The sequence below is a fragment of the Prionailurus bengalensis genome, chromosome C2, assembly GCF_016509475.1.
Source record: "Prionailurus bengalensis isolate Pbe53 chromosome C2, Fcat_Pben_1.1_paternal_pri, whole genome shotgun sequence".
NCBI classification, from domain to species: Eukaryota; Metazoa; Chordata; class Mammalia; order Carnivora; family Felidae; genus Prionailurus; species Prionailurus bengalensis.
This window is the reverse complement of record NC_057350.1, coordinates 118,013,384-118,157,562: the sequence shown is the minus strand read 5'-3', so window position 1 is coordinate 118,157,562 and position 144,179 is coordinate 118,013,384. Positions and strand designations below refer to the sequence as shown.

Sequence of the window (144,179 nt, the reverse complement as noted above, 5' to 3'; positions counted from 1 at the left end):
TCTATTGCCCTCCTGGCCTCTCCAGGAGCTGAGCCTGCTGATTTTTAAAGTTCCATGTGTTAAGACCTTCTCATTATAAGAACTTACTTAGTTAGGCCCATCTCCTTCAAAGCCAAATATTGTGGGAATTTATCTTCCCAGTGCTAGTCCCCTATGCCTGGAGTGCCTGGAGTGGGGGGTCTAGTCCTTTCTCCTGTCTGCACCCACCATGTCTCTCCCACGGACAGTATCATGGGTCCCTTTGGCTCCCAACCAAGTCTCTTTCCTTCCTGCCCTCTGCAATGTGGACTCTTCTCTATATTAAACTGTGGAGAGAGAGTCTGTTCTGGGTTATTTGCATTGATGTGAGTGTTATTCATGGGAGGAGGTGAGCATAGCATCCCCTTACTCCACCATCTTCCCAGGAAGTTCCCACAGACTGCTTCTTATCATTCCTACTCCTCCCATGTAGAAGGCAGCATCATTCAGTGAGTGGGTTACTGCAATAGCTTTCTTTCTCATCTTCTTATCTTGGACTCCCTACTCCATTCTTAAAAGAGCAGTTATAGTTAAATGTTTATTTTAAGTAAACTTTCATTGTATTATAACATGTATCTGTCCATTTTCAAAAAAATAAACATTCATGTAACATGTCTAGAAAGAGATACTTATGTGAGATTCTTCCAGATTGTTCCCTGTGGCAGTAGTTTGTTCATCCTTACTGTAGAATAGGAATTCCATTCAATTTTATTATCAGTAGGTATGATTATTCTTTTCAGATTTTGTTCCGAGTAGTGCTGCTATGAACATTGTTGTACATATTCTTGTTGCACACATATATTTATTTTTCACTGGTATATAATTAAAAGTGAAATTGCTAAAATTGCTGGACCATAGTTCAATTTTAGTACATATTGCTGACCGTTTTTAAAGTGGTTCTATGAATTTACATTTCCACCCAAATGTGTGAAAGTTCAAAGACTGTTCTACCCTTTCTTGAAAACATTGAGTATTGTCAAAGTTTTTCATTTCAGCCATCAGTAGTTTTCATTTTTATTATTCTGTTTACATGTTGTTAACCATGTCATATCCACTCTTATGATGTGCCTATTTAAATTGTTCTACTTTATTCCAATGGTTACTTTTATTGATTGATTGCACGTCAAAGATTTTCTTTCAGTTAATAAACGAAGCAATAAGATGTTACAGCTGTTCAAAGGAGAGGCAAGGAAATGCTGAAATAAATTTACAAAAACTGGTCTATCCATAGGGCAAGAGTCAATTGTATTTCACTAAACTCAGCTAATTTTTGTTGCTGTGGACAAGAATTATTTGCATTGCTGTCTGTTTCCTACAGAGATATTATAGAGTGCAGGCAAAAACAAAGGCATGCAGCCCGTGAAATCAGATGATTATTAGCAGCCCCTGAGTCCCATTGAAAGAATATCCAATAATCTCTCTTGTCATTCTAAAGCCTGAAATCTCTCCTTACAAAAGGATGACCCTAGCACCCAAGTAGATGTGCAGACAAGGAAAATGGAGGGTGGTGTGGAGGGGGAAGAGAGGGGTACCAAGACTGAGGGGTCTGAGTGAGAATATGGTTTTGGACTTGGTAACATTTGAGGCATGATCAAGTTGAGGTCCAAGAGGTGATGCTGGTGTGATGGCTTTTCAGCTGGGGGTTTCAAAGCAAGCAGGATACGGATGTAACATACAGGAAATGGGGCAAGGAGCAGGGAGAAATTCCAGCAGAGGCACAGAGGTGGGAAAGAACTGGGTTTGCATGGGGAGCAGTGGGGTCAAAGAGAAAGAACTCAAAAGTGTTTTCCTGTCCATTGTTAATACAGAGTATGCAGTGCCCTGTGCAGTCAAGCCTCAGGCTAGTTGCTTGGTGCACTAAGAGAGGACTCCCTGACAGTCACTGTGCCTTTCCCCAGTGGTAACTTTTAAAAATCTTTTTTGCCAATATCAAGCTCTCTCAATTTATGTAGCTTTATAACAAGTGTTAATGTCTAGAAGCGTAAGTCTTCAGTTTGCTCTTCATTCTCAAGACTGTCCTGGACAGAATTTCCATATGCATTTTAGAACTTATTTGTCAATGTATACACACAGACACACACAGACACACACAGACACACAGACACACACATACAGACACACAGGCACACACAGACACACACATACAGACACACAGGCACACACACACACACATACACACACACACACACACACAGACACCCTTGATGGTATTTTGAATGGGATTTTGGTAAATATAATTGACCCTTGAACAATGCAGAGGTTAGGAGCACCCACCCCTTGCTTAGTTGAAAATCTGCATATAATGTTTGACTTCCCCTAAAAATCTGCATGCAACTTCTGACTACTAGTAGTCTACTGTTGACTGGAAGCCTTACCAATAACTTAGTCCATTGACATATATTTTTTATTCTTACAATAAAGTAAGGTAGACAGTACTGTATCAAAAAAAATCCATGTCTAAGTGTACCCCCATGTTGTTCAACTATATTCCATGTACATTTGAAAAGAATATGTATTTCTAGAAGTATGTACAGCTAGGTCAATTTGGTCAATCCTATTCAAATCTTCTGTAGCTGCTTGTTTTATTAGGTATTGTCAGGTACTATCAAATATGATGGTAGTTTTTTGTATTTTTCCTTATAATTTTGTTAGTCTTGCTTCAGTTGTTTTAAGACCATGCTGTTAGGTGTATACAAACTTGGGATTTTATACCGCTCTATTGAATTGACTCTTAAGATTATAAAATGTCCCTTTTGATCTCCAGTAATACTCTTTGCCTTAAAGTCTTTTTCTGATATTTTATAGGCTTTTTGGGGAGTCAGTATATACATGGTATATATTTTCAAATCTTTACACTTATCATTTCTGGGATTTTATATTTAAAGTATATCTCTTATAAGCAAAATATGTATTTTTCTTTTTAAAAAAATTTTCATGTTTATTTTAGAGAAAGAGAGAGAGAGAGAGAGAGAGAGAGAGAGAATATGAATGAATGAACAGGGGGAGGGCAGAGAGAGAGAGGGAGACATAGAATCTGAAGCAGGCTCCAGGCTCTGAACTGTCAGCATAGAACTGGACTCAGGGCTTGAACCCACAAAATACTAGATTACGACCTGACTATAAGTTGGCTGTTTAACCAACTGAGCCACCCAGGTGCCACTTTTTCTTACACTTGTCTGACAATTACACACTTTTCTTGTGGGTATCTCCTCCATTTGAATTTTATGTAATTTCTGTTCTTTGGGTGTAAGCCTACTACTTACTATTTGTTTTTGTTATTTTCTCCTTTGTTTCTCATTTTATTTTATTTATTTAAAAAAATTTTTAACATTTATTCATTTTTGAGAGACACAGAGACAGAGCGTGAGCAGGGGTGGGGCAGAGAGAGAGAGAGAAGGAGACTCAGAATCTGAAGCAGGCTCCAGGCTCCAAGCCGTCAGCACAGAGCCGAAGCGGGGCTCGAACTCACAAGGCGTGAGATCATGACCTGAGCCAAAGTCAGACGCTTAACCAACTGAGGCACCCAGGCACCCCCTTTTGTCTCATTTTAAATAGAGTATGTTTTAAAAAAATTATGTCAATCCCCTCTCCTCTCTTGAGCTTGTTAATCATATATTCTTTTGCTTTAAGAAAATATATAATTTATTGTTCAATTGACTACATACAACACCCAGTGCTCATCCCAACAAGTGCCCTCCTCAGTGCCCATCACCCGTTTTCCCTTCTATACAACCCCATATTTTACATTTTAAATAATTTTCTTAGAGCGGCATTGTTCAGTACAGTAAGTACAGCCACATGTGGCAATTTAAATTTAAAAATGTTAAAAATTCATATCCTCCATCGCTCTTGCCCCATTGCTCAATGTCACATGTGGCTAATGGCTGTCGTACAGGACAGCACAGATTATGAAACATGTCTATTATTGCAGCAAGTTTATTCAGTAGTGCTACAGTAGGGATTTCAGCATGCATTCTAGACTCATTACAGTTCACCTTAAATTAGCACTATTTCTACTTCCTGGATAACGCAAGAACCTACCAAACTTTAACTCTCTTTAGCCCTTTCCTGCCTTTTGGGATGCTATTTCATAAAATTGAATCATTTCAATATTTTATCCCTATGAGGCATTGTTAATATAGTTTTAAACAATGTTTATTTCGAGTTTCTCGAATATCTCTGTGGTGTTCTTTATTCCTTCCTACACGATTGTGCTTCTTTCTAGGATAGCATCTTTTCTATCTGAAGAATGCCCATTAGTATATCTTTTATTTCAGGACTGCTGATAGTGACTATTTTTAGTTTATTTTTTTAGAAATATTTTAATTTATTTTGAGAGAGAGAGAGAGACAGAGACAGAGACAGAGAGGAGAGATAGAGGGTGAGAGAGAATCACAAACAGGCTCCATGCTATCAGTACAGAGCCTGATGTGGGGCTCAATCCCACGAACCAGGAGATCATGACCTGAGCTGAAACCAAGAGTCGGATGCTTAACTGACTGAGCCACCCAGGTGCCCCCGTTTTTAGTTTATTTTTGACTGAAAATATCTTTATGTTGTTTTTTTCTGAGTGTTGGTGAAGTATTAATTCTAATTTGGCAATTTCTTTATTATAACACTTAATGATATTGCTATACTGTCTTCTGGTGTCCACTTTTTTCTATTGAAAATTGGTTGTCACTATTGTTGTTTTTAAAAACTCTGTTCCCTTCTCTTCAATTTTCAGCACTTTTACTATAATACCCCTTGGTGACATTTTTTGTAGATATTTTTCTTGGAGCTTGCAGATTACCTCAAATCTCTGGCATGGTGTCTATTTTCACAATCGGGAAAATTCTCAGCCATATTTTTTTCAAATATAGCTTTGTTGCATTCTCTTCTTTTTCTTCAGTTGTGACTTCCATTAAATATAGTCGTATTTCCTATTCCCCATATATGTTTTCTTCTCTTCTCTAAATTTCTGTCCTCTTTTCTTTCTGTGCTTCATTCTATGTATTTTCTACTGATGTATCTCTAACATGGCTAATATGTTATTAAGTACATTCATGGAAATTTTACTATTAATCTTTTTCTTTCAGTCTTATAATTTCAACTTAATACTCGGTCTGAGGCCTCAAAGTGGGAAGCAATTCATAAAGGGGGGAAGGAGTTAGTGTGCCTAACAGAATTGCATTTTCTGCCATTTTTTTTCCCGTTGAAGATAATAATCTCTATGTCTGTTGAAATGTGTTAACTAATATATTGAAATGTTGCTTGATGCTACGTGAGGGAGACATTAAAATAGCAGTGAGTATTTTTAATCTACTCTCAGTCTTCTAACGTTCAACACTGGGAGCTGTATCACTACAGGCAATTACAAAAACTGCTTCTAACTGCCCAATTCTAAAGACATGACTGTCATTTCTGCTACTTTGCCCGGACAAAATGACCCCAATTCAGAATATTCTGATGTTCTCGTGACATTGCCAAGATTAGAGTTGTTTTTTTTTTAAGCATGAGATTTATTAAGGTATAATTTACATATAGTATAATTCACTCATTTTAGTGTCCAGTCCTATGAGTTTTGATAAACGCATATCATTGTGTAACTGTCACTAAAATCAAGATACAGAACTGGCTCCACCACACCAAAAAATTCCTTGTGCTTATTTGTAGTCAACTTTTGCTCCCACTTCCAGCTGCCAGGAAACATTGATGTATGTTTTTGTTTTGTTTTGTTTTGTTTTTGGTCCCTATGGTTTTGTCTTTTAGAATAGTACCATACATTATATAGCCTTTTGAGTCTGGCTTCTTTCATTTAGCATAATGCATATGATATTCATCTGTATTGCTGAGGTATTAGTAGTTTGTTCCTTTTAGCCTAGAGTTTAATGACATAATCAGCAACTATCTCTTATTCAAACTCTTTTAAAATTTTTAAAAATATTTTTATTTATTTTTGAGACAGAGAGAGATGGAGCATGAGCAGAGGAGGGGCAGAGAGAGAGAGGGAGACACAGAATCCGAAGCAGGCTCCAGGCTCTGAGCTGTCAGCGCAGAGCCCGACGTGGGGCTCGAACCCACGGACTGTGAGATCATGACCTGAGCTGAAGTCGGATGCTCAAACAACTGAGCCATCCAGGTGCCCCTTATTCAAACTCTTTTATTTTTTTTTTAAAATTTTTTTAACGTTTCTATTTATTTTTGAGACAGAGAGAGACAGAGCATGAACGGGGGAGGGGCAGAGAGAGAGGGAGACACAGAATCCGAAGCAGGCTCCAGGCTCTGAGCCATCAGCCCAGAGCCTGACGCGGGGCTCGAACTCACGGACTGTGAGATCGTGACCTGAGTTGAAGTCGGATGCTCAACCGACTGAGCCACCCAGGTGCCCCTCAAACTCTTTTAACGCTGATTTATAAGTTGGGAGTATATAAATACCTACTTTCAATCCCTGAGCATAACATATGTCTGTTCCAGTGGAAATTTACAAGGGGAATAAAAATTTAGGAAAAACAATAAACTAAACTAATCAAGCAAACCATATTTGAAGTATCTAAATATGTACATTCTATGCTTTTTTAAGTTAAAAATAATGCCTTTATAGGTTTAGACTGGTGAATATACAGTCTATAAAAAGCATCTAAGTCTACCAGCAATGGTTGTATTCTTTACATGCGTTCAGGAAAAGTTTAGGTTAGATGATTGAAAATTAAACATTTATCAGAGTAATTGTTGCTCTAATAAATATCAAAGGAATTGATTATTTACCATTCTTTACAAAGTATTGCCCTCATTTTATTCCTCAATCCCATGTTATCTGGTAATAAGTATATATAATCTCAGTCATGTGATAATATTTTATTAAGCTTAAATATCACCTTACCTTTTAATGTAACAAATAGACAGTAGAATTTCAGCTGTAATACTACATGCATGTATCTTTTTTCCAATTGTTTTGTTTTTATTGATCTCATCACATCAAGTATGTGACACTAAACTATATTTCATTTTTACTAAGTGTAGTGGGGTTATCCAAATGCACTAGCCAGACTGTTTTTGAACTAAAAAGATGCATTGTCTTATGCTAATGGAATTTTAGAAATTGTTTATGCTTTCTGTGTTGTGGAATTAGTTATAGGATTACAAAGCTTTTTTTCCTCCTCAGAAGCAAGATCTTATCATTCAAGAGAAGAACTCAAAGAGCTCAAGTAGAGAAAGATAGGATATTTTAAAAGGAAATCTATAGATAAGAATTTTTCTACCATGATGAGATAGACCAAAAAACAAACCCCTTTGAATGGTCCCATCCCACCGTAGTATCAAACCATTTTGCAAAAGCATCTTTCCCTTTTTGTGCCCATGCTGACAAGCCTTGTGTATTTTATTTGTATGCAAGTGAATGGCAGTTTATTGTGTCCCAGAGGACTGGGTATTAATGATCATTTGCTTCCTGCTGTGGGGCCTGTCATAATTTTGTAGGCAGAAGAGTGACAGAAGTAACGGCCAATCAGTATGCTAATACTGCCCGAGAATGGGTAGTTAGTCCATTTTAACCAAGGTTTTTTGTGTTTTGTTTTGTTTTGTTTTGTTTTGTTTTGTTTTGTTTTGTTTTGTGTGTGTGTGGTTTTTTTTCTGCCAGATCCTTAGGTAATTTTCATTAAAAAATACCATTTTTTGATAGCATTGCAAATTGCTACATGGAGCCAGTTGAAGAAACTATATATTTCTTTTGTGTGGCAGTCAGACTTCTATCTCAGCAGGTGTCTTCTAGGAAAAAAAGAAAGACTTCTAATGTGAAAGCCCATTTTGGTCAGCAAGAATCAATCACTAAAACATTCAGCAATTTTTTTTATATCAATATCTTAACATGAAGAATTCTACACAGCATACAAAAATTAAATCTAGTCCCTGACAAGTAAATAGAAGGCAGAATCTTTTAAAAAAATTAGTAGAAAGCCAAATGTGAAAAATCCTGCGGATTTATACAGTGTGATGTCATTCATTTTTGTCTTTATTGTTCTATTTGCTTCTTCAATTTTCATGACATATCTTTTTTAAGGGAGAAGATGTGCCTAAAAATGATAGCTTTCAATGATGGTATATAAATATTCAAATATTTTATTAGCCATTTTATAACATACAACCTATAGTGAATGTGCTTTTGACTCGGAAAAACAAGAGTTTCTTAGAGTGATGTCTGAGTGTTGACGCAGCACGTGAACACATGATTACAGAGGGGATTAGTGGATTAAGGTATAGACAGTTGGTGGCCTTAAGGCTACAGATAAAAGGAGCTCCACTTTCTCTCCATGAAATCACATTTTATTCTTACCCACACACAAACAACGCCAGCTATGTAAACTAATAAACAGGATGATTTTGAGAACACTGTTTTCACTTAAATATGTTCATCATAGAAAACAAAACAATAATAAAAACAATAACAATTTCACATATACATATATCTGCATGAGATACAAGGTAATATCACTTAACATCACAAATATGGTTGAGAAGCTCTGATTTACCCCTCGGGCTGGAGAAAGAGTTCTTTTCTATATATTAAGGTTTGAGCTTAGTTATTTCAAAATACAAACTGGTTAAACTATAGTGATGATCAATGCTATTGCCAGAAAAAAAATTTAATATATTTTAATAAAAATTAAGTAGATATTATATCAAATGCAATTTTACTTTTTGGAAAACAGAGAAACCTTGTTTGCTGCCTGCTGGCTTTTTTATATATGCAAATCTTTATACATTACGGAACAACCTAGCTGCCTTCTACAGTCCCATAAACGTTTTGTTGTTTTATGAGATGTTTGTAATAAATGTGATTGATGATTTTTTTCACAATTGCCTATTAGAAGTACACTATTTTGTGATTAAATACTTAGAGATAACTCAATTCCAAGCCATGAGATTACAGGCTATGAATTGATATGGATGCCAAAATACATGCTTAATCTACTATTTAAATTTACTTATATATTTATTTTAGATAGTATTTTTCCTAGTTTACAGAGATTTTGCATTTCAATCAATTGCAAACCTATCTAAAAATACTGCTAGTGTGGCTTGGGGCAGAGAAATAGCTTTAAGCTGCACACACATATAGTCACAAGGGTGAATAGCTATAATTATATTGGAGTGCATCCAAGAAATCAGCTATTCTGTTTACACTTACAGCCTCTTCAAATTTATGTGCACCTCCAAGCAAACATACTGTAAATTGATTTTAATACCAAAAATTGTTGACCTTGGTATTACAGTTTGACTATTTTTCATGTTGCTGTTATCTTTCAAATATCTGAAATTTAAATAAACATTGATAATAATTTGCTATAATTTCAAACTATAGCTTTCCTCTTTAAGATTTAAAGAGCCCATTGGCTTAATGTAGTAAATGTCAACTCATGGAAATATAAAAATGAAGTCTTATACTAAAGTCTTTTAAAATTGGAATGGTCTCCTGCAGGCTACAATTAGAATAAACTCTTGAGGTATCTTTTGAGTTAGTCTGGAAACAGAGTTGGGCTCATGTCCAAGCTTCCACTCTAGGTTGAACTTAGAGTGAATAAAGACGAATTTTGGACTATTCTTGTTTTCAATGATGGAGAAAGAAATGTCATATTTATCCAAGTATTTGCTGAAGTCTAATTTTACCATTTAGGCTTATGAGGTATTTCAAAATTTTTTCTCCCTTTAATTTACTTTGAAACAGAGACATTATTCTGGACTATGGTTAAACCCAACAGCAACTTCTGGATTTTCCTTTGGGTTACACTCTTTTTAAAAAAATTTTTTTTAACATTTATTTATTTTTGAGGGACAGAGACAGAGCATGAGCCGGGGAGAGGCAGGGAGAGGGAGACACAGAATCCAAAGAGGGCTCCAGGCTCTGAGCTGTCAGCACAGAGCCAGACGCGGGGCTCAAACTCACGAATTGTGAGATCATGACCTGAGCCAAAGTCGGTAGCTTAACTGACTGAGTCACTCAGGCCCCCCTGGGTTACACTCTTTTGCATTTCATATACTTGGCATAATAAAGCAGGCCTAAAAATGCCTTCCGTCGTAGATTTGTGATCCAACATAGAAACCAAATTGGAAGGCTAAGGAAAGGAGGCATGGGGCAAGACACAAGCCAGATGATGGTCTTTGCAGCAAGACTTCTGTGGCTGATCATGATTCATCTTCTTTTAACAAGTATCGCCACTGGGTTTGGACTCCATAGCCATAGATAGGAATAATTTTTTTCCAGCCGTGTTGAGATATAATTGACATATAACATAGAGTAAGTTTAAGGTATACAATGTCATCTCTTGATACACATATATATTGTGAAATGTTTACCAGCATAAGGTTAGCTAACACATCCTTTGCCTCACATAGTTACCATTTTGTTATTGTCGTTGTTATGGTGAGAATATTAAATCTTTATTCTCATAGCAACTTTCACATATACAATTCAGTATGGCAGTAATAAATTTTATTTCCCCATATACTCAGCTGCCTTGCATAAATCTTCTTTTAAGTTACTAAGCAGGCATGTCAGCAACAATAGCAGATATTTGCAAAGGGTTTTATGTTAAATACCATTTCTTTTTAAGAAACAGAAGATCATGTCCTTTGTTTCTATATTTACTAAGAGGATGCCCTTATACATTATCATGGAAGAAGAGCTATTAGTCAGTTAATATGTCCTTTGCTCACCAGAATCATTTTTTCAAGATAATGTAATGCTAAGGGCATAAACTCTGCTTGGATTTGAAGCCTGTTCAGCCATTAACTAGCTGGGTGACTACAGCAAGTTACTTAACCTCTCAGGCATCCGTATCCCCATTTACCATCCAGTAGAATAGTAGAATCTACATTATAGGATTATTTTGAAGATTAAAGTAGCAATGCATATCTAGAATTTAATGCAATATCTTTCACATAGTATATGCTATGTAAACATTTGCTATTAATAGTACTATAATTCATTTATTCAGGCACTCATTTATTCGCTGAATCTATCCAACTTTCTACTGTATTATTAATTCATTCTGGCACTAAGCTAAGAGGATTTTGCAAAATATATACAGGATGATAAATGTCATCGAAGAGTCAATTGTCAGGTAGAATTAATACAGGTGCCAATCTGTTACACATGATTAAATGTGGTAGGTACTTATACAATATTGTGAATGTCTAGGGGAATAAAAACAAACTACAAAATGTTATGTCATAATATCAGGCTCTGTGCTAGGCACTTTACATACATTATCTCATTGATCCAGGTCCTAGATGGGATGAAAAAGATTTCATGCAGTAAGTGATAATTAGTAGTTCAAAAAGAACTGTTTGGATTTGAATTTAAAGAGAAGGGAGAAAATCATTCCATTTGGAGAAGCGTGGGTACTGTAGCACATAGGCGGGGACAGTAAAAGACCAAACAGCTCTGTTTGGTGAGAACAGAATTTGCAAGGAAAGGAATAGATGCTGAGCCATCACCCAGGGGGTTATAGAATAATGTAAAAGAGGCATACTAATGTATAAGCAGTGTAAATTGGATTAACTTAATAGAAAATGGGACAGTGAATATTTAAAATACAATGATATAGATATTTTTATGTAATATGTTTGATTACAAATATTTTCTGCTGAACTAGGTATCGGGAAGGCAGTTAATAACTTTATCTTTTTTTAAATTAATTTTTAAAATATTTATTTATTTTTTGAAAGATAGATTGACAGAGCACGAGTGGGGGGGGGGGGAGACAGACAGAGAGGGAGACACAGAACCCTAAGCAGCTCCAGGCTCCAAACTGTCAGATCAGAGCCCGATGTGGGGCTCGAACCCATGAACCATGAGATCATGTCCTGAGCCGAAGTTGGTTGCTCAACTGACAGAGCCACCCAGGTACCCCTCATTTTTATAAACGACTGAATTATAAATTTTAAAATTATTTTTATTATTAAAATTGAAAAAAATGTTTACTTTTATTTTTGAGAGCGAGAGCGTCAGCAGGGGAGAGGCGGGGAGAGATGGGAATATAGAAGCCAAAGCAGGTTCTGTGCTGACAGTAGCCAGCCTAATGTGGGACTTGAACTCTTGAACCACGAGATCATGACCTGAGCCAAAGCTGGCCACTCAACTGATTGAGCCACCCAGGTGCCCCTAAAAGTTTGATTTTTTTAAAAAGTTTTTGTTTGGTTCTTGTTGGAAACAATTCTCCATGAATATTTCATACATCTACCTTGTCTGAGCAAAGACATTTATAGCTAATTTAAGAATATTTGAACAAAGAAATATTTCAGGATAGTAAAGGTTAGAGACAGCTAGCTTCCTAGACATGGTCCAAGGTAGTAAAAGATAGAGACATCTCCCCATCTCTGGGAAATACATGCTTATAATCCAGAGTGAATTTAAGATTCTTCTTTCTCCAGGTGGGGGGTGGGGGAAGTTGGGAAAATCATTAGCAGCCCTATATACCATCAATTTCTTAATTTTAGGCATCCTCTCCTGTAATGTGCAAGTACCATCTGGCCCCTAATACATTGTGTTCTGGAGATTGGGGTTTGGGAAATAGACACAAAATATTGCTCTGGCTGCTGCTTTTGCTTTTAGTAATAAACTGTTTTTGTCTCTGACTCATAGCTTTTATGTTTTCTGTATACAAAATATGTTAGTTTGTCATACACACACATACACGCACATAATTAGATATATATAAACAGAAGGCTAATAGCCATGAAAACAAGAAATGAAAAACAACCCATTTTGCCTGTTGCATATAAATACATCTAAAAAAACTTATACACACACAAACATATATATGATACATTATATAAACATATATTAGTTTCAGGAATGCAAGGTGTTCCAATATTAAGAAATATATTAAAAAAAAGAAAAATTGTAAATTATCAAAACTTACCAGGGGAGAAAATAAAACTTACTTAGAGAAATTACCTACGAAAATCTTGGAAAAGCAATGAAAGATTCTCAATTAAAAAAATTAAAGTTACCAAGACCATCTGGTATCAGATATGATGGAACTATTCCCAATTCATTTAATAAAGCCCATTGTTACCTTTATACAGACTGATAACTTGAGTAGCTAGTAAGAAAACACAACAATCACAAAATCTGTAGACCAATCTCATTAATGTAGACACAAAAATTCTAAATAAACTTCTGGGAAATCAAGACTAAGTATGATAAAACATATTCATTGCACACAGTAGTATTTATACCAGGGAATTAAAAAAATCATTAAGTATTACTCAGCCATCAAAAGGAATGAAATCTTGCCATTTGCAACAATGTAGATGGGGGTAGAAAGTATTATGCTAAGTGAAATAAGTTAGAGAAAGGCAAATGCCATATTATTTCACTTAAATGTGGAATTTAAGAAACAAAACCAAAGAGCAAAGAGAAAGAGAGAGAGAGAGAGAGAGAGAGAGAGAGAGAGAGAGAGAGAAACCAATAAACAGACTCTTAACTGTAGAGAACAAAATGATGGTTACTGGAGGGGAGGTGGGCAAGGTGGGGGTTGCAGAATGGGTTAAATAGGTGATGGGGATTAGGGAGGGCACTTCTTGTGATGATCCAGGAGTTGTATATAAGTGATGAATCACTAAATTCTTCCCCTGAAACTAATGTTACACTATACGTTAACTAAGTAGAATTTAAATAAAAACTTGGAAAAAAAATAAATGCATGTGTAGAAGCATCAAAAGAAAAAAATTTAAATATCAGGAAATCTTTCAACCTTATTTGTAATATCATTCAGTCAGTGGAGGAAAACCATATAATCATTATTGATATGTGCTAAAAAGACATTTGATAAACTCAGAGGCCATTCCAAATTAAAATTGTTCCTAAAAAAGGCAAAAGAAGCCAACTCCTGAAATATCATAGAGACTGCTAAAGTCCCCAACGAGCATCGTTGTAAATAGTAGAACATTAAAGCTGTTTCTTTTTTTAAAAATTTTTTTTTTCAACGTTTATTTTTATTTTTGGGACAGAGAGACAGAGCATGAACGGGGGAGGGACAGAGAGAGAGGGAGACACAGAACTGGAAACAGGCTCCAGGCTCTGAGCCATCAGCCCAGAGCCTGACGCGGGGCTCGAACTCACGGACCGCGAGATCGTGACCTGGCTGAAGTCGGCCGCTTAACCGACTGCGCCACCCAGGCGCCCTAAAGCTGTTTCTATTAAAACCAGGAACAACATACAAATGGCTGCTTTCTCCCTTATTATTCAATATTGTTTAGACGTTTTAGTAAATACAGGGTAATAGGAAAATAACATAACCATTGTAAATGTTGGGTCTAGAAATAAATACCAGTATACATGGATCCTTTACATATGATAAAATAGATATTGGTGAGATACAGATGATTTATTCACTAAATTGAAGTCGTACAACTGATGATCCATCTGGGATGAAAAACAAAGCTAGGTAGATTCAAATGTAAATACATAAATAAAATAAATATTTTAGAAAAAATTTAGAAGACATCAAACAGGAACATGAAATGATTCTCTCTCTGGGTAGCAAAAAAAAAATCTAAATTACAGTAATAAAGTCATATCACTTTATGCACTTCATATTGGGAAAATTAAATCAAGATAACACCTGCTGCTCACAGGGATGTAGTATTCTCACACCTTGCTGATGGAAACGTGAATTGTTGCAGCTCTCTTGAAAAATAAACAGATCTTTGTACTAAGCAATAGGACTCCTGGGACTGTATACCAAATAAATTAAAGTACAACCGTAAAAGTATTTTTTTTCTTATAAGCGTGTCTATTGTAACAGTTTTCCTGGTAAAAAGTAGAAAAAAGTGACTGGCCATAAAGGCGATGGAGAATGGCTGACTGCATGTTACTATAGGAATGGCATGCTATTCATACTATGGGGTATCTACAATCCATATTATTACACAGCATTAAAAGAAGGAGGTAATTTCCATATTAAATGAGGAAAATATCAAACTGGGCAGTGGAAAAAGTGTGATCCTATTTTTATAACGTAAATGACAAAAATGTATGTTATAAGTATATATATGCATCTATCTCTTGTCTATCATCTATATCTATCATGTACCTCTGTAACTGATTTTCATTACACAAACACCACATAAGGTATGAAAAGCTACACAGTAGGTTTTTAAACCTGGCTACCTAGACTCTAATAGTCTTGAAAAATGATGTATAAGAGGAGAGGGTAAAGGTAAGAATGAGAATAAGAATAAGGAGACTTGATATATATGGTGCTTAAAAAGATACATGAATCACTCATTACAATGTTAATAACGATTATCTTACAGTAGTGGGTATTCAAATGATTTTTACTCTTTAAATCGTTTCAGATTTTTTATGCGGATATGTTTTTTCATAATCAGGGGGAACTCAGCAATGTTGTTTGTGGGGGAAGGGAAGCACAACAAGACTTGGCAAAAAATCCTCTTTGAGAAATCTTTGAACAAAAACTTCATTTTGGGATGGAGACCTAAAACTGAAAGCCTGCGGAACCGGGAGTAACCCTCCCTAAACAATGACTGGAGGAATAGTGGCAAGGTCCGAAGACTTACGGGACACGTAGCTCGGTATTTCCAGGAGAAAGACGTAAGATTATCAGACATTGTCATTAAGCACAGCTAAACTTCCCATGTACGTCATTCTGCAGTGAAAGAATATGCTGCTTATGTTCACATGTGCCTGCCATTCAGTGGGAGTTGTCTTTCTCCTCATTATTTCTGTCTGGCGTTTTAGTAGTAGTTAACTGTCTTGTGGTCTAGACCAAAGTGAAACAGAAAAAAAATCCTGTTTCTTAGATCATAGAGCAGAAGTTCATATCCTGATGTGATGAAATCACAAAGATAAATAGTATATTTGGGTCTGCTAGCTGTGCAGTTTCCAGTAACACTTTACCTCCAAATTCATCTTCCACGCTGTAACATATTCCTTCCTTCCTTTTTCTTGTTCTTCAGCTAAACGTTGGAGAAGACTGATCAGTTTCATTAATTAAATCTTCAGTCCAGATTTCTCCTTTGAGTTCCGTAAGTCTTTATCCAAAATTTCACATGGCATCTATTCTTGACTATTCCAATACACCAAAAGCCCAAACAGTGACCTGCCAGTCCATGACCCACTCCCAAATATTGGCTTTTTCTAGGATTCCCAGTTTCAGTAAGTAGTATCACCAGTTGATACTGGTGGAACTGGTGGATACTGGTGATACAAGCTGGAAAGCTAGGAGTTATCCTTGACACGATTTTTGTCACCCTCCCACACATTCAATTCCTCAGCAGTTTTCTTGGTTTCTTCACTTAAACATCTCTAAAATTAATCCATTTCTACTTCATCTGCACTTTCGGCACAGCATGCTTATCCACATTATGACAGCCTCTTGCCCGAACTATTGAAACAGCCACCTAGCTGGTTTCCCCTTCAGTTTGGTATACCTCCAAGGTGACTTCCACTCTACAACTTGAACAATTCTCTAAAAAGAATAACCTCTGCATAACATGTTTCAGTGATTTTCACTTATACATAGAATAAAAATCAAAATGCTTCAGTGGCCAGTGGGACTCTGCATATATTGGCCTTCAACTCTCTCCCTGCTCTCAGCTTTTGATACTCTCTGCCCCCACTCTCGGCATTTCAGACACAGGCTTCTGTTTCTTCTTCAGATGTACTTTCCTGCCTCTGCTTCAAGACCTCTTCCCATTCCATTTCCTTCTTTCCTGGGAACACCTCCTAACCCCTTCCTCAATCCAAATTCCGTTCACATTTCAGATCTCAGGTGAGATGAGACTTCTCTGTGCTTGCACTTTTCGTAGTTCATATCCCTGTCTAGAATGATGATTACTTGGCTAATATTTTCCTCCTCATTCTAGCAGCTATAAGTTCTATGAAGGTAGAGTCTTTGTCCCTTTTAAACCATTCTGTCCTTTGTACGTCACGCAGGACCCAACAAAAAGGCAGTGCTCAGTACATCTGCTGCACAAATAATTTGGCTGCGGTCTAAATGTGACATCCTGTAATTGTCTTCTGCTTACCATCTTGGGTACTCAATCCTAGGCCTATTCATCTTCATAATTTTATTGTCCCCCCCCGCCACCAGTATTTATACCATGATCTTTGATTATACATTCTCTGTTTTGTGGTTGTATGATTTTGTGACTTTTTGGGACTCTAAATAGAAGATTTTCTTTTAGATAAACATGCATTATATTTATGTTTTCCATAAATGCATTTTGTATATAACCTCTGTCCTAAAATAGATATGAAAGTTAAGCAAATGTGATATCATACATAGGAACCATGAAATAAATAGGAAATGATATTGGAAGAATATGTGCAATTGAATAGAAGCCATCTTCGTTGGCTTGAAGTTTCTGGGGGAAGTTTTGTATATTCTCTATGGCTGCATACTTTATAAAACCTAGGATGGGGGCACCTGGGTGGCTCAGTCGGTTGAGTGTCCAACTTCAGCTCAGGTCATGATCTCATGGTCCGTGAGTTTGAGCCCCACATCGGGCTCTGTGCTGACAGCTGGGAGCCTGGAGCCTGTTTCAGATTCTGTGTCTCCCTCTCTCTCTGCCCCTCCCCCGTTCATGCTCTGTTTCTCTCTGTCTCAAAAATAAATAAACATTAAAAAAATTATAAAACCTAGGATGGGGGCTTACACTTAGTGGGAAGTCGGTTACACATAATGAATTGAATGTGCCATCTTAAGAAACCTTTGCAAAAAATTAGCATTTGCTACACAAACATTATATGTTGAGCTAATTATTTTTGTCTCCTTTTAAATCAATAAATGAATGAAATCAGATAAGGAGGACCCTTATATATTAAGACTATAAATAACACATTTCTATAGCATTACATATTTTTTCAAGATTAATTTAAATGTGAAAAAAATGTGTTCCTAAAAAAAATAAGTCAATTTAGACTTAACATATTAACTGGGGAAGACATCGGATCAAATTTACTAGGTCCATTAAGCTTAGGGAATTAAATTTCAGAAATATGTATTTCTTATTAATAGATTCCAAGAGTAATATTTAGCAGCCTGTCAGATATGTGCTTATTTATTACGTAAATTGACATTAGAGATTAGAACAAGCAACTAGTTTAAATAGTTCCTTTTTTTGCAGACTCACAAAGTGTTTATTTTTTAAATTTTTTAAATGTTTATTTAAACATTTTTTAAATGTTAATTTTAATTTTAAATTTTTTAAATGTTTATTTATTTTTGAGAGAGAGAGACAGAGTGTGAGCAAGGGAAGTGCAGAGAGAGAAGGAGACACAGAATCTGAAACAGGCTCCAGGCTCTGAGCTGTCAGTACAGAGCCCGATGCGGGGCTCGAACTCATGGACCGTGAGATCATGACCTGAGCTGAGGTTGGACACTCAACTGACTGAGCCACCCAGGCGCCCCTATAATCTAAAATTTTAATAAAGTAGTGCACTACTGAGCATGAGTCCTCTCTAGCTTCAACTATACAAAAATCTCAGAGTGTCACTGAGTTAGTCTATTACCATTCTTGATTCATCAGCTGTGTCTTGATTGGGGGGATTGCTACTAGAAGGTATTACTTACAATGAAGGTACAGATATTTATATATTGGTTTCTCACATAAGAACACACAGTGAGTTTTTCTTTTCCCTAGATTTTGTCACACATGCAATGAATGCAGAGGAAATTACGTTTATTAGTATATTTTCTAGGAGTATCTTAAAAAAATTTTTTTATATTTATTTATTATTGGGAGAGAGAGAGCAAGCAGAGGAGGGGCAGAGAGAGAGGGAGACACGGAATCTGTAGTAGACTCCAAGCTGTGAGCTGTCAGCACAGAGCCTGACGCAGGGCTCAAACCCACGAACCGTGAGATCATGACCTGAGCTGAAGTTGGATGCTTAACCGACTGAGCCACCCAGGAGCCCCTTTTCCAGGAGTATCTTGATGCATATTAAAGTAACTCTGAGATTACGAGTAATTAAAATAGCATGCAGATGGAAATTTTATTTATCTTTAAAAATAAAGAGACATTAGGTAATAAAGTTACAAAGGCTCTCCTGTCTATCATAACCAGAGAGCACAGGTAGATAATAGGATTCAATCACAACACACAGATTATTAGCCCTCGCTCTTTCAGCTCTCACTTCCTTTTTAGGAAGCCAGGGTCTATATTGTGAAATGATGAGTGTGGAGTGCTTTTCTATCTTCATAAGAAGCAGTTTGACTTTATATTGACATTATCTCCCTTTCATTCATTCTCTCTGTCCATCTTTGGTTACTCATTGCCTCTATGTAAAATAAGAATTTACTACGTACTAAATACAGACATCTCTTCATTTACATGCTTGAGTTAATGCATTTCAAACAACAATCACTCTGAAGACAATATAATTTTAAAAACAGTAACAGATTTCATAAAAATCTGGCCAATCAGGCTATGTAATTTGGGGCCGTTAAATGCAAGTGCAGCTCAAAATAGCGAACAAAATGTTTAGTCATTAGTGTTTTCAAGCATATCCATTCTAATCCAAGATGTTGTGGTTTCAGAGAGAATCTAATTATTATTTTTTTGTTATTCACTATTTAGGTGAAAACGATGAACATGGTGGATGTGAATTCGTGTACAAAGTTTAGAAATGAAATACATATGGAATGAAATACGACAAACCCTCTTGGTGTTTAATTCAGCTAAATGGTAAGACTTTGCCTTTTCTTGAAATCATTGTTTAGAAATGACTCTTCCCTATGGCATGAGAATAAATATTGTCAGACTTTAAAAACAAAGACTGAGACTCAGTGGAGAATGTTCAATTCAGTAGATGTGTATGTTGTCAATGGCCAATCATATCTCTTCTTGCTGCTTTGATAGATGCCCAGGATTGCCATGAGGTTGACTATTCCTAACCTTTGCTGGTACCAGGTAGTGTGTGCGTGTGTGTGCGCGTGTGTAGGGAATGGTTTTAAAAGTTTGGGAATGTATACTTTGTGAATTCTATGTAATAAATCATCTTATTTTGCTCAGTGGAAATTTTACGTAGTAAGAAAAAAATCAGAATTTATTATTTAAAAAAAATTTTTTTTAACGTTTATTTATTTTTGAGACAGAGAGAGACAGAGCGTGAACAGGGGAGGGGCAGAGAGAGAGGGAGACACAGAATCTGAAACAGGCTCCAGGCTCTGAGCTGTCAGCACAGAGCCCGACACGGGGCTCGAAATCACAGACCGTGAGATCATGACCTGAGTCGAAGTCGGACGCCCAACCGACCGAGCCACCCAGGCGCCCCGAAAAAATCAGAATTTAAATATTACCTAAATTGTTATTCATGTTGACTTGTTCCTGGAAGTTATCAGAATATTCTAGGACATGTCTTGCCTCTGGTTTTGGTCAGATACATACATAGTTGTCCTCTTTTGAAAGTTTTGTATACACAGTCACCACTGGAACACTCAAATTATTATATATTGTTTTGGAGATAATGTAGCATGGTGGAAAGAGTACCGCACCATACTAAGAAGGCCCGAGTTTGAATCCAAGCTCTACCTTTAATACTTGTGTGAATTTAGATTTGTCATTTATCTCCCTGAATCAGAGTTGCCTCATCTATAAAATGGGGATTGATGAGAGTTTTTATTTCAGTTTTATAGTAAGATTTAGTAGTAATATATACAAAGAACCAAGCATATAGTAAAGAATCAATTATTTCACTGTTATATTACCACTTGGAAAAACAAAGGCTAATTTTTTGTGTGGCTTTTGAATGGTTGTCACATTGGTTACAGGAATATTCCTAAATATAACCTCTTCTTGGGGTATTAGGAATCATTTCTGATTTGTGCCCATTTACCATTTTGGACTTCATTTATTATCTCTATGTATGTGAGCATCAGTATGTATTTGTATTTAATAACCATCAATCTTTTATTTTTTACTTAATTAGAGAAAAACAAAGATACTGCTTCTTTAAATGGTATAAAAACCGGGTCACATATTGATAGAATAGTTAAGGAGCCCATCCCAGAGCTCAGTATTTAAACTTTCATAATGTTTGCAAACTCAAATACATTTTTATACCACTTCAAATACACCTTTTAAATCACTTATTCTCAAATATTTTCTTGTTTGGGGCCAACATACTGCTCTTACCTCCCTAGAATTACCTCAAAATATTATTTTTTGGGGGGAAAAATTAGTTACAAATGGCAGCCCATTCTAGTCACATGCACGTGAATTAACTCCCAGGAAAGACTAATCTTTTTGATTTTATTAGAATTTCATGGGCCTATAGCCAAGCCTTTGAAATATGTGAAATTTGATAGCAAAGTAAACTTCCCCTCTCTCTTCCATACCACAGAACATGCACCCTCTACTCCTACCCAGTGCTTTATGCCACACTTCATTAAGAAAATCTTACAGGATTAAGGCAATCTTATAGGAACAACTTGATGAAATGACTTCCATCAAAATACTTGTCCAACAACCTTCATGTAACCAACATTCTCAGTGTTCTCTCATATTACAATGGAACGTATGGGCTTCCATCCCCACAATTTCACTGAAATTGATTTTGCTAAGGCAACCCATGACTACCATATCTCTAAATGCAATGATTATTTCCTTTTGTCTTCATGTTACTTGACCTTTCATAATCTTTGGCATACCCTCTTCTCTAGATTCTTCCTTTTTTAAGTTGTCCTCCTTTATTCAGTCTCTAAATATTGAAATACCCTAATGCTCCATCCTGGTCAGTCCCCCCCCCCTTTTTTTAAAATCCATTTTCTTAAGGAAGTCTCGTGTAGTTCTGTGACTTGAAAATATTATCCATACTCTGACCATTCCAAATATGTATCACCAGTACTGATGTCACTCTTGACCTTCAGACTTATGTATACAACAGTCCATTTGACATCTTCACTGGGATGTCAGATGGGCAGGCTAAACCAAGCAGGTCCACAGGAGAACATTTGATTCTGATTTCTCACCTACTCTTCCTAGATAGCTGTTGATGGAACCACATCCACCAGTAATTCATGCCCAAATCCCTAGTCTGTGTTCATTTCTCTCTTTCTTTCCCTACACAAATAACAGTCTAGCAGCACACCTAGTACTGCTGTCTTCAAATATCTCATGATCTTCATCTTCACTTTGTATTTTCAATGATATAATCAATTACTGTCTCTTGTGTTTCTGCTTCTACTCTTTCTACCCCCAATTCATTATTTGTAGTGAAGTCAGAGTAATCTTTTTAAAACATGAAGCAAATCATAGAACTGTACTACATAATGCCTACCACTGGCCTCCAATTTCACTTAAAAAAATGAAAACCTTTTACGGTGCCCTACTTTTCTAAGCTCATTTATCCTTTCCTGTTAAGCTCATTTATCCTTTCCTGTCTTAGGGATAGGCCAAGCACCTTATTTTTGTTGTTGTTCCTAAAATAAGACAAATTAATTCTAATGTCAGATCACTTAGCCTGGAAAATACCTCCCTTTCCTTCCTTCCTTCCTTCCTTCCTTCCTTCCTTCCTTCCTTCCTTCCTTCCTTCCTTCCTTCTCCCTCCCTCTCTCTTTCTCCCTGTCTCTCTCTCTCTTCCTCTTTCTCTCTCCTTTTCTTTCTCCTTCTCTCTTTTTCTCCCTCTCTTCCTTTCTTCCTTTCTTCCTTCCTTCCTTCCTGCCTTCCAGAAAGAGTGAGGACAAGTGCAGTAGAGGAACAGAGGGAGAGAGAGGGATAGAGAAAAAGAATCTTAAGCAGACTACACATTCAGTGTGAAGCCTGAGATGGGGTTGGATCCCACAACCCTAGGATCATGACCTGAACTGAAGTCAAGAGTCAGACACTCAACCAACTGAGCAACCCAGGCACCCCTGAGGATTCTCTTTCTAATCTTTGCATGACTGATTTGTATCATCACTGAAGATTCAACTCAAAGATCACTTCCTCTCCATAGAGAGGATATCTATGAATATGCACTTAAAATACATTCCTCCTACATGTAAACATCACCATCTATCACATAGCCCTTGTTTGTTTGTTTGTTTATTTATTTATTTATTTATTTATTTATTTATTTTTGAGTAAAATTTAGTAGCAGCTAACATTAATTTGTTAATTTATTTGTGAAAAACACACTGAGGGATATGATGATGGCATGGCCTAATTAAGGTGTAGGCCTCAACAAAAGTCACCAGTAACTATCTCATAAATCTCAGAATTTCCCAGGTAGCCCATAAAGCCCACGAAGAACAAAAATGGCCTCCCCTGACAACTCTTTACACCTGTCTAAGGACAAACAGACAACTTGGTAGCTTTCAGTCAATCGGTTGTCCAAGGGGATGATAAGCAAACAAGACTAAACAAGATTATTTTATACACCGTCTGTGATTTTTCTTTCATAAATACTGTCTTTTCATTTGTTAAGAGAGACAGTCTTTAACAGGATTGATCTTCCTCAGATACAAGTATCAACTATAACTAAACGTCTCTGAGTTACTTTTTGCCACTTTTTCAGGGAGGTCCTACCAAAATTTGCATCCCTAAGTCTTTTTCTCTGGAGCTGGCCAAACCACATAGCTTGAGTGGCACTCCTCTAATGACGTATAGTAACTACACTCTTTGGAGCTTATGCATAGAATATAGGTCTTGAATATTTTTTTGAGACTGCCATTTTATATCTTCGTTAGAAGCAGTAACCTCGGGAAATTAACGTGTGTCATTAGTGGAATCTGATCTCTTTTGAGACCACTTTCTGTTGTCTGTATTTGCTGACACCCGTGAAGATAAAAGGAAAGAAGTGAGGTTTGATTGGAAGACTCTCAGACAGCAGTGCAATTCCAGGAAAGCTTTATCATGCTGGGGGCCAGAGTCATCAATTAGAAGAGTCATGCATCCGGTAGTAATGGACCAGCACCAATAACCCTGCTGTGCTCAGACAAGCTGGAAGCAGCCTGTGGGAAGCGTGACCTCTATAAATGCTGCAATAGATCCAAAGGAGCACCTAGATGGTTGTGAAAAACTGTCAGTCATCTGGGCTCCCCGCTATGGAAGTTTTTATTGTTTGCTTTCTATATAAGCAATAAAAATTAAGCGCTACATTCCTTTCTTTTCCTAATGAAAGTAAATTTTTGACCATGTAACAGCTGTTCAAAATTCAAGTATTTCCCATCCTGACCTGGCTGATATTTCCCTAGTCTACCCTGATATGGTGTAATTGTTAATATATCTAGGAGTGGACTTGCTAGGTCATAAAAGGTATATGTTTAGCTCTCAGATAATATTAAATGGTTTTCTGAAGTAGTTTAACCAATTTCTACACTCACCAGCAATGTAAGGAACTTTTAACACACATCTTTAACAACGCTTGGTGTATTCTGTCTTTGAGATATAAGGTATTCTAGAGGATATGCAGTGATACTTCATTGGCCTTTTGAGAATTGTCCATTTCCCTAGTATTTTGAGTATTTTTAATTCAGTTGTCTTTCTTATTGATTTGTATGAGTTCTCTTTCTATATTCCAGATATGAGTTTTTTGTTGGATATATGTATTGAGATATCTTTCAGTCTTTTTTTTTTCAATTGAGACTTTTTTAGAGCAGTTTTAGATTCACTAAATTGAGGGAAAGGTACAAAGATCTCCTCTATACCCCCCTGTTCCCACACATGCACAGCTTCTCCCATTATAAACGTTCCCCGTGAGAGTGGTACATTTGCTACAGTTGATGTGCCTACACTGACACATCATAAGTATCTAAAGTCTATAGTTTATGTTACTGGTCACTCTTCATGCTATAAATTCTGTGGTCTGAACAAATGTAAACTGACATGTTTCCATCATTAAAGTATCATACAGAGGATTTTCACTGCCCTAAAACATCCTCTTTGCACCACCTATTTATCCCTTCTTTCCCCCAATTGCTGGCAACCATTGATCTTTTTACTGTTTTCATAGTTTTCCTTTTCCAGATATATCATATAGTTGAAATCATACAATACATAACCTTTTCGGATTGGTTCCTTTCTTATTTATTTACTTCTGTTAAACAATTTTTTTACTGTTTATTTATTTTGAAGGAGAGAGAGACAGAGCATGAGCAGGGGATGCGCAGAGAGAGAGGGAGACACAGAATCTGAAGCAGGCTCCAGGCTCTGAACTATCAGCACAGAGCCCGACACGGGGCTCAAACTCATGAGTTGTGAGATCATGACCTGAGCCTAGGTCAGATACTCAACCAACTGAGCCACCTAGGTGCCCCTGGGTTGGTCCTTTCACTTAGTAATATATATTTAGTGTTCTTCTGTGTCTTATCATGAATTGATCGCTTATTTCTTTTTAGCCCTTAATAATAGTCCGTCGTCTGGATGTGCCACAGTTCATTTATCCATTGCCTATCGAAGGACATCTTGGTTGCTTCCAAGGTTTGGCAATTATGAATAAAGCTGCTATAAACACCCATGTACAGTTTTTTGTTAGGAACTTTTGGGTAAATATCAAGAAGTATGATTGCTGGATTGTATGCTAAGACTATATTTAGTTTTATAAGAGACCACCGAACTATCTTCCAAAATGGCTATGCTATTGTGCATTCCCATCGGCAATGAATAAAATTTCCTTTGCTCCCCAACCTCACAGGCATTTGGTGCTGTCAGTGTTCTGGATTTTGGCCGTTCTAATGGGTGTATAGTGGTATATTGTTGTTCAGATATTCTACATAGATTATGATGTCATCTGTAAACAAAAATTTCTTACTTCTCAATCCATACACTTTTAATTTCCTTTTGTTGTCTCATTGCATTAGGTAGAACTTCCAGTATAATATTGAAAAGGAGTGGGAAAGGGGACACCCTTGCCTTGTACCTGTTCATAGTAGAAAAGCTTTGATTTCTCATCATTAGGTATGTTAGGATATTAGCTGTAGGATTTTATAGAAATTCTTAATCAAATTGGGGAGGTTCGCCTCTATTCCTAGAATTTTTTATCATTAATGGGTGTTGGATTTTGTTAAATGCTTTTCCTGCATCTATTGTTATGATCATGTGATTTTTCTTTTTTAACCTGCTGATATAGTAGATTACAATAATTGATTTTTAAATATTGAAACATCTTTGAATACCGGGGCGAAATCTTTCTAGTCTTTTTGTAGTTATCTTAAGTTACAGCATGTGTCCTTGTCTCCTCAACATATAAAACAAATTAATACTTTTACTATTTCCTGATCCTGCTAAAGTCTAACAGTCTTTTAACACATTTCCTCCTCTTCCTATCTTTTGTGGTATTGTGTCATACATGTTTATCCTATAGTTTCACAGACCAGATCTCTATCTTCTAGTGCTATCTCGTGTCAAAATTTGGCAAGTATATTTAAGTGGAGACTGATTCCCTACACTTCGTTCCCTGGCATGTCTTTATGTTCTAGTACACAAGGCTGTAGACTTTCGGTGTGACTTCCCAGCCTCTCGCCCTTGATCAGAAGCCAATAAATGGCTCACAGAGAAAATCTTTCTTGTACCCAGTTTCCAATTTATCACACCAGTGCCTTGAAAATATAAGCATTTTGCTATTTTTCCCCTCTAGAGTATTTTACTACATCGTAAAACATTCCCACTAGAAATTTAATTCTGAGATTCATTAAAAGGCTGCAGAACCAGACAACCTCTAGGTGTAGACAGCTACCCAATAACCCATGGATGAACAGGATGACATCGGTTCCAAACAGCTACTCAGGTTCTCCCCAAAACCTTCAGATCAAGACCCCTGTTCAGAGAACCCTGCAACTTTTCTTGTGCATATATTTTTCTCCCACCTCTTGATATAATTATTCTTTTGTAATAGTTTAAACAACTAACCTGGCTGCTTTTGGCCTACTTGGGTGAATAGGAAATAGTCTAAAGTTTCTCAAGATATGTGTAATTGTCCTCACAGTTCTTGCCTTCCTATCCTGTTTGATGGCTAGATGCTTTGGTGTTCTTACTCAGCCGTTATCGCTGACAAACATCCACCTGATATTACTTCAAAATGAAATCAAAGTCTCGTATCACAATTAACCCTATTCTTCTTGGAGTTGAGGTTGAATAAGATAGTTTCAAAATAGTTCTAATGTGGGAAGTGGCACAAATCTGGGCTGAATAAAGGGGAAGCATGTAATGAAGGCAACAGCAACCATCATACTGAGGAGAGGCCATGACTTTGATCTCACAAGCAAAATTACAATGTTTATTGGGAAGCCTATAAATAACTGTAAGTGCCTTCTCTGATAACTTAGCTTCATTAATGGCAAAATGGTCTTCCCAATAGCTTTCAGTCAATCAGCATACCCAAGAGAGAAAAAGACCATAGAATATAATGTATACAGTATCTGTAGATTTAGCTTTTATAAACACTATTTTTTTGTTTGTTTGGAGAGACAATCTTTATATGTGTAATCTCCTTCAGACATGAGTGAATATTGGTCATGTTCTAACTAATGTCTTGAAATTATTCTTTGAAATGTGTTTAATTTTTACCCTTTCTTTATAGATTATAAACTGAGAGAACAGGAAACAAGACTATTTTGTTTACTGTTCTACCCCCAGTGCATAGAATAATTCCTAATACATGATACATGCTCAATAATTATTTGTCAAGTAAATGAATGCAGATATGAATTAACAAGCAATATGATCTCAGAAAAATCATTTAAAATTTTCTGATATGAACAATTGGACAGAGAATTAGACTTGGTACTTTGTGTATTTTATGGCTGACCATCATGAAATTTCAGTTTTTTAAAGATTTTCACATCCAAACTTTTCAACACTCATATGAGTGTTGTTCTGTACCTTCAGAATTTAACTTTCAAAAAATTTATTTAATGACAATTTATAGGGACACCTGGCTGGCTTAGTTGGTAAAGCACAGAACTCTTTTTTTTAAGTATTTTTTTAATGTTTATTTAATTTTGAGAGAGAGAGAGAGAGAAGAGAGAGAGAGAGAGAGAGCACGCATGAGCGGGGGCGGGGAAGAGAGAAAGGGAGACAGAATCCAGCAGAATCCGAAGTAGGCCCCAAGCTCTGAGCCGTTAGCACAGAGCCCTCCTCGGGGCTTGAACTCATGAACCATGAGATCATCACCTGAGCCAAAGTCAGACACTTAACTCACTGGGCCACTCAGGTGTCCCTAGAGTGTACAACTCTTGATCTTGGGGTTGTGAGTTTCAGCCCCACTTTGGGTGGAGAGATTACTTAAAAATAAAATCTTAAAAAATTTTAAAAAGACAATTTACATATAATACTCTGTGTTAGCAATATTTAATTACAAGCACATTCCTAATGACTACCTGTTGTCATTCCTGACATACAGGAAGTGCTAATGCAGATAAGTTAACATTTTTGTTGGTAAAAATAACTACCCACCTCCTCAATCCAACATGAACCTGTGGTTACTCAAGGGCCAAAACGTACCCTTTTTCTCCAGAATATTCATGAAGTGAAACACACAAATTTTAAATATAACAAATACAAGGGTTTGCTTTGATAAATATAATTATTATAATATGTCTTATAATAAGGAAATAGGTAGCACCATGAATATATTGGCTGTTCTCACACAAAATTACTAAAATCCATATTTATGCAACTATGTAATAGAATTGATAGAATTGCTTGAACATAACTAGTTCAGGAAAGAAAATCTATTAGTTGGGAACTTTTTAAATATAAATGCTTGCAGTTAAAGAGTTGAAACCACCGTATAGTGGGGTAAAGCATAAATGTCAGACCTGAAAGATTTCTAGTATTCCACGATGAATATTCACAACAATCAATAATATAAACACAGCTTCAGTGAAGAGAACAAAATAAACTCTCCAAGTTGGGCTAAGTAGAGATTATACCCATACTTCTAATTTAATGCTGATGATAATTAGAATACAAAGTCAGGGAAATAGGCTGGCGTATCTTCTGGTTTTTTTAAGTGTATTGTGAAAAAAATACTTCTGAAACCATATAAATTCACATTAACAATTTAATTAACTCCACAATGCATTCCACAATCTTGTGCAGCTAAGAGATTTAGAATTCATGCACCAGTGATCTATTAGTATAAGTCTAGGTTTATGTACCTGTGTGAAAAATATCAATAGCCAACTCATTTTTTTCCCACATATTTGTAGCTGATAACTAGGAAAATATACATATAAAACCAGAATCAAGTATATCCTGTATTACATGTTTTGAATAATTTTTGTTTAATGAAGAAAATATTGGTTGGCATATTTATTATAACAACCTCAGGTTTTAAAATTAATGTCCTCATAGTCAACATTTATCACAGATTCCATGTGAATGATAGTCTAACCTTTTTGCGACTTTCATAGTTTTCTTAATAACAGACCAGAATATCTTTCTCCTTATAAAAATCTTTATCTGGCCTATAGTGGGTCACAAAATATCTCCTCCTTTTCCTCTTTGGGTCATTCTTCATCACAAAAGTTTGAATTTACAGAATGAAAATCATTAATTAAATACGTAAGGGTGAAATTTTGGGAGAGAGTGGCTCTATCAAATAACTACCCAGGAAAAAGGAAGTGATATAGTTTGGCCTATAAAAAGCATTCACTCTTTTTTATCCCCACGAAATTTGTAAAACCTATGACAACAGTCCGACTAACAGAATCCTGCTTCTTTGTGCAGACGCTAGCTAAAGCCAGGGGTTTAGATGCGGTCGATGCCGCTGAAATATTCCATGGGCCGTTCTGACATCTCAAGGATTTCCACACTAATCATCCATGAACCAGCCATTTGATAATTTTTATTGCCTGTGAATCTGATGTCTTTTTCAGGTAAGGCACTTTTGGGGCATAGAGTGTGGTTAAGTGCCACTCTTATACATGAGGACACAACATGCATGAGCAAACACTAACTTTAGTAGATGATACAATTGTGAGTGGAATCTGCAGAGTTCAGGCAGTGTTCAGAGTTCTCTAAAAGTGGTCTGCACATAAGAAATTGACAAACAAATTGATCCCTTGCTTAGAATTAGGTTGCTGGCTTGAATAACTGGATGAATGATGGTGCCAATTACTGAAATAAGAAAATAAGATGACAAGACTTGAAGAATAATATCAGGAGTAAGTTTTTGGACATGTAGTGTTTGTAGTGCATTGCGACTTCCATGAAATATCAAGGAGGGAAGTGAATGCGTGTGTCTGGAACACAGGGGTGAGGTGTATTTTGAAGATAACACTTTGGCTGCAGTATAGATCATATGTGAGGTCGTGGACATGGTTAAAATTGCTCAGAGAACAGTGATAGAGAAAAAAAGCAAAGAGTGAATTGAAGAATTATATCATTTAAAGAATCATTAAAGGAGACAGAAAAAGCCACCATAGAAGCATAGAGAAAACTAGGAGTATATGGAGACACAGAAAGTAAGAACAGAGAGTGTTTCAGGCAGAAAAGAGAGGTTAATTATGCACAATGCTGCTGAGAGTTCAAAAAGATAAATAATGAACTATGTTCATTGGATATAAAATGGTAGTCTTAATTAAGAGATTTCTTAATTAAGAGTTTCAAGAGATTCATAGGAGTAGAAGCAGAACTTGAGGGGATTGAGAAGTGAATGCTGAGGAAACTGAGGCAATAAATAAGGGGAAACTCTTAAGGTTTTATGCTACAGAGTGTTTTGTGTTGGGTCTGGAAGAGTATGAAGAGTTTAAGGAGTAATTTTTTTAACTTGGGATCTCAAGCAGTAAATGCAAATGAGTAGTGTCCATACGAGAGGAAGAATTTTTAGTATACTCAAGAGATGCGTCATCAGGAGTGTATGTTTTCCTAAAAAAGACAAAAAAAAAAAAAGGATGGAATAAAGAAGAAGTGGAGGAATTGCCTTTAGACAATAAAACTTTGTTCTTTAGTAACTAGAGAAGAAAATTTAGATGCATATAGAACAGTAGTTCTCCACTTTTCCTGTGATATTTCCCCTCCCCCAAAATTGTAAAATCCAGGTAAAAAAATGAACAAGTCCTAAACTAGCAACGTTAGTCTGAGGGCATAGAAGAGTGAATGGACTAGTGAGAAAGTAGGAGATAGAATTTGATGATCAAGTAGGTGAATTTTGGGAATATTAAGTGAACAGAAAAAGTTCATTTTGGCAAACACTATATCCTAGCCTATAAATCTTCAAATAGATGCTAATGTTTAAACTCGTTGGTATGGAATACAAGCTCATTTGTAAAATGCCTCTTCTCCATTTTCTATGTTATTTTCTTTTATGCCTAGGTTCTATGCTCCAGTTATACAAACGTTTTTGCTATCCCTTGGATCTACTATGCTTTACCATGTTTTTTTTGTCTTCTTTTAAATCACGTATAATTCTTCACCCATATTCAACCAGAGTTAGGAACCCTCACTTTCTAGTAGCCAATCACCTTATTTTTTAATTGTTTATTATAATTTCTTATAAGATTTATTTATAATTTCTTTTTCTTCCATTCCTGCTTGTGGATATGTTCCACATATCTATCCCCAGTACTTACCAGAAGATAGCCACTCAGTAAAATTGTTTCTTAAGCAAATAAATAAACACAGGAAGGCCGGATAGATAGCTACTGTAAAAAGCACAGTTTCATAGCACTTAAGGAAGGGAAAAGTCCTTCTTGTCTAAGTCAAAATCCTCAATGGACAAGTGAAAAACTGAAGACAAAGTAGATGAAATGAATTCTTCAGGTTATACAGTAAATTTGTGGCAAAGCTAGAAAACTAACTTGGTTCTCCTGCTTTCCGGGTGAGTTCTCAAACTAGTATATCATACTACTGTTTATATCCCTTCCCTCACTGTAGTTGACAAACTACTGAAATGTTTTCCTTTATACTATCAGGTTTTCAGATATTCCCAGAATAGTATATCTCTGAGGACACTTTGGACCTCTGAGACCGGTTCAAGTTCAGCAAGAAACTTTTGATAGACATAAAAAAATTTTCTTGGATGTAAACATATATATACTTATATCCCGAGTTCCCAGGAAAAGCAATTCTATTCACGATATTACCACTCCTTATTGAGTGTTTACTATGTGCTAAGCACTAGAATTATCCCTTTAAAAGGATCTCACTTTAGTACTCTGCAATAGGCTATCCATGGAAAGTACTCTGTGAATAACATCATAGGCAAGTAGCAGGAAATACTTATTGCTGTGGATAAAACATCTTTAGAAAAGAGTAACCAATTAATCCAAATTTTCAGGAGAAAAAAATCAAATAATTATTATTTAGAAAAAATAGACTTGGTTTACCTGTGTGAGCCCTGGAGTGAGACGACCTGGGTCCGAAACCCACATCTACCCAGTTCCATCATTTTCACCTGTGGCAAGTTACTGAGCCTTTTCATGTCTTTATTTATAAAATAATACAATTTCCTTTATGAAGATTTTCGAGGATTTAAAAAGACAGCACCTGTAGAACATTTTTAGAAGAGAACCTACCACAGAAGTTCTCCATAAACGATAGTTTTTAGCTATCTGACTTAAGTTCACCAAAATCAGCACAGCTTCTGATCTTAGGGCACTGTTAGTGTAATATACATACAGTACTGCACAGACTGATCACTGACAGAACAGTTCGTGTTTTTAGCTCTCAAACCTCAGTGCCCAGTAGGCTTTCATGAATCTCAATCGTTTTCCATCTATCTCTCTATAAAGATGACATATAATGACTATATATCTATGACATATTATTAAAGGTCTAACATCTATGTTGGTTTAATGTTTCTGTAGGCGTTTCTTTTTCCATTTAAAAAAATATTTATTTATTTATTTTGAGAGAGAGAGAGAGAGACAGTGCCAACATGGGGAGAGGCAGAAAGAGAGCGAGAATCCCAAGCAGGTTTCGCACTGTCAGCGCAAAGCCCGACAGGGGACCCTATCTCATGACCATGAGATCGTGACCTGAGCTGAAATCAAAAGTCAGACGCTTAACTGACAGAGTCACCCAGGCGCCCCTCATTTCCCATTATAAAGGTAGACCTATGGCTTGGTAAGTAGGAACTTACATAAGAAAGGTCATAATGCTAGACTCCACTTACTTAGAAAGTTAACATTTATTGCACTCAGCAAACCAATATTCTGAAACTTTAAAAAACATTTTCCAGAAAAGCTCTTCTTACTTTATACCAAGAAATTGTCACTTCTGAACATATAAATTCATATATCTCTAAGGCTGTCTCGTGTTCCTGTCTTCTTCATTCATCCCAGCCCCAATACTCTCTGAATAGCCCGTTTCTACCTGGTCCCACAATGTTAGGCACTTTTTCCTTATCTTTTGACAGAGCCTATCACATTGGTTTTTTTTTTTAAGTTTATTTATTTATTTTGAGAGAGAGAGAGAGAGAGAGAGCGAGCACGAGCAGGGAAAGGGCAGAGAAAGAAGGAGAGAGAATCCTAAGCCAGCTCCTTACTCTCAGCACAGAGCCCTACTCAGAGCTTGAACTCACAAACCATGAGATCATGTTGTGAGATCACGACCCGAGCTAAAGTCAAGAGTCAGTCGCTTAACTGGCCACCCACGTGCACCGACCGCAGTGTTTCATAACAATTTTTACAGACTTTTTTCCTCTGCTGCACTGAACCCCTTGGAGATTGATATCATGACATACCCACTTTCTTATTTCAGCTCCTCACACCAAACCTGGCACATGGTAGAAACTCAACCGAGGTTTGTCAAGTTAACATGTAAATGAAAACCTTGGCCAACTAAGCAGCATTTCTAGACAAACGTCCCTACTCTATTTTCAACCAGGAACCGTGGAGGTGGTGTTTATCCTTCATTCCTCCATTCTTTCTTTGCTCCTTAAATTACCTTCCTACTTTTGGAAGAACACTGTACCTTTCAAAGCAATGTATCTCATTCTTCGTTAAAGGAATTGGCTCAGGTTCTGTGAAAATTTCATTGCCCTATATAAATGTTTTAGGGACTTAGAAACAAAAAGATCCAGGCCTATGAAAAGTGTAATGAGTCCCAGTATGGCCATTTGTGATGGGGATTTAACTGCTTTGTTTGTGAGCTTCAGCTGAGGAAACAGATTACCTTCATCATGTGCTAATACCCCAGAGTCGATCTAAACTCCGCTCCACTATGGAAAGGCATCCTGGGGATGCTAGCAAACACTCTAAAGCTTAATCCTGTAAACCTGTCAGCTGGGGAACAAAAAAAAATCATTACTGTGCCAAACTTCCACTCAACACTCTTCTTCCTTACATGGGACCTAAAACTAGTCAATAAATCATCACGGATGCATTTCAACATTGAAATCCCATTTCCATAATAAACGAAATACTTGCATAGAAAGTATTGTCTGCTAAATGGCTGAGAATCTAGGGAATAGCTGAGATATATAATTAAAGAAAATATCTTTAAGAGACATAACTCATTAAATTGTTCTCGTGTCACACATGTCAAAACAGTATTTAGTTAATATTACTTTATCACCAAAACTTTTGGTGTATCTTTGTGTTTCCCATAAATTTTCACTTGTTCTTGGAATCTGTCACTGTTAAGCTTTAAAAATTGTGAGAGCTCCATTTAAATGTTTGGTAAATATATTTCTCCCCTCTCTCCTACCACCAACACATAATGCTAATATATAATAAAGACAGTAGTCAGTGTATATTAAGAATTAAAGAAAATGCATATGATTTCCACATGTAAAACTAAAAGCCAAATATCAACTATGTGAGAAAACATTAAAATTTTTTCTTTCATATTTATTCAACAAATGTTTCCTGCAAGGTTTTCCTTGAAGCAAAGCAATTTAATTTTCTTTTTCATATTATTCTCAGTGGTTATAAACCTAATTAGCTTTATATGCTTCACATTTATTTGCATTCATAATAAATTTAATCTTTTCTTAGCATAACTTTTTGAAATCAAAATATAAACTAAAAAAGTGTGAGTTTGATTAGGGGAACAAGAACAATAAAAGGTAATCATAGTGATGAGATGTTAATTGGTATCTGGGTGGTTCTATTCATAGTAACAAAGGGAAATAATATCTCTGTGTCCTTTACTGTTCAACAACACTTTGCCATATCATTTATTATAATGTCAATTAAATTGCACATGTATTTTTAAATAGCATAGTGCTACAAGAATAGAATAAAAAGCCTGTCTTTTTTTCCAAACAAGGAGGCAGTGTTTATTTTGCCAAAACTTTCTTGTCTTAAACTTTGAAGAGATGAGAAAGATTAGAAGATTTTTATTTCTCAAAAATCCTGGTTAGGGTCCATTTTCATTTAGAGATTGATTTTCTGAAAAAGATACACATAGACCCAAGCGCACATAAACGTTCTTGTCATAGAAATTATCTAAATAATCCCAGCATGGAGCAGTATTTTAGATACAGGTGTTGAGAGGGAATCAGGGTTTGTCACTTTGGGTGTCCATAGAGCTAGTGGGTACTTTTAGCTCTTTCCACTTTATCCAAAAGTAAAACAGGGTTGGCTATTAGCTAGCAATATGTATTTCCATATAGCAAATTTAGGCAATTTCAGGGTGGATGGATAATTAAAACATTTCCAGTAAGAATTATTCAGTTTAACTGCCTATGTAATTTCATTTCCCCAGGTGATGCTCAAATATTAAATATTTTTTATGATCTTATACACTTTGCCTTAAATCTATTAAGAATGTGTGGAGAAATCCATTAGAAATAAATAAACTTATCTACGGAACTATTTAGTACAAGATGCTGTTTATTTTGTCTAAATGATAATTGCAATCATAATTTGAGTCTCTGCGTTCATGTATTTATTTATAACAATAACATGATGTTGCTACCTTTACATTTCATAGCAGTATTAGGGCATTCGTAATAATATCATAATAGCAGCTCCCATTTATTGAATGTTTTTATATTTCAGGCACTAGGATAAGCACTGAAGTGCGTTATCACCTTTTACCCTCCTCCAAACTCCAAAGAATCAGTCATTACCCCCAATTCACAGATGACAAATCTGAAGCTTCAAGCTCAATAACCGGAATATCTGGCAATTTGAACAAAGGTAAATTGTGTTGTCAAAACTTATACTCGTTATAAAAATAATTTAAAAATTTTTAAATTGAAGTTACCTTCAATTTTTATGAATACATATAAAAGTCAGAAAATATAGGCATGAATAAAGTAAAAAAACTCCTAGAGGTAACCGCTGTTAAAAATTTAGTGCTTTTCTTTATGTATATAAATACATATGAACATATTTCTACTAAAATGGATCATGTGATACCGACTTATGCTTTTGTCTTATTTCCACTTAAGAATTATTTTGATTCCCTTTTATCGAAAGTTCATATAAATCACATTGTTCTTTCTCTTGGCAACCTAATAAAATATTACATTGATGCGTCATGATTTAACTAGTACCTAGTTCATTGACATTTAGGTCTTTCATGTTTTCCCTTCTACAAATAATAGTGTGTTTGTGTGTGCATGTGTGTGTGCGTACCTATTTGAGTGTATCTGCCAAAATTTTTATTAATGGGAAAGCTGGATCAAAGAGTGAAACATGCATTTAAAATTTTGACAAACACTTCCAAATTGCCCTCCAAAATGATTAAACAAATTAACTTCCTCTCCAAAAGTTTTAAAAATTTCGAGTCATGCACATGCTTCCAATATTATCTCTCTTTAATTGTGTCATCAGTGAAGAATAATTTTCTAATGTAATTATTGTTTATTTTAGTTTCTCTATTTCTGTTCTGTATTGTTTCAGCTAGGTTATTTATATTTGTAATTTTAATTGATTTTGATTTGCAAACGTTATTTCTGTTTAGATATTAGTCCTTTGCTTTTCAAATGTGTTGCAAACATTTAACAAATTTTCTTCTCCCTTTCTATGTAGAAATTTTGTGTAGTCAATCCTGTATATATTTTCTTTTATAGCGTCTGCAGTCTGTGATAAAACTTAGAATGTCCTTATCTAGTCTAAGATTGTAAGTAAGATTTACCCATTTTTCTTCTGATACTTTTATGGTTTCGTTTTTTGGCCTTAAAAACATTTATTCATCTGGATTTTAGAAAGCAGCAAGCAGTGACATAGTTCCCCAGTTGTATTAAAAATAAAAAAAGGCTAGTCAGTTGCCCGAACACTATAGATTCAATAGTTTCTCTAGTCACATTTATTTATTTTATTATTATTTTTAAAAATTTGAGATAGAGTGTGTGTGAACAAGTGGGGGAAGTGCAGAGGGAGAGAAAGCGACAGAGACAGAGAGAGAGACAGTGGGAGAGAGAGAGAGAGAGAGAGGCATGGAGCCTGATCCCGTGACCCTGGAATCATGACCTGAGCCCAAGTCAAGAGTCAGACATGCAACCGACTGAGCCACCCAGGTGCCCCTAGTCGCATTGATTTAAAATGTCACTTTTACCATTTTAAAGTCCCTGTATGAACTCTGGATTATTTTTAATTTTTATTGAGCTATAATTGGCATATCACATTATATTAGTTTTAGGTGTACAACATAATGACTTAGTATTTCTTTATGTTGTAAAATGATCACCACAATGTCTAGTTACTATCCGTCACCATAATTAGAAATGTTTTTCTTGTGATGTGAACTTTTAAGATTTACTCTATTCATAACTCAAAAATGCAGAAGAATATCACTAACTATAATCATCATGCTGTATGTTACACATTTATGACTTATTTTATTATTGGCAGTTTGTACTTTTTGACCCCCTTCACCTATTTCACTCACTCTCTAGCCCCTCCCTGCCTCTGGCAATCATTCTATTCTTTTTTTTAGAGAGAGACAGAGAGAGAGAGAGAGAGAGAGAGAGAGAGAGAGAGATAGTGTGAGCAGAGTAGGGGCAGAGAGAGAGAAATTGAGAGAGAGAGGGACAGAAGATCCGAACTGGGCTCCGTGCTGACTGCAGAGAGTGTAATATAGGGCTTGAACTCATGAACCATCAGATCATGATCTGAGTTCAAGTTGGCCATTTAACCAACTGAACCACCCAGGTGCCCCATCATTCTATTCTTTATTTTAGGCTTCATTGATCTGCCTGCCTATATATTTCTATGCAAAGACAACTTAAAAATATCTACATAATTAAACAATTTGATATGGGTGCTGAGTACCCTGGGCTGGGCATGAACAATTAGAAAAGATACCAGCCATCTCTGACTGCTAAAGATACATGGATACATCCTTCTTGAATCATTTGCTTCTTAATAATACACTATGTTTGAGATAATTTGCTTCAAACACAATGCAGAGTAAACTTACATCATTTGTTAAAAATATAAATTAAATATAATGATATATGCATTGCAGTAACAAATAATTGAGGGTTGTGGTTCTCAGTGGGGATTGGAAAGAAGCCCCTCTTGCCCGTGCCCTGTCCGTTCTTGTCCCCAACCCCTCCCCCAGGGAACAAAGTCTAAGGCAACCTTGAATGCATGCTTAGTTTTAAAAAGCCTATTCAAAGTAATAGGATATGTTTCTTTACACTGAGATCATTTACAAATTGGCAGCATAATAAAAGCCAATGAAGGGAAGTATGTTCCTTATTCAGAGTTTATAGAACGGATATGCATCTGTCAAGCCAACCATCCAGCTGGACTCTCTGTATTCAAATTAAAGATAACAATATGCCTCGATACCTTTGAAAATGATCTTTATGTGGATTTTGATACTGACTTGTGAAATATCCAGATAACAGTGATTGAGGGTGTGAGTTTTTCATTTTTATATGAGGAAGAGCTGAATTTAAAAATTTGAAACTTTCTGATTTAAATTAATATTTCTTCCTCACCAAGGAGCAGAACAGCTCCTTAGCTAAAAGCTTACAAGAAAAAAGTCTGCCCTCTGTTCCGTCTGCTCATGGGCCTTTTGTCAGGTCTCCAACTCTCAAAGTCCATCTCATCCTCTACCTTCAAAGAAGTGCTATATTTTCAAACAGGACAGGAAAAAGATTAAGCTGTGTTTCTAAGGATGCAGCTTTAGTAAGAGGAGTAGAAAAAAACTTGTCTTTAGGCAAATATTCCTTATTTCTTTCTGCAGTGTGCTCTACCATAGATTTGTCTGTCCTTGCCTTTTATAGCCAACTGTGTGGTAACATTACCGCGGGAGTCTCTGGGAAAAGGGCCAAGGGTCCAGCAGCTTGCATTAGGCCCAAGGCCCGTAGCCAACCCAAAGGAAAGGAGCCCTTGTCACACACCTAGTGCCTAATTTTCCAGAACTCCACATAGGGATGTGAGGCTAAAGTCCACGTGTAGTGAAATGTAGCATTTATCTGGCTTTTGTCCATCTCTCTCCAGAACCAGTGGAGGGCAGCAGGGGCCAACTGAGGGCTCGGAGATGTAGTAAACTCAAGTATGTATCTAAAACATTGCCTCTTCTTTGATAATAGTATTCAGGTTTGTTTTGTTTTTTTTTTCTGGTGCATTGTTCCTTCCCAAGATCAACTTTTGTGTTTTGGGTGAACTGCACTTCACCTCTGACCACAGGCATAAGCACGTGGTTTAGACTTGGAAGAAAGAATCTGCCAACTATTTTGATGGACATGAATGTACAGGATGTGGGGAAAGCATGAGTTTGGAATTACCTAAAATCTTCTCATGGAGCCTAGATGAGAAGCCAGAGGAATGAACCAAGAAATCAAGACAAACCAGGTCCTGGTAGTTTAAATGAATTCAGGAATCAACCCATACATAAAGCCACCTAGAGTTAAACTTTTCTAATGAAAAAAAAAAAAAACCCAAAACATTTCTTTTTAAATTCCCAGTTTGGGGGTGCTTGGGTGGCTCAGTCGGTTAAGCGTCCAACTCTTGATTTCAGCTCAGGTCATGATCTCACGGTTCATGAGTTTGGGCCCTGCATCATCAGGCTCTGTGCTGGCAGTGTGGAGCCTGCTTGGGATTATCTCTCTCTCCCTCTCTCTGCCCCTCCTGTGTGCTCTCTCTCTCTCTCTCTCTCTCTCTCTCTCAAAATAAATAAATAAACTTAAAATAAATTTCCCATTTTGAACCGGAATTCATGTGTCTTTAAAGACTCCTAACTAATATAGGGGGTATAAGATTATTGCCACTTCAACGTGACTAGATGGTGCATTTTCTCTTTTTGTCAACCTAGTATCTTCATAGATCGGGGATACTTTAGCTATTCCTCATCCCATGCTATTTTATGATGGATTAAGTGTGTCTTAGGACAGATTTTGTGGAATTTTTAGAGTGCAACAACCTAAACATTTGACTACTTAAGGCGTCTCTAGACTTGATGAACATAATATTTATAATTTCATGCAAATGCCATACTAATTATTGCTCTATCAAATGTCTGTACCCGGTTAATCTGAGAATGACCGTCTCTTCTCATTATAGCCTCTCTGTTCTTTCTCTTCTTAGTTTTTACGCATTTTCTATCTCTCTGCCTCAATGGCAGGAGAAAATGGTGACTCTCATAGGTTACTATCTCAACTTCCTTCTAGGTAGAAAGTGAGAAAACTCCCTTGAAGTTAGAGGTCTAGATGCAAATTAGATTCTGCTCATCATTTAACTTTGTATGAGACATGGAAGATGGAAGTAAGTGGAGGCTACACATTTCCTGCTGTGCCAGTTGGCAAGCAACATGGTGGAGATATGAGTATTTAGAAAGGGAGGCAGTGGCCTGACTTTGAGCCTGCATCTAGTGTTCGGTGTGATATGTATGGAAGAAGTGCAGAAGCATCTTCAGTAGCAGCAGTAGTGGCTATTTGGCTGCTGAAATGCTATGACTTACCCTGATTTCTGATCCTCGAGTCCCTCCAACAAAATTATAAGTACCTAATTCCCTGTCTTGACTACTTTTCTGCTTAAAATATCTACAGCGGTTTTTATTTTCTGCCTTCCTGTGTGAATAATATATGGGATTATAGATTCTGGCCTTTTAGAAGAGAACCTGGGAGATGAGAAAAGGATAAATCGTATGTTGAATGGAATCTGAAAAGATAAACTGTCAGACTGTGAAGTTACTGACAGGTTTGTATTTCCTGAATTGACCTTTCCCAATGTATTTCTGTAAACATATGCAAGCATTCTATGTATATAACATTAAAATGCACACTGATTAATCATGCAATATTATAATACAAAAATAAATTGTTTTATTTTCTTGGTAAAATTCTGAGATATTATTGAGATATAGTCTTAATTATTAGTGATTCTTATTACGGGAATGAAATAAAATAAGTCATCCTATTACTCTTAAATCCATTTGTTCATGGAATCGATTTAATCTGGAAAATGGATTAGGTCAAAAGTACCAATTTTTTGGGGCAAAGAACAGTTTTGTGATATGGAAAACTTTCCTTCTTCAAGCTGCATTTTCTTTAATTTTCTCAGTAAAATATCACAGCAGGTTGCTAGAATCCATATAAATTCCTGCAAAGAGTCCACATGATACTTGGATCTTTGAACTATGAATAACACTGAATCTTGGGGGAAGGGAGTATGTTTTATTTACCCTATATCTGCCAAAGTATAAATTGGAATGACAATAAGCATGCTGTGGCAGGCTGAATAATAACCTTCCAAAGATATCTGCTCCCTAACACCAGATATTTATGAATGCTACCTCATGTATAAAAGAGATTTTGCAGATGCGATTTAGTTAAGGATTTGAAATAGTAAATTATCCTTGTATTAGTCTGCTACGGCTGCTGTAACAAAGTACCACACACTGGGTGGCTTAAACAGCACATATTTATTGTCTCATAGTTCTGGGATCTGAAAGTCCAAGATCAAGGTGTGAATAGGGTTGGTTCTCTGCAAGAGCTGTGAGGGAGAATCTGTTCCAGGCCTCTCCCCTAGCTTGTTTTCTGGCAGTCTTACATACTCCTTGACCAATGGAAGTATCATGCAGATTGCTGCCTTCATCTTCACATGTGTTCCCCTCTGTGCTTGGTGTTTGTCTCTATATCCAAATTTCTCCTTTTCATAAGGCCATCAGCCATATTGAATTAGGGCCCACCATAATAATCTGACCTTTATTAATTACATACGTAGTGACTTTAATTCCAAATAAAGTCACATTCTGAGGTCTCGGTGGTTAGGACTAAACCCATATATGAATTTTAGGGGGACATAATTCAACCCACTACCATCCTGACAGGCCATAAATATCATCATAAGGGTCCTTATAAGAGAGAGGTGAGGTCAGAAGTAGGAAGGGGGGTGATGCGATGATGGAAGGAAGAAGTGTGAGAGACGCGTGGAAAAGGTCACCAAACAAGGAATGGTGGTGTCCAGAAGCTAGAAAATGCTGGTGGTGTCTAGGGCTCTAGACTGACCCCTAGAGCCTTGGGAAGTAAATGCAACTTTGTTAATACCTTGACTTTTGTCCATTGAAACTGATTTCATATTTCTGGCCTCTGGAAGTACAACAGAAAGTATGTATTAAGCCACTAAGTTTGTGCAAATTTATTATAGTAGCAATATGAAACCAATACGCTTAATGAATTTTTGTTTAAAAATATCTTATCAATAATTTATAATTTAGAAATTTATCTTAATTGCTTGGGTAAATCAGCATTAGTGAAGCTATCTTAGGACAGCTTTACTTCCTGAATGATATAGCTAGTAAATTGTGTTCTTGAAGAAAATGTTCTACATTCTTGGTATGATTTTTTCCTATCTACTTTTCCCAAGACTACAAATCAGTTAGTCTATTCTTATATGAATGTGCTGCATTATAGTTATCCAAAGGCGTGCTATTTAGCAGCACCATGTATCTTGGATTCAATATTCGTCTTTGACATTGTGTATTTATTTAGTAAAACTAATTGTTCTTTGATTAGAGCTTTACATATACCTAGAAACAAGTTGCATTATTTCTATTTCTGTTATTTATATTTAATATTAGCTAAGAGGCCAAGAAGCAATCTCTATTTCTGTTATTTAAAATATATATCTTTGAAAGAGTTTTGAATTTAAAAGTAGATATAGAGAGAATTATGGGTTCAAGTAACCTAAAAAATAGATTATTTGAGTCTATTTTATATCTAAGAAATGTGAGCTTCAGAAACCTTTATATGTCATTGATGACACAGTTCGTTATTAGTTAGCTATGAAAATTATATGAGAAGACTTCTTTTAAATATTTCTTCTTAAGTGCAATTTTATTTTCTTATAATTGAACACTATCTTCCTGTGCCTTCTCCAATATGATTTACTTTAGCAAAATATGTACAAGAATTTCTGCTTTTTTATATTTTCTTTGTAAGATATCACTTTAGGGGCTCCTGGGTGGCTCAGTTGGTTGAGCATCCGACTTCAGCTCAGGTCATGATCTCACGGTCTGTGAGTTTGAGCCTCACGTCGGGCTCTGTGTTGACAGCTCAGAGCCTGGAGCCTGCTTCAGATTCTGTGTCTCCCTCTCTCTCTGCCCCTCCCCTGCTCATGCTCTGTCTCTCTCTTGTCTCAAAAATAAATAAAAACGTTAACAAAAAAAATTAAAAAAAAAAAGATTTCACTTTAGTTTCTCATAACTAACAAAAGTCAGCCCTCTAATCATTTCTTAAAATGCTTTAATATAGCAAATGAAGTAGTGAAAAGATTGTGGTTGGATTCTAAACTTAGATAAGGATTCAGTTTCTAATTCAATCACCTAATAGTTGTGTGCCCTTTGGAAAATTATTTAACACCTCTGTGTTTTAGTTCTATCCATAATAAGGGAGAATTATAATATTTGCCTAATAGAGTTACCTAATAGAGTTATGTTTAAGACTTAGAGTACTAGAAGGTACTAGCTATTGTTAAGATTTAAAATGCCTGGAGTCTTCATTAGAATATAGTAGGATCTAAAGAAATCATAGTGAAGATTACCACTGTTGGAATCATGTCATGGGGTGCCAATCTTTTTGTTTATCTGCAAGTTCTCTTTCTTTACATGAAATTCAAAGTTTCAACTCCTGTTTATTCTATTATTTTAAGATTTACTAAGTAATCTAGATTAAAAACAAACAAACCCTGCGTAATGTAATCATGGCCCATTGTGCACTGGATCTGGGGCAGATTCAAGGCATTCATGTTTCAGAAACAGGAATGAGAAACAACAATGTAATAGACAAGCTATAGCAGCTTTAAATTATATTATTATAGTGTTAAACTATATAAGCATTTAAATCCAAACTATATCAGTATATAAATTGAATGTACATGAGCTAATGCTTCAATTTATAAACAAAGTTCTAATACTGGATTGAAAATGCTTAACTCTATGCTAATTACAAAGGGATATTTTAAATATCACGACCTGAAACACTGGTTTAAAGTGAAAGATTGGAGGGAGGAGTTCAAATGGCGAAGTAGAAGGACTCTGGGCCTTCTTTGTCCTTCTTACACAGCTGTATTGAGGTCAGATGACTTGGAACACCCAGGAAATCGATCTGCAGAGTGGCGGAAGGATCTCCATGGAGGGAGACAGTGTGGCACGTGCAAGGTGCATGGAAGTGAATTGGGGGAGAGAAAAACAGTTCTGCAGAGGGGAGGGAACACTTTACATGGAGAGACAAAAGGGAGAGAATGAGAGGGGTTGAGAAAGTGCAACATCAAGTTTGCACAAGAGGCAAACCTCTCTACGGACTGGGGAGCCAGAAGTATTGAGCATCACATATTTTTTTTTCCTTTTTCTTTTTTGCAAACAGCATTTGGGGCTCAAACTGGGGTTTTGGAAGTGCGTGACTTTCTTTGGAGCGGAGCTGTGGCACATTCCTGGGGAGGAAGGAGCTGGCCCTGGAGTGCATAGGGTGGTGTAGGGATCTCTAGGGAGCACTGAGAGTGAACATTCCACTTCCTGGATGGCTTTTGGAAGGAGGTTTGTTGCCTCCCCAAGGACAAAAGACCCTGCAGGTGCCAACAAGCGGCCTTTCATCAGCAGGGCACAGAGGCTCCTCCAGAGCGAATATAAACTTTGCTGCTTTTAGTGTTGCTACACCATAGATCCTGCAAATGTGGGACCATTTTTTTTTTTTTTCGGGGCCAAAGGATTTCAGACAAAGAGTGGAGAGGTTCTACTCCAGAGGAGGAGGGGTGGGTCCGCCCGGCGCCAGGTCCTTTAAGACTTTAAGACTTTGAGTTTTGAATCCCAGCCACACGCCAAAGAAAAAAATGTGGGAGATTTGTGGTGCAGGGCGAGCTGACTGCCCTCGCAAGGCTGTTAGGGCTGCCTGAACAGTGAGGGGTGTGAGATCCCCCGTCCAGGGTCAAGAGATTGGGGTGGTGCCATTTTACCCCCAACACCAACACGGTGGGACTTCAGAGAGTAGCATAGTGGCCTCCAGTGGAAGCAGGATCATTTGCACCAAACCCCGTCGCCCTCTGCCTGGCGACTGCTTATTTGCTGGGGCAAGACTAAGTCAACACAGCAGGCCTCTGCTCCAGACAACCAATACAGGAAGCACCCCACATATGGGAAGGGAAGGAAAAATAAGATAAAAACAGAGAGGGAGACAAACCATAACAGACTCTTAAGAATCGAGAACAACCTGAGAGTTGCTAGAGGGGAGGTGGGTGGGGGGGATGGGCAAAATGGGTGATGGGCATTAAGGAGAGCACTTTTGGGGATGAGCACTGGGTGTTACATATAAGTGATTGAATCACTGGGTTCTACTCTTGAAACCAATACTACACTGTGTTAACTAATTTGAATTTAAATAAATAAATTAAAAAAATTATGTAAAGCATTTCCAGATCAACACATATTTACAAGGTGTCTGCTCATTCTATTTTAAATAAAAGTTAAGTGTAAAAAAAAATTTAAAAAGTAAAGTAAAAGGTTGGAGATATCTGTGTATCTATCTATCTATCCCAAACACTAACCAAAAGAAACTGGTGGGGGTTGTAGAAATATCGAACAGAGTATATTTTAAGTCAAGAAACATGAAAGAGACATTGCATAGTGATTAGTCAATTCAACCAAAAGATTAAAGAATCCTAGTGTTAAATCAAGCTAATAACACAGTTTTGGAATGGATAAGTTGAGTAAAATCAAAGAAGATAGGAGTAAAACAACAATCCTAGTTGTAGATATATTTTTAAAAAATATAGTTTTGTTAAAATATAATAGACATAATAAAACAAATATATTTGAATTGTACAATGTGATGAATTTTGACATATGTATACACTCATGAAAACACCATCACAAGGATAAAGAATATATTCAGCAACACCTTTCTAAAGTTCCTTTGTGTCCCACCATTGTCCTTTCTCCTCACTCTTCCTTGCCCCCTCATCCCTAAATAAATAATCTAAACCATTGAATAATTTCCTTTCTATTATTAAAATTCCCTTTCATTTTCTAGAATGTTATATGAATGGAAGCATGACTTCTTTCACTTAGCATAATTTTTTTTAGATCATCCATGTTAGTGTATCATTAATCAATTTCTTCTTGTTGTTGAGCATATTCCATTGTATTGATACACCAAAATTTTTTAATCTATTAATTATTGACAGACATTTTCCACTTTTTAGTTATTACAGATAAGACAGCTATGAACATTTATGTACGAATCTTTGGGCACAAGCTTTCCTTTCCGCAGAGATAACTAGAAGTGGAATAGCTGTGTCAGATGGTTGGTGTGTGTTTAACTTTTTTAAGAAACTGCCAAGCTGATTTGTGAATTGATTGCATCGCATTCCAAACCAGCAGTATATGAGAATTCCGGGTGTTCAATCCCCATACTATAACTGGGTATGGTCAGTGATTTTAATTCTACCCATCCTAGTGGTTGTGGAATAGTATCCAATTGTGGTTTGAGTTACATTACCCTACTGATTAATAATGCCAAATACCTTCTCATATGCTTATTTTTCTTCAGTATATTAGCTGTGGTGTAGTGTCTGTTCATGTCTCTTGCCCATTTTAAAATTGTGTTGATTGACTTTGGTATCATTAATGCTGACTTCACATAATAAATTGGAAAGTGTTCCATCTTCCTTAATTTTCTAGGAGCGTATGTATAATTTTGGTATTTCTTCCTTAAATACTTGGTGGAATTTACCAGTGAAACCATATGGGCCTATAGTTTCCTTTGCAAGAATTTTTTTAAACTATAAATTCAAGTTAATTACTAGCTACAGTTCAATTCATATTATCGATTTCTTCTTTAGTGAGCACTACAACTTTGTGTCTTTCAAAGAATGTAACCATTTCATCTCAGTTGTCAAATGTGGCATAATATTTTTTTTCATAATATTTCCACATTGTATTTTAAGTAACTGTAGAATCTGTAGTGATGTTTTCTCATTTATGCTATGGGTAATTTATGTTCTCTCCCCCCTTTTTTTTTCCAGTTAGTTTGGCTAGAAGTTTATCAGTTTATTGATATTCAAAGAATAAGCTTTTACTTTTACTGACTTTTCTCTATTGATTTTTTTGTTTTCTTTCTGTGTTTGTGGTCTTATGCTTATGATTCCTTTCTACTTACTTTGAGTTTCATTTCCTCCTTTTACCCCCTAGTTTTTAATAGTTTATGAGGTCATTTTGAGATTTTTCTTTTTTTGTGGTGTAGATATTTAATTCTATAAATTTCACTTAAGTACTCTTGTGCTGCTGGAATAAATCCTACTTGATCATAATGTATAATTCTTTTTATAAATGCTGAATTTGTTTTGCTAGTGTTTTATTAAGGATTTTTGCATTTATGTTTATAAGGGATATTGATCTATTGTTTTCTTACAGTATTTTCCTATTTGGTGTCAGGATAATGCTAGCATCTTAAAATGAGTAGGGAAGAGGGGTGCCTGGGTGGCCCAGTTGGTTAAGCATCCCACTTCACCTCAGGTCATGATCTTGCAGTTTGTGGGTTCAAGCCCTGTGTCCGGCTCTGTGTTGACAGCCTGGAGCCTGCTTGGGAATCTGTATCTCCCTCTCTCTGACCCACCCCTGCTCATGCTCTGTCTCTCTCTCTCTCTCTCTCAAGAATAAATAAACATTAAAAAATTTTAAAAAATGAGTTGGGAAGTGTGCCCTCCTCTTCTGTTTTATGGAAAATTTTGTGTAGAATTAGTATTCCTTCCATAAATTCACAAGGCAGGCATCAGGGCATGGACTTTTGTTGGTGGGAAGATTTTTCACTCCACACTCAATTTCGTGAACCGACATAGGGTTATTCTATTTGTCTATTTCTTGAGTGAGCTTTGCCAGATTGTGTCTTTCAGAGAATTTATTTGCATACAGCTGTGTTTAACATTATCATATTATCCTTTAATGTCTGTAGGAGTTGCAGGGACCCTCCCCTGCTTTTACTCCTACAAATAGTAATAGTGTCTTCTCTCCTTTTTTCCTGGTTTCTCTGACTAGAGATTTATCGATTTTATTGATCTCTTCAAAGAACCAACTTTGAATTTCATTGAGTTTTCTCTGTGTTTTTTTTTTTCTCACTTGTTTACGATTTCATTGATTTCTGCTATCTTTATTACTTCCTCTTTTCTTGCTTTGGGCTTCATTTGTCCTTCTTTCTCTAGTTGCGTGTGTTTTAGGAGGAAGCTGAATTAACCGATTTAGGACCTTTCTAATTTTGTAATATAAACACTATTCTCTAAACGTCGCTGTAAGCCTGCTTGCGAGAGCTCCCTGGGCTCCCCCAGGGATAGCACACCTGTGCTTTGTATCAGAGCAGTGCACGACTCGGATTCCGCGCTCAATCCGGTTTCCTGCCTTCTGAGGCAGTTGGTGCCACTTTCCTGCTCTCTCAGCAGCAGCAGCAGCAGCAGCAGCAGATACCTCGGCCTGGGTGGCGGTTGTGAGAGGGATTGCTGTGTTTCTCTGTTCGGGTCTTTGGGTGCGGGCAGGTGGGCATTCCTGTCTCCCACGTAAGTGCAGGCAGCTTTTACCTCTCGGCTTTTCAGCAGCGGTTTCCCTTTACCTAAAGCAAGGGCTACAGCCTGGCCATTCCATCCCAAGGGGGCGGACACCTTTTGCTTCCACCCCTCCATCAGAGTCAGTTGATATTTACTGGAACCCTAGCGGTGAGGGCGCTCCCTGCTTCTCCAGGCGCAGCGGAAGGCTTTCGCTTCCTTCGAGAGCCGGCTCCAGGAAGTGGGCGGGGTTTTACGCCGGCCGGAAAGACAGTCCCAGAGATGTCCTGCTCTGCGCCCAGGAGCGCAGGGTTTAGAGCCAGGGAAAAGCGATCTGAATGAGTGCAGGCTCCGTTTCTGTCTGGGGCTCGCATGAATTCCATGAATTCCACGCTTTTCCAGCTAGTGATGGGTTTGTGAAATTGTTACTTTTCTTCTTACTCCCTTGTGGCTGCCGCGTCTCCCTCCAGTGCTGTTTAAAAGGTAAAACAGTTTGTGTCTCTAGCTCCTCAGGAGTACACACCTTTTTGAAATTCAGTTCATCTGGTTGCCTTTTGACTTCAGCTCTCTGGCTAAAAAAAAAAAAAAGATTTGGGGGATTATTTGGATTTTCCTCACTGTGTGAAGTGATGTTCTCTTGTGGTTTTCTGCATCTAAGTAGAAACATGATATATTTGGTACATCCATTAGGAAAAAAATAAAGGCTGAAAATCAATTAAAAAATGCTTATTTATTTTGAGAGAGCCAGCGGAGGAGGGGCAGAGAGAGAGAGAGAGAGAGGAACAGAGAATCTGAAGCAGGTTCAAAAACTCAAACAGCAGATGCTGGGCTCAAACTCACAAACTGTGAGATCATGACCTGAGCAGAAGTCCATAGCTTAACTGACTGAGCCACCCAGGCACCCCTGAAAATCAATTTCTAATACATATCTCAAGAAATTAGAAGAAAAACAAATGTAATCTAAATTAACAAAATAATAAAGTAAGAAAAAATAATAAAAAGTAAACATATAATTGAGATAATCAACCAAGTCAAAAGTGTGGTATTGTTGAAATCATTAAATAATGAATCAAACCTCTGACCAGAGAAGGAAAAAATAAAATGTACAAAGTTCAGAAATGAAAAAGGAAACAATATAATTTTTGCAGGAATTTTAAAAGATAATAAAGTTGACATTATGAACACATACCTGCTACTGAATTTCACAATGTAAATTAAATGGACAATTTCCTTTAAAAGCAAAATTCACCAAAACCAATACAAGAGGAAATAGAAAATCTGAATAGTCTTATATCTACCAAATATATTGGATGCATGATTAACAATCTTCACATACATACACCTTTCCCTGCATAAAAAAAAAATAGGTCTAAATGATTTACTGTTGAACTTACGATACTTTTGTAAAATAGATAATGTTAAAGAGAATAGAGAATGAAAAAGAAATTTTCCTACCTTGGTTAGTGCATAGATTAATAACAGAAGCTGGACAGAAATTTCAAAAAAAAAATCTATAAACTGATGACTCTCATGAACAAGGATGTGATGATTCAAAGCAAATTATTATCAAATTTATCAAGCAGTGTATAAAAAGATGAGACTTTGGGAACAATTTGGTGTTAGACAGGAAATTTGAGATTGCTTTAACATTTTAAAATCAGCCAGTATAACTTCCCACAGTAACAAAATAAGGAAGAAAATTGTGTAATTTTTCAATAGATGTAGAAATAGCATTTGGTAAATTATAACATTTCTTTATGATAAAAAATAAGTTATTTGTAAGCAAAGAGTAAGCTTAAAATTACTTTAAAAGTATCTACAAAAATAGAGTATATGGCATATTAATTGGTTATAAATATTAAAATTTTTTCCTCAGAGACTGGCACTTACCATATTTATTCATCACTATCCCAGATATCATATCATGGCCATTGTAATGAAGCAAGAAGAAAGATATAAAGCTTAGAATAGAAGAAATAAAGCTATAATTCACCCAGAGAATGATGTGAAGAATAGAAAAATCCTAAAAAAATATAAACCACTAGATTTAGGCAGTGAATTTAGCAAGAAATTAAATCAATTAAAAACCAAACCGGAATGTAGAATTTTTAAAAAATGATACATTGACAACAGTATCCATCCAAACAGGCATGAGCGTAAATGTAAGATATAAAAGAAGTCAAAGGCTATGTACCTTGAATGAATAGGAAAACCCAGCAGTCAATTTTTCCCCAATTGTTTTACAGATGTCACAGGTAGATGCAAAGTAATTATGAAGTTAATTGCCCATTTTATTCATATACTTTATAACTTTATGCTTTCATAAATTTACTTACGTTACATATATAAGTTTATACATATTAAATATGTAATAAAACTAGCAAAAAATAAGGGATATAATATACTTGTGTCATATAGCAATGACAAAGAATTATTAAAATTAAAACATTTAGTTTTGTAAAATGAATTTACACCAATCAATAAATACAAGATGAACAGAACAATTTTTTTTAAAACCTGAAACAGGCATCTTACTGGAAAAATATTCAAAATGGATTATACATACAAAAATGAGTAGTCAGTCTCACATTTAATTGGACAGTATACAAAATAAAAAGTGCATGCAAAAACCAATTTTCCCTTAATAGATTGGCCAAAACTTTATATCTAGTAGGTGTGTATATAGATACTACCATAGAATAGTGGCAATATTGTAAGGTGGTAGAACTTTCTTGAGAGTAGTAGGGCAATATCTTTCATAATTAAAAAAAATATATATATATCATTTGACCTATACATTTATTAACTAGAATGTTATTCTAACACCTAGAACCAATGTTAAATAATTTGTGAAGCATCTATTTTTTGATAATAATTATCAGTAGAAGAGAGCTGGAAATACAATTCCTTTACAATTACATCCACAAAGCCTAGTCCGTATTGTGACAAATAGTGACATATTAGAAAATTTTCCACTAGAATTAGGAACAAGTCAAGAATCTACCAGTTTAACCAAATGAGGTGCATGTGTATGTGTGAATATGGAATGGTCTTTAGGATATGTTAGTATTAATGTTGATACAAATTGGTATAAATTTTGTGGCAGGAAGTTAAGAGATCTTCCCTTTTGAGAATTTATATATTTTAGTGGTGAACTAGGAGAGAAGTCATTTGATAATAGGAGGTGTTGCATTCTTGGACATATGAGGAAATTAGGAAAGATAGACAATGGCTTCTGTGAGGAATGAGTGTGAAACACAGAAGAATGTCTGACTAGTATTTAAGTTTATGTTTATTCAACAAACATTTATTGAGGACCTGCTGTGCCAGGCAAAGGATATACCAATGAGTGCGTAAGACAATATCCCTTTCCTCCTGGAACCTGCATGGAATTCTTGCTTGATTTCAGAGACAGGGAATTTCTTTTGTCGTGTTGCTATGAAGACATGAGGTACTCTCACAGAGCCATGATGGTTTCAAGAGAAGTGTCATCTGCAGAAGGATTATGGTTATCCCCTCAAGGAGATACCACTTTTGTGAATACACCAACTTTTGTGCTTTGATAGTTTGGCTCTCAGTTGTTGTGGGCTAGGAATCCCAAGTTTCATAGCACTCTGTCAATGGCAGAATCATATTGACTGGTCTTTCAACGCAAATATTTCCAATCAGATTGCTAATGTAACTTAGAAGGGACAGTAGCTTTCCTAGTGATTTGAATACTCATGCCAGCATCATCAGTGCAGTTTCTCTTTGTAGTTGAACTTCTTGGTAGCTCAAGTTAGTTAGAGGGTTCTGTGGTGAATATTACACCAGGAAAAGAGGAATTATATGCATGGATTGCTTAACGGCAGGCTAAGTTGCAGGATACAAGTAGGTCACATGGAGTCATTCATCTCAGATATGTCTTGGGAGTTATTGGTGGAAAGTCTTTGCTTTCATATTCATTAAGGGAAAAACTTAGTGATTCTGAAAATCAAAATTTAGTGCCCAATCTCTCTCTCTTGCTGTGCTTCGATGTTGTGTTATCCATAGCTGCACAAAAGTTACTCCCAAAACATAGCAGCTTGAAACAATGAACGTATTTATTATCTCATACACTTGCTGAGGGTCAAGAAATATGGGATTGGTTTTGCTGAGTGGTCCTGACTTAAAGTCTCAGGGGTCAAGCTACATACAGCCCAGGCTGCATTCTGTGAGGATGTGAATGGGGCTAGAGGATCTATTTTTCAGTTCACTTAACTGGCTTAAGGGGGCTTCAGTTCCTCACCACATAGTTGTCACCATAGAGTTGCATATGACATGAATTCCCCAGATTCAAGGAATTGAGAGAGATGTCGCAAGCAAGACAGAAACCTCAGTCTTTTAGAAATTAGTCTTGGAGAAGACATACTATCATTGCCGCCATTTTCTGTTAGTCATTCTGACCAATGACTGCTGTTACAGTATGGGAGGGATCAAGTAAGGATTTGAATACCAGGACACAGGAGTTATCAGGGACCATTTTGGAAATGACCTACTACAGATGGGCACAGCTTCTGTTTTTCTCTTTGCTTCTAGATTAACCAGCCTGGCATTCACCCATTCTTCCTTGTGCTATAGTAACACTATCCATTAGATTATTATAAAGTCACTTAAACCTTGCCTGAGAATCATCCTACCTCTTTGAGAAGACTTATTATGTGTTCCTCTTGAATTTTAATTCTTGATGAAAATCTTATTTCTTTCCAAGTTCTTGGGGGACCAATATTTTTTTGTTAGGTAAATATGAAAATGTAGCCATACGTGTGCATTAATGACGAAATCTTAAGAGATTCTAATCAATATATTACATTTTAGTTTGGCCATTTTCTTCACACTTTGTTTTATTCATTTGTCTTGTATCTCTTTAACATTAGTGATGAATGCTAACCCTTCTTTTTCCCATTGCTTTTTTGGGGAGAGGAAGGCAAGATAGAGAAACAGTTAATTTTAAACTAACCTTTGAGTCTTTATGTAATATTTAAAAATACATGATTTCAAATTGGTATTAGAATGAAAGTTATGTAAAATGGGAATAAAAATATCACATTTAGATTTCATATATTGCATGTGGAAATATATACCTATATACAAATATATGTAATCACTGAATGAAGATCTATAACTTGGTTAATGTGTATTCTGTTCACTTTACATTAAAGGGCACTACTCACAAATACTAATAAAAAAGGGATGCTTTTGATAAACAACTCTAATGGTCTGTTGGTAAACTTTGGTTTAAATGGAGACCTGTAGAGCACGAAAGAGAAAACAAAACATCCCCAGAGAAGTAAATGTACTGCATATTGACATGAACTAAAAAAAAAGAAAAAGAAAAAAAAGAAAAGCAAAAAAACAAGCCACCAACAGGTTAATGATTTAAGAAATGTAACTTCTCAGTTAAAATGTCATATATTATTCATGTGGCCACAGTACAATAAAGCATTTTTCTATTTATTTTCTACAAATAGTGTTGTATTTCTTACTGTAGTGAATATACCTGGAGAAATTAGATGTGAACACTTTATGGTTTTTAATAGTTCAGTTCCTCAGGAGAATTCTCCATCTTGATTATATATATAGATGACCATTGTTCATAGTATGGTAGAAGTATATGCAATTCCTAAAATCATAAGATAGTTCAGAGAAGCCAAAATAAAGAAATAGAAGAAAAATAGCCCTTAAACTTTAGTAACAATTTGTATGGTGACAAGTTTATTAAGAAATACCAAACTTTTTTACCCTATCTCTTGGAAATGATAGAACCACAAAGTGAGACTCCTAGAAAGGGAGTTTCATAAAATTCCATGAATCCCCGGTGTGAATCCTCTCTAGTCACATAATCCTCCTAAATTTAGTCTTATTTTTTCTGAAAGAATGGAATTACTGTTCTTAAAGATGACTTCAGTGAACACAGTGATTGCTGCATCGAAGTATATATAAATACTTTTTTAAAAGTGTTTATTTATTTTTGAGAGAGAGAGAGACAGAGTGCTAGTGGGGGAGTGACAGAGAAAGAGGGAGACATGGAATCCAAAAGCGGGTTTTAGGCTCTGAGCTGTTAGCACAGAGCCCAACGCAGGGCTCAAACCCACGAACTGCGAGATCATGACCCGAGCTGAAGTCAGACGCCTAACTGACTGAGCCACCCAGGTGCACTGATAAATACTTTGTAGAGAAAAGATCTTTTCTTTATAGTTTCAAATTAATATGACTTGTTGACAAAAGCATGAATACACAGATTATATTTTTATTGTATAATGATATACTCTTCCATATTTGCTTAAAATAATGATTTTACTTAAAAAAATTTTTTTAACATTTATTTATTTTTGAGAGAAAGAGAGAGCATGAGGGGGAGAGGGACCTAGAGAGAGGGAGACACAGAATTGGAAGCAGGCTCCAGGCTCTGAGCTGTCAGCATAGAGCCCGATGTGGGGCTCGAACTCATGAACCGTGAGATCATGACCTGAGCTGAAGTCGGACACTCAACAGACTGAGCCATCCAGGCACCCCTGATTTTGCTTTTTAATAGCAGCATATGTACAGAAGTGTTTGCCTCCTTGATTACAAACCAGTTTTTTAAAAGTTATAATTTCAGGTCTATTGAGATATCACTGAAATAAAATATTGTGTAAGTTTAAATTGTAGGAGCATGTGGGTGGCTCAGTCAATTCAGCAGCCAACTCTTGATTTTGGCTGAGGTCATGATCCCAGGGTTGTGGGATCAAAGCCCATATTGGGCTCTGAAAATGAGTGTGGAGCCTGCCTAAGATATCTTCTCTCCCTCTCCCTCTGTCCCTTCCCCCTCTAAAAATAAAGAATGAAAAAATAAAATTAAAAAGAATAAAGTGTATATTGTGATGATCTGACACACACTACAAAATGACTACCACAGTAGTGTTAGTTAACCCTTCACGTAATTACCATTTCTTTTTTGTGATAAGAACAATTAAGACCTACTCTCTTAGTCTCTTTCAAGTATATAATTCAGTATTGTCAATTATGATTCCTGTGTTGTACATTAGAACCCCAGAACTTATTTATTGTATTACTGGAAGTTTAGATCCTTTGACAGATATCTCCCCATTTTCTCTAGTCCCTGGCAACCACCATTCTACTCTCTATTTACATTAGTTCATGTTTTTAAGATTTCACTTATAAATGATATCATACAGTATTTGTCTTTCTCTGTGTGACTCACTTAGCATAATACCCTCAAGTTCCATCCATGTTGTCATATGGCAGGATTTTCTTCAGTTTCATGGCTGAGTAATATTCCACTATATGTGTGTATGTATGTATGTATGAGTGTATACATATCCGATATATACACACCACATCTTCATCCATTCACCTACAGGTAGGCACTTAGGTTGTTTCCTTATTGGCTATTACAAATAATGCTATGAGAACATGGGAGTGCATATATATCTTTGGGATCCTGATTTCATTTCCTTTGGATACATATCTAGAAGTGAAATTACTATATCATGCAGTTCTATTTTTAATATTTAAAGAAACCTCCACACTATTTTTTTAGGCTGGCTGTACCAATTCACATTCCTACTGATAGTGCACAAGGATTTCCTTTTCTTCCCATCCTTGCTTGTTCTCTTTCTCTCTCTTTTATAAAAGCCATTCGAATAGGTGTGCAGTTGTATGTTGTGGTTGTGATATCCATTTCCCTGATGATTAGTGATGTTGAACATCTTTTCATGTACTTTTTGGCCATTTGTATGTCTTCTTTGGAAAAATTGTTCATTAATTTTGCACATTTTAAATCATGTTTGCTTTTTTAACTGTTCAGTAAATAATATCACATGAGTTTTTTATATAATTTGAATATAATCCTTTATCAAATATATAATTTGCAAATATCTCATTTTATTCATTAGGTTGCCTTTTCATTTTGTTGTTTCTTTTGTTATGCAGAAGTTTTTTAGTTTGATGTAATCTCATTTATTTATTTTTGCTTTTGTTACTTGTGCTTTTAGTGTCATATCCAAAAAAAAATTATTGCCAAGACAATGTCAAAGAGCTTTCCTTATGTTTTCTTCTCAGAGGTTCAGGTATTATGTTTAAGTCTTTAATCCATTTTGAATTAATTTTTTGTGAATGGTATAAAATAGGGGTCCAGTTTCATTCTTCTGTATGTGATTATCCAGTTTTCTCAATACCATTTATTGAAGAAAGAGTCCTTTCCCCATTGAGTATTCTTGCCTTCTTTTGTCAAATATTAGTTGTTTGTACATGTGAGGGTCTATTTCTGGGCTCTTGATTTTGTTCCATTAATCTATGTATCTGTTTTTATGCCAATGTCATACTGTCTGGATTATTATAGTTTTGTAATAAAATTTGAAATCAGAAAGTGTGATGCTCCCAGCTTCAGTCATCACTCTTAGGATTGCTTTGGCTGTCTGGAGCCCTAAGTGATTCCATAAAGATTTTTGGATTGTTTTTCTATTTCTGTGAAAAATGCTGCTAGAATTTTGTTAGGAATTTCTTTGAACCGACAGATGGCTTTGAGTAGATATGAACATGTTAACAATATTTATTCTTCTAATCCGTTACATGGGATATCTTCCAATTCATTTATGCCTTCATTTTTTTTTTTCATCAATGTCTTCTAGTTTTCAGTGTACAGGTCATTGTTCTTGTTTAAATTTTTAAGTATTTTATTGTTTTTGATGCTATTGTGAATGGGATCAATTCATTTATTTTTCAGATATTTTGTTGTTCATGTATAGGAATGCTAGTGATTTGTGCATGCTGGTTTTGTATCCTGCAAGTGGAATAGTTAGGATTTTTTATATATAAGATCATACCATTTGCAGCAGAGACAACTTTACTACTTTTCAATTTGGGTGCCTTTTATTTATTTTTTTCTTGCTTGATTGGTGTGGCTGGGATTTTCAGTACCATGTTTAATAATAGTGAGAGTGGTCACTTTTGTTTTTGTCTTGATGTTGGAGGAAAAGCTTTCAACTTTTTGAGCAAGATGTTGGCCGTTGGCTTATTATACATGTCCTTTATTATGTCGAAGTATATTTCTTCTATATCCAGTTTGTTGAGAGTTTTTACCATGAAAGGATGTTGGATTTTGTCAAATGCCTTTTCTGCTTCTATTGAGATGATCATGATTTTTTATCTTTTATTCTATTAATGTGATGTATTACATTTATGTATTCATATAATAATGAAACAATTTTGTATTTCAAGGATGAACCCCAGCTGATCATGGTGTATGGTCCTTTTAAGGTATTATTGAATTTAGTTTTCTAACATTTTCATGAAACTTTTTGCATCATGTTAAACAGGGATGTTGGCCTATAGCCTTTTGTTTGTTTGTTTTTTAGTGTTTTTATCTAACTTTGGTATCAGGGTAATGCTGGTGTTGTAAAAAAATTGTGGAAGTGTTCCCTACTCTTCAATTCTTTGGAAGAATTTGAGGAATTAGTGTTAATTTTTCTTTAAATGTTTGGTAGACTTTACCAGGGAAACCACTTGGCTCAGGACTTTTTTCTGTTCAGACATTTTTGGTTATTGATTCAATCTCAATATTGGTTTGTTCTATTTTCACAATTCAGTCTTGGTAGGTTGTATGTTTCTAGAAACTTGTGTATTTCTCTGAGGTTATCCAGTTGGTTGGCATGTAATCATTCATAGTAGTCTCTTATAATCCTTTTTTTCATCTGTGGTTTCAGTTGTAATGTCTCCTTTTTCATTTCTGATTTTCTTTATTTTATTCTTTTTTTCTTAGTCAATGAAAAGTTTGTTTATTTTGTTTATCTTTTCAAAAAACTGCTCTTAACTTCATTTGACCTTTTCTGTTGTTTTATGGTCTCCATTTATTTTTGCTGTGTTCTGGTATTGTGTTTTCGTTTTCATTTGTTTATATGTATATCTATCTATCTATATACACGCACGTATATATACATATGTATGTATACGTGTGTGTATATATATATATTTGAGATTTCCCCTTCGATTTCTTCCTGACCCATTGATTGTTCAGGGATGTTTTGTTTAATTTCCACATGTTTGTTAATTTTTCAGTTTTATTGCTATTTATTTCTAGTCTCAGACCACTGTGTTCAGAAAAGATACTTGGTATGGTTTCAATCTTATTAAATTTATTGACATATTTTGTAACCCATCATACGATCTACCTCTGAAATTGCTTCTTCTACACTTGAGAAGAATGTGTATGTTGCTGCTTTTGGATACAGTGTTCTGTACATATCTTTTAGGTCGATTTGGCCTAAAGTATAATTCCAGTCCGTGTTCATATTTATTTTTTGTCTGGATTATCCATTGTCAGGAGTAGGGTATTGAAGTCTTCAACTACTGTCGTATTGTTAATTTCTCCCTTCAGATCTGTAGTATTTGCTTAATATATTTAGGTACCCTAATGTTGGGTGCATATATATTTATGATGATTGTATCCTTTTGATGAATCGACACCTTTATTGTTACATAATGACCTTCTTTGTCTACCGTTTCTAGCTTAAAGTCTGTGTTTTTTTTTTTTTTTTCTTATGTAAGTATAGCTAACACTGCTCTCTTTTGGTTTCCATTTCATGGAAGATCTTTTTCCATCATTTCACTTTGAGACTGTGTGTGTTCCTAAATCTGAAGTGAGCCTCTTGGAGGCAGTATTTATTTGGGTCTCATTTTTTTTAGCCACCCAGCCATTCAATGCCTTTTGATTGGATAATTGAATCTATTTAAATTTAAGTCCTTGCTTATTGGTAAGTACACTAATGTCATTTTATTAATCTGGCTCTTTTGTAGTTTCCTTGTTCTATTCTTCTTCTCTAGCTGTCCCCCTTTGATAATTAATGATTTTTCATAATGGAATGCTTTGATTTCCTTCTCTTTATCTTTTGTGTATTTAGTGTAGGTTTTTTGTTCTGTGGTTGCTGTGAAGCTTACATAAAGCATTATGTATAAAAACAACCTATTTTAAGCTGATAACTTTGATCACATACAAAAGCTCACCATTTAGTCCCCTCTTTAAAGTGTTTGATGTCAGGTTTATCTTTTTTTATATTGTGTGTTTATTAACGAATTATTTTAACTATAGTTATTTAACTGTCCTTTAACCTTTATACTAGAGTTAAGTGGTTAATGGGCTACCATATGAGCATATTAATATTTAATATTATGGTATTAGAATACTCTGAATTTGACTGTGTGCTTATTTTTATCAATTTGTTTATATTTTCATATGTTTTCATGTTAATAATTGCTGTTCTTTCAACTCAAAGAACTCACTTCAGGATTTCTTAATAAAATACGTCTATTGGTGATGACTCCCTCAGCACTGTTTGTATGGAATCTTCTTTTTTTTCTCTTTAATTTCTGAAAGACAAATTTTCCAGATAGAGTATTCTTGGTTGACAGTTTTTTTGTTCTTTCAGCATTTTGACTATATCATATTTACTCTGTAATGGCCTATAAGATTTCTGCTGAGAAATCTAATAGTCCAGTGGGGGTTCCATGGTAAGTTACAAACTTCTTTTTTCTGCTGCCTTTAAGATTTTTTTCTTTGATTTTTTTTTTTTTTTACAGTTTTACTATAATGTGTCTTGGAGAAGAGTTCTTTATTTGAGTTTGTTTGGTGACCTATACATTTCATAAACTTGGATGTCCAAATATCTCCCCAGATTTGGGAAGTTCTCAGTCATTATTTCCTTAAATAAGCTTTCAGCACCCTTTCCCCTCTGTTCTGCTTCTCGGACCCAAATAATTAGCAAATTGTTGATCTTGCTGGTATCCTATAGATTATGTAGGCCTTCTTCATTATTTCTCATTCTTTTTTCTTTGTTCTTCTCCAGCGGAATAATTTAAAAGATCTTGTCTTCTAATTCACAGACTCTTTCTTCTGCTTGATCCATTCTTCTGTTGATTCTTCTTATTGTATTTTTCATTTCATTCACTGTATTCTTCAGCTTCAGAATTTTTGTTTGGTTCTTATTTATTATTTCTAACTCTTCGTTAAACTTTTCATTTTGTTCATGTATTATTTTCCTGATTTTGTTGAATAGTCTGTATTTCTTATAGCTCACTGAGCTTCCCTGAAACAATTATTTTGAATTCTTTATCATAAATTGCAGATATTCATGTTTTCACAGTTGGTTACTGAAAGATTATTATGGTCCTTGCTCGTGTCATGTTTCTTTGATTTTTCATGTTCCTCGAAGTCTTGTGTTGCTACCTTTGCATTGAATAACAATAACTTCCTCCAGTCTTTACTGATTGACTGGAGAGAAATGTCTTCTGTCCACCCTCTAGTTATTCTGCAATATTCTCAGACCTTCTCCAAATACATCTGATCCACGTTTCTTGCTCCCTCTTGTGGTAGAAATTCAAAACAAGCATTAAAAAAAGTCAACTCTGCAATGCACCTATCTGGGTGCTGACAATCTCCCTCTCATTTTCCTAAGGGTGGAGCTAAAGGTCAAGTGTGTGGTGTCTTCTGGTCCTGAAGATTAGGGGCCAGCTTTTTGCATGTGCTCACCAGTCATCTTGCAAAGCTCAATTGTCACTGTCATTGGGAATATAATGAAGGTATCAGCCACAGGGTTGGGGTGTGAGTTAGATGTGCAGACTGCTGGTGGTGCCTATGGGCCAACCGACAAAATCTGTTAGTGAAGTGTCCCTAGTGATTGTGGGTTGGCTTTTTTGATGGAGTCTGTGACACAGTAGGATCCCCATGTCCCATTAATCCCCTGTGAGAATCTTATCTACTGCTTTCAGCTACTCCCTACCCCAAAGTCATGCAACTCATGACTTAATACTTTGGATGTGACAAGAAAGAAATGGGCCTCTTGGGCAGTTTCCTGCACAGCTGGAGAGCTAGGCACTTACTCATATGTTCTTACTTTCCCTTGCAGGAGAAATCATGGGCCAAGAAAATCTCTTCTGGCATTGAACTGTGCTGCCTTGGTAGAGGGGTGATGTGTTGAACTGTTTCTCTTCCCCAGTGCGTACAAAATTACATAATTTTGCTTTACTGATGTGCTAGAACTTCTCTGCTAGAAACTTGACTTCACAAAGGATCTCTCATTTGTGGGTGGTTGTCTGAGACAGTGTTCCCCAGATCTCCTGGAGTGCAGTCAAGAGGGGCTGGAGCCAGGATTGAGGTTGATATACCTATTACTCAATGCAGGGCCAGGGAGTACCTCTCCTGGGTACTTTGCCATGTGGCGTTGCATCTAACATCTCTCATAAGGTACTTTTGTCTGTGGATGGATGCCAAATTATCGTTGCGAGAGGATATGAACAAGGGACATCTTTTTTGGCCATTTGCTGATGTCACTACTGAAGCCAGTTTTAGTTAGCTAAATATTTGCTGAATATTTACTTTATCTCCACCAGGTTGACAGTTTGTGATGGAGTAGAGATTAAGTAGACTTAAGTGTCAGGGAGGCTGCAGCGTGCAAAGCCATAACAGAATAAGAGAACATTTATTCTTAATTTCAGTACATAATAGAAATGTGGACCCCCAAAAGGGTATTTGTAAATGTTTGCTATGTCAGCATTTTTTTTATATGTAGGGAATTGGTTCCATGTGTATTAAAATATTTGGATCACTCCATCTCAAAAGGAAGGAGAAAACCATAAAATGGGTGATCTAGGCAATTAATAAGGTTTTTAAAAGTTAATTCGTTTTTTAAGTTTATATATTTATATAAATAATATATTTATTATATTTATAAATATATATTATATATATTATATATAGTTATATTTATTTATATATATTTATATTTATATTTATAAACATTTATATATATTTATTTTGAAAGAGAGAGAGTGTGTGAGCAGAAGAGGGGCAGAAAGAGAGGGAGAGAGAGAATCCCAAGCAGGCTCCATGCTGTCAGCACAGATCCTGCCACAGGGCTTAATCTCATACACTATGAGATCATGATCCGAGCCAAAATCAAGATTTGGATTCAACTGACTGAGGCACCCAGGTGCCAATAAAAGTTAATTCTTGATGTAGTAAAACCATACCCATCCATACTAGCCAATTGGTATCACAAACAATGATAAAATCTGTATATGTATACAAATCTACTTGGGCTCACTATGCAAGGTTATTTCTACTGTCAATGACAATGGCAGAATATGAGAGTGAAGGGCATGAGCGTCTTCAGCTTACTAGGTATCACCAAATTGCTCTCAAAAGTTGTACTGATTTACACTCTTATCTTAAATATGAGTTGTCATTTTCTTACATGTTTGTAAATGTTTGCCAGTCTGAAAATGTGAAATGATATCTCACTGTTACAATTTGTATTTACTGGAGACAAATGAGGTTGAACAACTTTTGTTTTCTATTGGCAGTTTTGCATATGTCTCCTATCTCCTGATCATTTTTCTTTTTAAGTTTTTTTTTTTTCATGTTTATTTATTTATTGGGGAGGGGAGGCAGAGAAAGAGGGAGAGAGAATCTCAAGCAGCTAATAGTGCAGAGCCCAATGCAGGGTTTGGTCTCACAAACTGTGAGATGAAGAGCTGAGCCAAAATCAAGAGTTGGATGCTCTACTGACTGAGACACTCAGGGGTCCCTGATAATTTTTTCTTTAAAATTTTTTACTGAGGGATAATTGATACACAATAATATATTAGTTTCAGCAGTGAAACATACTGAATTGACAATTTCATACGTTACTCATGCTCATGACAATAAGGGTGGTTACCATTTTTTGTCCTGTTTTTTTATTTTGGGGGGGATGTTGAATTGTATAAGTTCGTTTTATTTTTTGGATATATATTTATATATATTAGGATACATCCTAATCAAATGTATCATTTGCAAATATTTTCTCCTATTCATTAGGTAGCCTTTTTGTTTTGTTGATGGTTTCATTTGCTGTGCAAAAGCTTTTTGTATGGAGGTAGTCCTTATAGTTTACTTTTGCTTTTGTTTCTCTTTCCTGAGAAGACATATCCATAACTATGTTGCCAAGGCCAATGCCCAAGAGATCACTGCCTTTGTTTTTTTTTGTTTTTGTTTTTTGTTTTTGTTTTTTACGAGTTTTATGTTTTCAACTCTCTCACAATTAGGTTCTTAATCCATTTTTGGTTTGTTTTTGTGTATGTTGCAACAGTGTGGTCCAGTTTCATTCTTTTTCATGTAGCTTTCTAGTTTTCTCAATACCCTTTGTTGAAAAGACTGTCTTTTCCCCATTGTATATATTTGGCTCCTTTATCATGGATTAATTGGCCATATAGGTGTGGGTTTATTTCTGGGCTATCATATTCCATTTATCTAGAAGTCTGTTTTTGTGCCAGTACCATGCTGTTTTGATTACTACAGCTTTCTTTTTTTTTTTTTCAACGTTTATTTATTTTTGGGACAGAGAGAGACAGAGCATGAACGGGGGAGGGGCAGAGAGAGAGGGAGACACAGAATTGGAAACAGGCTCCAGGCTCTGAGCCATCAGCCCAGAGCCCGATGCGGGGCTCGAACTCACGGACCGCGAGATCGTGACCTGGCTGAAGTCGGACGCTTAACCGACTGCGCCACCCAGGCGCCTCAATTACTACAGCTTTCTAATGTATCTTCAAATCTAGAATTGTGATGCATCCAGGTTTGCTTTTCTTTCTCAAGATTGCTTTGGCTATTCGAGGTCTTTTGTGTTTCCATACAAATTTTAGTATTGTATATTTCAGTTCTGTGAAAGATGCTACTTCTCTGAAAGGTGTATTTTGATAGGGATTGCATTGAATCTATAGATTGCTTTGGGTAGTATGGGCATTTAACAGTATTAATTCTTCCAATACATAAGCATGTTATGTTTTTTGTTTATGTTGTCTTTGACTTATTTTATCAATGTCTTCTAGTTTTCAGAGTATAGGTCTTTTTTACCCCTTTGGTTAAGTTTATTCCTACGTATTTTATTCTTTTTGAGCAACTACAAATGGGATTGCTTTCTTAATTTCACTTTCCAATAGTTCATTATTAGTGTATACAAACACAGTAGATTTGTGTATTATTTTTGTATCCATCAACTTTACTAAATTCATTTATTACTTCTAATAGTTTTTTGGTAGAGTCTTTAGGGTTTTTTATGTATAGTGTCATGTCACTATCTGCAGCTAGTGACAATTTTACTTCTTCCTTGCCAATTTGGCTGCCTTTTTTTTTTTTTCATTTTCTTGTCTGATTGTTGTGGCTAGGACTTCCAGTATTATGTTGGATAAAAGTGGTGGGCATCCCTGTCTTATTCCTGACTTAGAGAGAAGGCTGTCAGTTTTTCACCACTGAGTATGATTTTAGCATTAAGTTTTTCAGATGTGGACTTCATTGAGATGTTTTTGTAAACCCAGTTTGTTGAAGGTGTTTATCACTAATGGATGTTGTATTTTGTCAAATACTTTTTCGGCATCAATTGAGATTATCATATAGTTTTTATCCTTCCTCTTGTTAATGTGATGTACCATATTGATTGATTTGCAAATATTGAGCTACCCTTTTATCCCTAGAATAAATCTCACTTGATTATGGTGAGTGAATCTTTTAATGTATTGTTGAATTGGGTTTGCTAATATTTTGTTGAGAGTTTTTGAGTCTATGCTCATCAGAGATATTGGCCTATAGTTGGTTTTTTGTTTTTTTTGTTTTTTTTTTTTTTTTTTTTTTGTTTTTTTTTTTTTGTACTATCTCTGTCTTGTTTTGGTATCAGAGTAATGCTGACTTCATAGAATGAGGTTAGAAGTTTTCCTTTCTCTTCTATTTTTTTTGTAATAGTTTGAGAAAAATAGGTATTAACTCTTCTTTAATGTTTGGTGGAATTCACCTGTGATGCCATCTGGTCCTAGACTTTTATTTGTTGGGAGTTTTTTGATTACTAATTCAATTTTATTACTAGTAATTAGTTTGTTCAACTTTTCTATCTTTTCCTGATTCAGCTTTGGGGAATTGTTAGTTTCTAGAAATTTACCCATTTTTTTTAGGGTTGCCAATTTGTTGGCATATAATTTTTTGCAGTAGTTTCATAATTTTTTGTAATTCTGTGGTATAGATGGCTATTTCTCCTCCTTCATTTAAAAAAATTTTTTTTAACATTTATTTATTTTTGAGACAGAGAGAGACAGAACATGAATGGGGGAGGGGCAGAGAGAGAGGGAGACACAGAATCGGAAGCAGGCTCCAGACTCTGAGCCATCAGCCCAGAACCCGACGCGGGGCTCAAACTCACGGACCGCGAGATCGTGACCTGAGCTGAAGTCGGACGCTCAACTGATTGAGCCACCCAGGCTCCCCTCCTCCTTCATTTTTTATTTTATTTGCATTCTTTCTTTTTTTTTTCTTTTTTCTTTTTCTTTTCTGATGAGCCTTAGCTCTAAGGTTTTATCAATTTTGGTTTTCTTTTCAAAGAACTAGTTCTTGATTTCACTGATCCTTTTTGATTAGTCTCTCCTTTCATTTATTTCCACTCTAATCTTTTTTTTTTCTACTTGATTTGAGCTTAACTTGTTCTTTTTTTTTTTTTTTTTTTCTATCTCTTTTAGGTGTAGGCTAGGTTGTTTATACTATATTCTTTTTATTCCTTGAGGTAGGCTTGTATCACTATAAACTTCCCCTTTAGGACTGCTTTTGCTATGCATATAGATTTTAGACCATTGTATTTTCATTTCCATTTGTTTCCATGTATCTTTTGTTTTTCCTGTGATTTTTTTAATGGACCCGTGAGTTGATTAATAGCATGTTGCTTGGCCTCCATGTGTTTGTGTTTTTTCCACTTTTTTTTCCTTGTAATTTATTTCTAGTTTTATACAATTTTGATTAGAAAAGATGCTTGATATGATTTCAGTGTTCATCAACTTATTGAGACCTGTCTTGTGACCCAAAATATGATCTCTCCTGGAGAATGTTCCATGTGTGCTTGAAAAGAATGAATTCTTCTGTTTTTGGATGGAAGATTCTGTATGTATCTGTTAGGTCCATCTGGTCTAATTTGTCATTTAAAGCCAGTGTTTCTTTTTTGATTTTTTTGTCTGGATAATCTGTTCATTGATGTAAATGACATATTAAAGTCTCCTACTGTCATTTTATTTACTGTCAATTTTTGCCTTTGTGTCTGTTACTATTTGCTTCATGTGTTTAGGTGCTCCTATGTTTGGTGCATAGATATTTACAATGTTATATTTTCTTGTTGGATTGATCCCTCTATCATTATGTAATGCCTTTCTTTATCTCTTGATACAGTATTTGCTTTATTATTTAAAAAAAATTTTAACGCTTATTCATTTTTGGGAGACAGAGACAGAGTGTGAGTAGAGGATGGGCAGAGAGCGAGGGAGACACAGAATCTGAAGCAGGCTCCAGGCTCCAAGCTGTCAGCACAGAGCCTGACACAGGGTTCAAACTCGTGAACAGCGAGGTCATGACCTGAGCCAAAGTCGGACACTTTACCGACTGAGCCACCCAGGCACCCCGCTGTATTTTTTTTTAATGTTTATTTATTTTTGAAAGAGAGAGAGTGCAAGTAGGGGAGGGGTAGAGAGAGGGAGGCAGATGCTCTGAGGCAGGCTCCACACTGCCAACACAGAGCCTGATCTGGGACTCGAACTCACAAATTGTGAGATCATGACCTGAGCCAAAAACAAGAGTCGGATGCTCAACCGACCAAGCCACCCAGGTACCCCCAGAGAGTCTTTGTTTTAATGTCTACTTTGTCTGATATAAATATTGCTACCCCACCTTTTATTTTTTTCGCCAGCTTTTATTTATGGACTATCTTTTTCGGTTACTTCACTTTCAGTCTCTGTCTTTAGGTCTGAAGTGAATATTTTATAAGCAGCATATAGATGGATGCTGTTTTTTTTGTCCATTCAGTCACTCTATGTCTTTTGATTGGAACATTTAGTTATTTATATTTAGAGTAATTATTGATAGGTATGTTTTTACTGCTATTTTGTTAATTGTCTTCTGGTTGTTTTTGTAATTTTTCTCTATTTTTTCTTCCTTTGCTCTCTTCCCTTTGTGGTTTGATGGCTTTCTGTAGTGTTAAGTTTGGTTTCCTATTTATTTTTTGTATATCTGTTGTAAGTTTTTGATTTATGGTTACTATTAGGTTCATATGTAACATCTTATGTGGATAGCGGGCTATAGTATGTTCACAGTCACTTAAATTTTACACATTTTAAAGGCACTAGATTTTTATTCCCCTCTCCACATTTTATGTATATGATATCACATTTTATGTCTTTCTTATTTTATGTCTCCCTTGTTTAACTTTTGTAGAATATAATTGATTATATAACTTAAGTGTTTTAACCTTCATATTAGCTTTGCAAATGATTAATCTATTACCTTTACTGTGTGTAGCTTTCACCCATGAAATTTTTCTTTTGTAATTTTTGTCTAGTGAAGGCCTGTCCTTCTGCTTAAAGAATTCCCTTTAACATTTTTTGTGAGGATAATTTAGTGGTGATTAATTCCATTAATTTTTGTGTGGGGAACTCTTTATCTCTCCTTCAATTCTGAATGATAATCTTGTGAGGTACAGTGTTCTTGGCTGTAGGTTTTTTCCTTTTAGCACTTTGAATATGTATGCCACTCCCATCTAGCCTGCACAGTTTCTGCTGAGAAGTCAGCTGATAGCCTTATGGGGTTTCCCTTGTATGTAACTGTGTTCTCTTGCTGCTTTTAAGTTGTATCATTACTTTCTTCCATTTTAATTATTATGTGTTCTAGTGTGGACCTCTTAGGTTCATAGTAGGGGCTTTCTGTGCTTCCTGGACCTGGATGCCTATTTCCTTTTTCAGATTAGGGAAGTATTCAGCTATTATTTTTTCAAATAAATTTTCTGCCTCTTTCTCACTTCTGGGATTCATATAATGTGAATATTATTACATTGATGTTGCAGGGATCCTTTAACCTGTTCTCACTTTTTGTTATTCATTTTTCTTTTTGTTCAGTTTGATTCCTTTCCATAATCCTGTCTCCAAGACTGCTAATCCTTTCTTCTGCATCCTGGAATCTGTTGTTTTCTCCTAGTACATTCTTTATTTTAGTTATTGAATTCTTCAGTTCTAACAGGTCCTTTTTTATATTTTATGTATATTTTTGTTGATGTTTTCACTGAATTTGTTAATTTTTTCCCCTCAAGTCCAATGATTATTTTAAGGACTATGACTTTGAACTCTTCGTCAGGCATATTGCTTATCTCCATTTCATTCAGCTCTTTTGCTGTGATTTTGTCTTGTTCTTTCATTTGTGGCATTCCTTTATCTCCTCAATTTCTCTCTTTATGTTTGTTTCTATGTATCACGTAGGCCAGGTATATTTCCTGGTCTTTAAAAAGTAGTGGCCTTGTATAGAAGAGGTCCTGTGGTGCCACATAGCACACGTCACTCTTGTCACTAGAATCAGGTGCTCCAGAGGTATTTCCATGTGGGCTGTGTGCACCATTCTGTTATGGCAGAGTCAAGATTGCCTTTAGCGCAGGTGGTTGCATTGACCTGCTTTGCCTGCTGAATGTGCACTGTCAGGGTTTGCTCCCCATGCTACTGATAGGCCCAGTTCCGCCCACCACAGCCTCATTGGTGGGCATGACCAGTACTCATCCTAGCTGTCTGCAGTTAGGCGGCCAAGTAACTGCAGGCACACCAAAGGGCAGGGCTTGCTCCTTGCCCAACTATCTAAGAAATCTGGTTGCAGGAGTTGTTGTCACACTGGTATTTGGTAATATCTCCCCACCTACCCAGGGCAGAAGTAATTTTAGAATGGCATAGGTCCAGCATAGGCTGCCTCCTGGGTGTGGCAGGGCAGGAGATGTCTTGTAGGGATAGGCCGGTTAGTTGGGTGGAGTGGGTCCACGAGAGAATGTTGGGATGGGGCAGGTAGTGCTAGCAAGGTAGATGGAGAGTGTTATCATTGGTTCCTGGCTATCTAGGGTGGGGGAGGGGAAGATAAATGGTGTCTGCCAGTACTTTTGTTTCTAGAGAAATCTCCTACAGATAATAAATCTTCAAGTATACCTGAGGCAGTTTTCAAAATGCTGCTTCTATGTGGTGTCTCCTGCCAAGTTATTTAATATGCTGGCTCTTTAAGGGTGGGGTCTTGGTTTCCTATTGCCCTCAGGCTCTCCTGGATTTAAGCCTGCTGATTTTTAAAGCTCCTAGAGTTAAGCCCCCTGGTTTTTCAAAGCAAGACATTATGGGGACTTGTCCTCCCAGTGTGGGTCCCCAGGGCTGGGGATGCCCAGAGTGGGGGGTATGATCTTCTTGCTTCTTGATGCTTATGATGTCCCTCTCATTTGTGGTTAGTCACTCCAGAGGTTTAGTTCCCAACCACACATCTTTTCCCCTCCTACCTTTTCGGGTGGTCTTCTCCCTGGGACTAGCTGTGGAAGATTTGTTCTGCCAGTGTGCAGGTCATTTTCAGATTTAGTTGCATAGATGTATCTATTGACTTGGCGTGTCTGTGGGACAAGTTGAGCTCAGGATCTTTCTACTCAAGAGGCTCTCTGTTTGTCATTTTTCTATTAGGCTATTTGTCTTTTTATTATTGATTTAGTATAATTCTTTATGAATTAAATTTCTGTAAAAAATTACATCAACTGTAATTCATGTAACTGTAATGTGTTATAAGACCATATGAAAATTGGGAGTGTGTATGGAGAAAACATTCTCCCTTTTCACCGTAGCAGACACTGTTGGTTGACAACCTGGTATCTATGACCCTCTTCTGTAGATGATGATATATTATCTACTAGTTGCTTTCTCATTTTTCATTCTTTCTTTCTTAACAGCACACCTGATTTAAATGGAGGTGCAAATGAATTTGTCTAAAAAGCTACTTCCTGGTTCTCTTTGTAGAATAGACAAACATGAGACATAATGCTCTTCTATGGGATAGGAATTGCTGTGTAGAATTCTGGAAAAACTCCTTCAGAGGGGACAAACTTAACTGGAATATATGTTTGAATTTCATCCTACTTACCCTTCCTGCCTGCAACATGGCCTCAGTGATAGGGGATGGTGGAGAAGGCATTACTCTGACCCTGAGGTGAAAGACACACCCTGAAAATGGAGATCAAAAATAAGGGAACTAAAGTAATAAAGGTTTTGTAGAGGGGCTGCATTTTTCCTAGACTGTCAATTTTCCTAAAATTTCTTGCTGCAGAAAAAATTCCTAATGGATTAAAAACCCATTCCATAGTGTTGCTGTTACATGTAGCCTAGCACAATTCTTAACTGATAAAGGGGCTATAAGAACTTTGATTTTGTTTAAGATGGCAAGAAAGTCCTATGCCACCATAAATTACTTCCTAAGAAAAATTTTAACATTTTACATCATATATTCAAATTAGATTTCTCCAAAAGAGAATAGACAATATGTTAGTCCAAATATCTTAATATTGACGAAATGGGAGATCAGGTTCCTTCCAGTAATTGTTGCCTTTTGTTTTTTGTTTTTGGAATATTTGATTGGAGGGATAAACTCAAGGACAGGTCTACAGAGGGGGCTTAAGTCACAAGTGACAACCCAGAGTTGTCAGAGGTGGGGATATTGCAGAAAACAAAACAGGTAAAATTCCTGCTTTTCTGAAACTTAGGCTCGTACTTTTGGGAGAGAGACTATTTATAGACCTCTGATTACATAAAATAGGGAATGGTAAATTAAATGAAGAAAAATTAGGCAGAATAAGGGGACTGCAAGTTCGGAATGCTTGGAGGTTGCCAGAGAGGTGGCTCTTAGGTAGACTTGTCAGTAAGGCTTTCCTCATGAGAGGATTGTTGAGCATCTGCATGAAGTGAGGAAATAAACCACAGGCCAGCTGTGTGGCAGAACTGTTCCAGGCAGAGGGACTACCCAGTGCAAAGACCTCTAGGTCAGTGAGGAGCAAAGGAAGCATAAGAGAGAATAGGTGAGGGGAGAGAACAAGCTTGGGGACGACACCATGTTGGCCCTGTTAAAGACCTTTCGTTATTTTGAGACCTAAATATGTATATTTAAATGTAAATACAAATATATAAATATATATGTATATAATGTCACCTATAATGTATAAAGTGCATGGCAGATAGCTTGCGCCTTACAGAGGAAAGTGTTTAATAAATTTTTATATCTGACATACCAATATTCTTTGAACTACATGTGGATCAGCATTTGCCGTATGACAGTGTGTGAGTTTCTAAGAAGTGTCTCCTTTATTTCTGTGAATTTAAAGGAACTGTATTCCCTGTGCCACCTCCACTGGCTGGGTCCAACATTGTGAGCCGATGGTTCGTGAGCAGAGCATAGCTATGTTACAGCCCCACTCCTGTCCTTGGTGTTCACAATTGGCATGATCCCACAGGGTGGCCTTGGCAAGGACTCTGCCTTGATCATTTTATTTCTAGCCCTTACTATAATTTGCAGTTCTAAAATAATGGACATAGAATAAATTTATAGATGTCTCAGGTTGTTACATGAGTTTACTTATTTGAAGATCCCATCAGTTGTGTATCATCTTATTTTTCCTGAAAGTATTTTTAAGAATGATGTGTGAACATCAGCAGAGTAGTCATATAATTTTTTTTTCCATTCAAGTGTTTTTTTTCCCTCAAGAATGTGAATGAGGTTTTACACATCTTCCTGACTTCTTTGTCAGTGAAATAATAGATGGGGGAGCCAGGTGACAAAGCATTCTTTCTTTACTTCTGTTTCTTCCCTTTAGTTCCAGGATATCTTTCCTTTTCTTACATCAGGTAGTTATTATCAGACCCTGGTAATAGTTCCACTAGTCCCTTCTTGAAACATCATTTAAATTTTAGTGCCACGTTTGAATTATACCAGCATTTTAAACTCAAGGAAGACGTAGAGATTGTAAATTCCCATGATGTGAGGTTCTTCCTTTCACCATGATTAATACTTGCGGCAGGAAGGATGGAATAAAGAATATTGTGCATGCTGGAATTTTACAGTCACTCGTGTACCCTGGGGGGTGGAAGTTGCAAGGAAGCTCAGATTCCTGTTCTCTTTATATATACATCAATTTTTTTTTGAAAAAAAAAAAAAAGTTCAATAGGTCCAGGGAAGAGATTACTGAGTCTGCTCAGTCCTGCTGGTGTATGCCTGCTGAGCTGGGGTAGAGGGTCACACAGCTATCCTTGCCATGCTCCAAGGAGGAGGCCTGCTGTGGCTAAAGTATATGTTCTTATTAAATATATATCATGATGTACCTCTGTTGATATTGCTAAACTTCTACCATAAAAAGAGTTGCGTATAAACAACAGAGCTAAATTCAGGTTTCCTCAGGAACCTTAGCATTAAAACTTGCTTAATAGAATATTAACCTAAGAGGTAGTTCTTTTATATATTTTGTTGTTGTTGTTGTTGTTTTGTTTTGTTTTTTTGGCCCAGACACAAGTACACAGTGCAATTTTAAGTATTTGTAAAATTATGGTAAACTACACTGAAAACATACAGTTTTATGCTGTCAGTTACATTGACCAAACCTTGGTTTCCTTATTAAGAATAATATAACCAAAATTCTCACAGCTTTCTGCCAATTTGTAGGAATGTCTTTGTTCCTATACAAATATTCAATTTTCTTAGAAGGGGAAACAATAAGAGCAACCTAACTTGTTATTTGCTGTGTATGTAACGAGCTCAGATGGTACATTGTGAATTCTGTTGCCTCAAATCTAGCTTAAGTAACATTATTTATTTATGGAATGGTTGTTTCTAATATAGGCAAATGAAAGTGGTTCTGTTAAATCTAAATTTTTTTTTAATGGAACTACTATGTAACACAGTGTGGCATTGACTTACTACAGCATATATTTCTGATTCTAGATTCAAGAGTCAATATATTCTAACGTAACTGCAAAGCTCTAAGGAACTGTAATGCCAATGGATATATAAATAGGTGATATTCATCTTTATATATTTTAGTGTTTTCAGAGAAAACCATTGAAACCATAAAAAGTGAAAATTATCCACAGAATAATGTGAATGAATTAATATTATCTACAGGGTTTCTGACTTGTATATAATGCTGATGTTTACGTGAGTCTTTAAAAAAGACCACCATTTAGAATTACCATCGTTAAGACTAAATCTTGCTTAGATGATGGGTTATCCATCCCTGGCATATTAGCCATTTACTTCTAAGATGAAGCTATTTTATTCCTTGTCATCACATAGCCATAAAAATTGCAGGCAGTCAGAAGTTAGCAATGGCTGCTTCACAGACCCACAGCAATACTTAGTAACAGATTTTCAAAGCAGTTCAAAGAGTCCAGTTTCCATCTGTGTTTGGTGAAGGGTGCACAAACCTTGAGGCCATCTGAAAACTCAGCTTCATCTCTAACACTTGGAATAACAAAGGTGTTATTTTTCAAAGCTGCATTCTTCCCTCCTGGGGTGGCTGTGCAGATTCAGTTCAGGGAAGGTGGGAAACTTCAGAGCAGGTATTCTCCTTCTAGACTTTGCCTCCTTCAGGGAGTTCCTTTGAGGGTGTCACAATGGTGGCCTCCTGAATATGGGTTATTGCCAATAGAGGCCAAGAGTTAATGAACCTTATAGACAAATACCTTCTGATTTTCTGAGCAAAATATCTGTGTAGAACCAGCATCTCCTTTCTTCCAGATTGGGAGTGCTATTTAATCAGAAGAAAGTAGAGGGTGCTCTCTGCCCACATTATACTGAGGAATGCAGCACTAACATCAAAACTCCATTTCATTCAGCTACATTTCTAAAACTAAGGCTGCAAATGTTGGGAAAGAGATGGTTGAATGTCCTTGTCTTTGGTTTGCTATGAATGGGTGTAAGATTTTGATGGGTTATAATTATTTTTTTCTGCTTTTGTTTGGCATCTCATGTATTAATTATCTGGCATGCTCTTTGACATAGTGTCTTTATAAAAGACTAACATAAATTACACAAATGCACAATTAATGAGACATTAATGAGAATACAGATATTTGCTGTTTGCTATCTCTTTGTGATATATTCCTGTCATCCTAAGAAAGAAAAGTCAAGAACAAACGTGAGCAGTTCACTCAGATGTGTTCTTTAATTTTTTGACTTTCTGAGTTATTCTGATGTCTCAAAGCTTATTCGGAATTTTATTCTTAATTCCTTTTAGATAATTCAAATAAAATCACATTATTTTTCTATTTACTCCAAATTCCAATAGCTAATGGGTAGTTTTATTTGAGAATATATTATCTGAAAAATATATACCTTTCATAAAAATCACTGATTGATCTAACATAAAACGTGCTTATGAGAACCAAAAGTTTTATTTTAAAGGGTTGACAAAAGACCCACTTTAATGTGAGAAAAGTGCAAGTTAATGATAGAAATCATAGAGCTTATATATAAGGATTATGTCATTATACCTAGGTTTTCTTATTTGTAAAATCCCTTCATAAATAAAACCCCTTAATAAATAAAATTTACTTATTTAGTACATAAATAACAAAAGTCCTTAGTAAGTAAAAAAAAAATGTACTTCTGACCTTACAATTAAAAACATTATTTTCATATGACAAAGCATTCTGTCTCAAGTTAAAAAAGAGATTTTCCGTGACCACATTTCAAGCATAATTAAGATAGATAAAAAACAAATGGATTAACATCAGGCGGTGAGCCCCTTCTCAGGGGGCTGTGGTACAAAGGGTTCGGCAGGACTGTACTGCTCTCAAGTTTCTGGTCACATCCCCACCCACGCTGAAGGCAGGCTATAAGCAGTAGTAGTCCTGAGCGCAGAATGGCACAAGGCAAGACTGCTGTACGTACAGAACCGACGTGGAAGAAGATATGATGACCAATCCGCTGCTGCTGCCTTTGCGTGTAAAACTCGCTTTCCTGTCGGTGCAATATTTCCCTATCGGTGCATGTACAAGGGCACTAAAATAAAGTGAAAAGCAAGGGCATAAGAAAAAGTCATAAGCAGATTATACATAAAAAGTGGCCATAATAAAACAGTGTAAGGGAAAGTACCCAAGAGCTGTTGGGACACCAAGTACATAATAATCTTCAGTACAGACCTGTGCCTTCCTTCACAGCACTCACAGTTTAGTGAGAAAGCAAAAATATATTAAAAAATAAGAGTGTTGAGCATAGTAATGAAACAAACAAACAAACAAATAAATAAATAAATAAATAAATAAAATACTAAGAATGCATATGGTAAGGGCAGCGAACTAAAGACATCTGGGGCAACGTAATTATGGAAAAGGTATTGTTGTTTGAGGCTGGTTTTTGAAGTTCAGTTTATGCCAAACCAATTGATTTGAATGTATCATGATTTTTCTATCTCCTGGATCTTTGTTTTTCTCCAATATCTCTGAGTCCTATTTTTTTAAATCACGATTTCTGCTCATAAATCTTTTTTTAAATGTTTGTTTTGAGAGCGAGCATGAGCGGGGCAGGGACAGAGAGAAAGAGAAGGACAGAGAGAATCCCAAGCAGGAACCCTGCTTCTAGCTCAGAGCTCGATGCGGGCTTGATCTCATGCACCATGAGATCATGAGCCGAGCCAAAATCAAGAGTCAGATGCTTATCCGACAGCCAACCAGATGCTCCTTCTCATAAATCTTTATGTAATCATTCTGATATTAAAGCATAAAGGCAGTTCTTACGCTTACTTTATTAACTCTCTTAGATAAACTAAATCCATAACCTCTTACTGGATTGTGACCTTGATGAGGGTACAGGTTGTTGCTTATTTTGTCTCTGTATGTGTAACTCTTAGTAAAACTTACGAATATATTCATGAATGAACCTACAAGTCAATTAACATTGGGATATAGAGCTGGAATTTTTATTAGCCTAATTTCAAAAAGGTTCAGAAAAGTACAGAAGTGATGCCAGGGGAATGAAGCAAAGTGTGACATCCAGGGTCATAAGAGGGAGTTTAGGGAAGTGATTCAGCTAAAACCTGAAGCTCAGAACTAACTGCGATTTTGGGTAGTGGGCATGCAGAAATCTTCTTGGAATGATGCTTTAACCCAAGGACATTGAACATAAGAAAGATCAGTTGGGAGTTATTTTTGATCTTAATCTTTGATCTTACATAGTCAGCTTACAGGCAAACCCATTCATAAATATGGCCAGTTGATTTTCTCTCATTGATACAGTCATATTCTAGCCATGGTTCTCAACCCTTGAGCATTTAGAGATAATAAGGGCATTTTATCTATCTCGGTGGCTGGAGTAGGCCGGGGGCATTTAGTGAATGGGAGGCAGGAATGCTCCATGTTCTGTGATTCCAAGGATAGTCTACCCCCTGGAAGAATCATTCTACCCTGGACTGCCAATAGTGTTTTTCTTGAGAAATCTTTTTAAAAGTCTTTCTCACTTTTCTAGAAAAGTTTAAAGATTTTTATTTTATTTGCTATATTTTTTACATTTTAAGTGTGTATTTTATGTCATAGTTCTAGAAATACTACCCCAAATCTATAGTATATTTTTGTAAAGCTCCATTTTTATGCTTATGAGTTAGTTTTTTTTCAATTGCAAATATACTGCATATTCATAATAGAAATGTCCAAAGAACAAAATTAAAAGCAAAGGTAATTTTTCCTCCAGAGAGTCATACTATTAACATTTTTAACATTTCGATGTTTCTCTTTTCAGGTTTGTGTGTCTGCGTATATACATATTAAAAAGTGTCAAATTGCATATATTGCTTATAATATATTTTTGCTAACTATAAAATAAATCAAGAACAATTTTCTAAGCTAGAAGATAGTTTTAATGGAATTATTTTAGATGGCTGCATAGCATTACATCGCATAATACACATTTTTTCATGTAAATAATGTTGAGAAGTATATCATGGTATCTAAGTCATTGAGCTTGCCCCATGTGATATCCCAAAGGTAAATTCGAGGAAAGAGAGAGAGAGAGAGAGAGAGAGAGAAAGAAAGAAAGATTGGGAGACAGAAGGCTCTCATGGTATTTAGATATTTATTTTTTTTTTTTTATAGGAGACCAATAGAAGCAGAAGTGTTCTGTTTTTACTTCTACTTGTGTCAGTAACCTCTCATTTGTAATGTATATACATTTACTCAAGTTAAGTAGAAGGGAAATGGTGTTTAAATGCATGGAAGAATACTGAGACTAAGAATTGAAAATGGGAGCTGGAGGGGCGCCTGGGTGGCGCAGTCGGTTAAGCGTCCGACTTCAGCCAGGTCACGATCTCGCGGTCCGTGAGTTCGAGCCCCGCGTCAGGCTCTGGGCTGATGGCTCAGAGCCTGGAGCCTGTTTCCGATTCTGTGTCTCCCTCTCTTTCTGCCCCTCCCCTGTTCATGCTCTGTCTCTCTCTGTCCCCAAAATAAATAAACATTGAAAAAAAAAAGTTAAAAAAAAAAAGAAAATGGGAGCTAGAGAGTTCAGAGCTGAGGCTATTGGTTCAGGCTCATGACCTCCAGGTCCAATCACCTTTCCTTCTGTGGAGGAATCTGACTCAAGACAGATTGAGGAATTTCATAATAGATCAGGGAGAGAAGCAGTCTCCTGGTTTCATAGGTCAGGTTCCTTTCACTCTTAGCATGTTATTGGCTCTTTGATTCAGCATTATAAGACAAAATTCTTGGCAGTCAGCTGCTGACTTACTCATTCTTAATTCTCAGAGATTAAGACATTGAAGACACACACACGCACACACAAATAATTGCTGAATAGATAAGTAAATACATAAATAGGTGAATGTATTATGTAAGTGTATGAAGAAGCATTTAGAGACTGGCTGTGTACATCTAACACATGAATGATACTTACTGGGCTATCAGATTTGGTCATCTACATGTAAGAGCAATTGACTTATTCTCTGATTCTTTTTCTTAGATAGCTGTTTTATAAAATGATCATGAATGTCAACAGTAGCAAGAATGACAGAGAAAGGCAAATTTTTATGTATGGTGATTCCAGATAGTCTTGGAGATAATTCCAGCTAGAATCTTATATATTTACAGATAGAGAATGAATGACTCTCCTAGAGGGATACTGTGCAGTAAAAAAGATCACTGGATTGGGGAGCCTGTGTGGCTCAGTCAGTTAAGCGTCCGACTTGGGCTCAGGTCATGATCTCACGGCTTGAGTTCGAGCCCCGTGTCGGGCTCTGTGCTGACAGCTCAGAGCCTGGAGCCTGCTTTGGATTCCGTGTCTCCCTCTCTCTCTGCCCCTGCCCTGCTTAATCTGTCTTTCTCTCTCTCAAAAATAAATAAACATTAAAAAAATTTTAAAAAAAGGTAACATATGAACAAGTTGGATTCTCTTTTTCTTTTTGAGAACCTTATCACCTGATACTCTTCAAAAAGTGTCTATCTATAAGAATAAACTGAATCTCTGGTAACTGAAGAGTCTAGATTTTTAGTATGATCTAGTTTCCGTAAGAGGCAATAAAGAGATTATTGAAACATTCCTCCCTGATTTCACCTTTCTATGATCGTCTCTATCGACAGAGACAAATAATGCTCATTAAATATCCATGTGCTTTTCTATGTTTTCCAGCATCAGTTGCAGTTAGATGTGACCATGTGATCGTGTTCTGGCAAACAGGAAGGTAAGTGGAAGTTGTGAATTACTTCCTTATCACTGTGTTTCTCCTTGATCTTTCTTTTCCCGGCCAATAAAACATAGGAGGCCACATGTTAGGATGGCAAATTTCAGATTACTGTGGGAGTTGGCCTGGATCTCTATGTTCTCAGAAGGAGAACAATCCCTTTTTACCCACAAGGAACTCTGGTTGAATGACAAGCTGTGATAAACAACTGAGATTTAAGAGTATATTTTACCACAGTGTAACTTAGCTCATCTTGACTCATATATCCTTACATTGTGGCTTTCCTGTCATATCACCATTTAGAAAATTGACATAAATTTAGTAAGGACATAAAATGTATATAGCTAGACCAGCTTTGAAAATGTTAGTTATTTTGTATAGTTGCTTAGTGTTATTCTATTAATCTTACAAGGGAAAGCTGATAAAAATTCCTGGAACTTTTTCTTGGCTCAAAACAGCTAGTGGCTTAATTGCACTTCTCAGATATTTTTTGTGGTTGAAATAGTATAGTCTTGAAATAGTATAGCAACAGTTTGTTCTGTGTAACTTATACATGTTGATTTATTGAGAGTGTTTTCTATGGAATATTTTTCTAATATTGTATTGTATTATATTGTATTATATTGAAAATTGCCCTGTGAGATCATTCCAATTATGTACTTGATATATCTTCATGTGGATGCCTTAAAGTTGAAGTTCTTTGAAATTTACCTCTTCATCTTACCTCCTTCATTTCCTCCCTGCCCAAACATGTTCTACTCCTTTATCGGGTAAAAATAAAAATATTTGTATAATTTTCCTAGCTACAAAGCTTTGAGTCATCCTAAATTCATTTTTTCCTTTGTTTGTTAAATAAAATTTATCCCAAAGTTCTGTTGATCCTACTCCATAATCTCTCTATTAATTACTTTAATTAAAACTGTTAATATTTGTTACTTGGGTTATAGGTACAGGTCATCTTGTTTCTCCTACTGGATCCATTCTGTACATTTCCGCTGGAATGCTCACATCATCACATCTTTTCTCTGCTTAAAAACCTCCAAGATATCATTGCCCTTTGGATGAGGACTCTAAAGTCTTAGAATGATCAATGTCTTATGATCTACATAGTTAGCATTGATTCCTGCCACTCTTACTTCTTATACTCAGGTTTCAATGCCACCCCGTTTTGTGCTTTGCACTCATCTCCTGATATTCATGCTTGTTCACACCTTGATGCATTGACTGTCTCCTCTGCATAGATACTGTTCACTCCTCTGCTTGACAAAAAGTATTCTCTTCCCTCAAGGTACCCTGTTCACTGTAACGCTGCTATGATACCACAAATTTCTTTTGATATTGTAGGTTCCTTTCTTTTCTAAACTCCCTGGGTATACTTCCCATACTCTTAATATCACTTAAGTTTTTAAAATTAGCTTTTATATTCTACTTTACTATTTTTTATTATAATCTGAAGAGGAGAGTATAAATATCATTCATCCTATACCCTCAGGACCAATCAATAAGAAACCTTTATTTAATCATAAACTTTTTATTATTAGTTATTATTAGTTATTTATTATTATATTATTTATTATTAGTTATTGAAGTAAATTATTAAAAAAGAGAGAGAGAGAGGTTGTGTGTGGGTGAAGTCCAGAGAGAGAGAATCCCAAGCAGGCTTCTCCTGTCAGTGTGGAACCTGACATGGGGCTCCATCCCACACGAACTGTGAGATCATGACCTGAGCTCAAACCAAGAGTCGGATGCTTAACCATTGGAGTCACCCAAGCACCCCAATAAGAAGCCTTCTAAAAATAAATAAAATGAAATGTATTATGTTATACATGTTTTTAATAAACAATTGTTGCTGCTTGCTATAGCAGGAGACTGAAAACTAGGAATCTCAGTCGAGAGAGCAGAGATTTACTTTTCAAGATAAGGTACTTTCATGTGATTTTGACTAGAAATTGTGGCAAAAAGGATTCTGGAAAATCTGTTGGGATTTAACAATGCAATAGTTATTGGTTAGGTATAATTCAAATAATTTCCAGTGATACTGAAGCTGTGTGGAATTGGGTGCTTAGCTCATATATTTTATGTAAGAATGCATTGTCTGTTGCAAAAATGAATTTGACATTAGCTTCTTGAGCACGTACAGGAAATCCTAAAGCCATAAAATTTCCAACAACAATCTAAAGCTTATAGATGTAATGGAGAAATTCTGGCTAAGAAAATACTAGAGGCACCAAAGAGCCATGATTTCCCATGTAAACTAATTTAAAATGGGACATAAAATAGTGAAAGCTCCAGAAATATATGACAGTGCTAAAGTTCACTGTGATAAGACTGAGTTGGAGGAGACCTTGAAATTCGTGTTTAAATTGCATCAACTCTAGTGGTAGTGCAGCTGGGAAAGATTTGCGTATTAGATCTTTTTTTTAAATTTTTTTTTAATGTTTATTTATTTTTGAGACAGAGAGAGACAGAGCATGAACGGGGGAGGGTCAGAAAGAGGGAGACACAGAATCTGAAACAGGCTCCAGGCTCTGAGCTGTCAGCACAGAGCCTGACGCGGGGCTCGAACTCACGGACCGCGAGATCATGACCTGAGCCGAAGTCGGCCGCTTAACCGACTGAGCCACCCAGGCGCTCCTGTGTATTAGATCTTTAAGACAAGTGAGGATGACTGTAATCCAAACTACCCTTGAAAATCCTTTATATAGATGCCACCTTCGAGCTCAACATGAAATTTGTCAGTATTTCTAGCTTTAGGATATATTGCTGTTCCTTCATGTGAACATTCAATAAAGAATTTCAGTAGAGATCCCCTTCAGTAGGGATCATTTTATATGAAAAAAATTATACTAAACCATGAGAATAACATTAGAATTAATGTGGAACAAGAGAAGAGCTCAGTTAGCCTTCAATGTTAGGTTCGCAATGGTATAAATATTGGGTAAAATGGTGGGCTGAATTTCCTTGACATTTAATTGTTTTTCTTTCTGCAAAATATGCATTTTATGACATCCACTCTATATACAATTCAATGACTTTATTATTCTGTCCATACTATAATCTGTTCGTTAATTTGGCAAAGGCCATGATGTCATACCCTTGTAAAATACATTCTGCCCCTTAATTAGAGTTTGTTGTTTCAAAAATTCTTGATTATGAGGAAGCAGAGCAGACCTGTCCTCTAATTCAAGCCAAGAGCTGATCTGAGAACACTAGTTCGATAACATCATGTTGAAATAGAAAAAGGACACTTTAATTATTTAAATATTTTTAATGAGTACCCTTTTGCTATCTGGAAATCACAAACTTTTTATATCAAATTAACCAATGGCATTCAATTTTTAAAAGTGATAAACCTGCTACTTCAAAGAAAAGCACAGCTAACATTCGATAATAATCTTATGTTTAATATGATCTATGCTTGAGGCCAATTTATTACCCTCTTTTCTCCAAGTTAATTTTAATTCACATTCAGGGGATTTTTACTTAATGCTATCTTTAGTAAATTATTTAATTCTTCTTGTCTATACTGGGCAATTATTTTTGTTCTTTTCATAATATACTCATTAGAAGAGAAGTGGCAGAAAAATGGTGAGTCCTTATTGTTTTAATACTTTATAATTTTAAAGCATGAAGATATTCCTAATTTATGGAATTAAAGCAGGAACCATATGTGAAAAGCTAAGTAATAACATTGATAAGATATAATATGACTAATATTAAACTTTTATTTAAAATAATAATTGTTTGAACTTAGTGGGTTTTTTGTTGGCAATATGTTGATAATATGACAGGTGCATTTACAAAAAAATTCATATAAACAAATCAAATAATCCTGGAGAGTTGATGGCACATGTGAAATCATCAGAAGGAGGTAGGTGATTATTTTAGCCCAATTCTAATGTTTTTTTTTTCAAAGAGCTAACGTCTAAGCTTATTTCCACTCCTGAAATAGTATGAAGTCATTTAAATTACAATGAGGCAAAAGGAAATGACCATGATTTAGGCTGGACAGTTGTTGACAGAGATCTCTCAGAAAATTTTGATAAAATGATACTGTTAGGACCTCTGTGAAATCAAACCATTTTAAAGAAATTTAGGGTATAAAATGGAGCTTGTTTTGGATGTGTTATCTAATGCAGATGTGATGCAGTGACAACAGGTAGTAGTAATATGAAAGTGTAATTGCATATATTGGCTCCTGTAAGTTCTAAATCTTAAGTAGATGTTAGAGATTTTGTTTTGGATTCTTCTGTTTATCATTACGTATACCAGAAAAGTCTAATGTCAGGTAAAGAAGAAAGAGCAGGAGGATGGGTGGGGACAGATGAGAAGGATGGAGAAGAGGGGAAGATCCACAGTGTCTTTGTTTGCCCTCATGTGATTTCAATGTGACTATGTGTCTAGCCAAATAATGGAATTTATTCATAATTTTATATAGTCGGAAGTAATCTAGCCCCCATAAAATTTACATACAAATGGCTTAAAATGACTCTTGTAAAGAAGATAACACAAGTAATACAAGCACAAATAACGAAAAACTGATCAACAGACTACAATTTCTTTCAGTTATAATGCATGATGAAACAATGATAGTGACGAAAAGTGAGCAAACACAAGGTGATATTATTAAGATTTTCCAAGACTCTTGGAAACATTCATTTATATATACTATTATAAAGACTGAACCTCATCCTTTGTGTATATATTATGTTGTACATATTATGCAATGATAGATATATCATTTTCATCTATTACTACCATCTATTACTACCAAACATAGAAATAAACTAAATTTAGAAACTGACAATGAAAGTTATTTATCCACAAATATTAAACAATGTTTTATGTTTTTGAAAAACACGAAGGGGCACCTGGGTGGCTCAGTCGGTTAAGCATCCGACTTCAGCTCAGGTCATGATCTCGTGGTCCGTGAGTTCAAGCCCTGCGTCGGGCTCTGGGCTGATGGCTCAGAGCCTGGAGCTTGCTTACGATTCTGTGTCTCCCTCTCTATCTGCCCCTTCCCCGTTCATGCTCTGTCTCTGTCTCAAAAATTAATAAACATTAAAAAAATTAAAAAAAAAAGAAAAGAAAAACATGAAGCATATATAATTAAACAGCTCATAGGAAAATATGTAATTAGAGATCATACAATATTCATATAAAAATTTTTGTGCCATTAATTAGCAAAAAAATAAGACAACAATAATGATAATATATTAATTTATTATTATATTAATATATTGTACAATATTGATATATTGTAATGATATTGATTATATTAATATGTAATACATAATATTAATATATACTATTATAAATGAATTGAGCATACACAGGATACAAAATTAATATACAGAAATCTGTTGCATTTTTATACACTAATAGAAAAATAGCAGAAAGAAATGAATAAAATAATCCCATGTACAACTGCACCAAAATTAACAGAAGACCTAGGAATAAACTTAACCAAAGAGGTGAAAGACCTGTAATTCAAGAAGTATAAAACACTGATGAAAGAAATTGAAGATGACACAAACAAATGGAAGATACCTATGCTCATGGATTGGAAGAACAAATATTATTAAAGTGTCCATACTACCCAAAGCAATTTGCACACTTAATGCAGATTAAATACTAACAACGTTTATATTAAATTAATATTAATGTTAAAATACCAACAACATTTTTTAGATTTGAACAATAATACTAAAATTTGCATGGAACTGCAAAAGACCCCAAGTAGCCAAAGCAATCTTGAGAAAGGAAAACAAAGTTGGATGTATTACAATTCCAGATTTCAAGATAAACTACAAAGCTGTAGCAATCGAAACAGTATGGTATTGACACCAAAAGAGGTAGGTGAATAGGATAAACCAGAAAGTCCAGAAATAAACCCAAGCTTATATGGTCAAATTAATCTACAACAAAAGAGGCAAGGATATACAATGGGAAAAAGACAATCTCTTCAACAAATGGTTTTGGGAAAACTGGACAACTTCGAGCAAAAAAGTGAAATTGGACCACTTTTTTTTTTGTAATATGAAATTTTTTGTCAAATTGGTTTCCATGCGATACCCAGTGCTCATCCCCAACAGGTGCCCTCCTCAGTGCCCATCACGTACCCTCCCCTCCCTCCCACCCCTCATCACCGCTCAGTTTATTTGGCTCTCTCCCTCTCTTTTTTTTCCTTCCCCTCCCCCATGGTCTTCTGTTAAGTTTCTCAGGATCCACATAAGAGTGAAAACATATGGTATCTGCCTTTCTCTGACTGACTTATTTCACTTAGCATAATACCCTCCAGTTCCACCCACATTGCTGCAAATGGCCAGATTTGATTCTTTCTCATTGCCAAAAAGTATTCCATTGTATATATAAACCACATCTTTATCCATTCATCAGTTGATGGACATTTAGGCTCTTATTATTAGCCATAATTAAGCTCAATTATTAGCCATAATTTGGCTATTGTTGAAAGTGCTGCTATAAACATTGGGGTACAAGTGCTCCTATGCATCAGCACTCCTGTATCCCTTGGGTAAATTCCTAGCAGTGCTATTGCTGGGTCATAGGGTAGATCTATTTTTAATTTTGTGAGGAACCTCCACACTGTTTATCAGAGTGGCTGCACCAGTTTGCATTCCCACCAACATTGCAAGAACCACTTTCTTATACCGTATACAAAAGCACTCAAAATAGATTAAATATCTAAATGTGAGACCTGAAACCATTCAATTCCTAAAAGAAAACATAGGCAGTAATTTCTTTGACATTAGCCAGGGACATTTTTCTGGATTATGTCCCCTCAGACAAGGGGGAACAAAAGCAAAAATAAACTATTGGGACTACATCAAAATAAAAAGCTTTAGCACAGTAGAGGAGACCACGAACAATATAAAAAGGCAACCAACTGAATAGGAGAAGATATTTGCAAATGATTTATATGATAAAGGGGTAATATTCAAAATACATAAAGAATTTATACAACTCAACACCAAAAAAACCCATATAATTTCATTAAAAATAGACATAGGGCTTGAATAGACATTTTTCCAAAGAAAACATACAGATAGCCAACAGATAAATGAAAAGATGCTCAACATCACCAATCATCAGGGACATGCAAATTTAAACCACCATGAGATACCACTTTTTATATACCTGTCAGAATGGTTAATATCTGTAATATTTGTAACAGAAACAAATATTGCTGAGAATGTGGAAAAAAAGAAACCCTTGTGTTTGTTGGTAGGTATGTGAATTGGTTGAAGAAAATGTGGAAAGCAGTGTGGAGTTTCCTCAAAAAATTCAAAATAGAATTACCATATGATCCAGTAACTGCACTGTTGGTATTTACCCAAAGAATACAAAAACACTAATTTGAAAAGATATATGTAACCCTATGTTGACTGCAGTATTTACACTAGCCAAAATATGGAAGCAGTTCAAGTGTCCATTAATTGATGAGTGGATAAAGAAGATTTATATATATATATATATATATATATATATATATATATATATATATATAGGTGATGAGGATTAAGGAGTACACTTGTTGTGATGAGCACCTGATGTCGTATGGAAGTGTTGAATCACTATATTTGTACACCTGAAACTAATATTACACTGTATGTTAACTATTTGGAATTTACAAACAAAAAAAGATTCCAAACATAATGGAATATTTAGCAATAAAATACTTTGAATACCAGCCCAATATACATATTTTATTATTTTAGTCATATTAATTACATATTACTTTATTATTTTTGAGACAGAGAGAGACAGCGTGAACAGGGGAGGGGCAGAGAGAGAGGGAGACACAGAATCGGAAGCAGGCTCCAGGCTCTGAGCCATCAGCCCAGAGTCCGACGCGGGGCGCGAACTCACGGACCGCGAGGTCGTGACCTGAGCTGAAGTTGGACGCTTAACCGACTGAGCCACCCAGGCGCCCCTACATATTACTTTTTGAATATATTACATACATTTAAAAATACATAAAAATTAAGTTAATCTGAAATTTAAATAATTTTTAATATACTACTCATTATTAACATGTATTAGTATATATGTCTTTATGAAATAAAATTAACATACAGTGTTGTATTAGTTTCAGGTATACCTGTATTAGTTTCAGGTATGTATTCAGTGTTGTATATTCAGGTATATTAGTTTCAGAATATATTACATACATTTAAAAATACATAAAAATTAAGTTAATCTGAAATTTAAATAATTTTTAATATACTACTCATTATTAACATGTATTAGTATATATGTCTTTATGAAATAAAATTAACATACAGTGTTGTATTAGTTTCAGGTATAATGATTCAACAATCCTACACATTTCTCACTACTAATTACAGTAAGTGTACTTTTAATCTCCTGCACCTTTTTCACCAATCCTTCCATCTACCTTCCTGCTGGCAGCCACCAGTTTGTTCTCTGTATTTAAGAGTTTGTTTTTCTGTGTGTTTCTTTTTTTCTTTGTTCATTTGTTTTGTTTCTTAAGTTCCACCTGTGAGTGAAATCATATGATTTTTGTCTTCCTCTGACTGATTTATTTCACTTATTGTAATACTTTGTAGCTTTATTCATGCTGTTACAAATGGCAAGATTCTATTCTTTTTTTATTCTATTCTTTTATATATATATGTATGTATACATACATATGTATATATATATATGTATACACACACACACACATACACACACACACACACACACATGCCACTTCTTATTTGTCCACTCATCAGTTGTTGGACACTTAGGCTTTTTCCAAAATAGGGAGTTTTCCATAATTCCATAATTTCCATAATTTGAATTACTCTTTATCGAAAGGTTACTTTGGATAAATATCTAGTAATGCAATTATTGGACCATAGGGTAGTTCTGTTTTTAACTTTTTGAGGAACATTCATACTTTTTTCCAGAGTGGCTGCACCAGTTTGCATTCCCATGATCAGTGAAGAGGAGGATTCCTCTTTCTACACATGCTCACCAACACCTGTTGTTTCTTATGTTGCTGAATTTAGCCATTTGGATAGGTGTGAGGTGGTATCTCATTGTAGTTTTGATTTGCATTTCCCTGATGATCAGTGATGTTGAGCATCTTTTCATGTGTCTGTTGGCCATCTGTATGTCTTCTTTGTAAAAAAAAAAAAGATGTCTTTTCATTGTCTTCTGAACATATTTTAATTGGATTATTCATATTTTGGGTGTTGATTTTTATAAGTTCTTTATATATTTTGGATACTAATCCTTTAATGGATATGTCATTTGCAAATATATTCTCCCATTCTGTAGGTTGCTTTTTAGTTTTGTTGATTGTTTCCTTCACTGTGCTAAAGCTTTTTATTTTTATGTAGTCCCAATAGTTTATTTTTGCTTTTATTTACATTACCTCAGGAGACCTATCTAGAAAGAAATTGCTGCAGCCAATTTCAAAGAAGTTACTACCTATGTTCTCTTCTAGGATTTTAATCGTTTCAGGTCTCATATTTAGATATTTAATCCATTTTGAATTTATTTTGGTGTATGTTGTAAGAAAGTGGTCCAGTTTCATTCTTTTGCTTGTTGGTGTCCAGTTTTCCTAACACCATCTGTAGGAGAGACAGTCTTTTGCCTACTGGATAGTCTTTACTACTTTGTCAAAGATTCGTTGACCATATAATTGTGAATTTATTTCTGGGTTTTCTATTTTGTTCTTTTAAACTATGTGTCTGTTTTTGTGCCAGTACCATAGCGTTTTGGTTACTGCTGCTTTGTAATGTAACTTGAAGTTTGGAATTGTGATGCCTCCAGTTTTGCTTTTTCTTTTTCAATATTGTTTTGGCTACTGGGATCTTTTGTGGTTCCAAACAAATTTTAGGATTGTTTTTTTCTAGCTCTGTGAAAAATGCTAGTGATATTTTTATAGGGATTACATTAAATATGTAGATTGCTTTGGTTAATATTGACATTTTAACACTATTCTTCCAATCCATGAGCATGGAGTCTTTCCATTTTTTTCTGTCATCTTCAATTTCTTTCATCAGTATTTTATCATTTCCAGGTCTTTCACCACTTTGGTTAGATTTATCCCAATGTATCTTATTGTTTTTGTTGCACTTGTATACGTGATTAATTCCTTAATTTCTCTTTTTGCTGCTGCACCCTGGGTGTATAGAAATGCAACAGATTTCTTCTGTATGTTGATTTTGTATCCTAGCCTTTACTGAATTCGTTTATCAGTTCTAGTAGTTTTTTGGTGGAGTTTTTTGGGTTTTCTATATTTGGTATCATGTCATCTGTGAATACTGAAAGTTTGACTTCTTCCTTGTGGTTCTGGATGCATTTTATTTCTTTTTGTTGTTTGATTGCTCTGGACAAGACTTCTACTACTGCGTTGAACAAAAGTAGTGCCAGTGGACATCCTTGTCTTGTTCCTGATTCTAGAGAAAATGCTCTGAGTTTTTCTCCATTTAAGATTACACTAGTTGTGCATTTTTCATACATGGCCTTTATTATGTTGAGGTACGTTCACCCTACTTTGTTCAAAGTTTTTATCATGAATGGTTGTTGTTGTTTGACAAATGCTTTTCCTACATCTATTGAAATGATTGTATGGTTCTTATCCTTTCTTCTGTTAATGTGATGTATCATGTTATTGATTTGCAAAGATTGTACCACCCTTGCAACCCAGGAACAAATCCCATTTGATCGTGAATTATTTTTTTAATGTTTTGTTGAGTATTTTTTGAGGATATTTGCATCTATATTTATCAGAGATATTGGTTGGCAGTTCTCCTTTTTTTTGTGGTGTCTTTATCTGGATTTGGTATCAGGGTAATGCTGGCCTCATCAAATGAATTTGGAAGTTTATCTTCCTTGTTTATTTTTTGGACTGTTTTGAGAAGAATAGGTATTAACTCTTCTTAAATGTTTGGTAGAATTTGTCTACGAAGCAGTTTGGTCTTGGACTTTTGTTTGTTTGGAGTTTTTAAATTATTGATTCAATTTCTTTGCTCGTTATCAGTCTGTTCAAGTTATTTATTTCCTCCTGTTTCAGTTTTGGTAATTTATATGTTTCTAGGAATTTATTTCTTCTAGATTGTCCAATTTGTTGGCATATAGTTTTTTCATAATATTCTCTTATAATTGTTTGTATTTCTGTGGTGTTTGTTGCTATTTCTCCTCTCTCACTTGTGATTTTATTTATTTGGGTCCTTTCTCTTTTCTTTGTGATGCCTGGCTAGAGGTTTATCAATTTTATTTTATTTTTTTTCGAAGAAACAGCTCCTGATTTTATTGATCTGTTCTTTTTTTTTTCTTTCTTTCTTTTTATTTTTTTTAGTTCTATATCATTTCTCCTCTAATCTTTATTATTTCCTTCCTTCTGCTGACTTTAGGCTTCATTTGTTGTTCTTTTTATAGCTCCTTTAGGTGTAAGGTTAGGTTGTTTATTTGAGATTTTTCTTGCTTTTTGATATAGGCCTGTATTGCTGTAAACTTCTCTCTTAGAACAGCTTTTGCTGCATTCCAAAGATTTTAAACCATTGTGTTTTAACTTGCATTTGTTTCCATCTATTTTTTTAAAGTTCTTCTTTGATTTCCTAATTGACCCATTCATTGTGTAGTAGCATGTTTTTTAACCTCGATGTATTTGTGTTCTTTCCAGATTTGTTCTGTGGTTGACTTCTAGTTTCATAGTGTTATGGTCAGAAAAAGGTGCATGGGATGACTTCAATCTTCTTGTATTTGTTGAGGCCTGTTTTGTTGCCTCATATGTTATCTGTTCGTGAACTCGAAAAGAATGTATTTTGCTGTTTTAGGATGCAGTGTTCTGAATGTATCTGCTGACTCCATTTGGTCCAGTGTGTCTAAAGCCATTGCTTCCTTGTTGATTTTCTGTTTAAATAATCTGTCCACTGATGTAAGTGGGGTGTTAATGTCCCCTACTCTTATTGTATTACTATCGGTTAGATCCTATATGTTTTTATTAATTGTTTTATGAATTTGGGTGTTTCCTGTTGGGTGCATAAATATTTACAGTTGTTATATCTTCTTTTGGAATTGTCCCTTTTATTATTATATAGTGCCCTTCTTTGTCTCTTTTAACAGTCTTTGTTCTTAAAACCTCGTTTGCCTGATATAAGTATTGCTACTCTGGCTTTCTTTTAATGGCCATTTTATGATAAATATTTCTCCCATCTCCTCACTTTCAATCTGTGTGTGTCTTTAGGTCTGAAATAAGTCTCTTATAGACAGCATATAAATGGGTCCTTTTTTTTTAATCCATTCTGATACCCTGTATCTTTTGATTGGAGAGGTTAGTCCCTTTACATTATCAAAGTAATTATTGATAGATGTATATTTATTGTCATTTTATTACTTGTTTTGTGGTTGTTTCTGTATAATTTTCTATGATTCTTTCTTTCTCTTTTTCATATTTTGTTGATTTTCTTTGGTGATATATTTGGATTTCTTTCTCATTATTCTTTGCATGTTTATTAGTGTTTTGGATATATAGTTACTATTAGGCTTTTATATAACCTATTCTGCATGTAACAGTCTATGTTACATTTTATGATTGTTTATGGTTGAACACATTCTTTTCTCCTCTCCTCCTCACATTTTAGGTATGTGTTATTATACTTTATATCCTTTTTTATGAGTTTCTTGGCTAGTGTTTTACAGAAATATTCATTTTTACTGCCTTTGTGTTTTCTTTATACTGTCACTTTTGGTCTTTCTTTTCTATTCAGAGTCCCCTTTAATCTTTCTTGCAGGGCTGGTTTAGTGGTCATGAATTCCTTTCGTTTTTGTTTGGGGAATTCTTTAACTCTTCTTCTATTCTGAATGATAGCCTCACTGGATAGATTATTCTTGGCTGCAGATTTTTCCCATTCAGCACATTGAATATATCATGCCCTTCCTTCCACCTTGCCAGGTTTCTGTGGAGAGCTCTTCAGTTAGCCTTATGGGTCTTCCCATGTAAGTCGGGAACTTCTTTTGTCTTTTCTTTTCTTTTTTTATTAATTTTTTAATGTTTACTTATTTTTGAGAGAGAGAAACAAACAGCAAGTGGGGGAGGAACAGAGAGAGAGAGAGAGAGAGAGAGGGAATCTGAAACAGGCTTCAGGCTCTGAGCTGTCAGCACAGAGCCCGACATGGGGCTCAAACCCACAAATTGCGAGATCACGGTCTGAGTTGAAGTCAGATGCCCAACCAAGTGCCCCGGGGACTTCTTTTGTCTTGAGGCTTTTAGGATTTTTTCTTTATCGTTATATTTTGCAAATTTAACTACAGTGTATCTTGGTATAGGCCTACTTTTGTTCATTTTGTTGGGAATTCTCTTTACCTCCTGGATCTGGTGTCTGTTTCCTTCCCCAGATTAGGAAAGTTTTCAGCCAAAATTTCCTCAAATAAATCTGTCCTCTTTTCTCTCTCTTCTTCTTCTTTTGAGACTCATATATAATGAATGTGATTATGTTTGATGGAGTCATTGAATTCTCTAAGTCGGTTCTCATGTTGCGTAATTCTTTTTTCTCTCTTTTGTTCAGCTTCATGGCTTTTCATTACTTTGTCTACTAGATCATTAATTCATTCCTCTCCTTCTCCCAGCCTGCTGTTCATTGCATCAAGCGTGTTTCTAATCTTGTTTATTGTACTCTTTATTTCTGATTAATTCTTTTTTAACTCTTATCCCTGTGGTAAGGGTCTCACTGATGTCTTCCATTCTTTTCTCAAGTCCAGTGAGTATCCTTTTGATTGTTGCTTTAAATTCTCCATCAGGCATGTTACTTATATCTGTTTTATTTAGATCTCTGGTGTGACTTTATCTTGTTTTTTCATTTGGGAAAAATTCCTCTGTCCTGTCATCTTGTCTAAGTTTCTGGCTGCTTCTCTGTGTTAGAAAAACCAGTTATGTCTCCTGCTCCTGAAAGTAGTAGCCTTAAGATGAAGAGGTCTTGTAGTACCCAGGGCTGGCACGTCAGAGAGTGTCTGCTGTGTACAGTCTGCTCTTGTGTTCTGGCTGCACCTATCCTTCAGACTAGTCATTTGCAGAGGCCCTCCTTGCCTCTTGTGGACAGAATTTGGTCCCTGTGCTGAATGTGGTGAGTTTTAACTAGGTATACGCTAATCTGTGAAATGAGACCTGTCACTACCTCCACCAGAACTGAGGCTTTGCAAAATCTCTGAGAGATGTGGTGTGGACAGCGGTTTGTGCTGGTTTCTGGGGGAGAGGCTCACCAGGCTATGACTGAGGTAGATGTGACTGAGAAGGTAAGTTCCACTGAAGTGCATGGATGTAGAGCTTAATGTAAGTAAGTTAGGCAGCCATTATCCATGCTCTTATGCTCCCTGCAGGGACTCCCGGCTTATGCTGAGAGATGGGGGAGGCAAGTGGCACCAGCCAGCTCCTTTGTTCCCATAGAGGTGTCTTCCTGAAGGTTGCCTCTCCCCATTGTGTGCCCTAGGTGCTCTTCAGATGATTGTTTCCACGCTGTATGCCCCTGGGTTGTTTGCATTCTCTCTAAGAATAGCACAGTGCCCTCTAGGCTGTATCCTAGCTAAGTCCAGTGACCTTTAAAACTCCATGCTTTAAGCCCTGCAGGTTGCAAGAACTCATGAAGTTCAGTTCCTCTCATTTTCTAAACCAACAGCTCTGGGGAAAGCTTCTCTTTGTGTGTTCTTCGGGTGCCCTTCTCTCTCTCTTTCTTGTCCTTCTCTGTGACAATGGCTACCTTCTCTCTGCAGCAGCTAGGATCCAATTCTCCCCAAACCATGACTCCATACTTCTTACCTTCTTCAAGATGACCTCTTCTCTCCTGTTAGCTGTAGAGTTTGTTCTGTCAGTTTTCAGGTTGATTTCTGGGGTACTTAAGGTGATTTGATAGTTCTCTAGTATTCGTAGGACAAGGCAAGCCTAGGGTCCTCCAATTCTGCCGCCATCTTCCTGCCTCTTCCCCAGAGTCTTTTCTTAAAAGATAAATATAATTTGTGGGTCCCTTAGTAAAAGGTACAAAAATGGAGAAAATATGTAAGAGAAATGACTGAATTAGCCTGAATGCTTAATATATGCCAGATTACATGTTTGAAACCAAGGTGAAATGGGGGCTTGGGAATACACAGTGCATCCCTAATTCTTGCAAATTTGCCTGCCAGTTGAAATATGAAGACTTTGTTATGTGACAACCCAGCTAGCTCTAACACAAAGCCATTATCACGACATAAATTTAAAGAAACCCAAGTCATTAAAAAACTTAATTTTCAAGTCCTTGGATTTGAAAACAGCTCATCACTTAGGATTTCTCAGTGCTCACAAACACATAATTTACTCCAAACTTTTAGGTACTGCTATATAGTTGACAATACACTTTCTGAGAAAATTTCTGTGACTTCAAATAATGTTGCATTTAATATTTTTGGTGATGGAGTGGGGGATTGCTTCTCAACCTATATATAATTCTACTTGTAGGAAAAATATTTGAGACAGAAAAATTCTTTTTAACCTAAAAGTTGGTTACCCACAGGTTAAAATAGTATAAAAATTGAAATGGTTGGTCTACTTCCATCTTCAACCAGTTGTTTCTATAGAAGCAACATGGAAATAATTAAAATGCACCTTAAAAGTATGCAATGAGCTCCATAAAGGTTTTACTTCATTTTGATTTTCAAATATAGAAGTCTAATATTGATCCTTTTGAAGCCTGTAAGTGAAGATTAAAGCATTCTAACATGCTATCTACAGGTGTGCCATAGTGAGTTATGATCCTTGCATAATCCATAGATTGAAAAAGCTACAGTAAGTAACAAACTGTTAATCAGTGCAGTGGCACAGAAGATCAATCTTTGATTCTTATATTCACAAACCCTGTTTATTTGGTCACATTAGAGAACAGGCTGGGGTGTTGGAATGGATTCTTAGAAATGATGGATGTAATTGTCAAAACTGCCAAGGTCAATGTATAATGTTCATAAAAGAACCAACCCAATTCAAGTACCTTCCATTTATCATTCATGCAATTTGACCCCCAGTTCTCTTTATAATAACATACAAAGGAGGAACAACTGCTGTGTTCATTCCAATGGAATCTTGTGCACTTTTCACTATCATTCAGATCACAGCCTTTCTCAGACTGGGATCATTTGTACATAACTTTCCTTTCTCTGAGGATGTTGGAAGTATTAGTTGAAATATGGATTTAATAAAGAAAAAGCTGATTAATGAATCTGTATGTGATTTCTCTGTTGCTAGTAGAATGTTTTGAAATTCAGAATCTTGCTGATTTATCATCTACTTACTCTTAGACTACATTCTCAACTTTGATATTGACAGTGTTTTGTTGAAAATTATTCCAATACCAGTACTTTACAGATGGAGTATTCTTATGAAATTTGCAAGTGTTTAGGTGTTGGATGTATTTAAATTGAAATAAAAATACTCAAATGTATATTACAGATTTAGTCAGTTGTGAAAAAACCCAAGCGATTTTCGCTTATTTTGCTTGAACAACTAGTCTTCTATCATGAATGAATTCATGAACATTCTACCAGATGCTTTCATTTAAAATTACACTTATTATTAATTTTATAATTTTGTCAAAGTAGCTGCCTGAAATTCATGACTCTTTCTTGCTCTTTAGATTTGTGTATTTGTACTACTTTCATAAAAGAGGGCTCACGCTTGTTATTAGCACTAGAATATAAGTTCCAGGAGGATAAGGTTTATTCTCCACTATACCTGAGATTCCCTGAAGAATGAGTACATTGTGGAGGCTCAGTAATTGTTTATTGGGAAAAAAAGGAAGTAAAGAAAGAAAGAAAAGGAGAAGAACAAAGAAAAATGTGTATTTATTTTAAAATATTTACCGATTAAAGTGACTTGGGGGGTATTACCAAAATTACAAATAATTTATTATGAGCTTATTACCAATGGTACTACATTAGTTAATATTTCTAAAAATAGATCACTTTATTGCCTAAATTAGAAGAGATATTATTAAAAAGAAGCTATAGCGACTCCTGGGGGGCTCAGTTGATTAAACATCCAACTCTTAATTTTGGCTCAGGTCATGATCTGATGGTTCCTGAGATCTAGCCCTGTGTTGGGTGCATTGACGGCATGGAGCCTGTTTGGCATTCTTTCTCTCTGTCCTTCCCCCACTGGCTCACCCCCTCTCGCAAAATAAACAAACAAACAAACTTAAAAAAAGAGGAAAAATAAAATATCAGGGAAAATGTAGCTAATGAGTAAACCAGAAGCAATCATAACTAAAATGGTATGAGATAACATTGAAAAATAGCTTCATGGTTCTCTTTTTCACCAGAGGAGGATAAATATATTTAAAAATATTTTTTTAATGTTTATTTATATTTGACAGAGAAACACAGAGTGAGAGAGGTGGAGGGGTAGAGAGAGAGGGAGACACAGAATCCGAAGCAGGCTCCAGGTTCCGAGCTGTCAGCGGCAGAGCCCCACGCGGGGCTTGAACCCACAAACTGGAAGATCATAACCTGAGCCGAAGTCAGACGTTTAACCGACTGAGCCACCCAGATGCCCCGAGGATAAATATATTTTTAAAAATGTTAATAAAGGGGCGCCTGGGTGGCTCAGTCGGTTAAGCGTCCGACTTCGGCTCAGGTCATGATCTCCTGGTTTGTGGGTTCGAGCCCCACGTCGGGCTGTGTGCTGACAGCTCGGAGCCTGGAGCCTGCTTCAGATTCTGTGTCTCCCTCTCTCTCTGCCCCTCCCCCACTCACGCTCTGTCTCTGTCTCTCTCTCTCTCTCAATAATATAATAAATAAGCGTTAAAAAGTAAAAATATTAATCGGAACAAGAGCTCTCCAAACAAATACTAAATAAAAGTATTATTAAGTATTCTAGAATGTAAACTTACTTGGAAACACTCAACAGATAGTCTAAATGTCAAGATGGGCCTGACAGTTTGTGAGATGCTCAGAAAAGCATGGCCCTCGTGCTTACTGAGCGTATGTGGTTCTAGCAGGCAAATAGACAAATGAGAAATGACAATGGTGAGATAACTGCTATCACTGGCCAATATAGGCGACATAGAACTGAAGACAAGAGCAACACTTTCGTAAATTTAGCATTATTAAAAAACAGAAATGGGAAAAAAAAGGATTCATGATTTTAATGGATTTTTGTTTCTTCCATCCCCCCAAAGACAACAAAAAAATTCCCTGCTTTATTGACTGATGTGATCATAAGGAGATGTAACAGCTCTGATTTGTATTATTGACTCTCAGTTTCCTCGTTTATGAAACAGAGTTTAAGATCTTTTTGAAGGTCAAATGGGAATATTTGAGATGTCTATGATACTGTCAAGTGCTACACAAATGTTAGTCGTTACTCTGACAATTATCTCTAGCATGTGCACATCACATGGTTAATGTGGATTCTCAGTAGAAACCTTGAAAATATCTGTTCAGCTCAATTTTATTTCCTAACTGGTTTTAGCCATTGTTATCCATACTATGCTTTTGAGTGGCATGTACATAATAAAAAAGACTAAAAGGTACACAATTAAATTATGAGACTATAGTCCTGATAATTTCATGGAGGTAATTTAATTATTAAAGAGGCTAAATTATATTAATACCCAAAGATATCCTTAGAACTTCTAAAATACTGCACATCAATTTGAAATGGCGGTACAACTACACCTTAAGTTATAATGCACTTTTATCGTAAAGCCTGAAGATGCAATGATGTTTCCATGTGATAAAATAGTAAGAGTAGGATTTTTATGCCATTTACTCTCATCACAAACGGTCTTAAATTTTTAAACTATATTTTGTGTTAAATGTGTTCATGTTTGGGATAAAATGTTTAGTTAGTTATTCTCACGCTCCTTTTGCTCCACCCTGATAAATCTCTGACTTCTATTCGTAGCGCAGTTAGTTTAGTTTTATTTTGTCTGTTCCACAGAATCAGAAAATAGAGTTCTATTTATACTTGTATTTTTCACCAACCTTATCTCCGATAATGATGCATATATTACTGTAGAAGGCAGACAGACAAATCCGAAGAGAGATAGAGAGCAGGAAGAAGAAAGTAAGCTTTAAAGTCTATCTGTTCCCTGACACTACATTAAGAACTCATCACTCATGTGAAATCAAAGAGTGATCACACTCACTTCCATGTCAGACCCCTACTGCAATACGAGACTTTAAGAAAAGAAAGTTAAGGTAACCACTTCAAGCGAATAAAAATGTTTCGATATAATTAACATTAGGAAGACTTTGATTACCAGGAAATAGAAACAAAATTCAAGTTTCGCATAGAGATAAAAATATTTTCTTTACATTAATGATAACATCCAAACAACAAAGAAGCTGGGAGTGTCATAAAATGTAACACAAGACTTTCTCAGTCTCGAGAAATAGTGCCATTCAGACTGTTTTACGAAACTCCTGAATAATCCTTCATGTGACTCTATTATTTGGTAATTTTTCATATATTACACTTGCAATGATTAGCAAACTAAAGGTAATCCTTAAACATTGATTTTGCCAGTAGTGTCATTCTACTTGAAATCTCTTTAGATTATATATTTTTAATAAAACATGAGAAATATATTTCATGGGCTAATTTGTGCTTTGGGTAAAATCATACTTCTGTATCCATAATGATACCTGGTTTAGTGTTCTCCTCACAATTTAGGACTCCTACAACACAAGTGTTATCCTTTTGCTTACCACAAACAGTAGGATATAATTTTTATAGTTTGTATCCGTATATTATGTGCCTCCAAACAGCAAGTTCAGATAGATGGGGAAAGAGTATATTTGACAAAATCCTAGGAAAGGGAATGAGTAGGGAGGAAGAATAATTTCTTGCTTTTCTAACTTTGGGCCAATAGATTTGGATGCATTTAATGTATATACATTGTTGCAGACTCCCAGTGTGTATATATATTTATGTAGTGTTACCCAAATCATATATATTATATAATCATTAATTCACAATTTTATATTTATGGAATCTGATGCGTGACTGCCTTCTCTGTGTTCGACTTAATATGAAGCCCACGAATCTCTGTCAATATTCATTTTAATTACTCTAATAATATCAGCTGCTGATGGCTTTAGTCTCTCTCCCTCTCTCTGTTGGCAACCTGAAAGACAGTTCTCAACTAACTCAGCTCCCAGGGTGCCATCCACAAGGGATTGTCACCTTGCTGTGGATTGTGACCTCCGACCCTACCACTTTCTTCCTGTAACAGTGCTACCTTTGCACATTTAATGAACTTTGTACACAGTTCAAAAGATGTCAGCACAGAGAAATGTAAAGTCCAGCTTGAAAAGTTCCATTGTTTCTATACATCTAATCGACCTTTCCCATTATAGAAGATAAGAAAAAAAAAATCAATAAGGTTACTTGCTAGCCAATCTAATGCAAGTTTTATTATTAATATGCTAAACATATTGCTTTCAAGGCATTGACACCTAAACACTGCGAGAAGTATCAAAATTACTTCTCATTAATAACCATTATATTAATCACTGTTGCCCAGAACTAGAATCTGACTGCGAAATCCCCTGGTGGAAATTGCTATAATCGTTCAAACTACAGGAATGAATATTTTTCAGCATAATTACTGCTGTCGTCTTATTGAAAAATATCCCATTAGATGGCAGCTTTTAGTTACGTAAATCGTGTTGATTAATTTTTAATTTCCATCATTTATATGACATTGCACAAGTAAAGATCTTTGATAATTTAAATGGTTAGCTGAGCAATTATTAAAATAACTTACAGCAATTCAGACATTCATTTACTTACTAGAAGTGCCATACATCATTAACTCCTGATTAAAATAAAGTTTGGGAGATTACAAGTGCTGAATTGATCACTAAGATATGTATTTTCAGGGTGTTTTATAAAAATATTCATGCCATGTAGGATGCCTCAGCTGTAATGATAAAGCTCTCACATAAATGTTTTAAAGAAGGGAATCTGAATTACATTGGCAATATGGCATCCCAGCTGAGTGCTCAAGTATACATTTGTGCCTCGATGCAGACAATTTAAATGGTCTTTAACATTACAGTTTTTAATCACCCCAGCACCACTTTTGTTTAAAACAAACCAAAAGTTTCAGTACTTATGAGTGAAAACTGAGTCCTTGGTCTTAGTTGTGCATTTTGTTTTTTATTGACTTGTTGGAATCTTCATATTAACTGTGGATTCTTAGATAACTTTCAGTTTCTTTAGCCATAAATTGGCTAAAGTAACTGTACTTAGCCTGTAAAGCCGTGCTACGGGTAACATGACTCAAGGGATATAAAGGGCATTGATAGTGTGTAGGATACAGTAAGCAATAAATAATGATTCTCATAGTATTTTACAGTGTAATCCTTCAAATATACAGCCAGTATACAAAGATAAGTGTTTTTATGTAGAAAAATAAATATCCTGGGACGCCTAGGTGGCTCAGTTAGCTAAGTGTCCCAACTCCTCATTTTAGTTCATGTGGAGCCCCACATCAGACTTTGTGCTGACAGTGCAGAGGCTGCTTGGGATTCTCTCCCTCTCCCTCTCAGCTCCTCCCCAACTTTCTCTCTCTCTCTCACAATAAAGAAATAAACTTAAAAATAATTAAAAAAAAAAAAGAAATGTCCTTTTGGTCCTTAATATCTCTCTATATTAGTCTCCATATATTAAAAAAAAAAAGACAAAAACACCCATATACTTGGTTTTCAGCCATGTTGCCTGCCAATTCTTATGGTTTAGGTCAACAGAATAGAAATTGAAAAGTAGATGAGTAGCTATAAGAAACCACATGTTGTCACAATTAGTAAGTGATTACTTCCAAGTCCCATGGGGAATACAGGAAACCCAAAGAAAGAATTTAGTCTAGAATATTGCAATATTACAAACCTAAAATTTACACTTTGAGATTTCTTTCTGGAACAAAGGACTTTTTTTTGTTTTCTTTTCTTTCTTTCTTTCTTTCTTTCTTTCTTTCTTTCTTTCTTTCTTTCTTTTTTAGTTGAATGGTTTAGGGGGAATTGGCAGGGGACAGAATTTTTACATTTCATTTTCTAAAAATCAGGATGAATTTGTTAAAAAATAAAATTTTGCACACAAATCTTTATACACAAATATACAAAAGAGTTTTGTAAAATAAACTCTAACAAAGGTCAGGAAGTTGTTTTCATAGGGTTTTATCTCAAAATATCCATAGCCCAGTTGGCGAATACAATTTAGGTTAATAATTGCAATGTACAGTGACAATGCTAAAATACATCCAAAATTAGTAGTGGTTAGGAAGGAAATTCTAAGCTGGGTTTAGAGGGATTTTAGGAACCTTCTTAAGATCAAGACAGTTGACGGGATATTGAAGGATGAGAATTTGCTAGAACAGTGTTTGGGAGAAAAGCGTTCCAGGAAAAAGAAACATGGTGTAGAAATGAATAGCGTAATAAGAGTGCATATGATTCTGGGTGCCTAGTCCCTGGAAGATTCTAGGGGTTCAATAAGAATTTGTTGAATGAATCAGTGAGTGAACATGTCAAAGAATGACAGAAAATGGAAGAAAGGTCCTAGAAGCGATTTTTTACAAATTATTCTAAAAAGCGAAGGTTAGGGCGCCTGGGTGGCGCAGTCGGTTAAGCGTCCGACTTCAGCCAGGTCACGATCTCGCGGTCCGTGAGTTCGAGCCCCGTGTCAGGCTCTGGGCTGATGGCTCAGAGCCTGGAGCCTGTTTCTGATTCTGTGTCTCCCTCTCTCTCTGCCCCTCCCCCGTTCATGCTCTGTCTCTCTCTGTCCCAAAAATAAATAAACGTTGAAAAAAAATTTTTTTTAAAAATAAAAAGCGAAGGTAAAGACCTTTGTCTTTATAATTTTGCCTATTTTTCTCTACATTTTTGTGCTTTTTTTTACCCCCATTTCTCAAGCTTTGTTTTACTCTTTGGATTCTTTCACAAATGTTATCCCTAAGTGCTTCCTGAGTTCATTGCTCTTTTAATCCCTCTATGTGAAATTCATTTCTGATACTTCTTTGTGTGCGTTCCTGGACCTATGTGCCCAGACGTAGCCTTCAGCTCTCCCGGGCCCTGCACTGTATCACATTGCTGTGAGCTGTGGTTCTTAGGCTTCCATAGAAATTGCTTCTTGGTGGAGTTCAGCCAAGGGGTGACACTGAGATAAATTAGAGGGCAGGATGAGAGAAGCCAGAGTGTGCCTCTACTTCTGCAGAGGTTATGCTTCCACCTAATTCCATATCCTGTCAGATACATTCGCCATGCTTCCATCTCCCATGTGCTGACCCTAACCTGGGCTCCAATAATACCATTTCCTCCAGTTGTCTCCTTTGAAGGATTCGGAGATCATTTTTAGAGATTTAAATATAAAATATTCATTATCTAGTTCAATAACTGTCTATAAGGTGAAACTGAAGGTAAGAAATATTAGCTTACCTCTCCAAAGTTTTATGTACTAATAGATATTAAAACAGAGTGAAAACATCTGGTTTTTTTTAAAAAAAATTAATGTTTGTTTATTTTTGAGGGAGAGAGAGAGCGAGCGAGCAGGGGAGAGGCAGAGAGGGAGTGAGATGCAGAATCTGAAGCAGGCTCCAGACTCTGAGCTGTCAGCACAGAGCCCTACGCGGGGCTCGAACCCACAAACTCTGAGATCATGACCTGAGCCGAAGTCAGGACGCTTAACCGACTGAACCACCCAGGTGCCCATAGAAACATTTCTTTGATTTCTCATGCAGTATTCTTTACACAATACTACAGTGTCACTTCATTGAATGTATTTGACAAAGATATTACACATTACAACTAACGTGAGAAGATTTGAAAAAAAAATTGAGGAAGAAGGAACAAAAGAAACGTTGTGTCAGAAGGAAATGCTTTTGACTTCACTTAACAGAAAACTAACCATAGATTAAACAAATGGGGATTTCTTTTTCTTACATATGAACCAGTCAGAGTTAGGCAGTTACTGCCTTTAGCTCAGTTGGTCTACGATGTGGTGGTAACATTTCAGTGATTCCTTTGCTGTGGTCTCCATGGAACATGCAGTTCCAGATATAATGTCCATGCCTAATGAAGAAAGAAAATAAGGGCTTCCCAAGCCAAGTCTATCCCTTTTTATCTTGAAAACAAGTTTTTCTAGTGTTCTCAGAGGACTTCACTTAAACCTTATTAGCTAGACCCGTGACATAGGACCACAGTTATAGTGGAGACTGAAGAAGTGAATATTTAGATTTTTTAGTCTCCTTAGTGAAGGTTGCAACTGAAAAGAAGGCTGAGAGTGAGTTATGGGTTAGCCAGCCAAGAAAGAGGAGAAAAAGTGAACAATTTTAACCATAGATGAGTGAGCAAATGCCAGCTATGAGAGACGTAAATTGTGTTGTTGAAAAACCTTTGTGTTAAGAAATAACTTGGCTAATGTCCAAGTTTGGAACAAATGAAGTTGAAGGTGTTGGACAAAACACACAAGTTACCAGACCCATTTTCATTTGTGGAAACTGAGGCTCTGAGAAGGTGGATGAATTGTCCCAAGTTAATGCACCTGGTAAATGACAATGCCAGTTTTCAGGACTATCTTTGTTTTGACTCTGGTGCCTTCAAACTTTGTACTATCCTATATAGTCGTGATGTGGTTTGTTAGCTGCTACCAAAGAATTCTGTAAGTTTCTTATGCATACAACGAATACATACAGTTTTTATTGTCCCCCACCTCCACAGGCTCACAGTGACTTTCGTACTTCAAAGCTGCTCTCTACCTTTAAAAAAAAAAAAAGATTTCACTTCTATGAAATATTCATAGAAAGCAAAATAATAATAGTTTAGTTTCCCCTAAGAAAACTAGTTTTCCCTATCATATTTTAGGAATGATACTGAGTTTTGCACAACACAGAAAATAGATTTTAATAATAGGGCAACTCTCAAGATAATTTAATAATAACATAGTCTGTGTTCACACTTTGGTTCACTGTTGCCCTCAAGAGATTGTTTGCACTAAACTGGGATAGTTTATGCCTTCTAAGTGTACTATACATAATTAATTCTGATGATTTCTAATAAAATATGGAATGAAACATAGTAAATGTAACTAATATTTTGTTCATTTTGCCTACTTGAATGTTACATAAATATCCCATTTTTATTCAATTATATTCCCTACCGCTTTTAATTTTTTTTAATGTTTATTTCTGAGACAGAGAGAAACAGGGCATGAGTGGGGGCGGGGCAGAGAGAGAGGGAGACACAGAATCAGAAGCAGGCTCCAGGCTCTGAGCTGTCAGCACAGAGCCTGACGCGGGGCTCGAACTCACAAACCGGGAGATCGTGACCTGAGCCGAAGTCAGTAGCTCAACTGACAGCCACCCAGGCGCCCCTTCCCTACAGCATTTAGTCTGGTATCTAACACAGAAGAGGGGCTCACTTACCATTTTTTACTGGATCCAGGTTGATATTTTTTTTCCTGTCTATATCATTATTGGAAGGTGACTCTTCTATTTTTGCTTACATGCCTGAAGTGAGAGGTGCATTGGTTACTCTATCTGTAGGTTTTCAATTTTGGACACCTCCTTATGGAACCCTCCTCACTGAACTTCCTTATATTGGAGTTGGTTCTGTCCTTGGTTAGGCTTTCTTTTATGAGACACTGTTGCTTAAAGACAAGATAGTCTATTTCTTCACACGTTTTATATTAAGTGAAAGCATCGGGCTGTATGTTCTCAGAGGCTAATGCAGTTTTCGTATTTGGTATTTACATGATATTTTTGTTGACCGTTAGCTATATCTTTTAACTATTTCCTCCATGGTTGGTTTTCAGATCTTTTATCTTGGTCATCCTTCACCCAAGCCTACTTCAATTTAGAGAAGCGTTTTAAAATAGGGTACTCCAAATTAAAAGCTACAATAATCATAAACCATGCAAGTAATAACAGCTAATATTCACTAAAGTCTCATGTGCCAATTTTTTCAGAGTTTTGTGTGCATCCTTCTGTTGAATGTTCACAATGACTTTTTGAAGTAACTCTTCTTATTGTCCTCATTTTATGATGAGAAACAGATTCTTGGAGATTTCGAAGTTACCAGAAGCTGTCCAAAGCTGAGGATCAATGGATCCTCTCCTATATGCATTGGCTTTTATTATCTTTGCTATATAGTTTTATTTAAAAAGTTGTTAACACAAACTTGTTCCCTCTGTGTTAATGGCTTCATTCTTCTGTAATGACCAAACATTTAAACAAGGTTTTAAAACTGCATTTTTAAAGCATCATGTTTTAAAAACTTAACATTATTTGGTGAAATGTTATCACTTTACTGACTCATAATCTAATTTCTGAAAATACAATATTTAGGTCAATAGTACCATCTAACAACCTTAAGAGAATTTTTTTTTTTTGCAGATAACAATCTATATGTTAATAGGCTATAATCACATAATAGGGCTATATTAAGCACATTTTCCCCCTAAACATTGAGCATCTTTGTAGGATTTAATGTTGGGTTTTTAATATTTATCCAATAATTTAATATTCTCATACATGCACCATACTCCCAGAATTAAATGAAGCAAATAGACATTCCTCTATCTGTGAAAGTAAGTGTTTATTCAGTCCACTTGCAGTGCTCAAAACATTTGTCACAGTACTTAGATGAGAAAGCAAGAGACACATTTTTGCACAGTTGATTTATTTGAAAAGTTACATGTATTGCATTAATCACTTGATTTAGTTTTATAGTAAGCAAGATGAGAAAACACATGAGATTTGAAGGTACACAGCTGAGATTGAATGGCAATTTTGTTAGAATTATAACGTCACTTTTTAAGTTGACTTCATGTTATTTGTTCTTGGTTTAAAATTAAGTTCCTTTTTAGGCAGCCTTATAACCAGTATTTCAAAATTCTGAACTCACAGTATCACATGGGGAGGGGGATGTTCCAGAGTCAGTCACATTAACACTAATTTTTCTGAGGTGTTAATATTATTAAAAGAGAAAATATTCCTATCAGAAACAAAATAAGTGATATATGTGACTGCTGTCATCTTTTGGAATAGTCACATATTCACCTGGATTTCCAGTGTTGTGACCAATTCCCCATTTTCCATTTGAGTAGCCTTCCCACGAAGCACTTCATATTCCTTCTTATGAATCAGTTATTGGTCAGTGTTAAATTTCTAAAGTCCACCATCCACTCTGCCTAATCCTTATGTTCTTCATAGCTATAATTTAACAATAAACAATCAGAACAAATTATCGAACTGTGTACTTTATGCAAAAATAAATTTTTGAGATACATCTTTTAAAAATTATTTTCCTATGATTTCTTATCAATGCCGAGATGGTGAACTAGCCAGGGCTGGTGGCTTTCTGCCTCCAGAAACAACCTGCAGGAGCTATGGATGTGAAAGGTAGGTTAGGAATTAACAACCACCACCACAAAATGGTCCCTTTGGGAAACCCTAGAAAGAATAATAAATGCCTTTATCTGGGCATATGGTTATAACCTGGGGAACAGAATTGTGGGGAAAATCCTTTTAGACTTTGCTCCCTGCCCCCATCAGCTGCTGTTCTTTGGTTAATAATAGGGCCTTAAATGGGTGAATAATTTATATATAGAAGTGTGGACTGATCAACTCTACATTCACTCCTCCAAATCCTCTGGCCTGATAGATTTTAACTAGGCACAAGGCTCACCACCAATGTCATTTCACCGTCGAGAGTTAAAAGATAATCCCTGATATTCACTATTGGCTAGTGGAGTGGTTTCAAAGGAGAGATCAACACTGAGTCCTGTCCTGAATCCACACCCCCCCACCCCCCCACCCCCCATACTGCAGGGAGAGTAGAAGTTCCCAAGAGAACATGAACTCATAGTTGAAAACAACTAAACCCTTATGGGGAAAACCTCTTCAAAACAAAGATATCAAACTGAAAAATTTATGTTACTGACTGCAGAATTATTGCCTAATATCTTCAGGCATTAAGGGATGATAATAATATAAACAAGATTATTTTAACCATTCACCCAATGCAGATTGATTTCTATAGCTCTGAGTTTGCCAAAACCAAAGGAAGGGAAGCAAAATATTTGTCACTTAAGTTGGAGGCAGTTTACTGTAATCATCAAAACAGAAAATAAAGAAATTTTTGTCCCTGTTCTTTCATTTGATTTTTGAGCCCTTGTTTTTTTACTCCCAGAGTACTGATAAAAGAACACTAAGACAGGGTCAAGCCCCAAACAAGCAACTCCATAGATTGTGTGGTATGATATACACTTACCAAACTTAATACAAATTTATTTACATTTATTTTTTTTCCGAATAATAGGTACACATAATTAAAACATTTTTAATGTTTATTTAATTTTGAGAGAGACAGAGTGTGTGGGGGAGGGACAGAGAGAGAGGGAGACACAGAATCTGAAGCCGGCTCTAGGCTCTGAACTGTCAGCGCAGAGCCCGACTTGGGGCTTGAACTCACTAGCGATGAGATAGTGACCTGAGCCCAAGTCAGATGCTTAAATGACTGAGTCACCCAGGTGCTCCTAGGTACACATAATTTAAAAAGAAAATTCTAGAGATTAAAGTTTAATGCAGCTGTTTCCTACAGGACCCTTCCTTTCTCCCAGTTCCCTTGCTACAGCAATGACCTATAAACATTCAGCAGTAACTTTTGATTCTTCTAAAATATAGTTTCCATGAGGGCACACACAATATCTGCATTTTGATGTAGGATGTTGGAAGCTTTCTTCAAACGTCTGGCTCTCCTGTTTGTTTTTCATGTTTAAGAATGATGTAATCAAACACTGACTGAAATCTGGCATGGGAAAGGGCTTAATAAAAGAGTGTAATAAAATTTTAATGCTCAGTGTTTGAGACTCAAATCAACTGTTTTAGTTTTTCCCAGTTTTATTGAGATACAATTGACATATAATGCATTAAAGTGTACAACATAATTTTATATATGTGTGTTTAGCAAAATGATTATCATCGTAAGTTTAGTTAACATCCACCACCTCACATAGTTCTTTTTTTTCTTGTGCTAAGAACTTTTAAGATTTATTCACTTATAACTTTCAAATATACAATACAGTATTGTTAACTCTAGGCACCATGCTGTATATTCCATCATTAGAGCTTATAACTGAAAGTTTGTACCTTTTGACCACCTGAACCTATTTCTCCTAATTCTTACCCTCCTCTTCTGGCAACCACCAATCTGTGTTTCTAAGAATTTGCTTTGTTTGTTTTTTAAATATTCCACCTAAAAGTGAGATCATGTGGTATTTATCTTTGTCTGACTTATTTCACTTAGCATAATGCCCTCAGGGTCCATCCATGTTGTCACAAATGGCAGTGTTTTATTTTTGTGTGTATGTGGCTGAATAATATTCTATTAGTAGAATAATATTCTATTATTAGAATAATATTCTATTATTAGAAATAATATGGCTTCCACTTCTTGGCTGTTGTAAAAAATGCTGTAATGAACATGTGGGTGCAGATGTCTCCTTTAGTTAGTGATTTCATTTCCTTCAGATATATACCCAGAAGTGGGATTGCTGAGAATGTAAATTGGTGCGGCCACTATGGAAAACAGTACGGAGGTTCCCAAAGACTTAAAAAGGGAGCTATCATAGATCAGGTAAACTTTTAAGCTGAAATTCTCCTAAATGGAAGAGGTATAGGATTTATGTTTCAGAAGGGAGTAGAGTTGCATATGTGTGCAAGGCATTTAATTGAACAGAATAGAACCATTCTGTTATTTCCTTTGGTGAAAGGTGTGGAACACACATACTTGACTGCAGATGTTCTCTCAGAGTACAGGAAAAGGTGAAGGGCTTAATCATGTCCTATAGCCCTAGGCCTTATTTCTGGCAAATCTATTTCCCAGTCTAGAGGCTCTCCGGGATTCTGCAGGTTTTAGCTTCTTCCTCCTTGGTTGGATTCCCTTCAGACATTTTCTAGACTATGGTTTAGTGTGTTCTGTAGGTGGCTTTCTTCATTCGTTTTATGACATCCAAGTTATTTCTCACTTGGCACATACATGTTTTCTTATTACCATTAACTATCATTTGTAGTATTAATGTGGGTCTTAGAAGAGAAAGTGGAGAAAAAAAACATGGGGTAGGTCTGTCACTTTTATGTGTAGCTTTCATGAAAATTTTCTAGTGTGGCTCAGTGTTCTGGTTTTTACACCCCTGAGAACTGCCATCTTAAGAGACCACAGTCTCGACTCATCAGCTTATGTTACTTCAATTCCTAATAAGCAAGGAGGGACACTAACAGTTCTTTATAGGACTATCTCAAGCAATGTAAGATAAAGGGTCAACAATTAGCAGTTGTGTTTGCTAGTGCTTAAAGTGCAAGGCAGAGGTGATGGAAAGGAGCAGGATCGTGAAGGATTGTGTCTAGCAGCTCAAGGCACTGATGCTTGACATGTCAGCCTCCAGGCATCACTGAAGATTTGACCATAGAGCTGATTCAACAGGACCTCATTTTACCTTTCTATCAAAGGGACAGACCAAAAAAAGAAAACAACAATGAAAAATAAAGTGAGAAGGTGAAAATGTGGTCTCCGACGACGGAGACGTAATAGGCTATACAACAGATTTCATTTCCTTGCTGATGGAAAAAGAAAAAGGACTTTAGCTGCTTCAGAAACAAAAAGGTGATACATAATAAAGCTACAGAGAGAGAAAGCAGAGGCCATCACATGCAGCAAATAAATGTGCCACTCACTGCGCTCCTATTTGGGTAGAGAATGGGTGGGGCTCTGAGCACTTTGTAAACGAAAGAAGACAGTAAATTTTGCAGCCTTTGCACCTGTCAAGAAAGTAGCTTGTTATGCTAGCAGCAGTAGTAATAATAATAATACTAGTGACTTAGGGAAGCTGTATTTTTGATTTCTTCTGAACCTTAATATACCATTTTTCTAATGTTAGCAAATTTCCCATCTGTGAGTGAGTAATTCTGGATGAAATACAGTAGGGCTTGGAGGAAAGAAAACAGATCTGGGAGTGAGATAAATTTGGTCTTGGCCCTGCCTCAGCTTAACTCTGCTGTCCTGAGGAAACTCTCAGAGTCCTACTTTTTCATTTTACCTTGAAGGGGTTTAGCTCTATGTTGTGCCTCTGAGACCCAGGGTTCGATAAAGGCTGGCTAAGTTTTCAAGAGCTGAAAAACACTGCCACCACCATCCTCACTTTTCTGCCACCCTCCGCAACCTCACACACACACAGACAGTGTTTTTGTTTTGATCAAAATGTGTATTATTTTTTCCTTACGTTTGTAGAAGATCATTTTAGATTGGTGAGTTAAAGACACACAGAAGGATTCTTTCGGTCTTCTTGCTGAGAAGTTGGGTAGCCACAGTTTTTGTGTTCACAAACCCTAGCAAGGTAGCATATGATTTCTACATGTCACGTTTAACAATCTCGTTACAAATCAAAACAAGTGGAAAATAGGAAGGAATACAAATGCCAGTGGAAACCACTCACTTTTATGAATACAGGTGATCTGAACACGTTGGCTTGATTTATATATGCAGGTACTGCTTCTACAGAATACAGAAAGGACTAATGACTAGTTCGAGGCACCCTTGAAAATAATTATTCCCATGTCCTCTTTCTGCCCTTTTTCTCCTTGGTGGTCCTCAGACATTCTTTTTCTTTAATAGCACCAGAAGTAGTGGGGGGTAAGAAGAAGGGGTAGACAAGGCGATTTTGTGTACAGTTATAGATATGGCCTTTTGTAGTTTAATTTTTGAAACTGCAGCCTTTAGTTCTTTGAATCTATTTACACAGATGTTGGGGAAGACGGCTTGTAACCATCTACCACTGGCCTTAGGGTCACCTTTGCCTTAAAGCAATCTCTGGGAGGTACATTAAAAATGATTGTATTAGACATCCATTTCTAAAATACCATGTTTTTATTCCACGTTGTCCTTTTGGAATGTAATCTAACCCATATTCTTTAGACAAGGCGTGTTTACTTAGTATTATATGATTAGTTCATTTGGAGACCTATGGTTTTCTCATGCTAATATGAGTAGTCTATACAATATATATGGGGCAAGCTAACACATATCTATTATGCTACTTAAATGAACAGCTAAAAAATGTTGGAATTGAATTTTGACATATGTCAACAATTAACACTAAAGAGATAATAAATCTTAACCTGCTTTTTAGGTTTCAGACTTTGATATTAGAGAAAATATTTTCAGAAGGTCATATTGAGCAAAACACTAACTGAAATGTAAAAATGTATGAAAACATATATCATAGCTCAGCAATATTATTAAAATTAGCAAGAGATCTTGCTCTACATTTTTTTTTAACATTTTGCTGCATTAGCTACTATAAGGGGCATTATAAGGATGCAGTGAAGCAAAACTCTAGTCTTGTTTTTAAAATCTTGCTTTCTCATATGTTGTTGTTGTTAATATGCCATTAAATGAGTAGGTCCTTTCTGGTGCTTCCTATTAGGGATGTTTTCTGTTCCTTGAGATTTTGCAGGTGCACATGTCCCGCTGCTATGCCAAATGCCTTGTCCCAGCGGGAGTTTTTACCTGGCCAGGTGTCATGGCTGCTAAGTTGACAGAACACTGAAGTTGAACGGTCAGGGAGATGTGTGCAGCGTGGTTCCCACCAACCAAGTCAGAGATTTTACATATATGATGGTACCGAGAAGGCTGCAATAATGACTAGGCAGTTTCTCTACTTTCTTCGCAAACTCTGATCTTGCTCACTAACTGGTCATATGGACCCCCTGCTGCTAAGCCTAATAACTGCAGCTCAGATGCCTACATCTTTTCTCACCTTTTTACCAGGAAGGAAGCATTGTCTTTGATTGTCCATCAGGACTAATCCTTTCTCAGCATGATACTTGTTAGCATAATTGCAGAGAAAGAACCAAAAAAGTGCATTATGAGTTGTTCCTTTTTAAAAGATATATGTAATTTGGATGAAAAAGGCATTGTATATATTTCACTAATTCTAATAGTTAAGGTTTCTTTCATTATCATATTTTTCAACCTTTATATTTTCATTATTTGTATGTAATTAGAAACCCTACTCACCTCCAAGAAAACTTTGTAATAATCTCTATTAATATTATTTTAATCCAGAGAAGTTTCTAGCTAATATTTTTAAAGACTCTTAGCTCCAGGAGAACATGAATTATGAAAAATTCTAGTTACTTTTGGATCACCTTTGCTCATACAATTGAGTTATTCATGACTTACATGGAAAGATCAAATGAAAGAAATTAGTTTTGAGATCTCTTTCCAAAAGTTGTGAAATCACTCAAACCCTTTTTATTTCATTTCAGAGAATAAACTGAGAAAGCTCCCTTGTCCATAAAGGGAATATGCTGCCAGCCCAGAGAGTAAGATAAAATGAACAACAAATATATACTTAAATAAGGATAAATTACATTTACTAGAATAATTATATACTTGAATTTTTTTTTTTCTTTTTACATTTTTCTAAAAGTTTATTTAAGTAGTCTCTACACCCAGTGTGGGACTCAAACTCATGACCCCAAGATCAAGAGCCACATGCTCTACTTGACTGAGCGAGCCACGTGCTCCATACTTGAATTTTTAAAAAGCAGAAGAGACTTCAAAATATATTATTAATAGAGAGAAAATAAAAAATATGATATCTCTGTTTAAAGAGAATGTAACTTAAGAAGTTTAATGTCAGTGTTCAAGGTTAAAAACAAATACCGATAAAGGTTGTAGGAATGGAGAACCAAAATGTACATTTGTCCAAGTATTTTATAATGTTTTTCTTTTTTTTAATCTGGGGCTTTGTTTTACCCAACTTGTACGTAAAGAAAAAAATATAAGATTAAAAAAAAGAGATTTTAAAGGGTGAAATTAGGGACTAGGACACATCTTGACAAGTGTCAAAAATATAATTAAGATTCCTGAAATCGTACTGAAGTGAGAAGTTTCTACTTTCTTTTCACATTCCAATAAGTAAGTGGTAATATATTTTGGTAATATTATTCTTGCCAAATTTTTGTTGCTGTTATTTTTTATTGGTATTGCTTGACTCTTTATGTTTGAGGACACCATTTTATGATAATAGTTTAAAACAACTCTTGTCCTGGGCACCTGGCTGGTTCAGTTGGTGGAACATTGGACTCTTGGTTTCAGTTCAGGTCATGATTCCAGGGTCGAGGATTGAGCCCCACAGCAGGCTCTGTGCTGAGTGCAGAGCCTGCTTAAGATTCTCTCTCTCTCCTTCTGCCCCTCCCCCTGTTCACTTTCTTTCTCTCTCTCTCTCTCTCTCTCTCTCTCTTTCAAATAAGAATAAAAATAAGTAGAAATATAGCAACTCTTGTTCTGAAGAGGATAAATCTTGACGCATTCATTATTTTGTTAGTTTTGCACAGTGTTTATTGTTTCACATGGAAGCCATGACACCAGCAGGGTAAAAATTCCAGGGAAGTTCTCATTTAATCATAGCATCTTAACATAAAAAAAAATCACGTTTATTACAATTGAGGTAAGTTTTATTGAAGTTGAAATATACAAATATACAATTTAAAGTTAGATTTCATGAGGTTTTATTTCCATTAATGATAGAAAATAATTAGAAATCAAATGGTTTTTATTTAACTCATTTCAAACATGTTTTATGATGTAACATTGAATTGGAGTATTGGGGGATTTACCCCAAAGCCCAGATTGAATTGCTGTATACAACCTCACTTTTCTGCTCAGTATACTGTAGTCTGTGATGTCGTCTCACTTAATTTTATGAGTTAGCCATTTCCATTTCCCGTCATACTTCTAGAAATCCTGATAGGCTTATCCATGCCTTTACTAGGGAATCTGGGACTGGACCGCTGCCCACTGATCTACATGTCATTTATTTTTATGCTTAGACCAGCTCCCCCCCCAAGTAGCTACTGCATGGATATTCCCTATCTAAGCACACAAGACCAGGATCTAATGTTTGAAGACATTTAAATGAGGTCTTTGAGGTAGCATAAGGGGTTTACAGGAGAGACAACAACAAATCAGACATTGGAGAATGAGTTTTTCTTTGTTTAGTTTTTACTTTTAATTATTTTGTAGTTTGCCTTATCATAACTGAGAGATCTAGGATGAAGAAAGTGGCCCCTTTCACTTTAGACAAAACCATCTCACAAGACCCAAATACTTACGTCATTATTGACCTTGTATGAGTTCTCCATGTCTGACCTTGCATAAAAATGTTGCAGAACTCACACACGCATACAGTCACAAAAACCAGTAATATTTTTAAAAGATAAATCCACCCTCAAAAATGAAGCAATTAAAAACAGGAAAAATTTTATCAAAATGCTGCATTTGTCTTAATTCAGACAAATTTTCATGTTATTATGCAGAATACTTTTCCTTGAGGCTCGTTGTCCTGGCCATTGGCAGTATAGATTTCTTTTCTTTTCTTTTTTTTTTTTTTAACCATCTTATAACCAAATATATCACTTGGCTAGATTTTCCAGGATAGAATCTTTCACTGAAGGGACAACAGTTCTTGAAAAAAGAGAGCCCCTCCTTAGGCTTTGAAATTAGTTTGACTAAGGTTAAATATATGAAGGTCAATCATTAGGGTTCAAGTTCAAGTTCTGGTACTGTCATTCCTCAGAAAAGTGACTCTGTATAGGCAGAATTTCTCAAGTTCGTGATCTATTGATATGGAAACTGGTCCTGAAATTTGAGCAGTAGATGCATTTCTCTTTTCTATGACAATCCTGGAACTGAGTTAAGGGGTTCAGGACCTTGTCTATATACCCAGATGAAATCAGACTAAATACATGAAGGATATTTTAATACATACTAGATTTTACAAAATTTCTTTCTCTGCTGTAATCATTTTATGTGTGTCTAGTTCAAAGTGGTCAGATATTTGGTTGAACATTATTCTAGATGTTTCTGTGAAAGCATATTTTAGATGAGGTTAACGTTTAAATTGTTAAATTTTTAGGTAAGCAGGCTACCCTTTTATTATGTTTGGTGGGCCTCATCTAATCAGTTAAAGGCCATAGCAGAAAAGACTGACCTCCCCAGAAGAAGAGGAAATTCGCCAGCAGACTACTTTTGGACTCAAACTGTAACACTTCCCTGGGTTTCCAGCCTACTGGCCTAGCCTTCAGATTTTGGACTTGGCAAATCTTTACAATCATGTGAGCCAATTCCTTTAAATCTCTCTGTCTCTATATATGTATATATAGATGGATATATAAGTATATACACACATCTATATACATATACATGTATATGCAAACATATATATGCACAAATATGCATATATACACAAATTCTGTTGGTTCTGTTTCTCTAGAAAACCCTACTTAATGCAGTTGTCAAAGCTGTTACTGTTTCTACTCTTAAAGATCCCTTGATATTCTCTGCCACCCCTAGCTTTATTGATTTATACTGATATGAAATTGTATGATGATTTGATACAAGCATATACTGTAAAATAATTACCAAAATAAGGTTAACATATCAATCACCTCACTTAACTACCATCTTTTTTGGAGTGGTGGTGGAGTAAAAACATTTAAGATCTATTCTGTCAGCAACTTTCAAGTATGTAATACAATATTGTTAAGTATAGTCACCATCCTATACATTAAATCCTCAAGACTTACTCATCTTAAAACTAGAAGTTTGTACTCTTTGTTCAAATCTCCCCATTTCCCCCAACCCCCAGCCTCTGGAAACCACCATTCTACTCTGTTTCTATGAGTTTGACATATTTTTTAGACCCTACATGTAAATGAGAAAATACAACATTTGTCTTTCTCTGCCTGACTTATTTCACGTAGCAAAGTATCCTTACGATCCATCTATATTTTAAAAAAAGATCCATCGATATTGTCACAAATATCAGGATTTCCTTATTTTTATGGCTGAATAGTATTCCAGTGTGTGTTTGTGCATGCGTGTGCATGGATGTGTGTGTGTGGCTGTGTGGATGTACAGACCACATTTTCTTTATCAGGAAATTACCTTTGAAAGACACCTGGGTTGTCCACTCACTGCCAATGGACACTTCTATTGTTTCCGTGTCTTGGCTATTGTAAATAATACTGCAGTGAACATTGGGGTGCAGATATCTCTTTGAGATAGTGATTTCATTTCAGTTATATACGAGAAACTGCATTGCTGGATCATAAGGTAATTCAGTTTTATTTTTTAGGAACCTCCATACTCTTTTCCATTGTGGTTGCACAATTTACATTCCCATATCATTTCCACTGTTCATCTGAGACCTCAGACTCCTGTGGAAATCTTTGTAACTCTTTTGATAAGCAACCTCTCTCTGTTCCATGTTCCAGTCCTACCTTTTTACATCTATATTAAGATAGAAGAGAGAGAAAGAGGAGAAAGGATATATTTAATTGTTTCTGGCTTAGTATTTGTAAAAGCTTAGTATTTGTAAAACTCTCAATTGCTTTTTTGTAGGTCCATGCAAAAATCCTTAATTTATTTCCCCTTACTAATAAATTAAGTGTTATTTTCTCTAGAGTCTCAAAAATATATCAATATGGCATAATTAGCTCTTTAACTTGTTCCATGTAATTTATTCATTTAAAGCACAGCCGAAATGATTCTGTATGTTATTTACATTACGAAATCAGATATTTTCAGGTTACTTTTTTCATTCTGTTTTAATATTTAACAGTCTGTTTTAGGTCAACCTAAGTGGTCAAATGCTTAATACTTGAAAAGAAGAAAGAATATTAAAAAAATTAAACTGTAGCCAGTATCTGTCTTTGACAACAAAGCTGACCATTTTAACTGTATAAATTTAGTTACAAAGAAAGTATGCACATATACAAATCCTGTTGCTCACATTGTACATACATGTGCCAGTGATATCCTAGGGACATTAGTAAAATAGATCAGCCATTGAATGATAACTAAAACCTTAATGCAAATAGTGCACTGGAGAATTTTTAAAACAGCATTTGTACACGTTGGATGGTCTTGCAGTTGTACTCTATCTTTTGCATGTGAGCGTGTCTGTATGAATTCAGATATTTAGAGAGATTAGATAAGGGCCAAGCAATTGAAAGTGAGCAGAATTTCTTTGAAATGAAAAAGAACAGAATTAATTTTTAAATTAATTTTCAGTTAAACAGGAAAATGGGGTAAAGATTTCCCCTATTTCAGCGAAAAGATGTAGAGCGCTTTTCAAGCAGAAAGTGCTCTCTCCTGGGTGACCCAGTGTTGGCCTTTACTGCAGGAATAGATTTGTTTTGGTAGACCGCTGTAGCCAGCTACCTGCAGAGAGCAGGGAATCCTAGAAGAGAGAATTCTTCATACAGTAGTTAAATATTCTTTCATTTGGTGAAGCTATCCCATATGGTATGCTCTTATTTTCAACATAATTTATAGACTTTTAATTTTAAAACACTTTATTTCAAGAGAAATAAAAATAATTTTAAATTAACAAGAGAATTGCATATCCTCCATGAAAAAGTTTTCACCTATTCACATCTAACAAGTCCACTCTGGAATGGCTGAGAACAAGATGTAAAATGAATGAAAAACGAAAATACAGCAGAGTGTACCAGATGTTTTTCACGTGTTGGCTGCACATATATCTTTCTTTGTTAGCTTTTAGTTGCAGATTGAGTGCAATGTACATCATTTTATTCACAATAGATGGCTATGTATCATCTATTCACATATGGATATCATCTCTCTCAAGATTTATTGAAATAGTAAGATAGGAAAACACAACGTGGTATATATGCCGAATTCTGTATAAGCAAATGCGAATTATGTAGTTAGATGCTCTCTTCAAGGGATTTCTTATCACTATCTCACTGGGTAGTGTAAGGATTAATTAGTTAAAGTTTGAAGGCTCTTTGAAGCTAGAAAACACTATGCAAGTGCTAAGCATTATCATGGTTACTTGAGAGTGAGGCATAAGTGATTTGCAACCTCATCAACTCTTTGAAATGTGTGTCTAGCCTGATTCACAGTTTTCTCTTACAGTGTTTTATGGATTGGAAAGTTCTTATCAGATTTTGAAGATGAAACATGTTCTACTGAAATCATATTAATCTGCACAATCTTTTTTTCTATGTATTTAGTCATGTTTCTCAAAATAAAAGGAAACTTGAGATATGATTCTGAAGGTAATTTAATAAAGCATGATTTTGACATCCATTATAACTCATGTATTATCATTAGATTGACTAAGCTGTAGTCCTCTTAATTAGTGCAACCAAAGTCTAGTTCATTTGCATGAAGGTAGCTATTTCCATCTTTTATACTTATATAAAGCTTATGTAGATTTCCATAAAGTTTATATAGATTTTAGCAGCATATTTTAATCATTTCTCACTGTAATAATGTCAATTCTGAAGTATTATTTACTATGTCTTCTAAGAAGATGTTTAATAGTTAAACATAATAATGCGTAAGTCAAAATCTGCCTACATCCTTCTCCCACCTTCTCCTCTATGATCCTATGTGGTAATGTGCCAAGAACAGTGATATGCTGATTATACATTTTATTTCATATTTATAAAAAGTTTTTCCTTGATAAAGTGCCATATTTTCCAGGTGTTCTTTTTCAGGCTCCTTGGAGATGATCATGAGGGTAGGGGATTTTTTTTTTTTTTAAGCAAAGTCGTTAGGTAACAAGTGGATTCCGAGTTAAACTGGATATTGCTCATTATGAAACTATTTTGTTTCTGCGTGAAATTTTAGAACATAAAATACAAAATAGTATAATAAATACCTGTTTGTCCCCACCCAGAAATAGCTGTTAATGCATACCTTCTTCCATTTGTATTACATGCAGTTATAGTTGTAGGATATCAGCTTTGATCCATTCCCTTTCCCCTGTCCAATGGTGCCATTATTATGAACCTAGGGTTTAACTTTACCTTCATGTTTTCATAGTTCCACTGGAATATATAGGTTTATAAATAATACGTATTAGTGTTTATGGGTTTTTAATGTTTCTGTGACTGTTATCATAAGGCACGTATCAGTTCATTATTTTCTTTCCACTTAATATTCTTGTTGGGAGCTGGGCATATTGATACAATAGATCCCAATTTGCTATATTCTGTCTTGTTCCGTGATGTGTTTATTCAAATGCTGTAATAAAAACCCTTCTTTATGCTTCCAGGTATCCCTGTGTAAGTTTCTAATGAATGTATAGAGAAGGAATAGCTAGGTTGCAGTGTGTACACAATTTCAATTTTGGGGAGATCAGACAAACATCCTCATTTGTTCCCAGCAGTGCGATTTAACTACTCTTATCCACAAATCCTGATTGGCTTTAGCATCTGTCCTGGATTTTTCTTTTCAAATGAAGTAGTATCATCAATTGCATCTATAAAAACTAGTGTGGGTTTGTTAATTGTCCATGTTGTATAGCTTTTGTCATGGCTCCATTAGAATACTGGGCAATAACATGTTAACAGAGTTCTAACCTTAATACAGGGTTAAATGTGAAAATTGGCTTTAATTTTTCAGATCCATTTCAATTAAAATATAGCTAATGCCTCCTGTTCAGGGACAGCATGCAGAATGCTGGATGATAAAGCAACATGGACTGGGTCAGTCAGCAGTGGCTAGGAACAATGAACTCCTTCCATTCTTGTACAGTGGTGGTGGAAGTATTGGACGTAGTTTTTCATGCCACCCATTTAGCTGAAAATAGCAGGCAACCATATGGTGGGTTTAGAAAATAAAGGAACGAGGTGTGTGTGAATAATGTGCAGAGGACGGAAGCTGAGCACACAGTGGTTAACTGACCTTGCTACAATGGTTTTGTCAACCCTAAACACCTGCAGCCCTTTGTTTGGTAACGATTACTTATTTTAAAACGTTTCACCAGTGAGTTAAAACAGTAAAAGTGCATGTTTAATTAAAAACTGGGTACTGAATTACTGAATTTCCCTTTCAAAAAAGTTTATGGCAACCGTAAAACCTACACAATATATCTGTTGGTCTTTTCTAGCGCTTGTAGGGGCCTGAAGCCCTAACAGTTAAGACCCATCTCATAAAATTCAGAAGATAATAATCTAAGGGAAAAAAAGGGGGTTGTTATTTCAAAAGTTAATAGTTGCTTTAAGCAAACTGCCTGAAGATGTTCTTTTTACTGGTAATATGTGAATCTGGAGAGAGTGTGTAACTGTATCACTCTAAGAAGCATGGCTTTTCATTTAGATCAAATTGCGGTTTTCTTAAATAAATTATGTTCATTTTTTATTCCAAGTCATTTCTTCACTTATGAAATATGCAGCAATGGCTGTTAATATGTGAACTCCATTAGCAGCAGAGGAGATTCACGAACAATTGAATATTGCCTTTTAGGTATTTCACACAGAAAATTAGATCTAAAAATGCTTCAACTGAACATCCAGTTAATGGAACCAAAATAAAGCTTTGGAAGTTTATTCTCCTAGCAATAAAACATTTGACAATATTATGAATGCTTTTTAAAGTTCATTCAAAAAAGTAAACATTAGGGGCGCCTGGGTGGCTCAGTCAGTTAAGCTGTTGACTTCGGCTCAGATCATGATCTTGCAGTTCATGGGTTCGAGCCCCGCATCGGGCTCTGTGCTGACCGCTCAGAGCCTGGAGCCTGCTTCAGATTCTGTGTCTCCTCGCTCTCTGCCCCTCCTCTGCTTGCGCTGTGTCTCTCTCTGTCTCTCAAAAAGTGAATAAAATGTAAAAAAAAAATTTAAGTAAACATTGGTGATAACTCTTGCTTGGTGAGACACAGATCAGCTTTGGAGAAGATTGTAGATAATTTCATAAAAAATCAATAACAAACCACATTAAATGAAATACAATTTTTCAGAAAAGAACCAAAGATAATTATGGCTAACAAACCGCTTTAAGTATATAAACATGTTCTAGTATAATTATTCTGCTTGCTATTTTAAATGTTTAAATAAATATAAAGTTATTTTTCTGTTTTGCTTCAAGGTATACAATTATGGTTTCAAATTTTTGAGAAATTTCATTTTCAAAAATAATTCTGAAGAGAACTACTTACAAATCCATCAATGTAATCAAAACAATTTGTCAGTAAATAAAAAAACAAATACTAAATATCACACAATTTTATACATGTTAGTACACTGGTCTATTCTAAAAACCTCATGGTTTGCAAATACATTTTTATGGTCACCCTAGCTTTATGAGACATCATTAAATTTCTCTGTGGATTGATGCAACAGATTTATTCCTTGTTGATGGTTGGTATTACTTTAAAAGTGGCCAGGATAATGAATGAAAGGTGGAACTTCATGTGATTTTGAGTTGTATCCTTCTAATTATTAATGAGTTTGAGCCTCTTTTTTCTTATTAGTGATTATTGTTCTCTTTATATTTGTCTACCTCCTTTTTTCTATAAGGTTAGATTGTCTTTTTTTCTCATTGATTTGCAAAAGTTATTTTGAGGTTTGGGGGATATTATTACTTTTTCCATATATATATATATATTTATTTAATAATGCTTATCGGAAGTTTCATGGACAGCCAAGGTAAACTTTGGAACCCATGATCTGAAGGTTTCCACACAGCCAACTCAGAAGTTATTCTGGGGCTATAATGGGAACTGCAAATTAATTAAAGTATTTTGCCATTTTGGCAAGACATATTTAAAGATCTTCATTAAAAAGCTCTAAAGCACTAAACGCTGTCAAAAAAAAAATGCTGCATTTAAATAGCTATTTCAACAGAATCCCCTGCCCTTATAGAAAGAACCTACTTATTAAATGTTAATTACCTGGCTCTTAGATGATCCACTAATATTCACGATTGTCCTTTTGGTAATAAATAACCACTTAGCATATTTGTTAAAAATGCGGGTTCTCCCAGTCCTATCTCAGATCACTGAGTCAGCATTTCCAAAGAGAATTCTTCAGACTCTGGATTTTAAAAAAAGACTCAAGTCATTTTTATCTTTGGGAAAGTTTGGGAAACTCTACTCTGACACAAATAGCAAAAACAATGGAAAGCAAGTTAGAGTCAGAAAGAAATACCTATCTTCGTCCCACCTTGCTCCTTCCCCGATCATCTGCCTTCATTTTCTTTCTCAATCTTGGTAAATAATGCTCCAGGCATCCAGCATTTCATGAGAGTCAGAAATCTGTTGGTTTGCAATTTAGCAAAGAGTAAGAAACCTATTTCTGAGCATTTTCCTTGGGAACATAAAATTTCTGGCTACACACTCATGTGTCAGTTAATGCTTATTTCTTGCTATAAAATAGCAGTATTTAACAAAAATGTTTTGCCACTGTGGCAAAATAACCTCTGTAAATATTCCGCTTGCAACTAAAATTATATTGAAAATTTGGAGAATGACATTTTGAATTCCAGATATTTATGGGCTATAAAAAAAGCAGCTTGAGATATCAGAAGCTGTAATGAGACGGGTTCTTATTCTTATTAATTCTAAACTGTTTTGTGTTGAAGTAGATGTGCAGGTATTGGATGAACAGGTAGGTCACTGAAGGATAACTGTAGTTAAAGTTGTAAAAGCTTTGGCGAGATTGCACATGGTAAGATCTCCACAGGAAATTTAGACCTTGGCTCAGCTGGGAGATTTCGAAGCCAAGGATATTTCTGATTCTTCCCTGATTCTCGAGTAGGCTCTTAAGGGGATATGGCAACACTATTGTGGAAAAAGGCCAATTTTGTAGTCAGATAACAGACTTTGAGAAGTTAGCGAACCGTTTTAAGTCTCAAATTTCAGGTTTGTGAAATGGAGTTAAAGATATCTACTACCAGAGAGGGTGGTTATAAAAATTATATAATAAAATAATGGCAATTGATTACATTTGCCCTGTACTTTTCCTTAAAACAAAGACCCCATTTAACTTAGTTACTCTGGATAGCTTGGTATGGGTATCTTTAAGAAATACCTTCCTGGTGATGAAGAAAAGAATAGTTATTCTGGCAAAACAGGGTACTTAGTTCAACATTGACTTTTCAGGGCTCCAGCTGTTCTGTAAGGAAATTGACATGACTTGCAAAAAAAAAAAGTGGATAATTGTGGGTTATTTAGGAGACAGTCATTATTTACTATGTCTGTACAATTTTCAGAGAGGATATACAGCTTGCACTGAAGAGTGAGATGAGAAGGAGGAAGAGTCATTGAGAAAACCTTGCCTCAAAGGTGATCCTCCAAATTTCTAGTCTGAAATACGGGGTATATAGTTCCACTAACTTCTGAGCTAGAAGACCAAAGGAGGACCCATGTTTTGTGGGCAAGATAAAAGGTCTTGTTTTGATACGCAGAGATATAAAGTAGGAAGTTATACACGTCCTGTCTGGCTGTCAGAGCAAAGATCTGACCTGGCATGTAAATATGTTACTGGTCAGCATAGAAATGGTGTTTAAAGCACCAACAACACATACACCTGGGAAGGAAAGCAAAGAGGGCTCATGATGAAGACCTAGCAATAACAACATATAAAGATTTGGTAGAGGAGCCAACAAAACACAAATAAATTTCACTTTAAAATGAATGGAAAAAAGACATTATTTTGTAAGAGGTATTGAGACAACTAGCTATTAATTAGCAAATTGGAGAAATAATGTAATTTATAGAGTGTCTTTGATCAGGTATCCAAATGCAAAATGATGAAACCACTTATATGTGATAAATAAGTGTATAAAATGAAATTATTTTTAATGTCAGCATTTTATAAGCCAAAATTAAATAATTACTGTAAATTCTATCAGCAGATGTTTTCTGTTATTCCTTTGCTTTACTTCTGTATCCATATGCCATATAAACTCACCAAACAGATACTTCTCTTAACTCAGTTAAATTTTTATTTAATACTCCCTCTCTGCTTTTAATATTTGCAACATCATATTCCTCAGTAGAGAAGAGATACAGAATTTGGGATGTTAAATTTAAAACGCCTTTCTTTACTTTTTAGAGTTGGGCTTCTGAAATGTGGTTTATTTAGGGATTCTCATCAGACCTTGATTTTTCAGGTTTCAGTGATTGCTTCTCCAAAATAATCAGTGTCTGAAGGTGATGACTACAATAAAATTAAAATTATGCAGGCTTTTAAGAAAATTATGTGTAAGAGAATTCCAGCCTCTTAAATTTGAGTCCTTAATAGCATTGCTTTCATCTAAGTGAGCTCTCCTCTCACTTTCCCCAGAATTTCAATCTTGTTTTTTCCCTCTTAGACCAGATAATACAACTGAGAACATTGAGAGGCATGAGACTCGTTTTTAAAAATATTTTTTAATTTTATTATGTATTTTAGAGAGACAGAGAGAGAGAGAGTGTGTGTGCGGGAGGGAGTGGGGGAGGGGAGAGAGAGGGAGACACAGAATCTGAAGCAGGCTCCAGGCTCTGAGCTGTCAGCACAGAGCCCAGTGCGGGCTTGAACCCACAAACTGTGAGATCATGACCTGAGCCCAAGTCAGATGCTCAACCCACTGAGCCATCCAGGCTCCCTGTTAAGCTGGAGATTCTTATCTATAAAGATAAAGACTGCTGAAAAACTTTTAAAAATTCAAATCATCCTGCGAATTCTCAACTTGGAATTTTGTCAGAACAGAACTCTGAAGTAGATTAATTGTACCTTCCTGTCTTGCCTCCCTTTCTTCCTCATGTACCTTTTCCTTTCCCTGGGCACCTAGTGACTGAGTGTGGTCTATAGTGAATGTTTAGATTAACTTAGAAGTGTTGTCTCTATCATACAAAGATTCCTTAGTCATTACATGGCATCTCTCTCCATATTTATATAGGCTCTCTTTTATTTCTTTTAACAAAGTCTCATGATTTTCCTTGAAAGACATGTATTATTTTTGCTAGGTTTATTCCTGTGTCTGATGATTTTGGTCTTGTTAATGGTATCAATTAAATTTTACACACCTTTTTTCTTGGTGTTTATAACTACAGTTAGTGTTTGTCTGTTAATCTTGTTCAACTTCACTGAACTCTTATTCATACTAGTAACTTATCTTCACTTTCTTCTTTTTTTTCCTGTATAAATAATCATGTATTCTGCGAATAATTTGTTTCTTCCTTTCATTTCACATAACTTTTTCTAAAATCTTCTTTATGTTCTATTATATATATTAGGGACTCCAGTACCATGTTGAATAGAAATGTTAGTCCTGGGAATCTTTGTTTTCTTTCCCCTTTTAAAAGAACGTTCTTAAAACTTCATCATCAAGGTGTGATATTTTATGTGAGATTGTAGTAGGAGTATCATCTGGGTAAGGAAATTCTTATGTGGTTCTACCTTGCTAAGGTTATTTATTTCATTTGATTTTAACACAAACGGGTGTTGAATTTTATCAAAAGCTTTTTTCCTGGATCAGCTGAAATGGCAACATGACTTTTTCTCTCTTTAGTGTAGTGAAAGTACATGATTAAATTTTGTAAAGTTGGCTTATCTTAAAGCCATTCCGGGCCCCTGGGTGGGTGGCTCAGTAGGTTAAGGGTCGGACTTCAGCTCAGGTCATGATCTTGTGGTTTGTGAGTTTGAGCCCCACATTGAGCTCTGTGCTGACAGCTTGGAGCCTGGAGCCTGCTTCAGATTCTGTGTCTCCCTCTCTCTCTCTGCCTGTCCTCAGCTCTCTCTTCTCCCCTTCTCTCTCAAAAGTAAATAAATGTTAAAAACAAACAACCAACCAGCCCACCATTTCTCCATTGGCTGTGGAGAGGGGCACCTTATAAAAGAACAGTATGCATTTTGTTTATTGCTGCATTTAGTTTGTCACTGGTATGTTTTAGATACCAGTTTCAATTCTTTAAATGGTTCTAAGTTTGATTTCCCCATTCTTATGGAGTGACTTTTTTTTAAGCTTATTTTATTTTGAGAGATAGAGAGAGGGGGAGACAGAGAGGGAGAGGGAGAGGGGGAGAGAGAGAGAGAGAGAGAGAGAGAGAGAGAGAGAGGGAGGGAGGGAGGAGGAAGGAGGGAGAGGGAGAGAGGTGGGGCAGAGAGAGAGGGAGAAAGGATCTCAGACAGGCTCCATGCTGTCAGCACAGGGCCTGACTAGGGTGGGCAGGGGGCTCCATCTCACAAACCATGATATCATGACCTGAGCTGAGATCAAGAGTTGGATACTTAACCTACTAAGCCACCCAGGTGCCCCTGTGGAGTTACTTTTGATGAGTAATTGTTTTAATTGTTCATTTCAATGTTTACAATTTATCAGTCTTAATTTTCATAGCATTTTCTAAGCTATATAAAAGATTCTTTTGTGATTGTCTCTTTTGTCATTCATTCCTAAATTTGCTTTTGTCTTTGTGTCCTTTTTCTTCTATATGTTTGCCTGAGAAACATCTCTTCTATTACCTTTTTCAAAGAAGCGGCTTCTGATTCTCTTGATTCTTTCTATCCTTGTTTTCCATGTTTGTAATTTTACTTCCTCTACGTATTATTTCCTTCCTTCTGCTTTCTTTGGGTGTACTCTATTATTTTATACTTTTTTGAATGGGGAGATAGGTCATGAATTTTCAGTCCATTTTTTTCCCTTCTAATATATTCACTTAAAGCCTCAAAATAGACTGTAATGTCTCCTGCTCATCCATATAACATGAGTTGAACTAGAGAGTGTTTTTTGCCTTTTGTCTCTAAATATTTTCTAGTGTTCTTGTTACCTCTAGGTTTAGTTTGGCATTCTGTTTAGGTATGGCTTGGTGTTTAATTAATTTACTTATTAACTTATTGTGCTTTTGATACTGAATATTAATATATTTTATCCATCCCAATATATTCTCAGCGATTGCTTCCTTGAGCATCACCTCGCATTTCTTTTCTCTGTTTACTTCTTCTGATTCCCATTTAACTGATGTTAGACTTGTCATGCTCTCTCCTACATGGCCCCTTCATCTCTTGTTTTTATTTTCTGTCCCTGCACTCTCTGTGGCATCTCTAAGAATTTTCCCTGGCTTTTTTTCTATTTTTTTATTGCTCTCTTCGTCTTTGTCTCATTATATCTTTAACCTGTTCATCCATTTGATGGTATTTAAGTGATTTTTAAATCTGCCTGTTCTTTTTTTAATGTCTTATTCTTTCCTACTATGCCAATTACTTAAAAAAAGTCACTGGGGCACCTGGGTAGCTTAGTCTGTTAAGCCTCTGACTCTTGATTTCAGCTCAGGTCATGATCTCATGGTTCATGAGGTCAAGCCCTCCACTGGTGTGACTGCTTGTGTGCTTCCTCTCTCAAAAAACATAAACATTAAAAACCATGTTTTAAAAAGTTTCTTTATTTTTTCGAGAGAGAGAGAGAGAGAATGCAAGAGGAGAGCAGATAAAGAGGGAAAGAGAGAATCCCAAGCAGGTTCCATGCTGGCGGTCACTTAACTGACTGAGCCACGCAGGTGCCACCCCAAAAATCATTTTAATTTTAATTTCATATTGTTTTCAGTGTATCATTCTATCTTCCAAATACTTACTCTTGTAGTAGGCTGTTCACTGTTTGTTTGACTTTCCTCATCATGGATTTGCATGTATCATCAAAGCTAAAATGTCATCAATTGTAAGATGTAACCTTTCTCTTCATATTCTTCAGAAACAAAAACCAGGTACTGATTATAATTTTAATACCCCATTGTTTCCAGATATCTAAAAATGTAAAAATGCCTTTAAATATGGGTAAATATGACATACACTCATTGCTTTGTGTTGTGTACTACATAGTGAATTCACCTTTAGTGAGGATTTGTGTGCGGGTGTGTGTGTGTGTGCATGACAATCATGTATGGCTACTTTGTGGGAGCATCTTTCCAGAGCGTTTTTCATATTCTTTTTTTAAAAAATTTTTTACATTTATTTATTTTTGAGAGATAGAGAGACAGAGCACAAGTGGGGAGGGGCAGAGAGAGAAGGAGACAGAATTCGAAGCAGGCTCCAGGCTCTGAGCTGTCAGCACAGAGCCCTATGAGGGGCTCGAACCCACAGACCATGAGATCATGACCTGAGCTGAAGCTGGACACTCAGCTAACTGAGCCACCTAGGCGCCCTGCATTTTTTGTATTCTTATACCAAGATCTCTTAGAGCAGTGCTGACTAGAGCCTAATTTTTACCTGAATTTCTGCGTAAAAAGCTGACAAGCTGAAAGTTTCTGGATCATGTAATCCAGGTGATGTAAATTTGATCCTAAAATCATGAGGCCCAGATCTACTACCTGGAATTCTCAGGTACTGTATTTTCTTTTTCTTCTGAGTACCAAGCAGAGATAAACAAATCCTCCTGCACTGTCACTTCTTGCAGATCTCAGGGTCTCCTCTCCTGTTTTATGTGGACCTTGAAATTCATGCCCATTAATTCTTCAAGGTAGGAAACCTCCCCACTGCCTAGAACATACCTCAGCTCATTTCCTCATTCTTAGCTCTGCTTATAGGTTCCTCTTTAAGACCAGGTTCTAAGGACTTTCTTTTATTATTAGTGAGTTTAGTACTATTTAAAATATTGTCCTTGAACCAACCATTTGTCATTGATTATGATATACATTTTATACATTATCTAGTGTGCAATACCAGCTAAGTGGTTTATTTTATAATAGATACCAGTGGGAAGTATATTATTGAGTTATTTCACTTTTGAAAATATATATTAACTTTTACATTTACACACTTTTTGAGAGACAGAGACAGAGCGTGAGCAGGGCGGGGGCAGAGAGAGGGAGACACAGAATCTGAAGCAGACTGCAGGCTCCAAGCTGTCAGCACAGAGTCCGACATGGGGCTCGAACTCACGGATTGCGAGATCGTGACCTGAGCCTAACTTGGACGCTTAACTGACTGAACCACCCAGGCACCCCAAATACATACTGCTTTTTATTTGAACTAGTATGAAATCCTTTTTCTAAGGATTTTGTAAACATCACTTTATATTCTAGAATTTTTTTCTACATATTTTCTGTAGAATCAAATCTTCTTTATTACAGAAAATACTTCTTTTACATATTTGAATATTATTTGTTTCATTTGCTCTCTTTTTCACCAGGAGCAGCAATTATGTATGTGGAGAATATTATGTGTATTTCATTTGCTGTTTATTTTTTTCTTTTTCTACATCTTTTTTGATTTGCCTACATTTTCTCAATTGCTGTTGGTATATTTTAATGCCTTTAATATGACTGAAAATTTCACTCTGATGTTCTTTTTTCCATTTCTGTCCATTTTTATCTGTTTCCATCTCCATTTCTTTTCTGAGTTGTTTTTCTTTTTTTTTTTCCAGTTCTTTGTTTCCTGTCTTCTTTCCTTCGAGCCATTGCAACTCATCTTTGAATTTTGTTTCAGAAATGCCATACTTATTGTCTTTAATGTTTTGGATTTTAATGTGAAACACTTGCTCTTTTTCTGCCTGCTTCATGATGTAATTCTTCTATTGTGCATTTTTCATGTGTTGTTTGTTTATTTATTTTCTTCCCTTTCCCCCCTCCCATATCCTTACAGAGCTTCCATGTTGCTTGCTTTCTGTTAAGTACTAGTCTTGCATGGCTTCATTCTTCTGGTATTTTCTGTGCTATAGAAAATACACATATGCTATGTATAGGGAAGTGGCCTGGAGAATGAGCTGGGAGAGAAGCCTTCCTCTTCTATACTCTAAACTTGGACTTTGTCTTTTCCTTAGGTTGGGAGAAGGTTTTCATGGGCTGTCTGGGAAGTTCCAGGCCTTAAGTCTTTCTGTGAATAAGGAATTTTCTTCTCTCCACGTGTCTTATATCAGTAATTGTACAGCTTGCTTCTCCCCAGTATTTCTTGATTTTCCTAAAACAAACACACAAACAAAAAACACAAAAAACAAAAACAACAAAACCAACAGCTAGTTCCTGCAAACATTAGCTCCTGCACTATTCCTCATGCAATCCCATATCCTATGCTACTCTGTGAAATCCCAAGATTTAAGAATGTAATGCATTCTGCCTGGCATACTGAGACCTGTATGTTGTAGGGAAGAAGATGTTCTTTATACAGCTGAAGGAACGCTGCTTTCTTAAGAAGTACTTTGCACTCCATTTGAGGTGTGCAAGTGTCTAACGGAGCCCCCCCTCTGAATGTTCTACGTTATACCTGGCGTGTGTGTGTGTGTGTGTGTGTGTGTGTGTGTGTGTGTGTTAACCACCCCTGGTAGCTTTACTTCATAGTGTGTGGTGCACGATCAGTGCAGGGACAAGCAGTGGTTTGCCTCGCACTTCTCACCTAATGTATCACATACAAGCTAAGTAATGACAGAGTGCTTATGATGCAAATATAGCTCTGTGACACGCTCCTTAGTGTCTTTTGTGGCCCATTCAGGTTTAGCCCTTACAGATGTGCTAGTGGCACCATGAAGAGTTATTTTTCACTTTTGTTGAAAAATGATTTTATTTTCTTTTGGTGGTTCTTATTCTGTATATGTTCTGTATATATTCTGTATATGTATATTCTGTATATGTTCATATTTTCTAGATAAAAAGAACAAGATTGATGTGTTTTTACAAATCCTTACATGAGATCATGATCTCACGGTTGTGAGATCTAGGCCTGTGCTGGCTCCACACTGTGTGTGGAGCTTGTTTAAGATATTCTCTGCTCCCTCTGCCCCTCCATCGCTCATGTGCACACATTCTCTCTCTCTCTCTCTCTTTCTCTCTGTGAAAAAAAAATCTAGTGATGCATTTTTCCAATGGCATTTGCTCATTTTGTGTTTCTGTGTACATTTTGGTAATTCTCCCAATATTTCAGACTTTTTCATTATTACTATATTTGTTATGGTGATCTCTGATCAGTGACGTTTGATGTTGCTATTGTAACTGTTTGGGGGCCTCATTAACTGCACCCACGTAAGATAGTGAAATTAATAAATGTTGTCTGTGTTCTCACTGCTCCACTGACCAGTCTTCTCCCTGTCTCTCACCCTCTCCCTGAGACAATGATATTGGAATTAGGCCAATTAATAATGCTGCAATGGTCTCTTCACATAAAAGGAAGAGTTGCACATCTCTCATTTAAATCGAAAGCTAGACATGATTACTCTTAGTGAGGAAGGCATGTTGAAAGCTGAGATAGGCTGAAAGGTATGCCTCTTGTGCCAAACAGTTAGCCAACTTGTGAATGCGAAGGAAAAGTTCTTGAAGGAAATTAAAAGTGCTACTCCAGAGGCGCCTTGCTGGCTCAGTTGGTTAAGCTTCCTTCCTAGTCTTGACTGTGGCTCAGGTCATGATCTTCCGATTCATGGGTTTGAGCCCTCTGTTGGGCTGTGCACTGACAGTGCAGAGCCTGCTTGGGATTCTCTCCCCCTCTCTCTCTGCCCCTTCCCTTCTCGGGTATGTGCTGTCTCTCTCTCAAAATAAATAAATAAACTTAAAAAAAGTTCTACAGTGAACACATGAATGATAAGAAAACAAAACAGCCTTATTGCTGATATGGAGAAAATTTTAGTGGTCTCTATAGAAAATCAAACCAGCCGCAACATTTTCTTAAGCCAAAGCCTAATCTAGAGCAAGACCCAAACTCTCTTCAGTTCTATGATGGCTGAGAGAGGTGAGGAAGCAGCAGAAGAAAAGTTTGAAGCTAATGGATGTTGGTTCATGAGATTTAAGGAAAGAAGCCATCTCCATAATAAAAAAGTACAAGGCAAAGCAGCAAGCACTGATATAGAAGCTGCAGCAAGTTATCCAGAAGATCTAGCCAAGGTGGTTAATAAAGGTGGTTACACTAAGCAACATATTTTCAATGTACAGCTTTCTGGTGGAAGATGCTTCTATTGAGGACTTTCATAGCTAGAGAGGAGAAGTCATTGCATGTCTGGCAAAGGACAATACTCAAAGGACAGACTGACTTTCTTGTTAGGAGCTAATGAAGGTGTAAGTTGAAGCCAGTGCTCATTGACCTTTTGGAAAATGCTAGGGCCCTTAAGTATTATGCCAGATCCACTCTGTCTGTGCTCTAGAAGGGAATAACAAAGCCTAGATGACAGCGTATTTGTTTACATCATCGTTTACTGAATATTTTAAGTCCACTTTTAAGACTCACTGCTCAGAAAAATGATTCATTTCAAAGTATTACTGCTCATTGACAATGCACCTGGTCACCGAAGAGTTCTGATGAACACGTAGAATGAGATTAATATTGTTTTCTTTCCTGCCAAACACAGCATCCATTCTGCAGCCCTTGGGTCAAGGGGTAATTTTGACTTTCAGGTCTTCTTAATTAAGAAATACATTTCATAGCTGCCATAGATAGTGATTCCTCCTGGAGATCTGGACAAAGGAAATTGAAAACCTTCTAGAAAGGGTTCATCATTCTAGATGCCATTAAGAGCATTCATTGACTCATGGGAATAGGTAAAAGTATGAACATGAACAGGAGTTTGGAAGAAGTTGATTCCAATCCTCATGGAGGACTTGGAGGGGTTCAAGGCTTCACTGGAGGAAGTGACTACAATGTGGTAGAAACAGCCAGAGAACTACAGTTAGAAGTGGAGCCTGGAGATGTGACTGAGTTGTTGCAGTCTTATGGTTAATCATTAAGGAATGAGGAGTTCTTTCTTATGGATGAGCAAAGAAAGTAGTTTGTTGAGAGGGAAACTACTCCTTGTGAAGATGCTGTGCAGATTGTTGAAATGACAGCAAAGGATTTGGAATTTTACATACCCTTAGTTGATAAAGCTGCGGCAGAGTTTAAGAGGGCTGATCCCAATTTTGAAAGAAGCTCTACTGTAGGTAAAATGTTATCAAAGAAGTCATTCATGAAAGGAAGAGCCAATTGATGTGGTAAGCTTCACTGTTGTCTTATTTTAGGAAATTGCCACAGCCACCCCAACCTTCAGCGACCAGCACACTGATCAGTCAGCAGCCAGCAAGACCCTCGACAAGCAAAAATATTACAACTCTCTGAAAACTCAAGATGACGATTAGCATTTTTTATCAACAAAGTGTTTTTTAAATTAAGATATGTACATTGTTTTTTAGATATAATGCCACTGCACATTTAATAGATTACAGTATAGTGTAAATATAACATTTATATGCACTTGGAAACCAAAAAATTCATTTGACTCACTTTATTGTGATATTTGCTTTACGGCAGCAGTCTGGAACCAAACCTACAATATCTTTGAGGTATGCCTCTATTTTGCCATTAAATTAATAGACAGCACTTGTGTTCTTTTTTTTTTATAATTCTTTTTCATTTTTAATATAAACGAACATAAAAGTTGAACTCAAACATTTGTCTGGCATCATAAGTGAAGATTAAGTTTTCTCATATACTCTTTATTTATTTATTTATTTATTTTCTAATGTTTATTTATTTATTTATTTATTTATTTTTTATGAAATTTATTGACAAATTGGTTTCCATACAACACCCAGTGCTCATCCCAAAAGGTGCCCTCCTCAATACCCATCACCCACCCTCTCCTCCCTCCCACCCCCCATCAACCCTCAGTTTGTTCTCAGTTTTTAACAGTCTCTTATGCTTTGGCTCTCTCCCATTCTAACCTCTTTTTTTTTTTTTCCTTCCCCTGCCCCATGGGTTCCTGTTAAGTTTCTCAGGATCCACATAAGAGTGAAACCATATGGTATCTGTCTTTCTCTGTATGGCTTATTTCACTTAGCATCACACTCTCCAGTTCCACCCACGTTGCTACAAAAGGCCATATTTCATTTTTTCTCATTGCCACGTAATATTCCATTGTGTATATAAACCACAATTTCTTTATCCATTCATCAGTTGATGGACATTTAGGCTCTTTCCATAATTTGGCTATTGTTGAGAGTGCTGCTATGAACATTGGGGTACAAGTGGCCCTATGCATCAGTGCTCCTGTATCCCTTGGATAAATTCCTAGCAGTGCTATTGCTGGGTCATAGGGTAGGTCTATTTTTAATTTTCTGAGGAACCTCCACACTGCTTTCCAGAGCGGCTGCACCAATTTGCATTCCCACCAACAGTGCAAGAGGGTTCCCGTTTCTCCACATCCTCTCCAGCATCTATAGTCTCCTGAGTTGTTCATTTTGGCCACTCTGACTGGCATGAGGTGATACCTGAGTGTGGTTTTGATTTGTATTTCCCTGATAAGGAGCGACGCTGAACATCTTTTCATGTGCCTGTTGGCCATCCGGATGTCTTCTTTAGAGAAGTGTCTATTCATGTTTTCTGCCCATTTCTTCACTGGGTTATTTGTTTTTCGGGTGTTTCGGGTGTTTCGGGAGTTTGGTGAGCTCTTTATAGATTTTGGATACTAGCCCTTTGTCCGATATGTCATTTGCAAGTATCTTTTCCCATTCCGTTGGTTGCCTTTTAGTTTTGTTGGTTGTTTCCTTTGCTGTGCAGAAGCTTTTTATCTTCATAAGGTCCCAGTAATTCACTTTTGCTTTTAATTCCCTTGCCTTTGGGGATGTGTCGAGTAAGAGATTGCTACGGCTGAGGTCAGAGAGGTCTTTTCCTGCTTTCTCCTCTAAGGTTTTGATGGTTTCCTGTCTCACATTTAGGTCCTTTATCCATTTTGAGTTTATTTTTGTGAATGGTGTGAGAAAGTGGTCTAGTTTCAACCTTCTGCATGTTGCTGTCCAGTTCTCCCAGCACCATTTGTTAAAGAGGCTGTCTTTTTTCCATTGGATGTTCTTTCCTGCTTTGTCAAAGATGAGTTGGCCATACGTTTGTGGGTCTAGTTCTGGGGTTTCTATTCTATTCCATTGGTCTATGTGTCTGTTTTTGTGCCAGACAGCACTTGTGTTCTTTTACATTTCATGTGTATGCCTGGAGTGTGTGATGTTAAAAATTAAAAAAAAAATTACTTCTTTTAAGAAAACTATCAATTTATTGACAAGTAGTTTTTTTTTTGTGAAATGAATAGCATTTTTAGCATACTTTTAAACCAATGCTACGATATCTAACTCCTTTTTAATTCAGTTAAGCAGCGCTTTCTTGCTTGATATTCCCTACTCCTGCACCCTGTCATTTTCTCAGAGAAAATTAGAATATCAGCTTTAGCAACTCGAAATTGTTATTGTGCTACTCTGCTTGATCCCAAAGTCTTAGCTCATTTTATTGGTAGATTTTACGGTCTCTGTTTCTGCTAAGTTCTTCAAGATTTCTAAACAGAGTGGTTAACTTCTGGTTTCTAGTCCAGTCTGTAAGGAGCTAAGAAGTTGCCACTCTGTCCTAACAAAAATAAAAAGCTGTACAAACTGAAAGATCAATAACCCATCTCAGACCCATCAGAGAAGTGAGGTCATAGGGCAAGCCATGGCCCTAAGCATTGGAAAGGCAGACGGCTCGTACAGAGAAGCACAATTTACCAGGGCAGATCCAGGAGCAGAAACATCAGTAGGGAGCTGGTGCCTGGACAGGAAAACCTGAACCATAATTGACAAATTGCTAAAGGTTCAGTGTGAACAATTCCCAGAGTTAAAAACTCCAATGGGATGCAATCATGGGGGCATCCTCATGGTTTTGTGAGTTTTAACTCCCCGGGCTTGACCAGATCCTCAGACTGAACATCAGAGATAAATCCCCTCATGGTTCCAGCATGAAGAGGGGAAAAGGAAACATTTAAAAACACACTAGATGGGGCGCCTGGGTGGCGCAGTCGGTTAAGCGTCCGACTTCAGCCAGGTCACGATCTCGCGGTCCGTGAGTTCCAGCCCCGCGTCAGGCTCTGAGCTGATGGCTCAGAGCCTGGAGCCTGTTTCCGATTCTGTGTCTCCCTCTCTCTCTACCCCTCCCCCATTCATGCTCTGTCTCTCTCTGTCCCAAAAATAAATAAACGTTGAAAAAAAAAATTAAAAAAAAAAAAAACACACTAGAGCATTCTGTTCTTTTTAACAAGGCCTGCCCACAAGGGGAAGCTATTTTAGTAAACCTAACCTACTGTAGAGGTTGTGTCACAATTTGTAATCTGCCTGGGGGAAGGTAAACACCCAACTCCAGCTCATTCTTGCCTTCCTGTCCTGCCTTGGGGTTGGAGGGGACTGAGAAGTGCTGGTGAACTTTTGGTCAAGGAGGATAGACTCACGGAAAGACTGAGCCATAACAGTAGGACCATAGAATGCTTCCCTTTCCCCCATACCTTACCATGACATGACTAAAGGCCTATTTAATGCAGTTACTTTTACCCTCCTACAACATGTCTACCTTTCAACAGAAAATTACAGTGTATACTGAAAACACACACAAAAAACCAAAAAACAGGTTGAGGAGACTAAACAAGCAGAACTGGAGTCAGATTTGGCCAGAATGTTGGAATAATCAGACCAGGGATTAAAACAGAACAGAGCAAACTAAAGCTATCATTAATCTGCTAAGGACTTTAATGGAAAGAGTGGACAACATGCCAGATCAGACGCATTTTAAGCAGAGAGGTGGAAATTCTAAAAAAGAATTAAAAAAGAATGTTGGAGATCAACACTATTAGAGAAATGAAGAATGCTTTTGATGGGCTCAGCAGGAGATTGAGCTCGGCCTGAGGGCACAGTCTCTGAGCCTGATGATGGGACAGTAGAAACTTACAAAACTGGAAAGCAAAGATTGAAAAATAAATAAATAAAAGCAAAAAAATGCCAGAATATCCACGAACTGTGGGGCAGTTACAAAAGGTGTAACATACATATAATGGGAATATCAGAAAGAGAGGGGAAAATGAGACACAGAAACAATATTGGAAGCCATAATGACTGAGAATTTCCCCCAAGTTAATGTCAGACACCAGCCCACAGGTCCAGAAAGCTCAGAGAACACTAAGCAGGGTAAATGCAAAAAAAACAAAAAAACCCAAGCAACCAAACAAAAAATGACACCTAGGAAAATCATATTCAGATTTTAGAGAATCAAAGATCAAACAAAAAACAAAAGACAAAACCCTGAAAGAACCCAGAGCAATAAGGCACCTTACTTATAGAGGAGCAGAGGGAAGAATTACATCTCCTTCTCAGCAGCCTTGAAAACAAGAAAATGGAGTGAAATGTTTTAAGTGTTAAGAGAAAAAAAAACCATTACCTTAGAATTTTGTATGCTGTAGAATTATCCTATAAAAGTGAAGGAAAAATGATTTCTCAGATAAACAAAAGTTGAGGGGATTTGTTGCCCATAAACCTACTTGGGAAGAAGTGTTAAAGGAAGTTCTTTAGAAGGAATGGAAATAATACAAGTGAGAAACGGAGATCTGCATAAAGAAAGGAAGGCCAGCAGAGATTGAATAGGTAAAAATGAAATTAAAATGTTTATTTTTTTGCTCTTAATTGATTCTGTAGATAAGTCTTTGTTCAAAATAGTATTAGCAACAATACAACCTGATACATTTTGTGTGCATCTATACACACACACACACACACACACACACACCCCGCAGATGAAATGAATGGTAGCAGTAATACAAGGAATGGGTTCCTTAATATTTACCCAAATGAATTTAAAACTCCTGTCCACACAAAAATAGCAGCTTGATTCATGCTTGCTAAAACTTGGGGGTTGCCTGGGTGGCTCACTTGGTTGAGCGTCTGACTCTTGGTTTCGGCTCCAGTGATGATCTCACGGTTTCGTGAGTTTGAGCCCCCGATTGGGCTCTGTGCTGACAGTGGGGAGCCTGCTTGGGATTCTCTCTCTCTCTCTCTCTCTCTCTCTCTCTTTCTCTTTCTGTGTCCCTCCTCCACTCATGCTGTCTCTGTCTCTTTCAAAAATAAATAAACTTTAAAAAATTAAAAAAAAATTAGGGCTCCTGGGTGGCTCAGTCAGTTAAATGCCTGACTTTGGCTCATGTCATGATCTCAGTTTGTGAGTTCGAGCCCCCCATCAGGCTCTGGGCTAGGAGCTCAGAGCCTGGAGCCTACTTTGGATTCTGTGTCTCCCTTGCTCTCTGCCCCTCTCCTGTTCGCACTCTGTCATTCTCTCTCAAAACTAAATAAGCATTAAAAAAATGTAAAAATAAAATAAAATAAAAAATTTAAAAATTGCTGTAACTTGGAAGCAACCATGATATCCTTGCAAGGGAATGCATGAATAAACTATGATACATCCAAACGATGGAATATTATTCGGCACCAAAGAGAAATGAGTTGTCGAGCCATGAAAATGCATGGAGAAACTTAACTTCATATTACTAAGTGAAAGAAGCCAATCTGAAAGGGCTATATGCTATATAACTTCAACTACATGACATTCTGGAAAGACAAAACTATGGAGAAAGTAAAAGGATACATGATTGCCAGGAATTAGGGCAAGAGAAGGATGAATATAGGTAGAGTACAGAGGACTTTTAGGGCAGCAAAACTGTTCTGCATGATACTACAGATTTGGGTCAGTATACTTTTTTCAAAATCCGTAGAATGTACAACACCAAGAGTGAGTGAGCCCTAATGAAAACTATGGACTGTGGGTAATAATGATGTGTCAATTTAGGGTCATAGACTGTGTAACAAATGTACTGTTGTAATAAGGGATATTGATAGTGGGGGAGGCTGTGTAGGTGTGGGCACAGGGACATTTGGAAGCTCTCTTTTTTTCTTTTAGCTCACTTTTTGCTGTGAACCTAAAACTTCTCTTAAAAAAATAAAATATGTTAACGGAAGACCAAAGTGATTTAATATGCTAATTATCATTTGGGTCTTCAACAGAACTACTCCCACTCAGGGTGCTATAGATGATCTCATTTCCATGCTTTAAGTGTCAAATCAAAGAGAAACTAAACCAGACTGAATCCATAACTGTTTCCTCTTGACCACTTGACATGAGGTTCAATCAGGGATATTTAAAGCCAGTACTTTGTGTCAGAATAAGCACAAGGCACAGTACCATCGGGCTGCTATTTTAAACCAAAAGGAAGAGCCAATGGCCAACAAAAATCCAAGATAACTGAAAGCTTGCCCTTAGCACCAACTCTGTTCCTGTATTACTCCATTAAACTGGAAAGTTAATTCCCATGCCAGGAAGGAAGCATAAAATAGAAGTGGACCTCTGTTAGCCATGCGTTATCCAGTTTCTGGCTTCAGTGGACCCAACCAGACCCAGCTTGCACCCTCTGGAATAACTGACCATGTTCCTGCAGCTTCTGAAATATGGTTCATTTTTCTGTTTATGGCCTTATTTCTTCAGTGCGCTCTAGAGAGTCTTACAATTCACTCTCAGCTTTTTAATTTACTATTTTTAGAATGCTTTTTTTTTTTTCTGAAACCCTGTTAGGAGAGACCACTGTGGCTGGCATCTCCTTTTGTTTTTCTCTGGCACCAAGGTTGATACTGGGTCATCAATCTTTTGTCTTTATAATCATATGAAACCTATGATTTGACCCCGTTATTCATGAAAAACTTGCAAACAATCCCCTATATTTTCATTCACCTCTTTTTCCCACTATGTTAATTGACCTCCTCATCTTCTCAATGTTTTTCTAATTGGACCTTGCCAGCCACCTCCCCACTCCTGGTGGGAAACTTCTCCTTCAGCAATGTACGTGAGACCTTTCATCTAACTGCAGTGACAGATGTAATCAGAACTTCCTAAAGCTTTAGCAAATACAGCTCAATGCATTACCTAGGTACCTCTAAAATGACTTCAAATATTGCCAGAATAAATCCTAGGAAGAGGGTGAGAGGAGGAGTGCTTTTCTAAAGGCACCATTACTTTGCTTCATTTTTAGAAAAGTTTTTTTGGGGGGGGAGGGGGGCAGTATAATGGAAGGGAATACCTAGATGTTCAGTTACAGTTAGGATAAAACAAATGAATGCCATTTCAACCTGTAGTTATAAGAAGTCTTGAAGAACCTGTACACTGACTTTAAACCACTGTGTCTATTGTACCAGTCTTCCCTTAGATAACTTCGTCTTTTAACCCACAGAACACTCCTCTGTGAGATGGGTCCCTGTACTCTGTGAGTGGCTTTAGAAAGATTGGTGGTTTTACATCAGCAGTTACAGTAACTAGAGAAGAATTATTGCTTCCTTAACTTTGTGGCTCTGTCTGTCGACAGAAAAAATAGCTAAAAAAATCAAAGCCAGATGGCTCTGGAGGAAATGCCTCTAATGCTTCGGCTGTTGTTAAGACACCCTGGGAGGAGCTCTTTTATGGCTGGTCACCATGGTCCTGCTTTACTGGCCCATCTGTTCCCTAGATCTTGTGTAAGAGCACTTGTGCCCTGGGTTAAGTTTAACTGAGTAGCAAAGTACCTTGTTCTGACTCCACAGTGCCTAATAAAAAAGTAACAGTTGGGGCATAAATGAGGAAAGAACAGACAAGGCAATATGTTGAATATGCTCATAGACTAACAAGAAAGACCAGAGTTAAAACAGAAGGGAGACATTTAAGACAAATTGATACATCATTTTTAAATCAGCAGAACTTTCTCCTATTTCTTCACAAGAAGTGACCTGTTGGTAATGGGAAATCTAGAAAAGCTGTGAAAATTCATTTTTTCCCTCTGTCAATCTGCAGGAAATCATCCTTTATAATTTCACTCAACCTTTTGCATGAGGGTGATAAGGCATAAGGTGTCAGTCTGTATATGATCCGCAGATTACTTAGTTTCAATAAGGAATTGCTGAAATAGATAGCATTGTTCAGAAGGGATCACATCTGGTAAACCCACAGGCACTTTGGTAAGCCAGCTAAAGTGGGGAAAAACCCTGATCTATAGGCTTTGTATAGGTTCATGATGTAACCTGTGGCCTGTATAAACTGCCAGTGACTTGAAAATAGGCTTGAAAAATTCCCGAGTTTAAAATTCAGCTCTCAGAGCCTCAATTTTGCGAGCTCCAGCTCACCTCTGGACATGTTGCAAATAGCCGGCACTGTCATGGCATATAGCAGGTGTGTTTTGAGATGGAAGGAGTTTCTTGCAAAGTCATGAAGGAAAGGAATCCTAATACATACAATAAGCATGACATTCCTTGGAATGATGTTGCACAAGCACACAAAGGAGTTTGGTTCAAAGGATTTTTATTGCTTTTTAGTGAGGACTAGTGAGGACATTGGTGGATTGTGTTGCATAGGAATTTTCCTGTACAATTTCAATATTTAGGAGAGCTTAAAAGTCGTGTGGCAAAGTTGGCACATAGGGATGGCGGTCAGTTTTAGTCAACAACAGAAGGTGAAAACGCACTAAGTATTCCTAATATATAGTAATAGCAATTATGCTGGGAAACCACTTAAATAGTTCTGTGTTTCTCTGAATTCAGCTGCTGATCTTATTGGCAATGTTCCTACTTACAATGAAATGCAAGAATGAATGAGTAGATACCTGTGCATATTTGAGCAGTTGGCATCTGAATGCCAAAAAGAATTGACAAGAGAAGCAACCACAAAGTATGTGAAAGTTACCAGATTCTTTAGAATGAAGCAGAGGGGTCTGCTTGCAGAGGTGATTGGTATTTTACTTGCTGCTTTGTAAAGTTCCATGAAAATGACTGTTCATGTAATTAGTAAAAACATGTAAAAACCAGTATTTTTAATACTACTATGTTGTCTTGATCAATCCAGTACCTGTTTCCCAAGAATATAACCCTTGTATTAAAAACAACTAAAAAGACATGCGAGTTGTTTTCATAGTCAGTAGGTACATTTCAATTGCTCATGTCATTTCTCATCTTTTTGTGTTGTAAGAAGGGTTCATTTTATTATGTGAAGGGGTAGCATATAATCAGAAACATTCCAGAAAAATATGACTGGAGTAGTTTGAGGACTTTGATTTGAAGTCAGTGTGAAGCAACAGAACTACCTTTTGGTAAATCAGTTTAAGAAATTTTTGAAATGAGTTTTTATATATTGAAATATTTTACATTTTGATGTACACACATACACACACATTCTTTTTTCATTAACTCAGTGAAATTACTCTTCTTCTAAAAGTGAGTGGTTTGATTAGGAAAATTATACTCTGGTACCAGATTGCCTGGGTTGAAATCCATTATACTCTGGTACCAGATTGCCTGGGTTGAAATCCCAGTTCCTTGGACAGTTTTGTTTTGTTTTATTTTTTAACTTATTTGTGCTTCACTTACCACATCTGTAAATACGCTACAAATACTATTATAATAGTAGCACCTACTCCATGTGGTTGTCATGAACATTAAATGAGTTGATGTACATATTTTAACAAAAATAATGCTGAAATTTGCTTTTCTGACTTAGTAATATAGTTCCTTCATTTCACCTGTCAGCCTGGTTCTTTGTAAAAGCTTCCCAATAATAATGCATGTGATACAACTTTTGCAAACATAGCCTGTATAAACAATGCTTAAATGATTATTCTAACTTAGTTTACATATTTTGCACTTTAAATTCTGATAGTTACTTATATAGCTAGAACCAACAGCCAATTTATAAATTTTTTGAAACTATCAAAAAAGAGGCCATTTTCTTAATGGTTAATACTATAATTGATTTTAATTAGAAATTTAAGGCTTCAAATATATTTTCTGTAAACAAGAAGCGAGTAGCTAGTATTTCAACTGTATTTATTTGGATGTGTTTGGGAGAGTTAAATATACAATATTTGGAATGCAGTATGCTGTCATGTTTTCTCTGTGTCATGGAAAGGTGATGTACCATTTAATCTCCATCATGTGACCCATGGGTATGTGAATGGAATCAGTGCAACTGGCATCCATCTTGAATAGGCTTTACGCTCGCTAGAGGTTATGCCACTAGGGTAGTACCCCTTACCCCCCAACACCCACAGTCTTTGTTTGTTCCTAGCAAACAATGCCGGATCCTTAGAACTACTGTAACTCTTGGAAGAACCTCTAGTTTAGGATTCTTGGAGCCCTGGCTTTCGTCTTTTCTTTGAATTACCGAGTCAATGATCTGGTGAGAAGTCTTCTATTTAGTGGCAATATGTGTTGAATGGTTCTGTAAAGTACAACGAATACACCTTCTAGGATAAAAAGTATTAGGAAAAAGAAGATTGCCAAAAGGGTCCGTTTCTAACAAGAGTTAGAGAAGCTAACACGTGCATATGTTGAAGGCATACATACAGAACCTCTTTGTGGTTTCACAAGAAAAGGTGGCAACCCAACCTCAGCATGATAGCAATTATGTATAAAGAATAATGCATTCTCAACTTCAGTGTGATAGTGTTTATATTTTTAGGTACAGTGTGATTTTTAACTTTGTTGGGTTGGTAATTAAAATTAAGATAGGTGCATGAATAATTCATGATGAATGAAAATGGCTGATATAAAAAATGATACTACTAGTCAGGTATTTAGGAATTAAAAAAAATTGTTCTTTCCTTTCAGAGATTCATTACCTCCGATGAAAAATTTTAAAGAGTATACTTTTTAAAGCATGAGTAAATCTGTCTCCTGAATCATTTCAGTGTGGTTGAAATTTATTGATTCATTTATTATTCCTAGGGTCTCCTAATGGGGAAATCATGATTGAGACACAAATCAAAACAAAATCCTAGAATGAGTTTATTCATGTCCACATTAAGGAGAATTTTGGAGGTGTTTTTCATTATTTCTATGCCCACTAATCAATTTTAGCCTAGGATGCCTTTATATTTCTTTGTAAGATTAAAGAATCTTTTGATTACATTTCAAATCTTGAATCACAGTAGATTTAACTATTTAAAGTAAGACGAGTAAATTTAAGATAATATTCTTTAGTTGAAAAGTCAAATTTAAAGCAGAAGATATGCTGTCTGGCCTCATCACTTTATAGTTAACCTTGTGACAGATCGTGGAACCTTACAGGCAAATCCAGTATTCTTGCCTTTTGCTGGATTCTACTTGTCAGATTTTCCTTCAAAACCTCAGTGCCTCACTGCAATTCACATTTGGATGGGATACATTTCTCACTGTAAGAAACAAGAGCCTACCTGCAGCCACAAGAAAGCGTTAATCACA

The 144,179-nt window shown here is 36.1% G+C and overlaps 1 long non-coding RNA gene across 1 annotated transcript; it reads left to right on the top strand.

Annotated features, from left to right (window-relative positions):
• Nucleotides 1-49,081: 49,081 nt before the first annotated feature.
• Nucleotides 49,082-128,686, top strand: LOC122491886. Its single transcript, XR_006299474.1, has 3 exons — nucleotides 49,082-49,310; nucleotides 79,327-79,378; nucleotides 128,624-128,686. It is a non-coding gene; the product is annotated as an uncharacterized LOC122491886 (long non-coding RNA).
• Nucleotides 128,687-144,179: the final 15,493 nt, after the last annotated feature.